A 139,073-nucleotide genomic window follows, 5' to 3' on the forward strand; every position below is an offset into this window, starting at 1 on the left:
ATCAGGCTGGCCTCTAACCCAGAGATACACCTGCCTCTGCCTCCAGAATGTTGGGATTAAGGGTGTGTGTCACCACCCTGCATAGCGGCTCACCTGTAGCTTCCCTCCCCCCCAAGTCAGGGTTTCTTTGTGTAACAGCCTTGGCTGTCCTGGAACTTGCTCTGTAGAGCAAGCTGGTGACCCATCTGCCTCTGCCTTCCGGGTGGTCATCTGCACCCACAGGCCTCACCTGCACCCTCTGCTCTCTCTGATGACAAGCCAGAGCTCTGCTTTTTTTTTTTTTTTTTTTTTTTTTTTGGCTTTTCGAGACAGGGTTTCTCTGTGGTTTTGGAGCCTGTCCTGGAACTAGCTCTTGTAGACCAGGCTGGTCTCGAACTCACAGAGATCCGCCTGCCTCTGCCTCCCAAGTGCTGGGATTAAAGGCGTGCGCCACCACCGCCCGGCCAGAGCTCTGCTTTCTGCATAGAGAGTACGCCTTCTCTCCAGGAAACCCGCCTAGTCTCCCATGACTGCTGTCCCTTCCAACTGGCGCTCTCTTTCATACCTGTCCTTCGTTGCCCCTCTTCCAGAGCCCAGGCCTGTCACCTCGGAGGTGCTTATCAAGATGTGGCCCTTCCAACTGACTCTTGCCTGGGAGGGGACAATGGGATGACTAACTCAGGCCTCCTGAGTGTTGTCTCAATCTGTTTTCTGTTGCCAACAACCCACTGCCACAGACTGGGCGAGGTGAGAAGAGAAGGGGTTTATTTTGGTTTGAAGTTCTGGTTTACTGTCATGGGCCACATCTGGTGGTGGCTTTTCTGCTGGCAATGTCCCAAGATGCAAGGCATCATGTGGTAAGAGACTCTCTCTGGTGTGTGTGTATGTGTGTGTGTGTGTGTGTGTTCTGGTCTCTTCTAAAGCCATCAGGATTCAATCATAGGCTCCATTCTGCTGCACTTTTCTAATCAAATCACTTCCCCAAAGCAGACCTTTATTTTTTAAAATTGCATTTATTTATTGTGCATGTGAGCGTGTGTGTGGTACACATGTGAAGGTCAGAGAACACTTTACACGAGTCAGTTCTTTCCTTCCACTCTGTGGGTCTTGGGGATTGAACTCAGTTGTCAGGCTTACATGGCAAGCAGCTTTACCTACTGGGCTATCTTGCAGGCCCAAGGCCTACCTTGAGACAGCATCCTTGATTAAAATGCCACTCTATTAGTGCCTCACAATATTAGTGCCGGGATTAGACTGCAGAATGATCTTCTGGCACGGACAAACTAGCAAAGTACCAAGTACTTCCTCTGACAGAATGAGGAGAGCAAAGTCCCGTTCATAGTAATGAGAGCTGTAGCTGCAGGTGAGGTCTGTGGGTGCAGGGCTCAGGCTGCAGGTGAGGTCTGTGGGTGCAGGGCTCAGGCTGCAGGTGAGGTCTGTGGGTGCAGGGCTAAGGCTGAAGGTGAGGTCTGTGGGTGCAGGGAAGGCTGCAGGTGAGGTCTGTGGCTGCGGGGCTAAGACTCCAGGTGAGGTCTGTGGGTGCAGGGCTAAGACTCCAGGTGAGGTCTGTGGGTGCAGGGCTCAGGCTGCAGGTGAGGTCTGTGGGTGCAGGGCACAGGGCTGCAGGTGAGGTCTGTAGGTGCAGGGAAAGCTGCAGGTGAGGTCTGTGGGTGCAGGGCTAAGGTTGCAGGTGAGGTCTGTGGGTGCAGGGCTAAGGTTGCAGGTGAGGTCTGTGGGTGCAGGATTAAGACTCCAGGTGTGGTCTGTGTATGCAGAGCTAAGGGCTATATCACAAGGTGCCATGGGCAGCTCAGCTTCCTTAGGAACTGGTAATAGCTGGGGCATGGAGTGATTTGTCTAGGCCCCTAGGTAGGATAAAGTGTCAGGGCAAAACGGAACGCTGTGTGCTCAGCTGTACTGTTCTGTTTCCACTCCTCCCTGAACACAGTGGAGGGGCTTTGGGCTTCAGCAGCTGAAGATGTCTCCCAGAGCCCCTCTGGCAGAGGGGAGGGCCCTGCAAGCCTTGGCTCTGGGTGGTTGGGGAACTTCAGAGAACCCTTTCAGCTAAGTCAGAAATGGGGAAGGAGGCAGGGCCTGCCTGAGGTCTACTACATGTCTGTACCTGCTGTCTTCTTTCTGTTCCCCAATGAATTCAGGGCCTCATCACATCTACCCACTTCCCCAAAAGAGCAGAACCTTGACAAAACTTCAGTGAGCGGGTGGGATGAGTGGGAATGGGAGCAAGGTGGGTCAGGCCCTTTTGGTCATGCCCCTTATCAAAGAACCTAAATCTATGCGTGGAAGGCAGTCTGTTCTCCAGTGCCGCCCCCACTCTTGCATTCTTTCATATTGTGCCCTGTTCCGCTGGGCTCTCTGCTGCCCCTGCCCTTACCTCCCAGCCTCTGCAGATGTGATAGTTTATCTCTGCTGGCTGCTACACCTCCTTAGCAAGGCTGGTCCAGAGAAGCCCCACAGCCAGCTCAGCTCCCATCATGTTAGTGGCAAGGGCTGTCGTTGGAGGAGGCAGCTAAGAGTTCCTTGTTTATTGCCTAATTCACCCCCAGCCATTATGCTTAAGAACCCTGGCTGCCTTGTCCCCAGAACAAACCCTTGAGTGTAGAACTGAACTCTGTTTGCATATGTATTTGCTTAAATAGGGTATTGCTATGTAGCCCAGGCTAGCTTTGAGCTTGATACTCTCCTGCCTCAGTATCCTGAGCTCTGAACAACCACTGTCACATTTCATTTGGGGGGAAATGAGATACAAGGGGGCAGAAGACTTGAGAAACCTATGGCTGAACGAGCGAAGAGACGGGATGTGTATGAGATGTGTTGAAGGGGATCAGGCTGTTGTCTTAGGCACTGAGCCATGGAGACAAGGACGACCCTATTGGCAGACCTATTGGTGCTAATGCCGGACTTGAGAGAACTATTGTAGTTAGTCTCCAGATAACTGCTGATGTTGGACTTCAGCAGCGTTCAATTAGAAATTAAATTGAAGATGGAAGAATGACATTCATAAAAGCAACCAGAGCGGCAAGGTATCTAAGTATTTAAGACCTTGGGGAATTCAACGTAGCATCAAACAAAACAATGTAGTCCTCTCTAAACAATGAATCCTTACTCAAGAAGGACTAGCAAAGATCAGAAGAATCCTGACAGTTAACAAGGAAGGGCCAGTGAGATGGATCAATGAGTAAAAGAACCTGCAGCCAAGAATGATGAACAAGAGTTCAAATCCCGAGACCCACGCAATAAAGTAGAACATCAACTCCCACTAGTCACCTGATCTTCATATCTACCCCATGGCACAGCATGCATGTCTACATGGACACAAAGTAACTAAATGAAAACTGTAAAGGAAGGGAGAAAAATTTAGAAAGCAGAGAGGAGGATTGGGAAATGAAAGACAGAATCCGATCTCCATATCCAGATCTGTGCGTGGTTGACAAGTGTTAAGTGGGGTTTCCACCACCACCCATCGTGTGGCTGAAACCAATGGCAGTGATGTCACTTCTGCCTGAATTCTGGAGCAGCTTAGCTTTACCCCCTGACTTACCTTCTAGAAGGATCTGAAAGGATTCCTTCCTTCCTTCCTTCCTTCCTTCCTTCCTTCCTTCCTTCCTTCCTTCCTTCCTTCCTTCCTTCCTTCCTTCCTTCCTCCCCGTGTTGGAATTAAAGGCATACAGGCATACACCACCATACCCAGCTAAATTTTACTGTTTATTTATGTGTATGAGTGTGTTTTGTCTGCATGTATGTCTGTGTACCAAATTTGTGTCTGGAGGCCAGAAGAGGGTGTCAGATCCTCTAGAACTGGAATGTAACCCATCAGGTGTGGGCTAGAAATTGAGCCAATGCTCTTAATCCCTGAGCCATGTCTCCAGCCCCAAAGGCTGACTTTTTGACCCTAGCTGTGCCCTTGTCCTCAGCTACTGAAAATAAGAACAGGCAGAAAGGTAGGGAGACTTAGATGGATCCCTGCTTAGTCACACCACAGTCCTTTCTCCAGTACCCCTGATTTTTTCCTAACATGGCCCCTGGCTGGCCTGAAACTCACTTTATAGACCACTTCTACCTTCCAAGTCCCAGCTATTTTTTCCTAAACTTTTACCTGACCTATGATGTTGCTCAGCCAAGGGTTATCTTGACAACATCCTAAATCAAACATGTATTTAACAAGCCTAACAAACACTTGAACTTAGCCTAGCCTGCTTTAGGAAACCAATGCTACAGGGGACTGGCTGGGAAGACTCAGCAGGCCCTTACCTTGCAGACCTGGCAACTTGACTTCAATCCCTGCGACCCGCATAAGATGGAGGATTCACAGGTGTTTTCTGACCTCCACACTGCATGCCATGGTGCACACACGCAAACACACATCCTTTCTTTTTTTTTTTTTTGAGACAGGGTTTCACTGTGGTTTGTAGACCAGGCTGGTCTCGAACTCACAGAGATCCGCCTGCCTCTGCCTCCCGAATGCTGGGATTAAAGGCGTGCACCACCACCGCCCGGCTCACACATCCTTTCTTATCGAGCTAGCCATTCTGTACTTCCAGTGCTTGGGAAGCTGGGAGGATCCCCATGAGTCCACCAGTTCAAGGTCATTCTGGGCGGCAAGGTAAGACCCTGTTTCAAAATGAAACAAGATCAGTGAGTCTCTTCACCATGCCTCAGTGCCTCTGCGGGCGTACGGCCTCTTTTGCTCAGGACTCTGCCAGCCGGGTTTATGCTTCCTCCTGTTGACCTGCGGTGGATGTTCCTGCTTACTAGTGCCGCCATGCACCCTCCAGTCTTCAGGCTGGCACCTTGAGGTAGGACTTGTTTTCATCCCCCAGCACCAGCAGGATGGAGAACTAGGGATGGAGATGACTGGTCCAGTCTTACCCAGGAATTGTGTGGTTGTGCTGATCAATCCACAGGGTTGGTTCTTAGCACGCTATCCTAGACTACCTCTAGAAAAAGTGTGGTCTGCTTGCCTGCTGCTCCCCCAGGTACCCTTCTTCGAGTGCAATTCCAGCACTATGGTGAGGGGACATGGCGGAAAGATGGAAAGTAGGCTAGCCTGGGCAACATGGTGAGACCCTGTCTCGAAAACACCAAGCCCCCTTATTACCGTGTGGAATATGGATAGTTTCTTGAAACTTGTCCTCTGACACCCCCATGTACCTCAAAGGGTCTCAGTCTCTCCCTCCCTTTTTTCTCCCCCTTCCTTTTCTCCACTCCTTCCCTCCCCCAGTACTGGGGCTTGAACTCAGCATGCTAGTGAAGTGTTGTTGTCAAGCTACACCTAGCCCCTCCAAAGGGTATCTCTCCCTCCCTTCTTCCTGCTTTTTCCCCTCCCCCTCATCTTCCTTCTCTCTCTCTCTCTTCTTTTCTTTTTGAAGACAAGGTTTCTCTGCATAACAGCCCTGGCTGTCCTGGAACTCTGTAGACTAGGCTGGCCTCAAATTCCCAGAGATTTGCCTGCCTCTGCCTCCCAAGTGCTGAGATTAAAGGTGTGCGTCACCACCACTGCCTGGCTAAGTACTTGTGCAGTTTGTCCTCCTATTCACTAAGCCATTTCCCCAACTCTTCAAAGAGCTTTAGAATTTATATAAATTAGCCGGGTATGGTGGTGCACGCCTTTAATCCCAGTCCCCTAGAGACAAAAGAAGGCAGATCTCTGAGTTCAGAACAGCCTGGTGTACAGAGCAAGTTCCAGTATAGTCAGGGGCTTTATAATAGAGAGACCTTACCTCAAAAGGTCAAGTCAAAAAGGAAAGTAAAAAGATCTATCTATCTATCTATCTATCTATCTATCTATCTATCTATCTATCTATTCTTCTCTCTATATATATATGTATAAAATCTTTATATGTAAATCTATAATCTTTATATATAATCTCCAAGCAATGGAGATTACTTTTTTTCTGGTTCTTCCTGGAGCATGCTGATGCCAAGTAAAGGAGTTTCCATGCTGCCAAGGCAGTAATGATCTTTGACTACGAGCGGAGAGAGTTCAGGACATCCTGGATCTAGATGTTAAGACCAGGAAACATGGGCGGACTGGAGAGCACCATGTTGTGTGGCTGGCTGTCATTCTGGGGAGGTGAGGCCCAGCGGGACCCCACGTGCAGGCTGGAGAAATCATCCAACAGAAGAAATGTGGGACACGAGGGTGAAGGCTGGGGGAGCCCAGAGCACCTATTTTTTTCCTTAGGGACAAATGTCACTATTGATGTTGATTTTATGTGATTATAAGACAAATAAATCCAAACACGGAGGAAGCTAAGTCTTTGTGATCTTGCTCCTTAGCCACGATCATAGTCATGTTTGCTCACTGTTGAGGTTCCTGGACCGGCCATTTTAGATTGCCCTCTGAGATGCCTCCTTTTGTACTCAAAAATAAGGTGCTTCTTCCTCCAGGCATGGTCAGCTCAAGAAAAAGGGGGTCCTCTCTGTACCCTTGGCTGTCATTCTCATTTAAAGAGATGCCTGGGCCAAGCTGTGATGTTCTAATACCCACTGCTGCTTCCAAAGCATGAACCTGCCTGGACGAGAAGGTTCTGGGCTCCCTGTGCAGCCAGTGTCCAAGGTGGCCTTAGGATGAGCCTCTGTGCTCACTCCAGCACTGAACCACATCTGGCTGCTGTGGGAGTACCCATTGGTAGCTCCTGCCCACCTGCATGGCTCTGGGTTACTTTAGGAACATACACGTAAGCCTGGGCTCATGCTCTTCTGTGCCAGTCTGTGCCAGTCTGTGTATCTTGGGCCTGACTCATGTGAGCTGGTTTAGGGGTAAGTCAGAGCTGACTCAGAGTGAAGCCTACTGGAATATTTATTTCCCAATGCCTTGCTAGTTAGAATCCTAACTGAATGGGCTCACAAAACGGCTCGACTTGGAAAAGTCCTTGCTGCCAGACTTGATGGCCTGAGTTTGATCCCTGGGAACCATGTGATAGAAGACAAGAATCAGCCACAAGTTGTCCTGCTTCCGGCCTAGCCCCACATACCCCTAGCTCCACAAAATAGATATGTGTGATTTAAAAAAATGTAGAGAGAATTTCAACTGTGCATCTCTTACCAATGCTTTCTTACTTGTGCTTGGTTTTCTTCCCATCCCCGAGGGACAAAGCGTGTGACGAGCCATTCCTCTCCTGAAGCATGTATTCTTCCCCAAACCCACCAATTGTAAGCAGATGGAGCCCTCTTTTCCCGGCTGCAGTATTTGGTCACGAATACAAGAGAGTCAGTCCCAGTTCTGCCTTCCTTGCTGTGTGGCCTCGGGCAACTGTTTTAGATTCCCTGAGTCTGGTTCCTTATCTGTAAAGCAATGGCAGTCGCTCTTGGTGGAGTTGTGTGTACACGAGATGAAGTGCTGTACATGTCCATGCTGATCCTAGAGAGAGCATGAAGTTCAGTGAAAGAATGGCCGTCCTGCAGCCTCTGCTCAGGATGGCTCTGGGCTAGGACGTCACTGTGGTCCCCCAGGTCCACGTATGTGTTGTGTGTATGTGTATTCACACGGTGCTTGTGGGGGTGTGTGTGCTATGTTTGTGTGCACCGAGGGTGGAGATGTGTAAACAGAGCTGCGTGGGCACGCCTGGGCGCTTGTCTGTACATGGCTGAGTGCACAAGCCTTTTCCCAGCACTATTAGGGGAAAGCTGTAATTACGCTTTATGGCAGCAGCAACGGCAGGGCTCCCCTAGCCATTAAGCCGCTCATCTGGGAGTGGGGGGACCGGGACCACCCGCACCCTCCCGGTCCTTGCATGCTGCATGAGCACGCAGCCATCCCCTTCTCTCACCATATGCCTGTGTTTTACAGTTCTTTGGTGCATGGTGCTCATCGAGTGGCTAATTAGCAGAATGAATTAATTGACATCCATACGTGTAATTAGCAAATGCTTATAAGCAGCTATTCTCCTTGGGATGTCTACATTTCTAAGGGTCAGATGCTGGGGGCTGTTGTGGGGGGTAAATAAGAGATGAGAGCTGCTAGTGTGAGCACCAGGGCCTGCCTGGGGGGCTCTGTGTGCCAGTCTGGGGGGGGGGAGTGACTCCATACACTGGCAATCAGGAGACCTGGGTTCTGGAGTCATTCGTGTGACCCTGGATAGGACATTTCCCCCTTTGGACCAGCCTTTGCTTCGTGTGTGTGTGTGTGTGTATGTGTGTGAGTGTGGTGTGTGTGTGTATATATAATATGTGTGTATGTGAATGTATGCACGTGTGAGTGTGTGTGTATGTTAGGTGTATGCAGGTGCACATATGTGTACAGGAAGGTGGTGGCTGTTGTTGCTCTATTCATTTTGTTTTTCTGTGTGGTACAGGGTCTCTCAGTGGCCTGGTTTTTGCCACGTGGGCTAGGCTAGCAAGCCAGTGAGGCCCCAGGGAATCTCCCCTATCATCTCCTCAGAGCTGGGACTTCAGATGTGTGTGACCACACTGACGTTTTGCTATGGATTCGAAAGCAGGTCCTCATGCTTGTGTATACGCGCGCTACCCACTGGGCTCTTGCTCCAGACCCCTTTGACTCTGACAGGGATGAACGGCACCTGCTGGTCTCTGGGAGAAGTTTCTTGTTCCTGCATCCTTTCTGGCCTAAAGTGGCATATTCTGACAACCAACAGGCTGGTACAAAGAAGAGGTGCTGTACCCCCTCTTTTCCTCAGACACACATCACCACATTTCACACATATGGGGCCTGGCCCATGCTGTGCCCTCTGTTCCACAAGCCCTCATCCACTTTCCCTGCCCCCAGGGCAGTGGGTTCTCAACCTGTGGGTCACAGGCCCTCACAGAGGTTGCCAAAGACCATCAGGAAACACAGACATTTGCATCACAATTCATAACAGTAGCAAAATTACGGTTATGAAGCAGTAGCGAAAACAATTTCATGGTTGGAGTCACCACATGAGGAACTGGGTTAAAGGGTCGCAGCATTAGGAAGGTTGAGAACCACTGCTCTAGAACCTTCTGAAATGGTAACATATCCCAACCCGTGCTGTCCTCTACAGTAGCCCCGACCGACAACCTGTGACTTCTGAGAACTCAGCAGCTGTCTTTTGAATGCTTTGAATTTTCTTTCCGAATCTGAGTAGCCACAGATGGCTCAAGGCTACCACGCTGGGCAGGAAGGCTTTTTATTCCCCTGTTCACCCATTCACCGAAGCACCTACCGGACACTTACTGTGGCCCTGAGGATGCTGTGGAGAGCGGTGTCACTCCCTGCAGGAGCTGAGGAGCCAGCTGAGTGAGTCTGAGCAGGGGAGGCAGAGGTCATGTCTATGGGTAAGGCTGGGAGGGAGGGGCTGCTTGGCCGAGGAAGCCACGGTGAGAGTGGTCAGAGTGATCTAGGTTACCCAGGGCTCCAGGCAGGAAGGAGCATGGCAGGCCAAACCTTCAGAGGCTACCAGGCTTCACAGCGTGGTTGGAGGAAGCCCAAGGGAAGTGGGAAAATGATGGTCTGGGGAGAGCTGGGTGGCACCGGGTGTAAACAGGTAGCCTCTCCCCAAGGGGCAGCCTCTGCCTTCTCTGTGCTGCCCCTGGCTTTCTCTGCCACCCCAAGACCTGTTCTTCTATAGCATTACCACCCTTGAGTCCCATGATATGCCGAGGTCATCTCCTCACCTGGCTAGGTGTCCCTAGGTCTCTCAGCACAGGGCCCCTGGGGCAGCCCTTTTTCTGTTTGGCCTAATGTCCCCATTTCCTGTGAAGCTGGTAGCGGTGCCAGGGAGGTGAGGTGATATCTAGGCCCTTCCTCTTCTGATTTCCCAGGGGCTTCCTGTGCTGCCTTTGGCTGTGTGTGGAGCCTTCCCATCCTCCTCTGCTCCATTCTCCCCCTCTGTCTTATCTTCCATTGTTGAGTTAGGGTCTCATTACGTAGCTCTGGCTTGCTTGGAACTTTCTATGTAGATCAGGCTGGCCTTGAATTTTCAGTGATCTTCCTCCTTTACAAATGTTGGGACTGCAGGTGGGCACTGCCACACCAAGGTACCAGAGTCTATCTGTCCCTGGCCTCAGCTGTTTTTCCATAGCCCAGAGAGGTAGGTGAAGCAAGAAATCACATTTCATCTTTTTACAGTTGGTCAAGCAGGGATCCAGATAGCCCAGGTGGTCTAGAACAGGACCCTTTGCCTTTTGGGGGCTTTAGAGCACAGGGGCTGTGTGGAACTCTGAGATCAGACAGCTCGGGTCGCAGTGACGGCTGTTAATGTCTAAGCTGGGTGGCTTTGGGCGAAATATTTAGTCTCTTTGAACTCCACACCCTTGTCTATGACATGGGGTCTAACTGTCCAGCTTTCAGGGGAATACTTGTGCACGAGAATAGTTTAGTACTATTGGCAGAAGTTATCTTGGAATCTGATAGGCATACAGAGCTCCCTCCCAAAATTCTCACCTAGTTTCAGAAGGTTCACAGAAACCCTGGATCTCTGCAGCCCCCGTGGTTGACCTGAGAACTGTGGGTTCATTCCCCGATGAAGAAATGTAAGGAGAGAGAGAGAAGTGTGGAGGTGAAGTATCCAAGGGGGCTGCAGAGATGGCTCAGCAGTTGAGACCCTGACTGTACAATTATGACGACCAGAGTTGCATCCCAGAACTGTCATCTAACAAGCCAGGCGTCCTGTGCGTTCCTGCAATGCCAATTCTAAGGGTCGGGGTCAGGAGGCTCACTGGGACTTGCTTTGGGATCTAGGGTAAGTATGGGCCACAATCCCTGTTTGCAAGTTTGGTCTACATTCTCCTTGGTCAGGGCCACAAAGTGAAACCCTGCCACTGTGTCTGTCCCAGGTGCTGGGATTAAAGGCATGCGCTACCATGCTGCCTCCTGCTGCCACCACTGCTGCTTCCACTGCCACCGCCACCACCACCTTCTCTTCTCCTCCTGCCCCCTTTATTGTCTGCTTTGATTTCTTTATTTGTGTGTATGTGTCCCCACCCCGAACCTGTACATACGAGGAGTCAGAAGAGGGCATCAGCTACACTTTTCTATCACTCTCCACCTGTCTCCCCCGGAACCTAGGGCGTGTGTGCACTGTGTGTGTGCACATACTGTGCACTCTGTGTGTGTGCACATACTCACGTGCACATGGACAATACTAATGGAACTTGATAAATTAAAAGAGAGGTAGGGCAAGCAAGAGAAAGAGAAGATATGGAGTTGGGAGAGGGATGTCAGAGAGAGCTCTGGGAGGAGTTAGAGGGGGTCATGGGGACGGGGTAGCAGTGGTAGAGATGATCAAAACACATTGTAGTCATGTGTAAAATTTCTAAAGAGTAAGTTAAAACAGCAGCAATACCAGCCAGACACAACTGTGTGGCTTGTAACGCAGGGTTTAGATGGCAGAGGCAGTCCCTGCGGCAGTGCTGGGGAGTTAGAGGCAGGTGATCTCTGAGAATTTGAGGTCAGCCTGGTTTACATTCAACTCCATTGGGGCTACAAAGTGAGACCCTTCCTCAAACAAACCCCAAATCAAGATTCAAACTAAACAGCTCCCACAATAAACCCCAAACTTGCAAATAGATGTTGTGGCCTATACCTACCCAAAGATAGGTATACCCTCTAGATCCCAAAGCTGCCACCAAGCCTCCCGATACCTGCAGAAGCTGTCTTCTCCCTCTTTAGTACAAACTCACAGCTCAGCAGCAGCATCTAAAGGAACAGTCCCAGTGGAAGCAGAAGGCCCTCGGGGGCAGAGGGAGCTGTGCAAACTTAGTGTCTTAAAAGGCTCCAAACCATATTGGAATCTCAGAGTATGCGGAGGATGCTTTCATGAAAGAGCAAACAACCACCAAAAAAAGTGTTTTGTTTTGTTTTTTTTGTTTTTTAAAAAAATGATTGCTGGAGCACAAGCAAAATGAAAAGGAAGTATTCCAGAAATTAAAATAGCAAAATGAAAATAGCAGTGAAAAATAAAAGATATAGGGTCAACATAGGGGTTTGATGACAGTTATCCCAGAGATGGAATAATCCCCAAAGAAATAACAACTTCTTAGATACAGCCTATAGATTAAAAGTGTCTGCAAAATGTCTAGACAAAAAACCAAAACCAACAGCAAACAAATAAACAATAACAAAAAAAAAGCAAAGCAAAAGAAGAGAATTAAACAAACAAACAAACAAACAAACAAACAAACAAACAAACTGGATGTGGTGTAGGTGACTGCCACCAAGCCAGAAGATCTGGGTTTAATTCTAAAACCCACATAGAAGAGAGAGAGTGCTGACTCCTGGAACTTGTCCTCTGGCCTTCATGACCACTGCTTGCATGGACTCCCCCTCAAAAAAAAAAAAAAAAAAAGCAAAAAACAAAAAATGTAATAAAACTTTTTTATTTTATTATTATTATTAATTTTTTTTTTTTGGTTTTTTGAGACAAGCTTTCTCTGTAGCTTTGGAGCCTGTCCTGGAACTAGCTCTTCTAGACCAGACTGGCCTCAAACTCACAGAGATTCACATGTCTCTGCCTCCCAAGTGCTGGTGTTAAAGGTGTGTGCCATCACCGCCTGGCTGTAATAAAACTTTTTAAAGAAACTTCAGAGGCACTTATCATGAGGTCTGACAACCCTCCTTTGATCACTGGGATCCACTTGGTGGAAGAAGGGAGCTGAGCCCTGAAAGGTGTCCTCTGGCTTCCACACACACCCTGTGGTACCTGTTCACATGCAAACACAAACATCAAAAATAAATGATATAATACAGATTTTAGAATCTCTCGGAATAAAAGTGAAACACGCAAAAATTTGGTCCAACCAAGTCCCATGCTGCATCCTAACATCAAAGAGACCTGTGCAACACCCCCAGCCTTAGGTACAGGTGGGGTTTTGTGTGCGTGGCGCTGAGGACCTATGCCAGCCAGGTTAGAGCTGAGCACAGGATAGAGGCTCTGAGGAGGAAAGAAGGGAATGAGTTCAGCCATCTGAGCTGGGCAGGGTCAGAGGAAAGAAAGCCTGGCGATCACAAAGGTGTCATCAGGTTGGTCCAGATGGTTCTAACCTAGTGAGGATAAGCCCAGAAGAGCGGTGTGAGGAAGCCGAAAAGGAGACAGAAACTGCTGGGAAAGCAAGCAGGTCTGTAGGAAGGGAAAGGAAATGATGGGAAACAGAAACAGCATGGAGCTGAAGTCACCAATGTTCCCCATAGCCTGTAATGAGGCCACATTGTTTGATAGAATCAATCTATCAATGTTTTGAAGGCCTAATTTGATTACAGGACTGAACCCCATGTCAATTACTTTGATATCTGACAATTCAATCTGACAATTCAAACCAAGGAAGAGATATAAAGGGGAGAGAGAAGAGTTGGGGGAAAGCAAGGGTCTAGACACCTTTCAGTTTTCAGTGTGTGTGGAGGTCACGCACAGTGGTCTGTAGATGATGGAGTCATGGGAAAGCGTGCATTTGGATTGCCCCTCCCTCTCCTGCTCACACTGAGGTACCCAGACAGGAGGGAGGTGTGGACTAGTTCGTTACTGGCCGTGCAGCAGCAGCCTAATGGCTCAGAGGTTAAGAGCACTGACTGCTCTTCCAGAGGTCCTGAGTTCAATTCCAGCAACCACATGGTGGCTTACAGTCATCTATAATGAGACCTGGCGCCCCCTTCTGGCTTTCAGGCACACGTGGAAAGAGTGCTGTACACAAAATAAATAAATAAATATTTAAAAAAAAATGGAATGCTTAAGTTGATAAAGCAAGGAATTGTATGAACACACTGCAGAGAAGAATGGAGCCGGATCTGGCAGCTCAGACCTGTAGACCTGGCTATTCAGGAGACTGCCTCTGCAGTTGGGGACACAGACAGGGTTTCTCTGTAGCTTTGGAGCCTGTCCTGGAACGAGCTCTTATACACCAGGCTGGTTTCAAACTCACAGAGATCTGCCTACCTCTGCCTCCCAAGTGCTGGGATTAAAGGTGTGTATCACCACCACCTGGCAGGGGCTTCTTCTCAATGGAGGAGATAAAATACTTGTTTTTCTGCCCAGAAGGCTGTGAGTGGATTTTGTTAGCTACCTGGTGACCTTTTTGCTATCAGTGGAGGCAGACCTCACCCCCTTTTACTATAGAGGCAGACCTCACCCAAATTCCCCAGAATGGTTATTCCAGACTCTTCCCTCCCTAGACTGTTACCCATCCTTAGGGGGAGATGTCACAAGTATTTTATGGCCTGCTGATCTCTATGCTGTCATCAGAGACCACACTAGGTTCTAGGCCTTCTAGCTATAGAACCTACTCTCGTGGTCACATGTACTGTGTAAAAGAGTCCCTGTGCAGCCACCCCTGAAGCTTTGTTGTGCACCTGGAATCGGACTGATTGTTGCTTGGAAGCCGTTCCCCAAATGGTACTGTGTTTGAAATCTGCTGACAACGGACCACCTAGCGTTAGACTCTCCGAAGTCTGACCCGGATTGATGAAGTCAGTCTGTACTGGGTTTGCATTCTCATCTCTCTGCGTGGTTCGATTCCCTGTAGGACACTGGCAGACACTCCCTCAGGTTTCAGAGATCAAACCCAGGTTACCAGACTTGGTGACAAGCACCATTATCCTCAGAGTCATCTCACCGTTCCCAAAGACATATTTCATTTTAAAATTGTATGTCTGTGCATATGTCCGTGTGTGGGTATGTGATATGAACACCTGTATCCGCAGAAGCCAGAGACATCAGATACCCCTGGAGCTGAAGTTCCGGAGGCAGTGAGTCTCGGCATGGGTGCAAGTTCTCAAAAGAGCAGTGCATACTCTCTCCACCAAGCTATCTCTCTGGTTCCTTCTTATTTGTGTGTGTCTGTAGGTGGGGATCTGTGAATGCCTCAATGTGTGTGGAGAAGAGAGAACAGGTGGAAACTGGTCCTCTTTCAGGTCCAAGGAACTGAAGTGAGGTCATCTGCTTTGGTGGCAGGTGTCTTTATTCAAAGAAAGATTTTTTTAAAAAATTTATTTGTTTATTATGTATATAGTATTCTATCTGTTTGTATGCCTACAGTCAGGAAGAGGGCACCAGATCTCATTACAGATGGTTGTGAGCCACCATGTGGTTGCTGGGAATTGAACTCAGGACCTCTGGAAGAACAGCCAGTGCTCTTAATCTCTGAGCCATCTCTCCAGCCCCTAAAAGAAGATCTTATTGGCTCGGTAACACACTTCTAATTAAACTATAGATCAGGGGTTCTCAACCTTCCTATTGCCGCAACCCTTTAGTACAGTTCCTCATGTTGTGGTGACCTCCAGTCATAAAATTATTTTTGTGGCTACTTCATAACTATAATTTTGCTACTGTTATGAATAGTAATGTAAATATCTGATATGCAGGATGACTGATATGTGACCCCTGTACAAGGGTCATGTGACCCACAGGTTGAGAGCTGCTGCTATAAATCAAGAAAAGCCCTAGGTGCCAGGCAAGGTCCCTTAGCCTAGCCTACCATTGGCAAGGTTCCAGGATAACCTCCACATGGTGGGACCTGCACCACCCGAAAGATGCCCACTCACACAGGAACACATACCCTACCACTCCGAAACAGCATAGCCAATATGGTCGCTTTCTAAAAAGGACAATGTGAGGGCCGACTATGTGACTTGGTTGGTAGAGTGCTTGCTTGGCATCCACAGAGTCCTACGTTAAATCTGCAGTACCAGAGCAAACAGGTGGGCCTGCAATCCTAGCGCTTGTAGCTGGAGGATTAGGAATTCACAACCGTCCTGGTCTGCAGAGGCCGCTGTCTTAAAACAAACACAATAACAAGATACTCTGAGGGCTGGGATGTAGCTGTGTGACAGAGTACGGGATCAGGCCATGGATTCATGGCCAGCTTCACAGAAAGAAAAGGAGATAAATCTGAATCTCTCTAGGGTTCTACCACTTGCTTCTGGTGTCACACTAAAGTAAGCCATGGTTGATGACAGACTCACGGCAGTCTGCCAGAGTGAGAATTCCCCTTCCCTGCAAGATCTGGCCGTCCCACAGGGCTCCTGGTGTCCCTGGATGTGTCTCCATCTGCACTTGGGTTTTTTTTTTTTTTTTTTTTGGTTTTTCGAGACAGGGTTTCTCTATGGCTTTGGAGCCTGTCCTGGAACTAGCGCTGTAGACCAGGCTGGTCTCGAACTCACAGAGATCCGCCTGCCTCTGCCTCCCGAGTGCTGGGATTAAAGGCGTGAGCCACCATCGCCCGGCTCCATCTGCACTTGGAAAATGGTCTCGTTTGTCATTTGCTGTCGAAGACACCTAGGTGTCTAGGAGCTGAGGCTGGGCCTTAATGCTCCCAGCTGAGGCAGAGCTGGTCTGTGGCTGGCTGATGCCAAAACCCATGGGTGGGTACTTGCATCTCTGACTGTGAAGGTCTCATTCTTAGTGTGCGCTAAGCAAGGTCATACAAGTGACCAAAGGAAGACCTTTGTTGTCACCAAAGGTCTCCCACTGGAGGGCTTCTGGGACCCAGTGTGGGTAGCCTCAGTAGGTGGCTCTTTGTTCATAAACAGCTATCCTTTGTCCCCAGAGTGACTGGGGCAGGCCAAGTTCCCAAGGAACTCTTTGGGTGTATGTCTGGAGAGACAAGCTCCTCCAGGTCCCCCCTCCCTATAGAATGCACTGGACTGCCAAAGTCCCCCACCTCCTCTGTTCCTCTTTCAGGGATCGCCATTTAAGGTATCTGATCCCTTCTGAGTTTGACAGATGAACACTGGTGGGCGTCTTTTACGTGGCCCTCCAGTCCTATTTGTGTGTTCAGTAGCGTGTAGTTCATACTGTATATTGGGTAAGGTAAATACCAAACCCGGGGTGGGGGGGGGTGTTGAAGGATAGGGTTGGGGGCTGCATCCTCAGCTCTAGTCTATCCGGAAGCCACCCCTTTGTGTTAACAGTGGCTCTCACTGAGTGAGGTCAGTGGGTGCTGTTGCCTTTGTCTAGTTCTGAATCATCTATTTTTCTGCACCCTCCCTCCCCGAGTCAATAATCCTCCAAGTATTCTGGGGGTCCTGTGTAGTATCTCATTCCATCACACACTTCAGTACTGGGCACATATTAAAGGTGTGCTTGAATAGCCCCTAATACTAAGACTAGCAAGCTCCGCTTTGAGAAGTAGCAGTCAGTCTTTGCTTCCAGTGGTGACCAGGTGCCCATTTTTCCACCTCTGTCCTGTGACCAGGGCTTGACAACTCCCGGGCTGAAGTGTCTACTGTCAGTTGGTTGGGGTCCTGACCTCCAATATCTTCCACACGGGGCCTGGACTTCTGAAATCAGCTGACCCCGCGGCCCTGGTTGGCCCCACCCTCTCCAAGCTTGGGAGGGAGGGCATAGATTGGCCCAGGAACTTGTCTGGCCGCTCCCGCCTTCTGTCTACAGCCGGCGCTTCCGCCGCTGCCGAACTCCAGCCTCCCTACAGTCGCTGCTTTGGCACCCAGGGAGTCCTGGACTCCGCCCTGCCAACCGTGGGGGGGTCAGGATTGTCCCAGCACGTGGGTAAGACCCCCTTCCCCGCACGTGTCACCCTTCCCCTTCTGGAAGGGCACACGTGTCCCTGGCGTCTCAGCTCGGTGGGTCGACTCCCTGTGCAGCTCTCAGGTTGGTCTCTGCTAGGGACTGTCCTTACTCAGGCGAGCGTTGCTTGGGTGCTGGCCTCCAGGAGATGGGGGAGGGCCTCAGGCTGGCCACCGGGGACCTGAGGGTTCAGGCTCCCCGGACAGTGCGTCTTGTGATGACTTACTCGGCATAGCCTGAGGTGAGAACAATTCCTGAGCAAAAGCCAAATCTGGGAAGTTGGGCTGGGCCCAGCCCCACAGCGGCTGGCCACGTGGGAGGTCCACTCGCACCAGGAGCTGGCAGAGACTAGAATCCGTGTATTAGAACCTATTGGACAGGGTGGTATTCAGGGCTGGCTAAACTTTACTTCTCCTGTAGGGTTCCACCCCCTCCCCACCTCCTTGAGCGCTGCCTCTCCTCTGCCTGGGGGCAGTTTGTGGGCTTCCCCTTGCTCTTCTTTAGAGGCTTTTTCTCCACAAAGCATGGGATTTAGAGCGAGTGCTCTGGGCTCTGAATAGTCACCTCCGTTTCCTCTTCTGCTGGTGTACTCTTTTCTTAGCCCCTCCCTTCCCTGATGCCCCACCCACTCTTTATCTCAAAGCTTCCTTTAATCTGTCCGGCCACACTGCCCGGCCCCAGAGGCTGGGACAGTGAGGGGATGACAGTATTCCTGCATGCCTTCATTTGATCAGAGGTTTATGCAGGCAGGTACTTCCGTTCACTGTGTCCCCTTGTAAGATTCCTCCATTGCTAGATGCTCATTGAACATCCATGTTCAAGGCTCTCACTGTGAAGGGACAGGGTATTCTGATGAATCTGTGCCATTCCACTGCCAGCTTACTTGAGGTTAAAAAAAAAAAAAGGACACCAACTAAATCAACTAAAGAGAAAAAGTCTTGGTAGGGATGCGGTCTTCCTCCCATGCACAATGCCCCAGGCTCGAGTTCCAGCGAGGACCAGGGATACAGGACTGTGAAGTGTGAACAGGTACATGCTTCCATGCAGACTATTGAGGCGGAGTTGAGGAGGCTACCTGGAGATGGTGGCATTTCAGCTGCTGTTGCTGTGCTGACAGACTGTCAAGTCTCTGGGTCTCCTTATCATATCCCCACCGTAACGTGCCATTGATCTGTCTCTCTGGTCCAGCAGAATTGACATCTCTAGGGATTTTGTCAGGCAGGCTTAACTTCTGCTCTACTGAAACAAAAACCTTGTAGTATGGGGGCTAGAAAGATGGCTTAGCAGTTAAGAGAACTGGCTGCTCTTCCAGAGGACCAGGGTTCAATTCCCAGCACCCACATCACAACCATCAGTTCCAGGGGAATCTGACAAACTCTTCTGACTTCTAAGGGCACTAGTGGTGAAGTAGCTCATAAACATACATGCTGGTGAAACACTCATCCATATAGAATTAGAAAGAAAAACAAAAAAACTGGGTGGGACCCAGCACCCTAAACGTTAAGGGGCCCTTTGGGTGTCCCTGATGCAGGCTGAAGTTTGGGCCCTTCTAGGACCTAGTACAGGCATCTGAATATGGGACTGTGGTCTGGGTGTTGGGGAAGGGGCTCAGAGATGAGGGAGATGTCGTCCCTGTCCTTGGGACTCCATGGATGCCCATGGAAACATCTCTATAGTAACAGATGGGGCAGAACCTCTGAGAACTCACAGGAACCAGTTCAGGTAGGATATTGCTCTGTGAGCTGCAGGAGCCTCTGTAGAGAGATTGAGCTCTCTGTTGTGCACGCCTGGGATTTAGTCTCACTCAGGTCCTCCCTGATGTCTGAGTGAAGCCCCTCCCTGTGTGTGCCTGTGGGAGGATCAGCTGCATGGGGCTCTGGACTTATGGTCAGGAGAGCTGAGTCTAGACAACTTCCACCAAGCATGTCTTTTTGAGCATCCTTTTCCATCTCTGGTCTTTACTCTGTCTATGTCTAAGATGGAGCTCTAGATTGAGGCTGGTGAGCCTGAGGTGGTCCTCCGGAGAGATGGGAGACTGGGCTTGGAAGTTGTGAGTTCACTAGCGGTATCTGTTACATTAGGCGTGGACTCAGTAAGATGAGCTCAGTCCAGGTCTCTTGATCTGCTGTCTTCCTTGCAAGGCTTCATTGTGTTGGGCCTGCTCACCAGGCGGAGAGGAGCCACAGTGCTTAAACCCTGTTGCTGGTCCATGAGGCCCTCTGCGACAGGTTCCTGCTTTCCTGTAAGGTGGCGCTCCCCAAAGCCCAGGACTGTGCTGTCCTGTCAGGCCTTTCCCCATATCACTCCTCCCAACCTGCCCAAGCCCATTCAGGCTCTAGGCTGGCGTGAGTACCACCTCCTCTAGAAGCCACCTGGATCTCTCTAGTCCTCAGTGCTGTGTGTGTGTGTGTGTGTGTAGGCCAGAGTAATTTTCTTCAATTGCTTCCTCATCTTTAAAACCATTTTAATTTATTTCATTTATTATTATTGAGTATGTGTGTATGTATGATGTGTGTATGGCAGCGGGGCACATGTGCCACACATCTGTAGAGGTCACAGGGCAACTTTGTGTGGTCAGTTCCACCATTGCGTGGTTCCAGTATTGTTGGGCAGTGTCTTAGTCAGTGTTCTATTGCTGTGAAGAGACTCGTGACTAAGGCAACTCCCATAAAAGGAAGCATCTCACTGGGGGCTTGCTCACAGACTCAGAAGTTTATCATCATGGTGGCGAGCATGGAGGCCTCAAGCAGACATGGTACTGGAGAAGCAGATTTCCACATCCAGATCTATAGGCAGGGCAGCAGGTCAATACTGCAGCTGGCTTGGGCTTATGAAACCTCAAAACCAGCCCCCCCACCCACCCGTGACACATTTCCTCCAATAGCCCACACCTATTCCGACAAGGCCACACCTCCTATTTCTTCTCAAATAGTGCCACTCCTTGATGACCAAGCATTTGGATATATGAGCCTATGGGAGTCATTCCCATTTAAACCACCACGGGCAGCGAGCACCCTTGGCACGCTGAGCCTCCTCATGGTCTCACTTTATTTGTTGAGACAGGATCTCTCAGTGAACCTGGAACTTACCCATTCTGTTAGATAGGCTAGTCAGCAAGCCCTAGGGATCTTGTATGGGATCACAGGTGCCCACAACTGCACCCAGTTTTTTACATGGGTGCCAAGGAGCCAGACTCAGGTCTTCATGCGTGTAATAACAAGCACTTTGCAAAACGAGCCATCTCCCCAGCCTCAACTTCGATTCAGAGGATGTTTGCTTCTAATGTGTCTGCACCCAGGTGTGTATACATGAATGCAGATGCCCTTGGAGCACAGAGACATCATCGCCTCTCCTAGAGCAAGAATTACAGATGGTTGTGAGCCACCTGACATGGGTGTGGGAACCGAACTTGACTCCTCTGGAAAAGCAGCAAGTGCCCTTTACCACTGAGCCATTTCTCCATTCCCTACTGTTTTTTTTTTTGTTTGTTTTTTTTTTTTTTTTTTTTTTTTTTTGACAATGTCTAACACAGTAATATAGATCAAGCTGGCCTGAAACACACCAAGTTGCCTAGGCTGGCCTTGAACTCATGGCTGATCTTCTACCTCAGCTTCCAGAGTATTGAGATTGCAGGCATGAGGTAGCACGTTGGGTGCCCATCTTGCTGTCGTTAGTGTATAACTTCAGTTTCTCATTTGCAGAGGCCGAGTGCTGGTAGCTGACAAGAACGCACAAGGCAGGGCGTGAGAGCCCTGGATTCCTAGAACAGAGGCTTTGAGAGAGGAGGGGACTTGCTCAGAGGCCTGGCCGTGAACTCAGAGCATTTGGCAAAGGACATTTTATCAGCTGCGTGGTGACGGAAGAAGCAGGGGGCAGATGGGACCGTCCCATCTGCTCTGTACTGGCTGTGCGCCTAGGATGTATCCCTTCCCAGCCCCGAGGATTGTCCTTGTGGGGTAGGAGCAGGACCAGCAGGAAGTCTGAATCACAGAAGGGGTCTGGTGTTCTAGGACTCATCTTTGGCCACTCGTTCACCTTTTCCTTTGGCCTCCAAGACTTTTTGTTCTTTCCAGTGTGAGTCTCAAGCCCTCTGGCTCAAATCTCTTGCAGAAGTGACATAGGAAAGGAAAAATCCTGGAGGGCTATCAACTGTTGATGGCCTTGGGCGCTAACTACTGTGTGGCATGCACAGTGGACTTTGGCAGGTGCCTCTATTAGAAGAATCACCGGTTTATAAGGAAGTGGCTGTTAGGGGCTGGTCTATCGTCTCCCAGTTCAGCAGTTGCTGGATACAGGCAGCCTGGGCGCAGGAGCCAGTGGGCAGCACTCCGGAAGGTGAAATCCTGGCAGGTGGGTCTGGTGTCTCTCTAGGAGGCTTTGGCAGCTCTCTGGCATCCTGCCATGCTCCAGCCTGCCCTCTTGCGGATGAATGGAATCCCTGGCCAGGGAGTTGGAGCTCTGGGATGTTGGAGCCATTCTGTTAACTAAGGGCAGTGGGTAGAGGGTTGGAGTTTGGCTGAGTCTAGAAGCATAGTCTGGTGGTGCCAGTAGGTGGGCACCAGATCCCATGTGGCTGTGGCCCAGCTGGCGGGCGCTAGGGAGCCTTCTGTGCTAGGGTTGGGGGTGCACAGAGGGTGGATTGAGGAGAGGCCAGGACATGGGGCGGAGATATTAACAGCTGGCCCCGGAGGGGGCGGGAGCTTGGGAGGAGGAGCTGTGAGAAGCCGGCTGCTTTTGGAGCTGTTGGCCGCCTGTGGCTCAGGTGACCAGAGGCCCTTGAGCAGCTCGCAGAACCCCCAGGGCCTGGCAGGTGGAGCAGCAATGATCCAGAATGTGGGAAACCACTTGCGAAGGGTACGGAATGGTGGGTTAGGGTGGACTGGGAGCCAAATGTGGGGCTTCCCCTATGTGAGGCCCAGAAAGTAGATGCTTCCGTCTTAAGTCAGGATCTGCATCCCCAGCCTCACTGTCTGCTGTTCTGCAGTCCTGTCTGAAAGGAGAACTCACAGAACCCACGGACTTCTTAAGTTATAACTGGTAGAGTCGCCAAAGAGCCGTGGGGACAGCAGGCTCCCCCCGGCTGGCAGTTTGGGGCTGGGTGGAATGGAATCCTCTGTAGCAAGTTCTGGAATTCATCCTGGTGCCGTGTGTGTGTGTGTGTGTGTGTGTGTGTGTGCCCTGTGCACAGTTCTCCTGCCTTCTGAGCTCAGGGCTTGGAGTTTGCTGACCTCCCTACCTCAGGACTCCAAGTATATAGACCTGACAGAATTTAGGGTGTGAGGGTGTATGTGTGAAGACAAGAAGGAGAGCAAGGACACGACCATGTGAGGGACAGGCCATGTGGGACACGTCCTGTGGAGTGACCTTTGGGAATATATTTTCCTGGAACCTCCTGACTGGGACTTTTGGAGTGGAGATAGGTGCTGAGGTCCCAGAAACACCCAAGTGTTCAGCGGCTCACAGGGGGCCTTTGGCCTGGTGCCTGGAGAAGGACCCAGGACAGCCTGGGCAGCCTGGGCAGGACACAGTAACTGCCAACTGAGGACGTTTCAGAAGAGGCCTTTAAAGAAGGGCCCTGGGGTAAAATACATGTCTCACCTGCCTCTTTGCCAGCTGCCATTCAGCTCAGCATCCCCATACCCAGGAGTTGGTATCTCATCAAGTCCCCCTACATCTGCTCTCACAGCAGAGGGCACCTCTGAAGGTAAAGTAACTGTGGCACCTGCTTACCTGCTCAGACTTACCTAGCAGGTCACCGTCTTGGTGGCATGCTTGTCCAGGTCTCCAGGTCCCATCACCCTTCCCTCTGTATTGATAGTAGCATCATACTGACTGGCTTCTTCTGCCTCGGTGAACCGCCTAGACTCTCTCCAGTTGCTGTGCACTCTGTAAAACCCCCCCCCCCCCCAGTGATCTCAGCCTCCCTATGCCTCCCCTCGCCTGCTGTCTCTTTGGTAGCTTCTGTCTCAGCCCTCAGATTCAGCTGGGATGCTTCCTCCTCCAGAAAGTCTTTCTAGATTTTTCACGACGCCATGTACCCTTTGTGAGCCCCGCTCTCACTGGGATGGGAGCTTGGCTTGTATCTCCATCTCCATACCCCAATGAACTTTACAAGCTGTGCTTAGCGTACCTAGGCCTGGCCAGGGGCCAGAGGATACTTAGAGAATGAATGTGGGCATACAGTCCTTCAGCCAGGCCCAGGGTGGAATCTGAGCCGCTGGGGCCTCTTGCTCCTGTCCCCTGAGCCCCGGGTAGGATGTCCTCAGACACTGACTTTGCCAGGCAGCATGCTCAGCGCATGCATATTTCCTTGCTCTTTTCAGTGGGGGGAGGAGGGTTGTTTTACCATCAGAATCTGGGAATGTCTGTGAGAGTGTTTCTGTAGAGGTCTAAGTGAGGAAGAAGATCCACCCCGAATGTGGGTGACACAATCCTATGACTGGGGCCCTGACTGAATAAAAAGAGAAAAAGGAGACAGTATCAGGGTACCAGCATCATCTCTGTGCTCCCCAACTGTGGACACAGTGTGACCAGCTGCCACCATCAGGTCCTTGCCTGCTAGACTGTGTTTCCTCAAACTGTGAGCCAGGACGAGCCCTCACATCCTTAAGCCCCTCTGTTGGGTGTTTGGTTATAGCAGGAAGGAAAGTAACCAATGCTCTCCACCCTACTGCTCCCTTCCCACCCTCAACCCAGTGAGGTAACTCAGGCTCGGTGGGGTCAGCAGCCTGTTTAACGGCACAGAGGCAGGAAGTGGCAGAGCTGGGATTTGAACTCAGTGGTCCTGGTTCAGAACTTTTCTGAACATGAGCTTAGCATTGCTACCCTGAGCCCTGACTCAGCTCGGCTAGCATCTAGCCTCTGGCTATGGATCTGGGTGTTGGGTGTGGAAACTGGGCCACAGGGCCACAGGGACCTCACATTCGTTAAAATGACATTCACCGCCACCTTTGAACTTGTGCCTGGTTGGCAGATCTTGAATTTCTGTGGCCTCTTCTTAATTTCCTTTGCTCCAATGGAAAAAAGAAGGATTTGGGAACACTTTCTTTTTCTTGGTACTGAGCTATTTTTATTTTTATATTTGAGACAGGGTCTCATGTAACCCAGGTTGGTTTCAAATTTGATAAGGAGGTTGCCAAAGATGACCTTGAACTTCTGATCCTCAGTTCTAGCCTGGTCCAGGTCAGCTCCCAAAGGGGCTTAGCAGCTGTTTTGACTCTACAGCTGGTGATGGGCTATTTGACCCCATTCTCTTGAGACTCCCTGCTCACTTGGTACTAATGGCAAGCTGGAGGAGACCAAACCAGCAGTGGGCATCTGTGCTCTGCTCATAGGTCTGGGTGCTACTGCAGACCTCCATAGGACCCATCGATTCCTTTGAACCCCAGGACAGTGGAAGTAGCTTCTCCATATGTCATCCTCTCCAAACTCATTAGGGGTCTAGACCAGAATACGTTGAAGTTTGGGAAACAGCCCTTGGATTGGAATCTTGTCTTTCTCCCTCCTTCTACTTCTTCTTCGTCTTCTTCTTTTTTGTTTTGTTTTGAGATAGTTTCACTATGTGGCTCAGAATGGCCTCCTATTCCTGATCCTCCTGCCTCAGCTTCCTGAGTAATGGGATTACAAGTATGTGCCATTGTGCCAGGCTTGGATTAGAATCTCATTTTCAGGTCTGGGAAGTTGGCTCAGTGAGTAAAAACACTTGATGTGCAAGCAAGAAAATACTAATTCAAATCCCAAGCATTTATGGAAAAACCTTGGCGCAGCTGTAATAGTGGCAGAGCTGGGATTTGAACTCAGTGGTCCTGGTTCAGAGCTTTTCTGGACATGAGGCTTAGCATTCGTACCTTGAGCCCTGACTCAGCTCGGCTAGCATCTAGTCTCTGGCTATGGATCTGGGTGTTGGGTCCCAGCATTGAAGGGTAGAAACAGGTAGATCCCGAGAACTAGCTGAGATTCTAGCCTAGTTTAAATTGTCAGCTTCTAGCTTAGTGAGAGAGCTTGCCTCAAAGTGATGATGTGGAGAGGACAGGACACTTGACATTGCCTCTGACCTCACACATGTGTACAGACATACATACCTACCTATTCACCTATATGCACCACATATACACACACAAAACAATCACACACACACACACGGAGGGAAAAAAAATCTCATGTTCACCTATTATTCATGTTGTGATTTTAGGTCAGGTGTTAGTCCCCGAACCCCTGTGTGCTGGGCGATCCTAGAAGTCCCCCAGCCTTGGGTCTGAGGAGTTGGCATATGCCTCTGATGGTGGTCCTCACCATGTGGCAGGAGAGGGGAGGCCTAGAGACAGAAAATGATAAGGCCCATTATACAGGAGGAGCTCAAAATGATTGAGTGGATGAGTGACCCCAGGGCTTGAAGGGGTTGCGGTGGTCATAGAAGGTTCTCTGGAGGAGAATCGAGGCTCAACAGTTTGTTCAGGAGCTGCATGTGAACCCCAGACTCGGCCACAGGCAGATGCACAGTGTTTTCAGTCTGTCTAGTTGATTTTTTTTTTTGTTGTTGTTGTTGTTTTTTTTTTTTTGGTTTTTTGAGACAGGGTTTCTCTGTAGCTTTTGGTGCCTGTCCCGGAACTAGCTCTTGTAGACCAGGCTGGCCTCGAACTCCCAGAGATCCGCCTGCCTCTGCCTCCCGAGTGCTGGGATTAAAGGCGTGCGCCACCACCGCCCGGCTAGTTGATTTGTTTTTATCCTTCCAGACACAGCTCAGTCATCACTTCCTCTTTGGCTCCCCATCCCATGTAGCCCCAGAGGTAACAATGCCACCTTCCAACATTACACCTAATTTGCTTGCTCCCTACGTGGGTGTCTACTGAGGGTATGGCAGGTGCATGAGTGTGCTGTGACTTGTGACGGTATGGATCCCAGCTGTTGGGCTAGTAGAGGAGAAATAAAGGCAGGCAGGCCATGGTGATGGAAACCTGCCATAAATACTGCGAATGACAGTAACAATGAGTGTCATCTATGGTTTACCTATGTCTGAGCATGCTCGGACTCAGTCCTTATAACTCTGAATGCTCTTGTGCCCTCTATTATAGATGAAATGGAGACAGAGAGGCTAAGTCTCCTTCCCAAGGTCACACAGTTGTCAAGGGACTTTGAACGAAGGACTTTAAACTCAGGCTGTCCAGAGAGCAAGAACTGAGAGGGTGGGGGTGGGGTCCTGAACAGATGACATCTGAGCAGGAGGCCTGGAGGCTGAAGGGGTCTCATCTGGGCAGAGGGAACCTTTCCCTTGCAGGCTTTAAGGCAGGGGAGTGCCAGGCACCTTGAGCTCTGAATGACGCTTCCGTGGTTCAGAGTGGCCTGAGCCTGGGAGGAGCGGTTGCCAGCTGGCTGAAGTTGAAGGGACTACAGCTGGCCTTGGAGTCTGGGCTGGAGTCTGTCTGGAGCTTAGTTGATGTTATCTTTGAGCTTTCTGGGGGTTCTCTGGTCCCCTGCTTTAGTTTTTTTTTTTAATTATTTTATTTTTTGAAACAGGGTCTTACAATGTAGCCTGGGTTGCTCATGAACTCACAGAGATCTGCCTGACTCTGCTTCTCCAGTGAGGGATTGAAGGTATAGACCACCATCCCTGGTGTTTCTTGGTTTAGTACCTGACTTTCTTTAATTGGCCAGCTCCAAATGGTCCCAGCTATCTTCCTATCATCCCCTTGCTCCTCACAAGAGGGAGTTTGGTTAGGACCAACCAGGAACCCATGAGGCACTAAAGGAGGAGCCTGGGCTTGGGAAGTTGCTAGCTTGGGGCCCCTTTGTCCATCTTCAGTTTGACTATAGAGGCATCTGCAGCTCCAGTGAGTGGCCTTGCTGTCGCTCATCCTCGTGCACTGACAGCGTAGGCTGGGGCACCCAGGCTGTCTGAGCTGACCCCACAACACACATGCCAGGGGCTGGGGCTCCTGGACCACCGCCCCTCACCTGTGCCTAGTGTGGTTACTTCTGCCATGTTGTCCCCCTAGAGCCTTGGGAAAGCTGCCCGAGAGTGAAGGGGTCCAGAGACACCAACTCATTTTGCCTGTGTCGACCACACTCATCATCTGTGAGCCACTTCCGTCTCTGCAAGTGTTGTTAGAACTGCTGTTAGGAGCGGAGACTCTGGTGAGCCACAGAACTTGCATGTCACTGGCCGGGTTAAATAATCACTCCTGTTTCTCATCAGTCTGTGGGTTTCTGCCATGGTTCAGTGGCAGGGATTGTGGGTCAGGTGAGATGATAAAATGGTGGTTTCTGCTGAGGCCCTGCTCAATGTCAGGCATATTTAAGTCCCTAAGTGTTTTACATGGCTGTTGGTTTTCAACTGGTTTTACAGCTGAGAAAGTCAAGGCCCTGGTTTTGCATCACTTTGACCTAGTTAGAGGTTTAAACAATCTTGTCTGGGGGCTAGAGAGATGGCTCAGCAGTTAAGAGCACTTGTTGCTCTTCCAGAGGACCCGGGTTCTATGCACAGCACCCATGGTGGCTAAATGCCCTCTGTAACTCCAGCTCCAGGGGATCCAATGCTCTCTTCTGGCTCCACAGGAACCAGGCACAGCTGAGTACCCAGATATACATACAGGCAAAGTACCCGTATACACAAAATAAAGCAAATACATTAAAGATAAAATTCTTGTCTGGCCCCAGGCTCCAGCTGGGCAAGACCCTGAATGCTGTGGCTTCTCACCTTGTCCTAGGCCGACCTGGGAGAGTTGACAGCCTGGCATCTTTGCCTTAGGCCTGCTCTGTTCAGTGGCTCTAGGACAGATGGTACGGCCAGCTAGGTCCCTTGCCAGTCTCCTGGCCACAGGCCTGTGTGTGTCCCTGCCATTCCAGGAGTAGCCTCCCTGCAGGTAGGACATGACATTAGAGTCATGGCAATGACGAAAAGGACCAGTGTAAGTTAGGGACATAGGAATGACCCAGACCAGACCTGTCCTCCATAGGGCAACTGAGGTGGCCATAAACTGATAATGACAGCACAGTATTGCTAGACTGTGGCAGAGGAAGACTGAGGTGGCCCTCATCACTCAAAAGCGGCCCAGGCAGGCTTCCTGGAGTAGGCGACAGTTCACTCTGTTTATAAACGTCTCTGTGGGGGAAAGCAGGGTTCAACAGAGAGAGGCACATGTATGGAGAGCCAGGGAAGAGCCTGTTCCACAAGTGAAGGAGAGTGCGCCCTGTTGACTGGCTTTCTGTTCCCCTTGGCCATACGATATAGCTGTCTTTTCAAGAGCTTCCTCAATAGCCATAACTGCCCTCAGTAGATGATATATCAATGAATGAATGCTACTCGAGGCAGCCCAGCAGGAGTGGGAAAAGCAGGACCTTGGCTCCATATTCATGCCTAAGGCAAATCCTGTGGACAACTGGGCTTCAACTTCCTTTCCAATGGCCGAGGGAAACCTGTCCCTGGCAGGATTTGCTGAGAAGTAATAGCTATGCGTGCAGAACCCCAGTAGGAAGTCTGTAAGGGCTGCCACACTGTAGGGATGGCTGCATGCTGGTACGCTATAGGAATGGCTACGTGCTGGTACGCTGGCTGGCTCTCAGAGCATCTCTCTCTCCCTTTTTTCCTCTCTCCCTCCCTCCCTTCTTCTCTCCCTCCCTGTTGGGGTATTTTAGACACTTTGGCCTTGAACTATGTGACTGAGGCTGTCTTTGAACTCCTGACCATCCTGCCTCCCTTTCCCGAGAGTTGGGTCTTCTCACCTCCTCCTGTGTACATCCACGTTACAGTTTAGAGAGCACTATATGAACCTTGCCTTGGCCCTTCAGAGGTCTGGGAACCAGCGCTACACCAGCGGCCCAGACTGGACCTTTGTCCCACATCTCACTGGGACCTGAGGTCCTGCTTCTCACTCCTTGGCCTTGTCCTATCTGTGACTAGAGAACAGGTTGTGATCCACCCTGGGGTGTGGCCTGGCCTGGGTCAAAGAACTAAAAGAGGTGCCTGTGGAACTCCTTAAGGCAACCCTGGTTTCCCAAAGCTGTGCGGGTCCTCATTTCCTTCAGATCCCTTATGAAGCCGGAAGAGACCAGACCAGCATCTTGTTCTTCCCCGGATTACAGGTGTGTGTGTGTGTGTGTGTGTGATTTTCTTGTGCACATGAATTAATTCTGTGCACATGTATGTACATTTCCCACATATGTTCAGGACTCATTGATAGAGGCCAGAGGATGACATCAAGTGTCTTGCTCTATCCCTCTTCTTATTCCCTTGAGACAGGTCTCTCACTGAACCTGGAGCTAGGCTGGCAGCCAGAAAGCCGCAACAGACTTCCTGTCAAACACACATGTATACACACACCACCACACACATACACACTCGCACACACATACTATAGCATGACCCCACACATACCACACAACACATGACCACACTCATACACCACACAACCACACATACCACACACACCACAACCACACACACCACAACCACACACACCACAATCATACACACCACAATCACACACACCACAATCACACACACACCACTTAACCACACATACACATACCACATACACACACCACAATCACACATACACATCTCTCACACACACCATACACACACACATACACACACACACACACACACACACACACACACACACACCACACTCCCCACCACCATCACTGTGCTTTCAGGCCCACATGGCCATGGCTGACGTTTTATGTGCATACTAGGGTTTTAAACTTATGACTGAGCAGCAAGTGCTCTTATCCACTGGGCCACCCCCCAACCATCTGACTGACTCTCTCCCAGCTCTCTGCCAGCCTCAGCCTCCTGACTATAACTGGGCATGTGGGGTCACGCTGGGCCCTGTCACTGAGCAGGTTCGTATTAGCTGACTTTTCCATGATGGAGGAGATTCATTTTCAGAGAGCGAGTGATGTGTCTGGTGAGACGCCTCTGGTAGGTAAAGGCGTTTGCCCCCAAGCTCTGTGACCCGAGTTCTGTCCCTGAGATCCACATGGTCGGTCGAAGGGAAGAATGGAGAACTAACTCACAGGTTGTTCTCTGACCTTCCTCACACAGGCAGGCACGCTGCACACGCCTCCCCCACCGCTATACGTAAATAACTAAATAAAATGTCGTAAAATTTTTTTCAAACGAGAGCAAGTGGTGAGCCAAAGGTTTAATGACTGTGGGGCCAGGGGAGGGGCTGTCTTTAAAGGGAGCCAGATATGGGGTGGGGGAAAGCCCTGGTTGTTTCCCAGCCCCCCTCAGCCTCTCCCCAGGGCCCTGAGGCCCTCTGAGTCAGCGTGGTCCAGCCCTTCTCTAGCTTTGAAGATAAAAGTCAAGCTTCCGGGGCTTCAGGGCCAGGAAGGTGTGTATCACTTGAGAGTGAATTTGAACCTGTTGCCTTGGCCCTTTGGATGGGGATTGGTGGTCCTGACCTGGCAGCTCTGATGTTTTTTTACCTGAAAAGATCCCCAAACCCAGGAGGGCCCCACTGGTTATACTTGCTCTGGCTTGGAGCCAAAAGGCAACTTTGGAGAGTCTCCGCAGTGCTTCGCACTGGTGATGGGCTCCCTAGGGATCCTCCTGCCACACCTGTGCTGGCTTTCCTTTGCCCTTGACTGGCCAGTCATGGTGTGGAGGGGCTCTCTCTCTGCTGTCCATGCCTCCTTTCCCTCATCTGCTCCATTCAGGTCACTGTTACTGAGTAGAGCCGAAGACAAGGGTTAGTTACCCAAGGGCTCAGCCCAGCATACAGTAAACACATACCAAAGGGTGGATTTCTAAAAAGGACCTTTGAGCTGGTTCCTGAGTACTTCTTAGATGCTAGGTGCCTGTGCTGTGGGCAGCTCTCTGACTCTGGGGGCTCCCTCCATCTGCTGTACCCCTTAGCAGATGAACAAGTTCCAGGATTCACCAGCCTCCATGGAAGCAAAGCCTTTCAGGTCCCAGGTCGCCTGCCAACCGCTGCTCGAGTGGTACCTGTTTCCACTTGACGGCCTCTCAACTTTTTCCTAAGTCACTCCGCCTGGACTCTGCCCCCGCATCTCTGTCCTCTCCTTCCCCATCTGCCTTCACTCCACTCACCATGTCAGGGAGCCTGTCAGGGGCTCCCCCTGCACCACACTGATGGCTCCCTGGGTCTTTTCAAGTGTTTATTCCTGTCTACATCCTCCCCCGCACTCTGGGGACCGTGTCTGCTGTAGTTTACGAGGGCTGCATGCAAACCACACTGAAACTTCGTGGCTTAGTGACGGATTGTGATTTGCGACTTGGAAGCTTGGACAAGGCTGGGCAGAGCTCCGCAGGGCGATTCATCTGCCATGTGGGGCCCGGGTGGAGGTTACTGGGTGGTGTCTAGCTTATGGGTAAGCTCACCGCCGGTATCGCTTCGCTTAGCCGGGAATGTCATTCAGAGCACCCACATGCGACATGTGGATTCTTTGTTGTGATGGTCAGATTTCTCACCTGGCAGCTAGGGCCCCCCCAGTTCCAGGAGGCCTTGGCTTCCCATGACATTGGTTGAAATGTCACTGAAGGTGACGCAGACCCAGGGGATAGGATTAGACTCCACCTCCTCTTAAGTCTTCATACCCTTTATACAGGTCTGGAGTCCCGGGAATCTCAGAAGCTAGTATATGCTGGTGGCTATGTTTTTGCTTGTTTGTTTTTAACAGAGGGGTACAAATCAGAACTTTGATACATTCAGTGCACATTTAACACTATCTGGGAAATTCTTTTAAATTTTATTTTTATTTTGTGCGCTTTGGTGTTTTACCTGTATATATGTCTGTGTGAAGGTGTTGGATCCTGGAGTTGCAGACAGTTGTGAGCTGCCATGTGGGTGCTGGGAATTGAACCCATGTCCTCTGCAAGAGTAGTCTTTTTTTGTTGTTGTTGTTTTGTTGTTTTTTTTGAGACAGCGTTTTTCTGTAGCTTTGGAGCTTGTCCTGGAACTTGCTCTGTAGACCAAGCTGGCCTCGAACTCACAGAGATCCTCCTGTCTCTGTCTCCCGAGTGCTGGGATTAAAGGTGTGTGCCACCACTGCTTTGTACTGAGTCATCTTTCCAGCTCTTCTGGAAAATTCTTTTTTTTTTTTTTTTGTTTTTCGAGACAGGGTTTCTCTGTGGTTTTGGAGCCTGTCCTGGAACTAGCTCTTGTAGACCAGGCTGGTCTCGAACTCACAGAGATCCGCCTGCCTCTGCCTCCCGAGTGCTGGGATTAAAGGCGTGCGCCACCACCGCCCGGCTTTTCTGGAAAATTCTTGATCCCTTTCCTTGCTCATTTCTTTTCTGGGTTCCCCCAACTCAATACCTATGACTTCCTGCTTGCTTCAAGCCCCTTCCCTCCTTATCTCTGACTCTAAGCAAGGACTCTCAGCCAGCAGTACTGGTGCTAGCTGGACCTCTGACATATGCCTTGGGCCAACACTTTGGACAGGACCTACCCTGTGCCATTCCTTCCTGCTAACAGCACTGCTAACAAGCAGACCCTCTTCATTCTGAGGCTCTCCACCCTCCTCTCTCTCTCTCTCTCTCTCTCTCTCTCTCTCTCTCTCTCTCTCACACACACACACACACACACACACAAACACACACACGCACACACACCTGCCCATTGTGGGCAGACCCGAAAGGCAGCTCCCATCACTCTCCACTTACAGACTCAGCACTTTGAGTCAAATCTGCGCTCTGGGGATCTGCCCAGCCTCGGGCCACGTGGACCAGGCTGCCTTCTCGGCTTCTCACCCACTGCCCTCTGACGTCACAACTATCCTTTTGGGGCTTGGCATCCTCCCTTCTTTAGAAACCCCCCTCCATGTCTTTCATAATTGCTTCTTCTCATTCATGCATGCATTTAGCCAGGTCTCAGCAGGAGCCCTCCCCCACCACCGCCTCAGACTGGAAAATTACCTTCTCTTTTCATCACATTCCCCAGTCTTTTCTTTATTTTTCTTTTCTTTGTGAGACAGGGTCTCATGTAGCCTAGGCTGGCCTTAAGCTTTGTAGATGGGACTGAGCTTGAACTTCTGATCCTTTTGCCCCCATCTTCCAAGTATCACAACTGCTTTATGCAGTGCTGGGGATCAAACTTCCTGAATGCTAGGCAAGTACTCTGCCCACTAAACCACACCCCTAGTTCTGTTTTCTTTCCTTCTTTACATGGTCTTGTCCCCTTTTTGCTTGTGAGAGAACAGACCATTCTCTTCAGTGTTCTCTAAAAATGAATGGGAGTCCTCCCCTCCTGCCCAACAGGGTTTCTCTGTGCAGCCCGGGCTGTCCTGGAACTCACACTGTAGACCAGGCTGGCCTCAAACTCAGAGATCCACCTGCCTCTGCCTCCTGAGTGCTGGGATTAAAGGTGTGCGCCACCACCACTTGGCACAAATGGGAGTTTTAACAGGGATAACAGCATCGATCTGTAGAGCTGGTTTCTTTCTAACTGCCCTTCTGGAGTGCTCTTGACCTTACCTCTTAACTGTTACCCTCCAGGCCTGGTTTTTAGTCAGCCCTCAGATGCTCAGCTAGAAGGCTGAGCCCAGACCACGCCTAGCCAGGTACCCTCCCTGCTCTCCCTCCAGCCTGTTGTCTGTCCCATCTAGGGACTAGTCCCACTCCTTCTGGTCCCCGCCCCCTCACAGGGCTGGGCCTCAAGCAAATCCCAGCCTGTGGCTGCCTCCTCCACACTGAGCCATTCCTCCCTCTCCTCCTCTCTCCCACCCTACTGGGCTGGGAAGCCTCAGCTGCCAAGGTGCCAAGCTTTGGTTAACAGCAGGAGTTAACCACAGTTGAGTTTGTGGACAGATGAACTCAGGAGGCTGTTTTCACATCAACAACTATTGAGCTGGAGCCAGCCCTGCACGTAACCAGCTAACCAGCGTAAACAAGAGGACAGTGGTGGAAACACTGAAACACAGGCCCATGAAGCAGGCCTTTTCCCGGCTCCCCAGCTTGGCTTTTTTGTCTGTTTAACTTTTCAGGCAGCTGCTGATGACCAGGCCCATCTTTATTCAAGCCTCCATTTCCACGCTTGGTCAATCGTGGCCCAGGAGGTTTCTCCTAGGGCTTGGCCCGCCTTGTTCCCACCAACCCCCAGCTGCCCTCTAGTAATCCCAGACTTTAATTCCAGGAGTCTGTTTCCCACCTGAGGGTCTGGAGCCTTCCTAGAACTGGGTGGCGTGGTGTTCGGGCAGCCATCAAGTGTGGCATGCCTACGAGGACCACAGACTCTGTCTTGACCCGCCATGATTCTCAGCTGAAGCCCTCGTGTAGACAGGCTTTGTGTCCAATTGGTAGTGAAAATTGGCAAGAAAATTGAATAGGTAAAAAATTGGTAGGAAAAATGAATGTTATGGCCACAGGCCCTAGCTGCCTTGGAAGCATTCTCTGCACAGACCACCTGGCCGTTCTCAGCAGATGTCTTACCTCTGGGACCTGTGGGCCTAGGGTTTTATTTTTGTTTTTTGTTTTTCTTCTTCTTCTTCTTCTTCTTCTTCTTCTTCTTCTTCTTCTTCTTCTTCTTCTTCTTCTTCTTCTTCTTCTTCTTCTTCCTCCTCCTCCTCCTCCTCCTCCTCCTCCTCCTCCTCCTCCTTCTTCTTCTTCTTCTTCGAGACAGGGTTTCTCTGTAGCTTTAGAGACTGTCTTGGAACTAGCTCTTGTAAACCAGGTTGGCCTCGAACTCAAAGAGATCCACCTGCCTCTTCCTCCCAAGTGCTAGGATTAAAGGTGTGTGCCACCACGGTCAGTCTGGGCCTAGTTATTTTAGTAACACAAAGTGCTGCGGTGTATGACGCTTCCTGTGGGTCGGGTCCTGCTCTAAGCACCCTGACTCCTTCCTGTGACACTAGCAATTCTATTTTATAGATGCAAACAGCGAGGGGCAGAGTGGTTTAGTTATGGCTCAGGGTTCTCCGGTGAACGAGAGGCAGGGACACATCCAGACTTCCAAGAGTCTGCGGGGCTTTACCACAGCCCTCTTGCCAATCACCCCTAAACCTGGGTTTGTCTTTCTTCTCTTTCTGCCCTTCTATTTTTCTTTAGCAAGCTTTTCTTGTGGCTCAGGTTCCTCTCACACAGTTTGGGGCCAGGACAGGTTAAGATTATTTTGTAACCCATCGACTCCCCTAAGCTAGGGGCTGGAGAAGCACCTGGGGTGGAGGTGGGTGAGCCCCTGCAAGAGCAGCTTCTGCCACGGGCTGCCTGGCCCTGCTTGGCATCTCCTGTCTGCAGAGAGGCCACTTAGGCCACTCCCTGTGCTGAATGACAGGATGTGTTCAGTCGGTAAATCATGCCCCTGCTTTCACCAGTCTGCAGTGCTTCTTGGGAATGCTTCTGAAACACAGAGAACTAAGTTGGGTTGAGCCAGAGGAGTCTGGGTCGGGGTGGGGGTGGGGAGGACAAAGTGGCAGGAGAGTTTGAGGATGCCTGAGGGTTAGTAGAAGGGACCCCATTTGCTGGGGGAAGGCCTGAGCACGGTCCCTTAGCAGGGTGGAGGCTGTAGGGCCTAAGAGCAGCTGGAGGGGCCCAGCCCGGCTGCCAGCTTCCTGGGGCAGGAAATCTTAGCTGCCCAGAGTCTCACAAACTGTAAGCAGCTCAGGCCCAGGAATGTGTGGTGTGGAGTGGGGATCAGGAGGGGCCTCTTTCCTGTCCCTCCTCTCTCTCTCTCTCTCTCTCTCTCTCTCTCTCTCTCTCTCTCTCTGCAGTTGTGCCCCCAGCCTGTTGCTCTCCTCCACATCTCTTTTCTCTCCTTTCTCCCTCTTCCCAGCCTCCGTTCTTTTCTCTCTCTGATTGCCCCCCTGCCCCCATAACTGTTTTGTCTTTTTCTTCCCCTTCCTTCTTGTTCTCTTTTCCTCTCCAGAAGGAATTGTGATATCCGTGGCTGCTGTGCCCAGCTCCAGGGTAAATGAGGTGGCTTGCAGGATGGCAGGGCCTGGGCCCATTGCCTGGCTTCCCGTTGCCATGGTAACCCAGAGGCAGGGCCGAGCTGTATTCTTGGCTGTGTGGTGGGGAGGGCGAAGGGTTCTGATGGGGGAGAAGCCAGGGCTTTCCTTCACAACCCCCTGAATGGCTCCCCTCAGTGCCAGGGCTCCCCGTGGAGGATTGCTGGATGTGAGTGTGATTTGGGGCTGGGTGTGGTCAGTTTGGTTCTTGGGCCACACAGTGGGGTCAGTTTACATTTAGGTCAGACTGCTTGTGCTCAAAATGTTCTAGTCTCTTTCTAGTCCTTTCAGTGATGGGGTGGGCAGCGGTGGACAGCCTGAGGCAGGAGGCCCACAGGGAGGCGTGGAGGAAAAGGGAGGGAGATGGGAGGCCTGGGCAGCAGAGGGGTTTGCAGGAGGGAGTGAGGCCTTCTGTTTCTGGGGCAAGCTTGCTCATGCCAGACAACCACAGGAGGGCATGTGGTGGGTTACAACACTGGACCCAAGCAGGGTCTGACTAGCTGGTGTCACGTGAACTCCCATTCCCCAGAGCTGCAGATGGACTAAGTCGCTTCCAGCATTTCCCTCCCTGGTGGTGAGCCGCTGGTCAGATGGTATTTCCGAAAGTGTTTTGATCTGGGTTCTGACACCAACACTGTCCCTGCAGGAGGACATGAGGAGGAGTCTCGGGAACCCAGATATAGGTGTGGGTGCTGGCTCGGCCTGCCTGTGGTAGTATCGCCCAGAGACAGAACTGACTCTCCTGTCTGCTAGATGGAAGTTAGTACAGCAAAGCTACACAAGTGTGTTTCAAGTCCCAATCCTATCCTTACCGGCCGTGTGATCTTCTGTATTTATGGGCAAGTCACTTATTCTTCTTTAACCTCTGTTTTTCCATCTGTAAAATGGGAACGGGACCCCCAACTATTAGGGTTGTGTGAAGATTAAAAAAGTAAACACAGCGGGGCATGGCAGATGGAAGTCTATAATACCAGCGCGTAGGAAGCACTGGCTAGTTTGAGACCAGCCTGGCCTGCATAGTAAGTCTGAGATCTGCCTGGGTTGTAGAATGAGACCCCCATCTCGAAAACAAAAATGTCTCCATCTCACCCGCCTCTCACCATGTCACCTACCCCTCTCAGGTTCATAAACTGAGGAATCTGAGTTCAGAGGGTGAAATACTTGCTCACATTCCACAGGCTGTAAGTCCTGGTACATTGTAGGCCCAGTGCCCAGACAATACAGAGAAGTTGGATCAGGGATGCTGTCCAGGGGAAAGCTGAATCCTGGTCACATGGCCCTCGCACCCCTGGATGTGACAACATTTCCCATGCTACTTCTTGCCTAGTTTGTTCTCACCTGAACCCTGACTCTGGGGCAGCAGCCTGCTTAGACCTACTCCCTGGGCAGGCAGCCCCAGCCTGGTGGCAGGCCCTCGCATGGACAGAGGTCAGAGCATCTGTGATTGACAAAGAACTTTGACTGTGTCCCCTCGTTGGCAGCCCAGGTCATCCTTACTAAGTCTTTAGAGCCTCATTTTACAGACAAGGAAACTGTCTCTTGGGGCTGCTGGGTGGCTGGACAGAAGGGAAGAGAGATACCCAGGCCCTCCAGAGAGGCTTGGGCTGGATTAGACTCAAATGCCATCCAGACTCTAGAATCTTCCTTCTCCACATTCCTGTTTCCCAAAGTGAGAGGTGGGCTGCTGGGCTCTGGGATATCTACCCAGCTACCCCTTGCTCTCCAGCCTCTTCCACACAGTGCTCCCCCCCCCCCCCCCCATGGCACTTCACTGTGAACCAGGTGCCTGTGGTTTCAGAGATCTGTGTTAATCCTCACGACACCTTGGATGGAGATGGAGGCAGGCATGCCTGTTCTCCTCAAGGCAGTCCATGCCATTAAAAAAAAAAAAATCTAGGTCTGTGTTTAGATTTTTGCGCCTGATGTGCCGCTGGAAGCATCAGGTGGGCGGACTTCAGCAGAGAGAGCGCTGCTGCTGCAGTTTCTGGTACTTTACTGGTGGAGGATGGTGAGTGGCTACCTTAGTCACATGATCCCAGAGGCTTCCCGCAGTTAACAGGGAGGTCGGGTCGAGTGTGGAGGTGATTGTGAATGGCCTTCAGAAGGGCTACCGACCTATAATCCCAGCACAGGGTCAGGAGGAAAGTAATGAGACCAGCCGGCTGCGAAAAGAGACCGTCTCAACACCTATCTCTCTAGCTCCTGAAAAGGAACAAAAATAATCCAAGAGAGCCTAAAAGCTGCTGGCTTTGCTCATTCATTTAAGACCTAGTACAGAGACCTCCAGTGCCTCTGTTTCCCCACCGATATTTCCTGATAGGTGGAATTAACTTCTAAGCCCACCTCAGCATCAAGATGCTAGAACAAAGGCACAGGTAGACCAGTAGGAGGCGTGGCCTCCAGCCTTGGCTCCTTGAACAGGATGTGGGACCTCCCTGGACTCCAGTTCATTCCGTCATTGAGACCTCTTCGAGCATTTCTCCGTGGGTCAGATGGTGTATATGTGTGTATGTGTGGGATCGCCTTCAGACTGTATCCCTACGTTTGGTTCCCTGACAGCTCCTTGCTGGGCCTGGGCAGGTCTGGGGACTAGCTAATGGCAGGTACCCTATCGCAGATGAGGTTATTTTTATCATTGGGGTAGAGGGAGACAGATGATGATGTGCTGTGTTCTAGAATGGTCTGCATTCCTCCTGCCTGTGGTTGGCATTAATTGGAACTGGGGGCCCACTGAACAGACTCTTGTATTTATGTCACGACAGGACAGACTTGCTTCCTAGGCTTTGTGGGTACCAGGAGTCAAGAGAGGATGCCTGCTCTGTGTGTCTCTTTGCTTTAAATGCTCCCAGAGTTAAATAATAGCGTCACCGTGGAGAGCAGTACTGCGGGGAGGTGTACGTGCCTTGGAGGCCTGGGCAGGCAGTTCTTCCTGCCTTTCATGCCTGGAAGGTCTTGACAGTTTGGCCAAGGGCCATTTGAAAGATGAGGATCCCCAGAGCAAATGACCCCTGTTCCTTGGGCTCCCACTATGTGCCAGGCTGGTGATCTCTGTTCTCTGCTCCTCCATCTGTGTGTGTGACTGTGTGTGTGAGTGTGTGTGTGCATGGGTTCCTGTGTGTCTGTGTGCAGGTGGATGGGGCCAGAGGTCGATGTCGTGTGTCTTCTTCATGTTGTTCTTTACCATATTTGTTGAGACAGGGTCCCTAATTGAACTTGAAACTTGTATGCCTGTGTTTTTTTTTTTTTTGACGACTTATTTTGATTTCTTTGAAAAATTAAAAAAAAAAAAAAGTCTTGGGACCATACTAGGAGCAGGAGGGCTCAGATGTTAGCTGTTTCTGATTAACTTCAAAAATTATGGTAAATTATGCATACGTATGTACACGTGTAGGCTTGTGCATGTGTGCCTGCTCATTGAGGTCAGAAGAGGGCGTCAGAGTCTCTGGGATTGGACGTATAGACATTTGCGAGCCTTCTGAAGTGGGTGCTAGGAACTGAGCTCTGGTGATGTTCTCCTGCAAGAACGTCACACACTCTTCACTATGACCAAAGTCTCCAGACCCCCAGTTCAACCTTCTTTTCTGAGGAAATGGCCTTCCACGGGTATTCAACACTTCTACACTCCTGCCAGGACACTAAGGGGTCCTGTTTCCATATCTTGGCCCCAGCTTGTTTTTTTTTTTTTTTTTGAGACAGTGTCTGGTATTAGTTACTTTTCTGTTACCGTGATTAAAAACACCATGACCCAGGCATCTTATAAAAGTTAACTGAGGGGTTTGCATCCCAATGGGGAGCATAGCAACAGGCGGAGATGCTCAGCAATGGAGAAGCAGCTGAGAGCTTGCATCCTTGTGTGCAAGTAGGAGGCAGAGGAGAGAACACTGACTGGGGATAGTGGGGACTTTTGAAACCTCAAAACCCACCCAGAGACACGCTAGGCTAGGCTATACCTCCTATGTTCTGCCAACAGTGTGTGTGTGTGTGCGTGCGCGTGCATGCACGCACACGCGTGTGGTGGTGGTGTGGGAGAGGTGGAGTGGCATATGATAACATGGGACAAACATTCAAACACGCAAGTTTACGGCGCTGCCATTCTCATTCAAACCACTGCAGTGTCTCTGTATACCCCAGACTAGCCTCTTCACTTCCTGATGGGTCCCGTGGCTGGGCGGTTGTCCTGGCTGCACCCAGCTCCCTGAGAGGCTGGGGCCATGACCTCCTTTTGAGGACAGCACTCTGTGCAGGCAACACCATTACATGGCACAGTGCTGCGAGGTTCAGACAACGAGGTCTTTCCTGGGGCCTGGCTGGTGGTTCTCAGGGTGGGCCAGAGGGTCCTCTTCCCACCTCCTTTTGGGATGCCCTTCCAGCCCTTCTCATGGCCTGTGAGAGACAGGATGGTGGGGGAGGGGAGAGAGGAGCTCTATGCATTCTGTGCCTGGGGTCGAAGTCCTGCCCTGTGGTGCAGTGGTCCATAGATTGCTGGTATTTCAGATTCTCTTAGCATCCCTCCCAGAAGGATGATAATTGGCGTCTATCCCCATCCCACCCTCAGCTGCTCTGTGGCCCCGCTGAGTTCATGGTAGAAAGGACAGCTTCTCCTGGCTTAGTTTCAGAAGTCTGACTCGGTTTTATAGTGTTAGATAGTGCTCGATAAATACTCTCTGTGGGTGGACGTGTGCCAGGAGCGTAATATCGTAATAGGTTTGATCTCCTTCAGTGTCATCCCTGAGATGACCCTTGGAAGCAGGTATTACGATCCTATTTCTTTTCTTTTTTTGAGGTGGGGTCTTTCTATGTAGATTGGACTGTCCTGGAACTCTCTATGTAGACCACACTGACATAGAATTCAGAGATTTGCCTGCCGCTGACCCTCGGTCCATGGACAAGGAAACTGAGGACTGTAAAGAGATGGAACAGCTTGCCCGAGATCCTACAGGTTCATTACGTAACTGCACTTGAACCCAAACTAGGTGGCCCAACACCTGTTTCACGAGTTACTTCAAAGTCTCTCTCGCCTACCTCTCCCTCCAGGGTATTGTCTCTTTTGCCCTAGGGTTGTGGTTCCAAAATTGACCCATAGGCTGTGCTGCCTGCCCTCACTAACCGCTGTAGGCTGCTCGCTCCTCCTGGGTATCCTCATCATACCCCAGACCTGCCTTCATGCTTCAAGGCTCGACTCGAGCTCCGTTTCCTTCTTCCTTCTACAGGTGGTTATGGGCACCTGCTCTGTGCCTGTCCTGGGTTCCTCTCCTTATCCTGATGGGGAGACAGCACTGCTTGGTCCGTGCTGTGATGGAGACAGTAGGAGAAAGGGGAGGGGGGAGAGGAGGGCCAGGGGGTTCTTACAACAGAACAGAGCTGGAGCGAGAAGGTACTCTGAGGATCCCATGTAATTTGGAGCCGTGAGAACAGATGTTGGACTTAGTGACAGGACTCGCAGTGGCTGGATCTCAAGCCTGACAGCAGTGGAGAGCCATCCAATGGTCTCGAGCAAGGGACATGCCTGGTAGGACTACTCTTTAGGAGTGCCACAAGGTCAGGGCAACATCATGGAGACCTGATTAGGCCGCCCTGGGAGGCAAGGCATAGCAAGTGGCTGTGGCTGAGGGTTTTGTTTTAGTGGAGTCTGAGAGGGGCCAGTAGAGTGTGGGGACCTGAGGCCAGGCTGTGGAAACATGTACAGTGAGAAACTGAACCACACATTTAAGGAGCTGGGATCACTGGGACTTGGCTATTTGTACCATGGAGGAAATGGAGGAGAGGCTGTTGTCAGGTTGCCTAGCAGCAGCCTGGATCATGAGGGCTTTTATTGGCTCTCCATCTAGGTGACACTGGGTAGTCTTTCGCTTCGTGTCTCATCTCTCACTGTAGACGGTTTGGACAAGGTAGTTTCTTCTTCTCTGACCCGATAGGTCTGTGATGTGACATTGGCCAGGAGGAAGGGAACCCAAGCCCACGGATGGCATGGTCAGCTGGGGCCTAGGTCAGGACTCAAATCTGGCCAGGTTTGGGGTGGCCTGGAGCCAGTGCCTGGCATAGCTGCAGTCTGGAAAGGTCTGTCTCTGACCTCCACATGCCCGCCCTCCCTGTCAGCTGTCTTGGCCCTGCCTGCCTGGCTCTAACTTCATCCCAGACTTCTGCTCTCCTGGGAGGAGTGGCCGTGCTCTCAAGTCCCCATTGGCTGAAGCTCGCCTGCTGTACACACCCCTGCCTCCTGCTGGCTGCCTTCCCATCTTGGCTGCTGGGATTGAGCCCAGGGAGAGAGTGGAGTCTGAGACACTTATGTGATAGCAGTTGGAGGCCCTGATCTTGTTGCCTGGGCGTCTAGAAGGTTCTAAGAGCTCCTCACCATGAAAATGGGGTAGGAAAATGGAGCCTACCTGCCCACTCCCTGTGGTACCACATCCAACGCTAAGCCACTTGTGTCAACATCCATGCAGACCCCCAGTGCACAGTCAGGCTGGAGAGGCTTTTGGCAGTGGTTTCCATGGTGATGGATCCTGCTGCTTGAGTGTAGCAGCTGTTAGGCAGCCTTTGAGAGCCTGAAAGGTGGGTAACTGTCATGTGTGGATTCCCACCCAGGCCACAAGTTCCTAGGTCTGCTACCCTCTTCTCCCCTTGGGAACTAGTGCTTCTTTGCACCCAGATACTCTTGGAAGAAGCTGCATCTCTAGGAGGCACAGCAGTTGGACAGGCCTGGTTCATCTTTATCATGCTAGGCTAGGAGTCATGGGCTTTGAACAAGTTACCTTGGGAAGTTTTGAGTTTATCAGGTTCGCTCCAGGACCTTGATGAGCGACTGTGGCCCAAGAGCCAGCTCTGTCCTCCTCCCATAGCTGAAGAGGGCTCTCACCTGTTCCTGTCATGTGACTGGCTAAGGTTTTGTGATGCTGTTTCCGAGGCCCGGAGTCTTAGCCTCCTCTTGTCCTAGGAGAACCTGGGGACCATGTATATAGCCCGAAGAAGCTCACTTCACAATCAGAGCCCAGGACTGCGGCTGGGCTATGCCGTCACCTCCTGCTTCAGTTTCCTTGTCTGTGACATGGTGTTATTAGAGCGCCTGCCTCACAAGTCTGTGGTTGGAATAACATTAGATTGCCACACGTGTACCCTGAGAGAGTACGCAGCACCTACGTGCTGTGTCAGCAAGCTGTGACTGTGACTGCCACTGCAGTCACCGCTGACCGTGAGAACGGGAACCCAGTCTTTGCTGCTCCCCCATCAATCCTTCTCACAAGTGCAGGTGAGCCCAGCTCTGCACACTTCTGACTACAGGGACAGATAAACGGAGATGGGACAGCGGGTCTCTTATCAGAAGGGCTACCCGGTATGTCCACCCTTCTGTCTGGTGAGTAGGAAAAGGTACATCAAGCTTGAAGCCCCACTTCTCATATGTGGGGTGCAGAACTTTCTCTGTTGGGTCTTCATCTGGGTCAGGTGACAGTGATACCCAGGACTCCGAAGTCAGTAGATCTGAATGATGAAGACAGTGCTGACTGAGGTATTCCTTCTGAGGCCCTCAAGAAGAGGAGAGCCTGGGAAAGGGGTCTGTGGCCTGTGGGGATGGGGAGCCACGCATGGGGCACTGTGTTGGGAGCGATTCCCAGGCTCCACTGACTCAGGCCTCCTGCATAGGAGGAGGATGGGTTTCCTTTTATCCCTTTTCCTTCCCTTTCCTGACCCCAACCCCAGGTCTCACTTTTTTTTCTTTTGTCTAACAGCTGTTAATTGTTAAAAGCTACTCCTTAGCCCACACATCCATGTTTCATTGTTTGGCAACACAGGTCAATGGTGAACCTCTGTGGAACTCCATCCACAGGATTCCTTACCATTCTGAAATCACTCGGCACTGTGATGCCAGCCTTCCTCATCTCTTCCTAAATATCTCATGGAATTGTAATTCCTGTAGAAATCTGCATACGCCTTCTTTCTTGGTTCAAAGCTGCACCAAACTTACAGGACGCTGCAGTGGCCAGGGCCATTGTGAATGTGCCAACAATATGATCCCGCAGACACTTGCCTGGACTGCCATGCCTCTGAGGTTTCGGCAATGCACTGGCAGTCACGACAGTGAATGTCCACCACACCAACGTCCTTCCCGGTTCTCAGACCATTGTAGAGCCTGGCTGTCACTTTTCACAGTGTGCTCTTCCTCGGGTCCTACTGTTTCCAGCGCAGCCTGGCCGTCTGCTTTGACTTGGAGCATTTGCTCCGTTTGTTTTCCAGTTCACTGCTTGAGACGTTCTCATTGTTATTTCTTTAAACAGCATCTCACTGTGGAGCCCTGGCTGGCGCAGGACTCACTCTCTGTGTAGTTCTGGCCGGCCTTGACCCACGGAGATCTAGGTGTTTCTGCTTCCTGTATCCAGTACTGGAATTGAAGGTGTATACTACCAGACCTAGAAGTTAAACATCTTAAAATATGTAGTTCAGTGGGATTAACTGCATTTATATTGGGCTCCCTTGACCCCTATCTCCAAAACTTTCCACCTTTTTGGACCAGAGACCACTCCCTAGTCACCCCATTAAGCAGTAGCTCTGTCCTTAGCCATACCATTGTACTATGAATATGATCCAAGGGTGTCTTGTGAGTGACTTCTCATGTTTGTCCTTTGGTGAACGCTTTGTCTCAGTATAATGTCCACAACTTGCATGTATTTTTGAAAATATGCCAGAATTTCCTTCCTTTTTAATGCTGGGATAGAGACATGGCACTCCATGTATATACCTGCGACATTTAAAACATTTCTTTATTTATTAGTATTGTCTGTGTAAGGGTGTGTGTGAGTGTTTGTGTGAATGTGAGTGTGTGTATGTGTGAATGTGACTGTGTGTATGTGTGTGCGCATGCACAGAGGCCAAAAGAAGGCATCGAGGATCTTCCTTCACCATTTCCACCTGTGCCTTTGAGGCAGAGTTTCTCTCTGAACCCAGAACCCCAATTTTCTTAGCTAGGCTGGAAGCCAGTGAGCTCTGGTGTTTCTCAGATCTATTGGCTTTGGGGTTCTGTGTAGTCATTGTCAGTCATCAGACAAACTGAAGAGCCAACAGAGCAAGTTCTGGAACCCACACCTGAGAGGTGGGGCTTTGAGCTTGCTGTACCCTTTCCTATTCTCAGGCAGGATGGTCCCTTTCCCTCCCATGAGTGCCACCTCTGGTTCCTTCCTGGATCTGCCCACCTTGGGGCTGGGGTTACAGGAGTTTGTAGGGCGCTCAGTGTTTTAGTGGCTTTTGCTGTGAAGAGACACCATGACCAAGGCAACTTACAGAAGAGTTTATTGGGGGCTTACAGTTTCAGAGGGTGAGCTCATGACCATCATGGCACGGACTATGGCAGTAGATAGGCACTGGAGCAACAGCTGAGATACAGCCGTGATGCAGAGAGCTACCTGGAAATGGTGTGGGCTTTAGAAACCTCAGAGCCTGCTCCAGTGACACCTCCTCCCACAATGCCACACCTCCTGATCCTTCCTAAACAGTTTCATCGACTGGGGACCAAGCATTCAAGTATATGAGCCCATGGCGGGGTGGGGGGGGAGGGAGGATTCTCATTCATACCATCATGTTCTGCTTGCTATGTGACTGCAGGGATCTGAACTCTGGTCCCCAGGACTTTGCTGCCATTGGTCTTACATGCTGAGTCATCTCTCTAGGCGCCTACCACCTCTTTTAGGAGGGGAAATCTTTCAAGAGAGAAACTCAAGAATGAAATATGGTGGCATGCCTATAATTCCAGTCTTTTAGAGACTGAAGAAGAACAAAAACTCAAAGTCAACGTGAGATGCTATTTAAAAAAGAATAGATTGCCAGGCGGTGGTGGCACATACCTTTAATTCCAGCACTCAGGAGGCAGAGACAGTTGGAACTCTATGAGTTCGAGGTCACCTAGTCTACAGAGCTAGTTCCTTGACAGGCTCCAAAGCTACAGAGAAACCCTGTCTTGAAAAACAAAAACAAACAAACAAAAAACAAAAAGAAAAGAAAGAAAGAAATAGATCAGTCTAAAGGAAAACTGTAAAAGTTGCCCACAAGTTGCAACAAGGAAGTAGACACGCCCCCAAGAGGGAGCTGGTACAGGTGGCATTCCCCTGAACTCTTGAGAGCTGAGAGCATGGACTGGAGGATCATGGGTCATGGTGGCCATTCTTGATTGGGCTGGTGGGAGGTGGTCCTCGCTGCTCCTCCTCCTCTACTTGAGGTGTCAGGGTTGGCAGAACAGAGACATGCAGAATGCTGGCCGACCATGCTGTCCTCCCTGTCCCCAGGGCTTTGCCTCTATGTTCTCTGGCCGCACATCCCGGAAGTCAGTCTCACATCCAGAGCACGAAGACGCCATGGCAGAGGGTGAGGAGTACCGGAACCCCACGGAGGTGCAGATGAGCCAGTTGGTGCTGCCCTGCCACACCAACCACCGCGGGGAGCTGAGCATTGGACAGTTGCTCAAATGGATTGACACCACGGCCTGCCTGTCAGGTGAGGCTCTGCTCCAGACTCCATCACGTCCCCACCGCTTGCCCTGTAGAACCTGGGTAGGGGGCCGTAGTCTTTAAAGAGGGTCCCTTTCTCTCTGATGATCACCACACTTGTCTCCCTCTGGCCTTAGTTCCTGCTGGTCCCTTGTCTCAAAGCCTCTGTTCATCTCCTAGCTGTCTGAGCAGCCTGTCCATCTCTTCTAGCCCCCTAGACCTGGGTGTTGGTGCCATGCGGATGCCCCGGTCTGCCACTACTGCAGCCTTAACCAAAGCTATTTCCCAATTGGCTGGTAAAGACCGGGCACCGACTGACTGTGGATGTGCTGATCCTTTCCATGTTGGCTTTGTCACACTTGTGTTCTCCAGCCTCTAGGTCTAACACTGTGACCTGGCTATACCAGCAGGGTTTGAGAGGCCCTAGCCGGCCATGGGGTCGGGAAAAGGACTCCACAAGGGACAAGGGACTGAGGCAGAGAAGAAGTGGGAAAAGGAAGCTGGTGGAGAAGCCTCTGAAAGAGGGGACATGATCAGAGGCCTGTGTGACATGGGGAGGCTGCTAACATTTGTCTTTTATATTCTGAGCCAGCGGAGAGGCACGCTGGCTGTCCCTGTGTCACGGCTTCCATGGATGACATCTACTTTGACCACACCATTAGGTAAGTGGCCCTCTGACTTCACTACCCTCCTGGTCTCCCCACCTCCAGCACAGGGCTTGCATTCCTATCTCCCCACCTACCAGGCTGTGTGGCTCTTGGAGCTGACTCAGTCCACGGAGGGTTTTGGACAGTGGAACCATGGTGTCTTGGGGGTGGAGCATCTTTCTGCAAGTGCCTGAGATAGTGGTGGGTTAGGAGTGGCCCTGTTGCTTCACGCTGTCCGGGGTGGGGCCAGGGAAGTTGTCTCAGGTTTGTGGTTGGGAAGACGCCTCTGGTGGCACATGGGGAGGCCCAAGGCAGAGCCAACAGCTCAGGGCTATGTGACTTTGGGTGGATCTCTCTCTGGGCTTTTCTTTCCTTACCTCTAAGGAAGGACTTGAATTTGCTGGGAAACACCTCTTTTATCTCAGACATTTCTTCATAGGTCCCTTGTCACTGGACTATAGGGAGGCTCCCCTGACAAGGTGCCAGGGCCCAGCCTGTGCTAGAAGAGTGAGCCAGCCTTGGCTCATACCCATCTCAGCTCTTACTCAGGGATGCCTTTTCTTTTTCAGTGGCCGTACAGTTTAGAAAGCTTGTCGTTGGCCTGCATGCTTTGTCACTGTCCTCATCCTGCTGGGACACAAGGAGGCCGCTGAGCCCTCGGCCCAGGACAGGCCTCACGTAGAGCTCTTGCTACTGCAGTGCCCACTCCTAGACATGCCAGTGTATAAGCTAAGGGCTTGTTCAGGGCTGCCTGGCACCCAGTGTGTGACTAATAAGGAGGATGTTTGGCCGGTCCCTGTAGTCAAGTCAGCCACCCGTTCACTACACACTCAGTATTGGTTAATGTGTTGGCTGATTTTATGTCGTCTTGACCCAAGCTGTCATATTCAGAAGGGACTTCAAGTGAGAAAATGCTCCCATCAGATTGACCGATGGGCAAGCCTGTGGGACATTTTCATGATTACTGATTGATGTAGGAGGGCCCATGCTATGTAGTAGCACTTGGGCAGGTGGTCCGGGACTGTCTAAGAGAGCAAAGCAGTAAGTGGTGTTCCTCCGCGGTCTCTGCTCCAGTTTCTGTCCCCAGAGCTCTGCCCTGATGGCTTTAGATGATGAACTGTGATGTGGGAGCGGGAGTGAAATAAACTGTTTCCTCCCAAGCTGCTTTTTGGTCATGGCATTTCATCGCAGCAATTGAAACACTAGTTAAGATCGCTCAGAGCCTTTCCGGATTGGGGACACAATCCACCAGCACACAATCCTTATGCCCAGGACTACCCAGTCTGCCGAGGGACAGATGGAGACATGTTATTTGCATTTGTAGTGGGAAGGTGGGGCCTGAAGTGTGGCTCAGAGCGTGTGTTCAGCATGCAGGAGCCCTGGGTTCGATCCCCATCTCCACCATAACAGAAAAGCAGAAAGTCCTACAGTGACGATGAGCTCTGAAAAGGTGTAGCTTTGCCATACTTTACCCCTTCGTTCTGGGGCACCAACCCGACTTGGATCAGTTTCACCTTGACAGAAAGGCTTCATCCCTGAAGGCGGGGCTGAGTTCTCATGTTCTCCTCCTCCTCCTCCTCCTCCTCCTCCTCCTCCTCCTCCTCCTCCTCCTCCTCCTCCTCCTCCTCCTCCTCCTCCTCCTCCTCTTCTTCTTCTTCTTCTTCTTCTTCTTCTTCTTCTTCTTCTTCTTCTTCTTCTTTGTTTTTCTAGACAAGGTTTCTGTGTAGCTTTGGAGCCTGTCCTGGAACTAGCTCTTGTAGCCTAGGCTGGCCTTGAACTCACAGAGATCCACCTGCCTCTGCCTCCTGAGTACTGTGCCAAACAATACAAGACAAGAAAATGTTTCCAAACATATCTGTATTGATTTTAAACAATTTCTGCATGATTACTGCATCTGAAAAATGGCCGATTATTTCTCCCCACCAGTTTGCAAATCAACTCTGTGTGTGTGTGTGTGTGTGTGTGTGTGTGTGTAAGATGCCAGTGGAGGCCAGAAGCATTCAATTCTTGGAGCTGAGTTTATAGGTGGTTGTGAGCCATGGGACATGGATGTTGGGATTGGGAACTGAACTCAGATCCCCTACAAGGGCAGTATGTGCTCTTAAGCTTCGAGTTATCTCCCCAGCCTTCTCAGACCTCTTCTGGCACCACAGAAAGATAAACCAATTTTAAATCGCCGATCTCTGTGAGGAATCTATTCACAGACTCCTGATGGGTGCCTATAACCCTGACTGGCACCAATTCCTCCACGTACCGTGATGCCTCCTGTAGGTATACAGCCATCATGAAGCTTAGTTCAAAGCTAGGTAAATCAGGGTTTAACAAAGAAAGGCCAGGCCTGGTGACACAGCCTATAACCCCAGCTATGCTGGAGCCTAGAGTGGGAAGATAATGAATTCAAAACCAGCACGAGCTACAGAGTGAGTTCAACGCCATCCTGGGCATCTTGGAATTCAGTTTAGGGGTAGAACCTGGGACCCTAGGGTCAGTCTCCAGCGTTGAGGTAGAGGAGAAGAGGGAGCTTATAATAAAGTTGATCAATTATAACAATATGCTATCATAAACATTAGAAACTTTGAAGTTATTTATCTCTTTTTAAACTTCTAAACTAATTTTATGTGTATGGATGTTTTGCCTGCATGGATGTCTCTGTATCATGTGCATGCAGTGTTCACAGAGGCCAGAAGAGGGCATCAGATTCCCTGGAACTGGAGTTTTAGGTGTTTGTGAGCTGCCATGTAGATGCTGGAATTGAACCTGGGTCCTCTAGAGGAGTAGCCAGCGCAGGGTTTCTCTGTGTATCCCCGGTGGCTGTCCTGAAACTCACTCTGTAGACCAGGCTGGCCTTGAACTCACAGAGATCCACTTGCCTCTGCCTCCCAAGTGCTGGGATCAAAGGTGTGCTCCACCACTGCCTGGCTCTTTTCTAACTTCCGGTCATGAAAACTTCCAAGCACATGGGGATTAGGACATGCCATTGTTGCTAGGATCCGACAGTTGCTGCTTTGCTGCCTTGCTTTAGCTACACATGGACAATTTAATACATGTTACAGAGGACATTTTTCTGCCTGAGTGTCAGTATTGCTGAAAACAGTAACAGAGGTGACATGTCCAGCACTGGGAGAGAGGTCACTCATCAAGCCCCTGAACTGACTAGCCAGGTGCTGGGCTGAGCCACCCTGCTTCTCACTGGGTTGTAGAGGTGTAGGCAGTCCCCATGCAGCCCCAGAGATACACATGCAATGAACTGGACTCAGAGAAGTGACGTGACTTACCCTAGGTCACCAACTGGTGGTGTGACAGAGCAGACCATGGCAAACCTAGTCCTGTGTGGCCGCCACTATGACCCTGTGACTGGAATACCTCGGGGTACCGATACTTCCAGGCTTGGGCGGGGGGCAGTGCACCCTGCATGTTCATGAGCCAAGGTGCAGAGAGGTCAAAGGACTTCTTGAGGTCACAGTGATTGAACTGGGCCAGCATTTCCAGCCTTTCTCCCTCCTCATCCCCATAGCCCATCAGCTGGGAACACTCTGCTGTCTCCAGTTAGGTGCAGGGCAAGCTAGGTGGCTCCCTGGAGACCTATGTGGACTTGTGAAGTATTCCTGGAAGGACAGGTTACAGCTGAGAATAACTGGGCTGGTTCAGTCAACACAGCCCATCTTGAATCCTGGCCTTGTTTGGCATTAGTTGGGAGACCTTGTTAGCTGGGTGACCTCGGACAAATGACTTAACATCTCTGATGTTCAACCCCCTCCAAACCCATCTTCAAGTTGGAGATTCATATGTGGCAATGCACACACAGCACCTTGGAGTGTCCCATTTCCCTGCCCGCTTCTCGCTCCAGCCATCGGCACTTGGCAGCATTTGGTGAATGTGGATGTGTTGACTCAATGGTCACTGTTTATGGAGGTCTTGTCCAGCCTCATGAGCTTGGGGTGTTGGTGAGCAAAACATATGCTCCCTGGGCAGGGATGTGGCTCCTGGTCGAACATGTGGCTGCCCTACACAGGCCCTGGCTTTACGAACCACAGAAATGAGACAGAAGAAGAGAGAACAAAAGCCAGGGGCTTTGGCCCTGTGTGGTTTAAGGGCTGGGGAGGCGGAGGTCACACTCCAGGAGGAATGTTGGAAGGTGAGCTCTGGACACCGTGGGGGTAGGGGAGCTGCCTCAGGGAGGGAACTGTAGGCAAAATGAGGCCATATAGCCCCTGGACACTGCGGGCAGGAGGAATTGAGACATGTGAAACCAGGCACTTCTGGAAGCTCTAATGTCGCCACCAGGAACCTCTGATGTGGAATGAGTGCTCATGTCTGCTGGCTTGGGGACACTGCAGATGTGAATATATTCTGGGAGTCTTCCCTCTTGGTTTTGTCAGTTATCCCCTCCCCCCGCCACATCTCTGAAGTGCTGGGTGTCTGAGGCCCCTGCCCTCTTCCTCGTTCCCTCTGGAAGGCTCACCTCCTGATTTCCTCTCTCCAGTGTCGGCCAAGTGGTGAATATCAAGGCCAAGGTGAACCGGGCCTTCAACTCCAGCATGGAGGTGTGTGTGGCTGGCCCTGCTGGGGGTGGGATGGCATTTCTGTTTCACTCTGTCTTTGAAGATCCAGATCCAAGACCCTTCACATCGTGGGTCCCTGACTAGAGTTCCAAAATGGCTGACTAGGGGAGGAGCACCCTAAGGCCTTCCTTGATAATATCCCGTAGCCAGGAGGGAGCAGGGAGGCCAGGAAGGGAGTGGGCTTGCTCAGGGCTTCCTCTCCTGGCCAGACATGTTCAGTAGCAGGTGGTGAAGGCCGAGGAAGGCAGTACCGTATCTGGTCACGGTGCTGCAGTGGGAGAGACTGGGCCTTCTCCTAATAGCTCACCTCCGTGGCCTCCGTCCCCACATCCGTATGTACAGTGGGCCGTGGCTCCTGCATTCAGGACCCTAAAGGTTTAGTCGGCAGATAGCTTTGTGAGCTACCAAGGACTTCCTTTCTTCTGCTAGGTCCTGCAACTTCACCTAGTGAGCCGTTAATTCCTGAGAGCCCCAGAGGTTGGAGGAATAGGGTCCTGACCGTGCTTCTGGGCAGCACACGGATGCCTAGTTCCTCCCTATGCATCCCACAGATCTGTCCATTCAGTATCAATAGTGGGCAGGGGCACATTTTAACCCCTTTCAGTGACCACTCCCATTCTATAGGTGAGGACACAAACTCAGAGAAGGGAACTGCTTAAGGTTTTCCAGGGAATCAAGGGAAAGTCAGAACCAACTCCATGTTCTTGGTGTTCCACACCTGATGGTGACATAGAAACTCCAGAGACCCAGCCTGGGTGGCTCCTTAGTCTCACCAAGCTGCAGGCCTCGAGTGGTCAGCTTCCTTCCCTCCCCCCACCCCATACCCTTCTCTCGCGCTCTCCAGGTGGGCATCCAGGTGGTCTCTGAGGACCTGTGCTCCGAGAAGCAATGGAGTGTGTGCAAGGCACTGGCTACCTTTGTGGCCCACCGAGAGCTCTCCAAGGTAGACAGCTGTCCCCCACTGCTCTGTTATACCCACCCTTCCCCCAGTGGGACCCTCTGCGATCCTACCAAGGAGCCGCCTCCTCCTTTCCCCATCTCTTCCTGCATATTTCAACAGGAGGAGTCTTCAGAACACTGCGTTCTAAACAGATCCCTCTATATTCTGGGCCTTTGCCCAAGAAGGGATCGTGGAGACGTTAGTGAGAATGGGGACAGGAAGGTGGGCACAGAGGGGAGAGATCTCTGGAGTGCCCCCTGTCCACCAGAAACCCATACCAGCTTCAGGCAGGCCACTGTGCTGTCTCAGGAAACTTGTCCCCCCATCTCTTGGCCAACAGGTGAAGCTGAAGCAGGTCATACCAGTGACAGAGGAGGAGAAAACGGAACACGGGGTGGCAGCTGAGCGCCGGCGCATGCGGCTAGTCTACGCAGACACCATCAAGGACCTCCTGGCCCACTGTGCCATCCAGGATGGTGAGTGTGGGTATACGCATAAGAGGGCTGCTGGGTATACGCAGGAGGGCAGCTGGTGTCCTCAAACCCCCTTTGAGTGGAAGGAGGAAGGGATCCCCTATGGACCTGTGTCCCTGGTGGCCCGAGGCTCCTCTGGCCTCCTGGGCCTCCAGATCCCTTCCAGGGAAAGCAGGTACTGGGGTCACTTAGTCACAGCCCAGCGGCAGTGGAGATGGGTGGGGACTTACTGAAATCCCTGTCACTTACAATCCATTGGGGCCTTTGGAGATGTATGGGATGATAGTGGGAAGGTAGTGTTGGGCGAGGCTTTGAAGACGGAGAGGAATTTTAAAGTGTCTGTGCACAAGTGTGTATGTTTTCTTTTTTCACCCACAAAAATAAAAAAGATGAAAAGCAAGGCTCCCTCCATCCCAGAGCTCAGGTCATCTCTCCCGAGGCAAAGACTGCTACCTGGTTTTGAATATCTTTCTAGGGAGGCTCCCTGTAGATTTAAGTAACATGTGTGTTATTTGGTTTCCTGTTTTTACCCCAGAGGGAACACATAGGACACATTGTTGTGTACCTTTATCTTGATTCATTTTTTTCTATATCTATCTATCTATCTATCTATCTATCTATCTATCTATCTATCTATCTATCTATCCAGGATTTCTCTGTGTATTTCTGGCTGTCCTGGGACTTACTCACTCTGTAGACCAGGCTGACCTTGAACTCACAGAGATCCACTTGCCTCTGCTTCCCTCAGTGCTGGGATTAAAGGCGAGTGCCACTACTGCCTGGCTAAAAATCTCTCTTGATAGTTGTTTTCTGTTGGTATGAGATGATCTGCCTTAGACTAGGTGGGATTTGGGCAGGTGGAGAGGTGAGGAAGGTGTTCTACAAAGGACGAAGACCCTGGGGGGATATGAACAGGAACCTTGGGTTTTTTTTTAATCCATCTCCACAGTCTTAGGTGAGGTTTTCCCTCATGTTGAAGAAGCCAATTTTCAGACAAATAAAAAGTAATTCAGCTGAGCCAAGTGACACACACCAGGTCTTAGCATTCTGGAGACTAAGACAGGAGGATCATTAAGTTCAAGGCCACCCTGGATTACATAGGGAGATCTTGTCTCAAAACAAACCAAACCTGAGCCTTGGCTGGGCATAGCGGTTCACACTGGCAGTTCCAACCCAACAATGATACAACACAGGAGGTTGAGGCAGGAGGATCACAAGTTCAAGATCAGCCTGGCTATACAGCAAGTTTGAGGCCAGCCTGCATGACATGAAACCTCATTTCATCCCCTTACACCTCCCTGCTCTCAAAATACTTGCAAGAACGCCTGGTGTGGTGGCTTATTCCTGTAATTCTAGCACTTGGAAGGCTGAGGCAGGAGCTTGCTGTGAGTTTGTTCCTGAGCCCGTATAATGAATTTCAGGCAAGTCTGGGCTACAGATAAAGACTGTCTCTCAAAAACCACAGGAGAGGATCAGTGAGCTGGCTTAGCATGTAAAGGAACTTGTGCAAGCTTATGACCTGGGTTCAGTCCCCAGAACCTACTTAAAGGTGGAAGGAGAGAACTGACTCCCCAGAATTGTCCTTTGACCTTCAAATGCATCCTGTAGCAAAAAGCAACCCCCACATCATCATCATCACTTCTCATTAATGATAATAATAGTAATAAAAACTAACAAAACAAAAAAAGAGCCAGACAAGGTATCATTTCCTATAATCTCAGCACTTGGGAGGCAGAGGCAGGAGGATCATCACAAGTTTAAGGCCAGCCTGTTCTATATATTGAGTTCCAGCCCAGCCAGACCTACAAGGAGAGACTTTGTCTCAAAACAAACAAAAAGCACAGAGGTCCTGGTTGAGCACTTGACTAGCATGGCCCTGAGTTCAATTCCCAGCACTGAAAACAACAACAAAATCCACAAGCTAGGTAATTGTTTTTTGCCAAAAATGGGGAGAGAGCAGATGGAACTCACTGACTGTGTGCTGAGCTTGCTGAGCTCTAAGTTCCCTGAACCCCGTTGTGCTGGACTTAGGGGATGCTAGAGGAAGCCCAACTCTTCCAGGTGGTTTGTTTCTATGGATCTGTCCATTCCATCACAACCCCCCAACCCACCCACATACCTGCCTCCAAGGATCAGTCTAGGTCCCTCTGCCTGTCATCCAAGCCTCAGACTTGGGCTTAGGTCATTCTCAGCTTCTGCTTCCCTGTCCTGCCTTTCCTGTGACATCTCACCAGGCTGTTCACCCGAGTGAAGGTCATCCCTCTGTTGGGTGCTCTGCAGAGGACTCTCTTAGGATTCTGTAGACATATAACAGCACCTTGCTTTGGTTGGGCATGTTGGCATCATCTCCCTGGACCTCTGAGGCACTGTTTGCACATTGACCCTTTCCTACCCTGGGTACCCTAATGCCTCTCCTGCAAGGAATAGGGGCTGGTCAGGGAGCAGGGAACAGGATCGTCCTGAAAGTGTAGCCACTGACTGAGCTGAGCACATTATAGCCGCAACCATCCCTCACTGACATACAGTCCTGTCTGGCTAGGGCTGACGCTTGCTTCTTACAGGTGGGTGTCTGAGAACCAGTAGTTTGCTTGATGCATCCAAGGTCATCCACCCTGAGGCAGGGGTTGGCTCAGGTGCGCCTGTCTCAAAGCCTAGCCACGCCTCTGCTTCCCCGTGGGGGGCTTATGCCCCTCCTCCCATGTCCTCCTATTCTTTACCCAGGGCCGGTCTAGGCTTTGTGATCACTTGGTATTAAACTAATACTCCAGGGTGGGGCCCGTGTCTTGGGGCTTCCACTGAGAGTTTATGCTTAGGGATCTTCTCACCTCCCTGCCTTCCTCCCTGACCAGACCCTGACAAGGACTTCAGCAATATGGTGCCCGCAGAGAAGACCCGAGTGGAGAGCGTGGAGCTGGTGTTGCCTCCTCATGCCAATCATCAGGGTAATACCTTTGGGGGCCAGATTATGGCCTGGATGGAGAACGTGGCCACCATTGCAGCCAGGTGAGACAGCCTCTATTTATGTCTTCTCTGCTTCTGCCAGAGGTTGTTTCCTTGGCAAGAGAAACCCTTCCTATGTCGGCACTCAAGGCTCCAGAAGCTTGGGTGTTCTATGAGGATAATCCTGGCTTTTTACACCTATTGAGCCAGAGAGCAGCCATGTCTGTGAGCTGGCCATGCCTTCTTCTACCCACCCATTGCCACATTCCTTGTAGCCACTGGGAGTCTCTCCAGCAGACTGACCCTGAAGTCTCTCCCTGATCTGCCGTTGCCTGAACTTTAGCTAGTAACTGTTCCTTCAGGCTCTGTCCCCCTCGACCCCCCTACTTTGCTAGCCCCCCATTTTGCTCCTGGTGTGACTTCCCACTCTTCAGCATACTGCCCAGCCCCACCATAACACTACTGTTGACTGCCCCCCCCCCTTTTTTAAAAGATTTATTTATTTATCAGGTATATAGTGTTCTGCCTGCATATACACCTGCAGGCCAGAAGAGGGCACCAGATCTCATTATGGATGGCTGCGAGCCACCATATGTTGTTGGGAATTGAACTCAGATCCTCTGGAAGAGCAACCAGTGTTCTTAATCCCTGAGCCATCTCTCCAGCCCCCCCAATCCCCCCACCCCTGTCCCTCTTTCTAATGGTGAAAATAAGTTCTACTTCCTCCGATAACCTCTGTGCTGGACTGGTGTTCATGGCACTCCAGTTGTCAGGGCTTAAAAAAATAGTTGTGATAACCGGAGGTCATCGATCGACACTCCTGTGCCTCCATGACTTTGTCTTTGTTGTCCTCTCAGCATCCCCTAAGCCACCTTCCTCCTCTAGGCTAGTTTTCGTAGAGCCCAGCTCAGGCCACCTCTTCTCTGAAGTTAAGTTGGAGATGGTGTCTAAGCAATAGCATCTGAGAAGCCTGACCTGTGAGTGTAAGGCTTGAGGAGCTCAGGGCCTAGATGATCAGGGAGAGCTTCCTGGTGGAGGAGCACCTCACTGGGCCTCCTGTGACAAGAAGCCTTTTTGGGAAGGGTGGGCCTTAAAGTGTCAGGAGACACAGTCACTGAGGCAAAAGTGCCAAGGGAAGGCAGGAAAGGCGTTTGCTTCAGGCAATACTCCTGCTCGCTTCTCTTCTGGCCTCGAATTCAGCTCCTTTCTAGCCATGCACAGTGGCGAGCATGCCAAGCTGGAAACAGCTTTAGTGCGATGCACGGAGCAGAGTCGTCCCTGCGTTGGGCCAGAGGACCATGTCTGTGATCCAGGATGGGTTAGAGGCTAGGGACTGGAGAAGGCTGGTCCAAGCACCCTGATGCAGTACCGACCATTTCTTCTGTCTCCCTGTTCTTCCTCTCAGCCGGCTCTGTCATGCACACCCTACACTCAAGGCCATCGAGATGTTCCATTTCCGAGGCCCATCACAGGTGGGGGACCGTCTGGTGCTCAAGGCCATCGTGAATAATGCCTTCAAGCATAGGTGAGGTGTCACCATGGGTAGGACTGGTTCACCAAGGGCCGAGGGTTCTTCTTGACTCTAGAAACTACCTAAGGCAAGCCCTTCCCCAGCAGACGAGGTCTGAATTGCTGAGTTGTTCACATGGTCCAAGTTTAGCTAGTAGTCCCTCTTCTGGAATGTTCTGTGTCTCCCATTGTTGTCCAATGGCAGTATTGGGGTTCTTCTCTAGGTTTTCCATAGGTGCTCTGTCTCCCACCAGCTGGGGAGCTGCTCTGTGCTTGTGTGCCCCATCTCTCTCCTGCGTGGCCAGAGGATTGAGCTCTGGGGGTGCACAGGTCACAGGGCCTCTTCTTGCTCATGTTTCCCCGATCCTTTCCTACCCTTGTCCTAAAACAGGTATTCTAGCATCTCACCTTGGCGTGAGTTCTGATGTCTGTTCTCACCACAGCTGGCTTTAAGTAAAGGCTATTTTCTGAGAACTTGTGTGCTCATTGAGGATGAGCAATCTGGAGCCGGGCAGCCTGGGTTCAAGTTTGGCTCCACTTCTACCAGGCTGTGTGACTTTGAGCAAGTTATTTAACGTCTCTTTCTCCACATCCCCAGGGTTGGGATTATAAGGTTGGCCTTCAACTCATGTCAATCCTCCAGCCTCAGCATCACCAATGTTGAGATTACTAGCATATGCCAGCATGTTCTGCTTCCTTTGTAATATCCAAGGGCTTACTTTTTAAGAAATTATATTTATTTATTTACTTAGAGTGGGTATTTGTGTATGTGTGTGTGTATGTGTGTGTGATTCCTGAGCATGCCCACGTGGAAGTCAAAGGACAATTTGTGGGAATCAGCTTTCTATTTTTGACTGTGTAGGTCCTGGGATCCAACTCGGGTCATCAGACTTGGCAGCAAATGCCTTTCCTGCTGAGCCCTGTCACCTGCCCTCTGGTGACTTTTGGGTGTCTTTTGCTCTGTTGACTTCCTGGGCTGTCAGCCTGAAGCCCGCTGGGCAGGTCCATTCATCAGTGTGTTGCACACACTAGGTTCTCTGTAAGATTACTGAAGAGGACATGTGTGGTTCTGGTCCATGGAATTTGGGTCCGGTTGCTGGAAGAACTGCAGGAGAGTGTGTACGTATTCTGTGTACACCTGCCTGCCTGCGTGTGTACTTGTGTGTTAGTGTGTGAGTGTGTGATGTAGAAGGGCATGGCATGGGGAAGGTCTGTTGAACTTGACCCTATCGTTCACTCAACCTTAGCATGGAGGTGGGCGTGTGTGTGGAGGCTTATCGCCAGGAGGCCGAGACCCAGCGTCGACACATCAACAGTGCCTTCATGACCTTTGTGGTCCTGGACAAAGATGACCAGCCTCAGAAATTGCCCTGGATTCGTCCCCAGCCTGGAGTAAGTGCCCTATCCCCAAGTTCGTCACTTGTCACCCTGTGACAGTCCTGTCTCTGGCTCTTCACTGACGCACAACCAGATCGGAGCATCCTGGTCTTGACTCAGAGATTCCCCCATGAAGCTGGGCACCTACTCTGCCAGCCAGGACTGGAACACAATGGGGTCTGACCGATGTTGGGGGATCATGGACCTGAACAGCCCACAGGTCGCAGAGACCCCTGGCTTGGGAACCCTAAACTGATAGGGTCTCCCCCTCGCCACATTCTTGAACATGTATTTCTGTGAGTTTCAGTTCTTACCTATGTGATTAGTGTGCTGCAAATTTGTGGCTGTGGGGGACCAATTGGCTACAAATCCTTGGAGCCCTTGAGAAGTTGTGATGTCTAGCATTATGGGGACAGGCAGGGACACATGGATGCCTGGGTTCTGTGTTAGTGAAGACACACACTCTTGGCTTGCTGAGGGCCAGTTGCTGTCTTTGTGTTTTTGAGTGGGATAGAGGAGGTGGGCTCTGAAGCTGGCCTTCTGAGTTCTGACCCCGGCTCGACCCCATACTTCTATGACCTTGGGAACCATTCAACTCACTCACTGGGCCTCAATTTCCTTTTGTGTAAACTGGGAATCGCAGGCTCTAGGCTCAGGAACGTGGAACAGAGAACAGGTGTGGTCTCAAGCAGAGCCCTTGTGAGGGCCTAGTCCCTACCAAGTGTCCAATGAATGTGACTTAGGGTACCACTCTGAGGTCCTTTCATCATCCCATTCTATGTTGGGGAAAACCCAGAGGCCCAGAAGGGGGCCAGGGTGTCCAGGGTCCCTAAAGGCTCCACGGAGCTTGGGGGCCTGACACTTTCCCAGTAAGGACGCTTTGACTCCTGCTGCCCTAGTGAGATCTAGGCTTCTCTATGAACTTCAGGGTCCTCTGGACACAGGGGACAGGGATGGCAAGGATATGGGGTATCTGGTCATCCCACCTGAACCACACACCTTTCCCTGCTTCCTTCCTAGGAGGGCGAACGGCGATACCGAGAGGCCAGCGCCAGGAAGAAGATCCGCTTGGATAGGTGAGTGAGTCTGGGTAACGGGAGGGACATGCTCCACTGGTGACTCCAGGACAGTCGAGATTCTCCAGGGATTCTCCTGGGCCCAGTACTGGGTTGTCCTTCCTCACCCCTTTATTTTCACTTGATTTTATTTAGAGATAGGATCTCATACTGTAGCCTAGGCTGGGCTGGAACTTGCTAAGTGGTTCAGGATGGTCTTGAACTCTTGGGAGTCCTCTGCCTCTGTCTTATAGGCTAACCCTTTGCACCGCATACCCTTCTGCCTTCAGTGATGTCATGTAAAGTGTCTTACTGCTCTTTTTTACACCGGGACACCGAGGACAGAGGGTAAGGCCTCTTGTCCTTAGGGCACACAGTTGAGTGAGATCTGCTATTGGTCCTGGCTTGATCGGGTATTCTTAAATCTTGTTTGGCCTGTCTGATGAAAGGGTCAAATCTCAGCACTTGTGGGGATGAGGTAGATGATCGCCACAAGGCCATCCTGGGCTATATAGGGAGATCTGTCTCAACCAAAACAAATCAACTAGAACAAAACCCAGAAAAGTTTAGAGGACAGACCCAGTGGCTCATGACCTGCAACCTGGCATGTCTGCGTCCTCTGTAAAACTGTAGATTGGGTCTGGAGAGATGGCTCAGCAGTTAGGGCACTGGCTTCTCTTCCAGAAGACCCAGATTCAATTCCCAGCACCCATACTGCAGCACACAGCTGTCTGTAACTCCAGTTCCAGGGGATCTGATTCCCTCATACAGACATGCAGGTGAAACACCAATGTGTATGAAATAAAAATAAATAAATCATTAAAAAGGTTAAAAACAATAACAACAGAGACAAAAGTGTCGATGATGTAGCTGCGCCCAGTGTCTCACACGCTGTATTCTTAAGAAAAATCTACATTTCTGGGACATTTACCATCTGCTAAGCACTATGTTCCTTGTAGAGCCCCTCAGAGGTAAAGATGACATGACTACCCTTCCAGAGGAGAGAATACTGAGGCGTGGGCAAAGGGGAGTCTTGTCCTTTTGTCCTTGCCAGTCCCCTGTGAACTGTCTAGGGTGCTAGCTGAACTTGTGTTCTCAGCTGCAGTTTTCTGGGGGTCACCATACCTAGTTGCGCTGCCAGGTAGAGTCTTCAACCCCACAGGGCTCAGCACCGGCTTGGCATTGCAGAGGGCAATGACATCTGCTAAGAACAGTGAACTCCAAGAGACTCAGGGTGTTCTCTTCCCTCTCAGGAAGTACCTTGTGTCCTGTAAGCAGTCGGAAATGGCCCTGTCTGTCCCCTGGGATCCTAGCAACCAGGTAAAACCCTTTGTTTCCAAGTCTCCAGGGCCCCTTTCCTTTCCTCTGGTTGGAGTGATTTTGGGGGGAAACTCACAGGTCCAGGGCCATGGGAAACCCTTCTCTGCTCCATGAATGCTATTCACGGGTGTGCCCCTGTTTTACAAGAAGGAGTAGAGGCTCTGGTTGTGGCTGCTCAAGGCTGTGTGGAGGGCATGTGGGAGCCTGGACACCTTTCGCAGAGCCCAGTCCTTTCCCCATACCAGCACAGACCTATCCAGGGACCCCTGGGGCAGGAGAAGGAAGCATTTATTGGTCGTCTCTTCCAGGTGTACCTGAGCTATTACAACGTGTCGTCCCTGAAGACGCTTATGGCCAAGGACAACTGGGTGCTGTCCGTGGAGTTCGGTGAGGTAACTGATCTGCTTGCCACCTTGCTTTCCTCATATGTAAAGGTGTTCAGTCTGTATGCGTATCTGCACACCACACGCATGCCCAGGGGAAGTCATAAGAGGGTGTCAGATCTTCTGGGACTGGAGTTACAGACTCTAGTGGGCTTAGAAGCTGCCACATGGGTGCTGGGAGCCAAACTCAGGTCCTCTGGACGAGAAGCCAGTGCTCTTAACCTCTGAGTCATCTCTCCGGCTCTGATTGCTGCTTCTTTTTTTTAATTTTTAAAAATAATTTATTAATTTCATATGCATTGGTATGAAGGTATCAGATCCCCTGGAACTGGAGTTACAGACAGTTGTGAGGTGCCATGCGAGAACTTGGAATTGAACCCAAGTCCTCTGGAAGAACTGCCAGTGCTCTTACCCCACTGAGCCATCTCTCCAGTCCCCGACTACTGCTTTTTTAAAAAAAGTCTCTGTTTTTTTTTTTTTTTTAAAAAGATTTATTTATTATGTATACAATGTTCTGCCTGTATGTGTCCCTGCAGGCCAGAAGTTGGCACCAGATTTTATTACTGGTGGTTGTGAGCCACTATGTGGTGCTGGGAATTGAACTCAGGACCTCTGGAAGAACAATCAGTGCCCTTAACTGCTGAGTCATCTCTCCAGCCCCTGATTACTGCTTCTTAAAGAAGTATTTTCAGCTGTGCCGTGGTGGTGGCGCACACCTTTAATCCTAGCACTTGGGAGGCAGAGGCAGGTGGATCTCTGTGAGTTCGAGTTCTGAGCTCTGTCAGAGGTCCATTCTCACAGGGCTGTGACTAAGTCTCAGAGACAGTCAAGCATTTTAGACAGTGCGTCAGTGGCAGCCCTGACCTCGGGAGCCGTTGTCTCCCAGCAGCCTAGTCTGGGGGCGTGGTGCAGGAATGAGGCCACCCTCTGTGCTGCGCAGGTCCACCTGTACACCCTGGAGGAAGAGTTCCTGTCATTTCATTTGGAGATGGTGGTCCACGTGGATGCTGCCCAAGTCTTTACGCTGCTTTCGGACCTGCGCAGGAGGCCGGAGTGGGACAAGCATTACCAGTGAGGGGACAGCACTAGGCGACAATTTGGGGGGGTTGCCTGCTGATGATGCTAAGCCTCCCCCATGATGCTTTGCTCCGCTGACCTTCTGTAGGGATGGATCTGGCCATGGGATATAGTTATGTGTAGGGTGGCAGTAAAAGCCATGGGCATGTTGAGGCCCTAGGGAAGGGACTGAACCTGGCATTGGATGTGGAGGCCTGAGTTTATCTGTTCTAAATGGCTGTGCGGCCTTAGTCAGGCCATTTCTTTTCTGAGCCTCTGTTTCCCCCCTCTTCTTAAGTTTTATTTATTCGTTTTATGAGGATGGGTATTTTGTCTTTTTTTTTTTGTTTTTTGAGACAAGGTTTCTCTGTGTAACCCTGGCTGTCCTGGAACTCACTCAGTAGACCAGGTTGGTCTTGAACTCAGAGATCCACCTGTCTCTACCCCAAGTGCTGGGATTAAAGGTGTGTGCCACTACTGCCCAGCATATGTGGCTGTTTTGCCTGCATGTTTGTCTGTGCACCACATGTGTGTCTGGTACCCATGGAGTCCAGAAGGAATCATTGGATTCTCTGAGACTGGACTTACAGATGGTTGTAAGGTACTGTGTGGGTGCTGGGACTCGATCCCAGGGCCTCTGGAAAAGCAGTCAGTGCTCTTGACCACTGAGTCATCTCCCCAGCACTTACATTTTTAAAAATGGCATTTGTGTATTTGTGTGTGTGTAGGTCAGTGGACAACTTGTGGATTCCAGGGATTGAACTCAGATCAGCAGACTTGTTGGCAAAACCCCTTCCCACTGAGCCAACTTGTGGGGTTGGGAAAGTTAAAGTTTAAGGTGGTGTTTATTCAGATCCTCAAAGTCATCTTCAGTTCTGCCAATGCCATGGCTCAATCGGAGCCTGCACTGCAAGTGCTTCCCTAGGAGACTGGATGGACTTGGAGACTCAGTGAGCTGCTTATTGCCAGCTGACTTTCCACGAGTGGCCTGCTCCTTGCTCCTGAGTCTGTCCTCAGCAGAGCGCTCGCTCATAGCCATGCACACCTGGGCTTTCCATCTAAGCTCTCTTCGCAGCCCTGTTATGCTGGACTCGGGGAGATGGCTCACAAGCAGAGCATGAGAACTTGTATTTGAATCCCAGGAGCCATGCAAAGCTGGGCGTATGACTCATATTTGCAATCCCAGGGCTCCTTGAGACAGGAGACAGGAGACTGACTCCTTGGAACTTCTAGGGCCAATTAGCCAGGCACACACAGGTGAATAGCAATGACCAATACTTGAGGTTGTTGGTGTCCACAATGCATCATTAAAGGAATACCTATACTCACAAATACTCATATTTATGTGTGCACACACACATGCATGCACACACACAGAGCAAGAGATAGAATGAGTGAGTGAGAGAAAGTGAGAGCAAGAAGGAAAGGGAGAGGGAAAGAGAAGAGAGGGGGTGAGAATGAACTGTGTCGCTTTAAAACGCTGTGCCTGGGGAAGCCGGCCTGCCGGTGGCGTGCTCTAGAAAACTGAGAGGTAACTGGTGGTAGGTGGTGTCTAGGCAGAGGAACTGGAAAAGATGGGCGGGTATGGACCCAATGAAGCATCACTGAGGGTGTGAGTGACCCAAGGTAAAAAAGATCCCCCAGTACACTTCTCTAGCCCCTCACAGCCAGCCTGTCCCCAAGCCAGTGCTGTGTGCCTATGTGTCTGAGTGTGTCTATATATATTTGTGCATGTCTCTGTATATACATACATATATGTCCAGGCAACAAGATGTTTCTGTCAGTTCTAGAGTTTTGGAAGTTGCTTACAATGCAATATTTTTTTTAATTTTTTTAATTTTTTTTTTTTTTGGTTTTTCGAGACAGGGTTTCTCTGTGGCTTTGGAGCCTGTCCTGGAACTAGCTCTGTAGACCAGGCTGGTCTCGAACTCACAGAGCCCACCTGCCTCTGCCTCCCAAGTGCTGGGATTAAAGGCGTGCGCCACCATCGCCCGGCTAACTTAGGTAATATTATATCCTTCTAGGGTCTTTGATAGTTGAAGAGTAGATAGTTATAATTACAGTTTTCCTTAGTTATGATAAAAGATAAAGTAGATATAAATATTGTAACTCTAATTCTTGCTTGATACCTGTTTTGTTATATGTAATTTTACTATGTTAAAGTTAAAACCTTCCTTTTCATTTAGACAGAAAAGGTAAGGTAATGTGGGATTCCCCTCTGTATGCTATGAATATGCTTTATTACCATTGGTTATTAAAGAAACTTCTTTGGGCCTATGGCAGGGCGGAATAAAGTCAGGTGGGAAATCTGAACAGAGATATATAGAGAAAGTAGGCAGAGTCAAGGAGATTCCGTGTAGCTGCGGAAGGAAAAAAATGCCATTCGCCAGTCAGAACCTTGCTGTTAGGTCACAGTCTTGTGGTGATGCACAGATCAATGGAGATGGGTTAATTTAAGATGTAAGAGCTAGCTAGAAATATGCCTAAGCTATTGGCCAAACAGTGTTGCAGTTAATACAGTTTCTGGGTGATTATTCCGGTCTGGGCAGTAGGGAAATGAAAGCGCAGTCTCTGTCAACACACATGCATGTACCTGTACATCTGCTCCGGTGTATAGGACTTTGTGTCTGCTGTGTGCATGTGCGTATGTGCACGGGCACTTGCATATACTCATGCACGCATGCATCCTGGAGGGCCTCTCCCGTTCCTCTGGCTCTGCTGAGCTGTGCAGCGGTGAGGAACTCACCCCAGGACTGCTCAGAAGGCTGTAATCTGCAGGGTCCTGTCAGAGCTGTTCTCCCATTGAGAGCGGCGGGCGGTGGCTCCCAGGTCCTGACTCCAGCCTCCCAACAGGAGTGTGGAGCTGGTGCAGCAGGTAGATGAGGACGATGCCATCTACCACGTCGTCAGCCCTGCCTTGAGCGGCAATACCAAGCCCCAAGACTTTGTGATCCTGGCCTCTAGGCGGAAGCCTTGCGACAACGGGTGAGTGCCTGCCATCTGAGGGGTGCAGTAGGGGTGGGGAGGCCTCACCTCCCTCTTCAGGAGGAGCAGCAACTTGGAGCAGAGCTCTGCTGCCCACTGGTGGTTGAAGTCAGACCCCCACCGGGTGTTTGTAGGCTGCTGGTGGAGTTCACCATGACAGCCAGGGCCTGTACTGCTCCCCAAAGCAAGGCAGTTCCTGGTGCTTGTGACTGAGGCCACCATAGTTAAGGCCACAGACATGGCTATCCCTTGGCCTCTGCCCCCTGGGAGCTTGTGACTGGCACCTGCAGCATGAGTGCAGCCAGGATAGATGGCATCTCTTTTCTGGAGACAAGGACCCAAAGAATGAAAAACCTCAAGGCACACAGATCCATGGTGACGCGTGAGGCCTGAACCTGGTGCTGCTAACACAGATGCCCCATCTCTACAGCTGGCCCTGAGCAAGACACCAGGCTCTGAGGGAAAAAAATCCGTGCCTGGGAACAGGACGGGGTCCCCACCTTTTCCTGTGGATGATCTCTGACTCCTCACTCTGACTCCCCTCCAGGGACCCTTATGTCATCGCACTGAGGTCGGTCACACTGCCCACCCACTGTGAGACACCGGAGTATCAACGTGGGGAGACCCTCTGCTCAGGCTTCTGTCTGTGGCGGGAGGGGGACCAGTTGACTAAGGTGAGGCCGGGTGTCATTTCTACCCTTTCACCTATGGGTGAATTGAACTCTTTGCTGTTGGGCTGGGACCCTTCCAGACCCGGGCCCCTGCAACCTCCCAGTTTTACCAACCTGGAGAAGTCAGAGCATCAGAGACTGAAGAGACTTCATTGAGATTTAATCAGTGTAGTCAGTGAGTGGCCGCGCCTGGGGCTTAGAAAAAGCTCTGGACATGGTCTACAGAAAGCCCTGATCTGATTGAAAATTCTGTCTCATTATTTATTTACTGTGTCCCCCTTCTTGTCTGGGAGGGATTTATGTGGCTCTGAGGGCCTATAAAACTCAGCAGGGTAGTCAGTGTTGATTGAAAAGGTAGGGAGGAGGTGGGGGTGGGAATGCTGCATCCCGCCCCCGGCTTGCAGCCCCTTGCAGCCCTAGATCCACTCTGTGCCTTGCCCAGTGGCCGATCGGCCAGCATTGCGAAGGACTATACAAAGCTGGTCCAAGGCTTATGCCTACCCTCTTTCTGTGATGTCAAGTGGACTCAGTGATGATAGGCTTTGGAGACTCAATTCCTGTTCCTCGGGGCCGCCTGGCCAATAGGGAGGTGCACAATGATCTTATTGTATGCTGTGATAGGATAGCCAGGGTACCCCAAGTGCCTGGGGGAACCTTTCAAAGGAGGCCATGCCTGCCAGTTGGGTTTTCTAACTGAGCTCCAAGGCCCAGGGTTGTACCTGTTGCCTTCCCAGAACGCAGGCGAAACTGACTCCCCCCCTGCCTGCTGCCCAGAAGTCCCTGAGTCTCCCCATTATACTTCCCTGACTTGGCTTTTCACCCTTCAGGTTTCTTACTACAACCAGGCCACCCCCGGATTTCTCAACTACGTGACCACCAATGTGGCCGGCCTGTCCACGGCATTCTACAATACCTTCAAGGCTTGTGAGAGTTTCCTGTTGGACAACCGGAATGACCTGGCCCCCAGTCTCCAGACCCTCTAGGCACTACCCCACCCTGCCCCAGGTCTTACACAGTGCGTGGAACAAAGCAGAGGCGTTTATTCACCCTGACTCCCCAGGGAAGCCTTCCACATTAGATGGTCCAGTCTTACTGGGTGGTCAGTTCCTGCTCACATCTGCCAGCAAGTCTTCTCGGTACTCCTGGGGTATCCTGTAATAGACTCGGGTCCTGTCCATGGCCCTGGCCACCCACAACCCAGCCCAAACATCTGCATAGTTGTTCCCAGCCATGCTGTGGTGCACAGTGACCGTGGCTCGAGGGGAGGCTGCCAGCAGCCTGGCCACAGCTTTGGCCGAACTCCGGCCCAGTGGCCCAGCCTGCAGCTGGAAGGACACAGGTTGCCAGAGTCCCTGACATAGCTCCAGCATATCTGTGACCATCTGCTCCTGATAGCCGCTGCCCAGAACCTCTTCAGGCCAGCCTGGTGCCACGGTCACATGAGGGAAAACTTCAGCCACGGCTGTAAGCAGTTCTCTGCCGGCCATATGACCAGGGACCACAAAATTACCATGTGAGATTGTAGCCCCCACCCACACGGGCCAGGGCAGACGGCCAAGGGTGGAGAGGCGTGCCAGTGTGGCCAGGGAGGGCCGGAGAGCTGCGGGTTCCACAATGTTCACATGGATGCCCCAGGACCCGGGGTGAGCAGCCAGCTGCAACAGACAGGACTCTAATGTCAGAGCAGGACCACCTTGGGTACGCAGGATGGGCACAGGGGTCCCAGCTTCAGGTTCCTGGAGGCCCACATCCAGCAGGATCATGCCTTCTCTGTCTGGAAGAGGCAACGGTATTTGGAGTACCTGTCATTATGGGATGTCATTTCGTCTTATTAAAGGGGAAGTGGAGGTCATAGGAGCAGACAAGGAAGAACTGGTGCCAGCCATTCTTGAATCTGACGTTCCAGACTCCAAATGCTGACTCTCAGGCAGACATGACAAATGGCTGGCTCAGTTCTTGGCCTTCCTAGTGACTCAGACCTGGGTCACCACCCCCTCTTCTGTTCACAGCGAGGCTGGGGAGGCAAGGCTGCTGGCGTAAGGTCAGGAGTTCCTGCTCTTGACATTGTTCCTCCCACTCTTTATCCAGTGCAGGGCTTATCATGTTGCCATGGTAACAGAGAACCAAGTTACCCACCCAAGCAAACGACCGACCTATGGGTTAGCCAGGAGCTTTGGGACTGCAGGCAGACTCACCAGGGGCAGTAATGGCCGCTGCCCTCCTGCTGCCATTCACTTCTAGATCCAGCCACTCTACCTCCAGGCCATCACTCCTGGGCTGCTGGAGAAGAGGGATCAGGCTGCCACCTGTGTAGTAGGTTCGCATCCGGGTGCTGTTCACTGTGGGACCCAAAATTGCCAAGGTGAAAGGACCACTACCCATGGTTACGCCCTGGCTCTCCTATGTCCAAATCCTTGTAGCCATCAGTTCCCTCTTGGATAGATGTGAAGTCATTGTTTCAAGGTTTGGCGACCAGCAAGCAGAGGCAAGCAGAGTTTGCTGGGCCAGAAACCAAATGGAGCTAGAGCTGGAGGACCCCAAAGCTGGTTTCCTCCCCTTTCCAGACATGGTTCCCTCAATAGGAGTGGGACCTGATGTGACCCCTTGGGATGGTTTAAATGTGAGCGCTCCTAGACTCAGGGTCAGAAGTATAGGGGTTTGCCTGGTGGCATCTGGCTCATGAATGAGTGGACACAGAAGAGGGCTATGGAAACACGAGGGGGGTTGAATTGGCTAGGGTCTGATCAAGCTGCTTATCTATAAAGTCCTTGTAGTTTCGACTTCAGTTTCCCTCTCTACCAACCAATCTGCTTTGTGGATAGGTGAAGCTTGGATAGCATACTGTCTCAGGGGCAGAAGACAGATTCTCAGAATGGTTCCTGTCTCCTGTTCCACCCAGAATTTTCCCCATCTAGACCCCCCCACCTTTGCTCCCATACCCAACCAAGACTGCCCTGAGCAGAACCCAGCCTCCACCTCCCTTTCTAGGCCCCCTTCTTACAGGCCAGCTGCTTGAACTGTGACAGGACGGGCTCAAAGAGGTCATAGTAGATTTGGTGGGTGGCACTGTTGTCCCGGATGAAGAGAAGATCGTCCACCGACACGGGGTCCGAGGCACCCTGCCACAGTGTCAGGCTGTACCTGGGACCAGAGAGCGGACTCAGTGCCCCCCTGGGCTCAGAAAGACCCTGAGCTCAGAACAGAATGCCAGTTGAGCCCAGGAGTGGAGCATCTGCCCTCCAGCTTCCCACTAGTCTCTCCTCTTGGGTACCATCCCTTCCAAGGGATGACGGAAAGCAGGAGTTCAGGGAATGGGAGGATGTGCCCACTCGGGATGTCTATTTCTGAGTTACCCAACAATGGAAGCAGTGAACGGCTTGTCACCAGAGGAGTATAAGCCAGAGGCAGGGCATTCATTATAGGAGGTGGCTTAGGCCACCAGGGCCAGGACAAGATGATCTTCAGAACCCTTCCTACTGTGTTCATCTTAGATCAGAGCCCAGGATAGAGCAGAGGGAGCTTTACCTCTCAGATTGGGCCAGGAGCCAGCTGAAGTGGGGCCAAGCAGCCCGTGCCATGAAAGCCCGAACAGGGAAGGTGATCCTCTGAGGCAGCGCCCCCACCAGCTCCTGCATCTTCTCCACCATGGCTTTGGTATAGGTGCTGTTTGGCAACTGAGGCACATACAGAGTAGTAAAGCCAGGAGAGATGGTGACCTCGGGATACTTCTCCTGGACCAGCGCCAGGAACCTGCAGAGAACAGAGAGATCCAGCTTTGCAGACCACTCTGGTCCATTCTTGTAGGTTCTTGTCGCAGGGACTTGGGGCAGCCAGGCCTGTTGAGTCTGTGCATGGAGGCTGGCAACACAGCTCTAAAGAACAGCAGGGGTTTGCACATCCTGCTGATGTGGCCACCCTGTGCAGCCCAGGAGGTCTGGGCTCAGGGCCCTACTCTGCCTCTGGCGGTTACTTCAGCCTTTGATTCTCAAAGAGACAGTGATCGTCTGCCAGGGCAGGGCCTTTTAAACATCCCCATATGGATGGAGGGGGCTGAGTGAGATTTGTGAAGTGTGCAGATCTGTAAGTTGCCAGCTGACTTCGAGTTTTCAGAATTTCAGATTCCTAATTATTTTTTTTATATGCACCGAGCATGATGGCACATGCCTGTAATCTTGGCACTTGGGAGGTGGTGGTAGTAGGATCAGGACTTCCTTCATCCCCAGGTACATAGAGAGTGCAGGGCTAGCCTGGACTATATGAAATAGTCTCAAAGCAATACATCAAAAGGAATGATTTGAATCTTATTCTGATGCAGAGTTTATTAGGAAAGTAATGTCACCTATGGCCCAGCCTCCAAAGTACCCTGAGGAGAGAACCCTTGTTTGTCTCAGGCCCTAGACTATATTTTAAAAAATTATTTTCCTCAAGTATATCTCAATGTAAGAATCACAGAAATATTGGGTGGGTGGCTGGGCAGATAGAGGGAGAGATGCCTGCAGACCACAGAGCTTGGGGAGGGAAAGACCTGCAGGAACCCTTGCTCTGCCATTTTGTAGACTTAGGCCATTTAACCTACCGAAGATAGTGTGTGTACTTACGAAATGAAGATGACTAGTTGCTACCTCATTCTCCTAAGAGTTCGGCTGTATTCTGCAAGTAAATGCTTGAAACAGTGCCTGGGGCACAAGAAACATGCAACAGCGTGCTTCTGTCATTGTGAATTTTCACATCTGAAAAGTGGGGAGAAAGATACTCCGAGCCAGTCACGGGCTGGATTTTCTAGAGGGCTGGGGAGGGAGCCATCTCTTTATAACTTCTAGCAGGCATGTCCTGTGCATGTCACTGGGGAGGCAGAAAAGACATGGCCTCTGCTCCCCAAGAGTCCACAGTGAAGCAGGGGTGACCAGCGTGTAAGCCAACAGAAGCAGTCCAATGGAATCAAGGCTGAGGGCCTGGGAAGTTCTTCAGGAGCCTGAGGTGCCAGGGACACTTCTGAAGGTGGCGGAGACTGGGCAAAGACTCACTAGAGAAAGGAGGAAGGCTAAGCATGTTGGTGCACGCCAGATATAGTAGCGGTGGAGATGGGAGGAAGATCAAGGCCAGCTTGAACTGTGTGCAGAGTCCAAGGCTGTTCAGGGCTACGTGAGAACATGTCTCATTCTCTCCCTGCCACAAAAAAGGTAAGGAAAACAAAACGAAATGCAAGAAACAAACAAACAAAAGAACCAGGCCCAGTGGCCTGCAACTGTAATCCTGGTACCAGTAGACAAAGGCAACAGGAGTCCCACAAGTATGAGGTAGCCTGGCCCATATAATGGGTTCCAGGCCAGCAAGGACTACATAGAGAGATTGTGTCTTAAAAACCCACAAAGGAGCAGGCATCCCAGGCAAGAGGGAACAGAGCATGGACATGCTCGGAGGTGGCTGGTGAGATGGTGCTTGCCGCCAAGACTGATGACCCGAGTTCAAACCCCAGCAGCTATATGGTGAAGAGAAAACCAATGCTTGAAGGTCGGCCTCTGACTTTCACATTGCACCATGGCCTATAGGCGCGCGTACACACACACACACCAAAGGAAAAGGCTCAGAGCTGTGGTCTCACAGCGGGACTGACACATGCAACAATGGTCCCCCTGGCTCCCCTTTCATGCTCCGTGCTGACAGAAGGGGGGGACCCAGCTGGGCAGAGGGTGAGCACTCACTGTGTAGCATTGATCTCAATCGAGATGGGCACATTGGGGCCCCTCAGGATGTCAGCATTGATCCACACCGGTCTCCGAATCTTGCCAGCCTCGGTCATCTGCCGGAGGAGGTCCAGGGAGGGGCCCACAGCCTTGAGGCTCTTGAAGTCCAGTTTGATGCCTGCAGGAAAGGGGTGGGGGCTGGGGAACTGGAAGTTGACTTGCTGGGTAGGAAGAGCTGGTAAGGGTGAGGCAGGTCTTGGGAGAGAGTGGGAAGGTGGGGAGCAGATAGTGGCAGGGTGCAGGGACAACTTTTAGGTAAGGAAAGTCAACACTTGAGAAGAAGGGGTCCCTTCTTCATCCCAGGTAGGCAGAAGCAAAAGCCTGGGTGGTTCAGGGAGATTCAGGCATGAAAAAGGGCTTCAGTTTCGGGACAGGGCAGATCTGAGACCTGAACCCCAACAGCCTGTGAGGAGTCCACTAGGAAGAGACATCCAAGTAGAGAGGTTAGCTAGATAGAAAAAGGACCCAGTGTGAATGAGTGTCCATCTTAACTGTGGAGACAGAGATGAGACCCCCAAATTAGAGAAGCTGAAAGCCAAGCCAGGACAAGGGCAGCCATGGAGGATGAAAGCAGAGAAGTCACAGGTGTGTGTGGCAGTTAGATGAGGCTGTCTGAAGAAGGTAGTCCGTGGGAGAAATGGTGTGGATGTGACTGGAGTTAGAGTTGGCAGGTGCCGCTGCCGAGTGGATGAGGGGGATGAGGGGATGAGGGAGATGAGGGGTATGAAGGGGATGAGGGAGATGAGGAAGATGAGGGGGATGAGGGGGATGAAGGGGATGAGGGAGATGAGGAAGATGAGGGGGATGAGGGAGATGAAGGGGATGAGGGAGATGAGGAAGATGAGGGGGATGAGGGGGATGAGGAAGATGAGGGGGATGAGGGGGATGGGAGGATGAGGGGGATGAGGGAGATGAGGGGGATGGGGGATGAGGGATGAAAGGGATAGAAAGATGAGGGGGATGAAGGGGATGAAAGGGATAGAGAGATGAGGGGGATGAGGGATGAAAGGGATAGAGAGATGAGGGGGATGAGGGGAATAGGGGGATGAGGGAGATGGAGGGATAAGGGAGATGAGGGAATTGAGGGGGATGAGGGAGATGAGGGATAAGGGAGATGTGGGGGATGAGGAGGATGAGGGGAAGAGAGATGAGGGGGATGAGGGAATGAGGAGAATGATGGGAATGAGAGGGATGAGGAAGATGAGGGAGATGGGGTGAAGGGGATGAGAGGGATGAGGGTGATAAGGAGGATGAGGAGGATGAAGGGCATGAGGAGATGAGGGGTGAGGGAGATGAGGGGGATGAGGGGGGTGAGGGAGAAGCTGATGTTAGGGTGAGACCTAGATCTGGACTGGAAAGAGGAGTTGGGCTTTGAACACACTGTACCCAGCTCTGTGCACTCAGGGACACCGTGACCCTGTTTGACCCTTTACATTTTACTGTCCACGTTCACATCCCTGTCTCCCCTGTGGATTCTGGAGAGAACTTGTGGGTTGCAGCTCCTCTAGTCTACCTCACTTAGCTCCCCCTGAGCCTGAGTGATGGAAGTCTGGGGAGTGAGCAGCTCAGGGTGGGCCCTGGATTCACCTCACCCAAGAGGGATCCCTACTTAAGGGCAGGGGTCTGGGGAGCCAGTAGGGCTGGGAGAGGGATGCCTTACCCTTCTGAGACGAGGAGAGTACAGCTTCCAGCCACTCCTGCAGGGTGTTGTCACTGTAGATGGCTGGAGGGTGGGCCATAATAGGCACCCCGGTCTCATTGACTGTGGTGAACCCTTCTACATTGACATCTGCCTCCAAGACCATGACACTGCCTATTTAATAGGGAGAATGCAATTAATACTTCAAAAATACTTATCTATCTATCAATCTATCTATCTACCTACCAACCATCTGTCTATCTACCTGTCATCTATATATCTATCAATCTACCAACCGTTTGTCTATCTACCTATAATCTATGTATCTGTCAATCTATATTATCTATCTATCAATCATCTATCTATCTATCTATCTATCTATCTATCTATCTATCTATCTATCTATCTATCATCTATCTATCTACCTACCTATCTCCTGTGTGTTTGCTCACGCATATGGCTTATGTGTAGTGATCAGATGGCAATCTGCAGAAGTCAGATCTCCATCAACCACGTGGGTGCCGAGGATCACACTCTGGTCATCAGGCGTGGTAGCAAATGCCTTTACCTGCTGAGCCTTACAAAGGCCTCTCAATCAGTACTGTTTTTTCCCAAGTGAATTTTCTGGCTGGTCTGGAATTCTTGTTATGTAGACCAAACTGGCCTCAAATTCACAGAGATCTGCCTGACTCTGCCTCCTGAGTGCTGGGATTAAAGGTGAAGACCACCACACCTGACCTGCTCTGGTTTATTGATTATTTTTTTATCCCTCTGAATAGAATTTGAGCCAGGCGCACACAGGACCATCTGGAACCTCCAACGTCAACGTACTGTCCGGAACAGTGGTTCTGGCTCCTGCTCCCCGCCAAGACTACCCTTCTAGCTGTGCTCTCACTAGCAGCTAGGTGTTTTCTTTATCTGTTAGCTTTATGCAGTTAATTTGGGTGAGCCCTTGAATATTTAGTCTAAGCGGAGCTCAGACCTCTGACACCAGCTATAATGTGTACAAATATCAACACAAACACGCAACTGTCGAATTGTAGGTTTTGATCTCAAGTTTGGGATGGGGCCGAGACTCTCATCTCTCAGGTGCTCCCCAGTTAGACTACTCTTCCATTCTGGAGTGTTGACTGAAACCATCTCTTCCTAAGGGACACAGCCCTCCTGAGTCTTCCCTCCATGACAGTGGAGCTGGTCCACCCATGAAGCATTTTAGAGATGACTGGGGGATGATGAAAATGAGCAAACCAATGACAGAAAGGGAAAGACTATGCTGGTGTGGAGTTGTAGGGGTATAAATCCTGTAATCCCAGCATTAGGGATAATGAGAGAGGTATCACTGTGAGTTTGAGGCCAATCTGGGGTACATGGTAAATCCAAGGTCGGCCTGGGCCAAGTACTGAGATCTTATCTAAAAAGCAAACACACACAGCAAATTCAAGACCAACCAGCTAGGCCCAGGGAAGTGAGAGACCTCATCTACTACCTCCGAATATTTAGAAAATGCATTTTTTTTATTTTATGTGTTCAAGTGACTGTCTACATGTATGTGCATGTACCAGATGTGGGCCTGGTACCAGTGAAGGACACAAGAGAGCATCAGAGTCCCTGGAACTGGAGTTATAAGTAGTTGTGAGCTGCCATGTGGGTGCTGGGAACTGAACCCAGGCCCTCTGCAAAAGCAGCAAGTGCTTTTAAGCACCGAGCCTTCTCTCCAGTCCTCATGCTTGAGAATTTTTATTAGTTTTCTTTAAAGTCCAGGAGCTGGATTTTTAGGAGGGAGAATAAAGTCAGATATAAGCTGTTGCTGGCACTGTTTTTGTGAGGACAGAGTCTTACTCTAGTGCCCGAGGTAGCCTGGAACATAATGTATAGCCCAGGCTGGCTCAGACTCATGCACAGTCCCCCTGCCTCTAGCTCCCAAGTTCTGGGGTTCTCGATGTGTGTCAGAATGCCCAGCATTTTACTTCTGCTTTTGAGATAGTTTTGTTTTGTGGTCCCACTAGCCTGGAACTTGAATCTCCTGCCTCAGCATCCCAGGGCCAATGGGAGTTTTGCATCAGTCCATCCTATCCTTGTATTGTATCTTGTACTTCGAAGTTGGGAATGTCATCCTCATAGGCAAGAAGGGGCATGTTCCCTAGCCTCAACACCATCAGTGACCTCAGAACCCATTGCGAGCTCTGATGGCCTATGGATATTATGAAATAAATTTTAGTTTTGTGACTCAAACCCAAAGTTTTTTTTTTTAAGGTATGAGTAGTAGTTTGAATGTAATTGATCCCATAAACTCATAGCGGGTGGTACTATTAGGAGGTGTGGCTTTGTTAGAATAGGTATGGCCTTGTTGGAGGAAGTGTGTTACTGTGGGGTGGGCTTTGAGGTCTCCTATGCTCAAGCTACACCCAGTAACAGAGTTCCCTTCCTGTTGCCTATGGATCAAGATGTAGGACTCTCAGCTCCTTCTCCAGCCATGTCTGTCTGCACGCCACCATGTCCTGCCATGAAGATAATGGACTAAACCTATGAAACTGTAAGCCGCCTCCAACTAACTGTTTTTTAATAAGAGTTTCTGTGGTTATGGTGTCTCTTCGCAGCAATTAAAAACTCTAACTAAGACAGTCTGTGTTTTGCCTGCATGTGTGTGTCTGATGCCCCCAGATGCCAGAGGGCATTGGATCCTCTGGAACCGGAGTAACATACAATTATGAACCACCTTGTGTTCTTAACTTCTGAAACATCTCTCCAGCATCAACCAAGTTTTTTTCTTGACTTTTGCCTACTTGGACATACAGTGGGCATAGCCCGTTGGGTTTTGGGACTAGAGAATCTAGGCCCAAGTGGAGTGTCTGGTGGACATTAGTGTGGCAGAAACTAGGCGTGGTGGCCCACATCAGAAATCCCAGCGCTTGGAACCTGGAGGCAGGAGGGTTAAGAGTTAGGGCTAGCCCAAGTTACACAGAGAGAGTCCATATTACAAGGGGGAGCTGGGGTGTAACTGACTGGTAGAGTGTCTGTGTGGTGTGCATGAGGCCTCGGGATTAACCTCCAATCCTGCCAAAAATAAAGCCATTCCAAGCCAGGCCTGCTTCCTGCCTGCCATCCTAGCAGGGACCCTGCTGCTATTGCTCCATAAAGGGGATGAAGACAGCTGGAAATGGTGCTCTCAACCCGTCTGGCCTCCCTGAGGTGGTCACTTGCATGTCTGTCTTCCTGGAAAGTCCTCTCCCTTAATACTGAAAATGGTGGATGCCCTAGAAGCTGGGCCAGGGGGGTTGACTTGCTTGGGGGTGAGGGACCAAGGAAGTGAGCAGGACTTTGGATCCTTTGGAAGGTGCTCCCTAAAAGGCAGGGAACACGCGGTTGCCAGGCCCTCCACTCACCCACCACTGAGTCAGGAGAGCGTGGTGGCTGAGTGTGCAGACCCTGAAAGCACACACTTGCAAGCTGTGTGACACAGGCCAGATTACCTGACCTCTCTGTGCTCATTTGCTCATCTGTTGAGAAGTAAATAGTAACATCTCCCAGGTTAGGCATTCACAAAGTGTTAATTATTATTTACAATCACCTTGGGTAACCCAGGGCCATCTGGTGTGCTTCTGCTGTCTCAACACAATTACTAATAATGACCTTGTTTGCAATCAAGCATGCCCCAGTTTGGATGACCAGTGACTCACTACCAGCCCGCATTTACCCAGGAGGGGAGGCCACTTGCCTGGAATCACTGCCTGCATTCCCCCACCCCACCTCTAGGGTCTCCTGTAGCCCAGGCTAGTCTGAAACTTACTATATGGCCCTGAGGTTTGTTTTTTTTTTTTTTTTTTTTTTTGGTTTTTCGAGACACGGTTTCTCTGTGGCTTTGGAGCCTGTCCTGGAACTAGCTCTGTAGACCAGGCTGGTCTCGAACTCACAGAGATCCGCCTGCCTCTGCCTCCCGAGTGCTGGGATTAAAGGCATGCGCCACCATTGCCCGGTGGCCCTGAGGTTTTAATCTTCCTCCCCTGACCTCCCCAGCACTGGGCTTACAGGCGTGGTCAGAACTGTGACTAGTAAACACCAACGTAAAATCTGAACTTTCTGGGCTGTCTCCACTGCACTCTGCCCTCTGCCCTCTAGCTGGACATTCAGTTCATGCCATCCTAACTCAGCCAGTTCCCTCAGAGGCCTGCTCCAGGGGCCTAACAGCAAGGAAACGGGCCTCTCTCTGCCAAGGGTGAGTTTTTGTGTTCCCTGCTGCCAGTCCCCTCCCACCCCCTCATTGTGCCAGGCTTGCCCAGTGGCAGGCCCTTTTGGCATCCCGTCAGGCCTTATCTCCCCTTTCTCTCTGACTTGGTTCCCTTGTCAGAGCAGAGGACTTTCTGTTCTGTTCAGGTGTGTGTGTGTGTGTGTGTGGTGTGTGTGTACTGCAGTGCAGGCCTCACCCCCTCTAGTGAGAAATTCTCAGCACTCAGATAGAAAGGAAAAACTCCTAATTAGTGCACAGCTATAGCCTCCAGCTGTTGCTCAAATAGGCCCAGGCCAGGTCAGAAGTCTCTCGTAGCTTGTATGGCGATAGGTACTGTCATCGTCCTGTCTATGTGGCCACTGACCATCCCAGGGTGGTCTTTTCATCCCCACCCCAGAGGGGATTTTTCCCAGCGCTAAGCAGATTTCCCACAAGCTAAAGTTTTCAGGCTCCTAGTTAAGACGGTTTTATCGTTAGCAACAGGACTGACAGTCTGTGCTCTTTTGCAGAGAGTGAGGAAGGAGCTAGCAGATACACAGAAGTAGAAGCCCGTAGTGTTAGCACTGTTGTCTCAGCTCTGAGACGGCTTCTCTTTCCTGTGTCACCTGGTGTCTTCTGAGCAAGCTTGAGAAGCATGGCTGATGTCAAAGCTTGCCATCTCCTTTTCCCCTTCACTCCGAGTCACCAGACTCAGCTGTCAGAGGGCACAGCAGAAGCAGTGGTGGGCTGGGTCTCTCCTGAACTGGCCTCTCCCCATGGACCAGTTAGGCCTCCCATCAACCAGTTCTTCCCAGACTACATATCAGGCTGACTGTACAGTGACCTGCTGGAGCAAAAGTCAGCGCCTGATGACCGGGCCTCCTCTGCTTTCAACCAGTGTGTGACCCTGGATGAGACTCCGGGATGCTCAGCTGAAATCAGGAGAGATCCCTCTTTTTCTCCACCTCCCATTTTTTTTTTCTGACAAGGTCTCGCTATGTAACCCATGCCAACTTGGAGCTAGTGATCCTCCTACCTCAGCCTCTTGAGTTCTGGGGCTACAGGTCAGTGGGATATGACTATGGGTCAGTGTGGTTCTAAGCAGTAGTGTGGCCCGGGGGGCTCTCAGGCCACATCCACAGTGCTGAATGGGGACCTGTGTCTTCTGAAGCAAACTCAAGCCAGGCACCTCCCACCCCCACCCCCGTCTTCCATGGCTTGGAGGTCATGAGCGTCTCGACAGCTCCCAAAGAGAATGTTTCCCCACTGTCCCAGTCTGGGAACAGAGACCACAGACTTCAGGGCTGATGTACATTGGCCTCACTCCTCTCCGACAGCAGAACCTCGATTTCTCTAAGCTTCATAGAATTTCTTCTATGAGTGGTGCTCACGAGCAGATGGCATGGGTTCCAGGGGACCTCCATGCAATGTGGGTGTGTGTGCCTGTCATTGACAAGACATCATGATTGTTTTGCATGCAGACTCTAAGGTACTGCTCAGGTGTCCACAGCATGTTTCAGGAGCACTGTCAAGTTCATGTCAAAGGCCTTCTTAGCAGGGACTGTCAGCTCTTTACAGGTGGAAGGGTTGTTGGAGTGGGTACGGTATAGTGATGAGCCTGGAGTTAGCACCTGGTCTAAATCTAGGGCTCAGAGCTCACTGGTTGCTCCACCCGAGTGGCCTTAGTCCTCAGCCCTGTTCCCTGAGGGAGACTGTGGCAGGCAATGAAATAGCCATTATGGAGCTGCAGTGACCATGGTGTCAGCTGCCTCCTGATCCCCCTGACCCCAAGCAGAATGGCTAGACTTACTGTTCAGGGCATCCTCCATCTCTTTCTTGCTGTTGGCTGCGTGGTACCAGGTGATTAGCAGGCCATCCCGGTGACTGATATGGCCCGTGCTTAGCATGTAGTCCAGCATGTCAGCGTCTGAACGGCAAACTGCATCTTGATCACAGCCTGGAACCAATGGTAAGGGGTTGTTATCATCATCTCTTGCTCAGCCCAACGTGCTTAGGTATAATTCTGCCTCTATGAATCTAGCATTCTATCCAGTAGACAGACAGCAGGACCCACAGCCCCTGATTCAGTAAAACACAATGAGACTAGCCTGGTGCTGTGTGTCTCTAATCCTAGCAGCTGGGAGGCCATAGCAGGAGCGTGGCACCAGTATGAGCCCAGCCAGGACTAAATAGTGGTTCTGGGTCAGCTGGACTACAGAGTAAAAATCTCTTTAAAATAAATTAGTAGGGGCTGGGGATGTGGCTCTGTTGGTGTGGTGCTTGTTTGCCTACAGTGTGAGGCTCTGGACTTAACACCTAGCCAGCACATAAACCAGCTGTAGAGCCATATACCTGGCATCCCATCATTAGGGTGGTAGAAGCAGGAGAATCAGAAGTTCAAGGTATGGCCGGGCGGTGATGGCACATGCCTTTAATCCCAGTACTCGGGAGGCAGAGGCAGGCAGATCTCTGTGAGTTTGAGACCATCCTGGTTTACAAGCAAGAGCTAGTTCCAGGACAGACTCCAAAGCAACACAGAGAGACCCTGTCTCAAAAAACAAAAACAAAAAAACAAAAAACCCCAAAAGCAAAACAAAAAAACAAAAACAAACAAACAAAAAGTTGTCTTTTGATACATAGTGAGATTGGGACCAGTCTGGGATACAGGAGTCTTGTCTTAAAAATCAAACAAGGGCTGTCAAGATGGCTCCAAACCTCATGACTTGAGTTTAATTCCTGAACCTCACATGGTAGAAGGAGGAAACTGACTCTCACAAACTGTTCTCCTTTGACACACACACACACACACACACACACACACACACACAAAATAAATGAATGTAAAAACAAAACCCAGCCAGAAGACGGAACTGTATAGATTCCTGGGGCTGCAGAGACCATCCTGTTGGCTTTGCATCATTAGGAAAGGGAGTAGCATTTAGGAGGTAACCTGGAGGGATGGGTGTACACTTGACAGAAGAGGAGGATATAGATAATTCTGTACTGAAAGAATAGTGTAGGCTTAGCAATAAGAAAGAATGTTTGTACAAAGACATGGGCACTGCCTGATCCTCACGGAGGAAGGAAAGTTTCATCTCCAGTGGAGGAGTTGAGTCTGTGCATGGAAAGGAATCAAGAGAATTGTTTAGAAAGGCCATGCTGGCCTGGCAGTGGTGGCGCAGGCCTTTAATCCCAGCACTCAGGAGGCAGAGGCAGAGTTTGAGGTCTGCCTGGTCTACAAGAGCTAGTTCCAGGACAGGCTCTAAAGCTGCAGAGAAACTCTGTCTTGAAAAACAAAACAAAACAAAACAAAACAAAACAAAAACAAAGGAAGGAAGGGAGGGAGGGAGGGAGGGAGGGAAGAGAGAGAGAGAGAGAGAGAGAGAGAGAGAGAGAGAGAAAGGTGCAAAGAGCAGTGGCTGGTAAGAGCCCATGGAGACAGAGTCCCTGCAGGAGTCCAGACAAGATCCCTGAGCTTCTGAGGGCGGTGCTAGTGGGGGATAAGAGGGGAAGGTGGGAAGCAAAGCCTCAGAATCAGGATAGGCGTGGGTTTGAGGGGGGCTGTGTCTGGGTGCCTAGAGAGCCCTTTATCAAGGAGAGACTGCAAGGACCAGCAGGTGTGTAGGAGGAGTGTGAAGGCTGCTCCATGTCTCCAAGAGGGAACATCCCTCCAAAAGCACAGGAGGAGGTCTTGGAGATTTGGTGATCAGGAAAAGTCAATGGCACCTTCTGCTAGGGATGAAGGTTGGTAGGGCTGACGTATCAAAGAGCTGAAGAGAGCTGGATGTATGGGCAGAGCTTTGTGGGGTCAGTGATGAGAAATAGCAGGGTTGGTTGGGGAATATGGGAAGGAAGAGTTCCTACCTGTTTGGGTGCTCCGATGCAAGGTGAGGCCCAGGACCATTGAAATGGTCAACACCAGGGTCACACTGACACTGCCTGCAAGGATCCACTTCGTCTGGCTGTTCGAGCACCACTTCTTGCAGGACATTTTGACCCTCACTGGAGAGAATTCCCTTCCAGACTCCACAGGCACAGTCCCTGAGGCTCTGGTGCGAGGCAGGAGCCTGCAGGTACCTAGTCCTCCTCAGCTCTGGCCACTCCTGCAGCCTGGGCGGAGAGAGCTCAGAAACCCTGCCCTCCTTCAAACTCTCCTCTTCTTCCCCTCACCCACGCTGTATCTTCATCTTCGCAGGCTAAGCGGAAAGTCCTGCCACCCCCCAAATGACCTTTGAGCACAGCAGGAAGCAGTGGAGGACGGGAGGGTGTCCCCACCACTGACATAGGAGTAGGGATCTATTCCAGCTGTGTGGGTTTCCTGGTGGCCTAAAGCAGGCCTTGATCTACCCCTGTGTGGAAGGAGGCAGCAGAAGTGGGCCACCTCTTTACTCTTTTCAATCTAGATCTTTCTGTCCTGACCCAGGGACACGAGCAGATTAGATCTGCCCCGAGGACATGGATTTCCTTCTATCTGAGATGGTGGCTGATAGACGGGGCTGGGATGGTAGCTGATAGCCCTGGCCTGTGAACCTGGGTGAGAACAGGCCACCTCTGGGGCAGCAGATCCACGGGCAGGGTTGAGCCACCTGCTCAGGCAGACAGGCAGGGTTCTAGGGGCAAGAGGATGAATTAGGGACTTCCTCTATTTCACAGGCCAGGGAACTCAGAGGGGTCAGAGTCAGCTGTGAGAAGCACGCAGAGGGCTTGCAGTTTAGAGGTTAGGGACAACAGGCAACAGGTTAAATGAGGCTAAATGAGGGGCTCTCTCTTAAGCATTCCTTGACAGTAATGAATAAAATATAGTTTTTGCTTTTCCAAGAAGTTTATTTCTTTTATTTTCCTTCCTTCCTTCCTTCCTTCCTTCCTTCCTTCCTTCCTTCCTTCCTTCCTTCCTTCCTTCCTTCCTTTCTTTTGGTTTTTTGAGACAGGGTTTCTCTGTAGCTTTGGAGCCTGTCCTGGGAACTAGCTCTGTAGACCAGGCTGGCCTTGTGTCTGCCTCCTGAGTGCTGGGATTAAAGGTGTGCGCTACCACCGCCTGGCCAAGAAGTTTATTTCTTGCCACAAGACCACCGCCAAATGGTTCCTGTGTCCCCGTGTCACAGACGACTTTGTCCCAAGTCACATTTGTGCCCCATGTAAGCAGGGCCACCTTGCCCATCCAAAAAAAACTTTGTAATGTTTTTAAAAGTTCAGTTTTGGGGTTTTCCACTGAGATTTGTTCAGCCCTGGTATTAAATATAGCCCTAAAACAATGCCCTTCCCTTGTCACTGGGGTTGGTCTCTTCATGTTCACCCCAAGGTGGCTCACTGGGTAAAGGTGCCAAGCCTATTGACCTGAGTTCAGTCCTCAGGACCTGTATGGTAGAAGGAGAAAACCAACTTCTACAAGTTGTCCTCTGACTTATACATACTCCCACTCACCACAAAATAAATGCAATTTAAAAATGAAAGTATTTAAATTCTGTTTTGTGTATATGTACTGTGTTTGCCAGTACACATGCATTTGTATGGGTAAGCATGTGTGCAGATCAGAGGTCAACGTAAGGTGTCATTTACTTTATTATCTTAAATATTATTTTCTATATAAGGGTATGTGAATGCATGTTCAGGTACCCCAGGAGGCCAGAAGGCACCCGGGTTCCCCTGGGGTTCCATAGGATGGTTGTGAGCCACCCTATGTGGCTGCTGGGAATTGAACTTGGTTCCTTGCAAGAATAGAACACTCTCCACACTCTCTTAACCACTGAACCATCTCTCCAGCCCCACTTTAGCATCTGAGAGCCTCTCCTTTGCCTGGGCCTCACTAATCAGGTCAGGCTGCCTGGCCAACCAGCCCTAAAGTTTCTCCTTTCTCTACTTTGCCTGTGCTAGGGTCACAAGCATGCTCCCTCACGCCTGACTTAAAACTTAGTTCTTCAGGAGGACCTTTAATGTGCAGAAGTGTTGATTAAGTAGTGGAGACAGGAGTTCAAGGCCTTCCTCAGCTACATAGCAAGTTTGAGGTTATCCTGGAAATCATGAGACTGTTTCAGAAATTAAAACAAGTTCTGGGACTCTCAATGCTAGAGCATTTGCGCTCTCTCTCTCTCTCTCTCTCTCTCTCTCTCTCTCTCTCTCTCTCTCTCTCTCTCTCTCTCTCTCTCTCTCTCTCTGTCCCCCTAGGGGAACAAAAGGGAGCTGGCAGAAATGAGGGCTCTGCAATGTTCTCTTTCTCTTTTGCATGTATGTGTATATGCGGTGTGTGATAGCCAGAGGTTGACATCTATCATCTTTGCTGTCCCTTCATGTTGTATACTGAGGCAGGGTCTCTCACTTGAAACTACCGTTTGTTAATTTGGCTACTCTAGTTGATTACCCTGCTCTGGGATCCTTTGTCTTTGCTTGCTGAGCCCCGGCATTGCAGGCCAACCATTGTGCCCCCCCAGCTCTTATGTGGGTGCTAAGGATTAGAGCTAGGGAAAAGAGAAAACCACTATGGCAAATATGAGTGAGCCTGACCTGGGAACATGGGTTCAAGTTTCCCTAAATGAAAAAGGCTGCGTGGGTTTTTATAATGCTAGAAGAAGCATTGGTGTATTTATAGAATGCAGTGGGGCTGCAGCAGGGTAGAGAACAGATATAGAGGCTATCTGGTGTATTTCTAGAGTGCGGTGGGGCTGCAGCAGGGTAGAGAACAGATATAGAGGCTGTCTGGTGGTGTTCTTAGTGCTAGAGCTGGCAGGGAGCTAGCCGTGTCAAAGTGACACTTTCTGAGATGTTCATGGAAAAGTCAAGAAGATATTGGGTCATGTATTGGTAGGTGGTTGATAGTAAGTGGCTATTAAGAGTGGTTATGAACTAGACAAGGTGTCACACACCTTTAACCCAAACACTTGGAGGCAGAGCCGGAAGAATGGCCAAGTCAATGTCTCTCTCTTCTCCCCACCCCTCCCTTCTTCTTTGGTGCGAGTTTCTGAGACAGGGTTCTGGAACTCACTCTGAAGACAAGGCTGGCCTTGAACTCAGAGAGACCTATTTGGCTCTGCATCCTGAGTGCTGGGATTAAAGGCATGTTCCACCATACCCAGAAGTAGTAGATATTTATTAACGCCAACTGCAAAACAAAGGAAATGTTTTACTTTATTGATTTAAAGGGGAGGAATCTCTGACTATATGGTGAATGTCTGCGAAGCTGCTATGTGCTAGATTAGATTCGATGCATAGCCATAAACCATGTAACTTTGGGTCTAGTGGCAGGACGCCAATTCTGCTGTCTTGCCTACCTGGGGTCTCCTGTGTTTGATAGTCACAGCAGAGAACCATCTGCTGTACTAGGGACAGGAGGGAAGCTGTAGCTGATCTCACAGTGACAACATCTGTAGCCTCACAGGAAGGACCCCCTCCCTTTTTGTGGTTCTTGGATTGGACCTGGGGTCTCACACATGTTAGACAAGCTCTCTGGTATAGAACTTAGCCCTGAGCTGGATTTTTTTTTTTTTTTGCCTCGTTTTGAGACAGGATCTCACTCTAAGTTGCCAAGGTGGTCTTGAATTTTCTGTAGCCCATTCAACTTGTCGACCTCCTATCTTGGCCTCCCCGAGTAGCTGAGATGACAATCATGTGCCACCAGGCCCACTTTTCTCCTTTGAGACAGGAATGCTCTTTATAGCTCATGCTGCCTTTGAACTCCTAACCTTCCTAGCTCTACCTCTCGAGGGTCAAGTGTGTGCCGTGGCTAAAGAAGGACTTTATTATTTTGCGCGCGTGTGTGTTATACCTGCATCTGTGTCTGTGTACTACGTTCATGATTGGTGCCTAAGGAGGCCAGAAATGGTCACCAGTTCCCCTGGAATTGGAACTGCAAATGGTTGGGAATCAAACCAGTCTTCTGAAAAAGTTGCCAGTGCAGGGAGCCATTCTCCAGTCCCAGGAAGGACTTTTCTTTTTCTCCTTCCTTCCTTCCTTCCTTTCTTTTTTTTCTTTTTTCTTTTTCTTTTTTATTTTCGAGACAGGGTTTCTCTGTATCTTCAGAGCCTGTCCTAGAACTAGCTATTATAGACCAGGGATAGCCTTGAACTCACAGAGATCCACCTGCCTCTGCCTCCTGAGTGCTGGGATTAAAGGCATGTGCCACCACTGCCTGGCTCTTTTATTGTTTTTTTTAAGACAGAGTTCTTCTGTAGTTTTGGAGCCTGTCCTGGAACTAGCTCTTGTAGACCAGGCTGGCCTTGAACTCACAGAGATCTGCCTGCCTCTGTGTCATCCCCATCACCGGGATTAAAGGTGTGTGCCACCACTGCCTGTCAAGGGCTTTAGGCAAAAGAAGACCTGACATGTTTTTAGGCTGTAGGGAGGGAGGGAGGGGAGGAATTCTGTTTGACACTGGCTCCTGAAGCAACAGAAGGCAGTGAGGTAACGGGGACCGGGTGTGGGTAGGAGCAGGAAGGACAGAGGGCAGGAAGAGCAGGTGAATGGGAGAATTCAAGAATGCCAGTCATAGCCGGGTGGCAGAGGCAGGAGGATCTCTGTGAGTTCAAGGCCAACCTGGTCTACAGAGGGAGTTCCAGGACATCCAGGGCTGTTTCAGAGAAACCCTGTCTCCAAAACTGAAAAAAAAAAAAAAAGAATGCCAATCATGAGTGTGTGAGATGGCTCCTTGGTAAAGGCCCTTGCCCCAAGCCTGATCGCCTGAGTCTGATCCCTGGGACCCACGTGGTGGGAGGAGAAAATAGGCTTCAGAAAGACTGATTTGCACATGCTGGAGTCATGTGCACACACATGCACACGCAGAATGAATAAGTATCAAACTCCCCCCCTACAAACATGCCTATCGCTCACTGACAGGGCTGAGCGTGCTGAGGACACAGTCTGATGGGGCCCGCTCTGTGACAGTGTGTCTCCTAGCAAACAATGGCGGAGAATATCAAGATTTAATGACCTGAGTCCAAACAAGAATACAGGAATATAGCCTCGTGTATAGTTTCACTTTCATTTTGTTTTGTCTTTTTAAGATTTATTTATTATATCTACAGTGTTCTGTCTGCATGTATGCCTGAAGGCCAGAAGAGGACACCAGATCTCATTACAGATGGCTGTGAGCCACCATGTGGTTGCTGGGAATTGAACTCAGGACCTCTGGAAGAACAGCCAGTGCTCTTAACCTCTGAGCCATCTCTCCAGTCTCCTCGTTCTCATTTTGTAAGTGGTACCTTCAAAATGTTTCTATCTCATCCCTGTAATCCTAATTATTTTAAGTTATTGCTCATCATTAAAATGTTCTTGGGAGCCGGGCGGTGGTGGCCCATGCCTTTAATCCCAGCACTTGGAAGAGGCAGGCAGATCTCTGTGCGTTCAAAGTCAGCCTGGTCTACAGAGTGAGTTCCAGGCCAGCCAGGATGACACAGAGAAACCCTGTCTTGAAAAAACAAACCAAACAATTATGTGCTTGGGAGAGACAGCCATGGGACCTTAATTCTTCACCACAGAGCCAGGTCACACACAGTGGCATCTCTGAGCTCCGCCCTCCGCCCCACCCTGCTCTATACTCTTAGTCACTGGCTGAAGCAGGGTGGAGCGGGGAAAAGAGCAAGGACTTGGGTTCATGTGTGCCTTGGCCTTTGACCTTTCTCTTCACTATTGCCTCTCTCCAAAACACTTGTCACTCCAAGATAAACAGAAGTACAAGGCCACAGGACTTGTTCCAGATGGGTTTGAAGGCTCCCTGAGACTCAGCCTTTGCTTGAGTCAGGTCCTGTCTAAGTGGTCTTGGGGGTCTGAAGACACCCCTTTTCTAAAGATTCCTCTGCTTCTCTGCATTGTGTGGGCAGGACCAGGAGCCTTATTGGCTGGGGGAGTGGGTGGGTGGGGCTTCCGGAACATGGTGACCTCACAAAGACTGTTAGCCTAACCTGGGTTCGGGGGAGCCCAGGTAAGCTGAAGGGTGACTTTGGGGAAGTACCAAGGGTGGGGTCAGCCTCCACAGCCTCCACAAGGCAGTTACTACCTTGACCCCACCCCTCACTAGGTAAAAGTCTCCAGGTCTGGCTATATTCCCACAGTTGTTACTGCATACCCTTGGATTAAAGTTGACTTTTCTGTTGCCATGTGGATGTCCCAGGTGGAGGTAACACGTTAGCAGCCCAAGGCTCAGAGAGTTTCGCTGTCTTGAGAGTGGAGGGTGGGAGAACAGGGCAAGGAGGGGGTAGTGAGTGACAAGGTCCAGAGGGGATTTCACAGCCCGGGAGGGGCCGGTGCAGAGGACCCCGGCTAGAGCACTGCTTGTTCTCACCCAAGGAAGGATGGTGTGCGGATGGACATTTGGGGAAGGCCCAGTGCAGCCCAAGAGTGGCAGAGGGAATTGGGATGGAATTCAGGAAGGTGTTTTTTCCGCTGCGGAAATCCAGAAATCTCTGTGTGGGTTGAGAAGTCACCTCAAGCCATGTGCCAGGGACTTTACAAAAATCATTTCGATCCCTGAACAATCTCAATGTGTTAGTAAATGAGGGCTGTGTATCTCTCTCGAAGAGCTGTCGTTCATTCATTCATTTGAATGCTTTCTGACTTTCTGCTCTGTGCCAGGCCCTGTGCGTGGTCCGGAGAAACAGGAATAATAAGATAATCAGACACCCAGTTCATGTTCTAGTATGGAGACGGATAAGAAAACAATGATCCTCTGACAGAGGGACCGATCACAGGAAGAGAACCCTCGACAGCATTTGGGATTTCAGGAAGATTTCCTGGGGGAGATGACGTCAGCGCTGGTCTGAAATGTGGCTATTAGTCACGAGTCAGATGAAGGGCATCTGGAGGAGGGTCACAGGGAGGGGAAAGACTTTGAAAGAGTCTGTAGCAAGAGAGAGCTCCAGCACATCTGAGGCACCAGAGAAGTTGAGGATGGTTGAAAAGTGGGTTCAAGGCCAGGGCAGGGGACGGTGTGGCTGGAAAGGTAGAAGAACTACCTGTGGTCTGAAGACCCTGCTAAGAGAAACCCAGAGACCAGTGTGCATTCAAATTGCTGCTCATCTGCATGTAATACTTGGTTGCTATCAGAACTTTTTTTAAATGATGGCTGAGCATGGTGGTGTCACCTTCAATCCCAGCCCCGAGTTGCTTAGGCAGGAGGTTTATCAGTCCAAGGCCAGTCTAGTCCACATAGTGGCTTTAAAGGCAGCCAGGGCTGTTTAGCGAAACCCTATTTCAAAAACAAAAGACAAAAAACAAAAAAACAACCAAAAAACAAACCAACAAAAAAAAGCAAGCAAACAAAAAGTAAAAAACAACCAAACCAACCAACCAAACTTAAAACAACAACAACGAAACAATCCTCTTATGGTTGTTTTTAGTGTTTTGGCATGGACTTTTTTAGGCTTACCCCAGGTTTGCTCACTTTTTCTGAATCTATAGGTTTGTATCTTTTATTAATTTGGGATGTTTTCAGCCATTATTACTTTTAATGTTTTTCAGCATCCTTTCTACTTCTGAGGCTGTGAGTGTAGAAAGCTAGATACTTTGTTACTGTCCCCAAGAGTCTGCTGTTTTCCCCTCTTGCTCACACTAAGTGCATTTTTATCTTATTTTGTAGATTTATTATGTATTGTTTATTGAGACAACGTCTCACTATGTAGTCTTAGCTGTCTCAGAACTCACTCTGTAGACCAGGCTGGCCCCAAACTCACAGAGATCCGCCTGCCTCTGCCTCCCGAATGCTGGGATTAAAGGCGTGCACCACCACACCGGCTCTTAATTTTATTTCTTTTTTTCTTCTTGAGGCTTGCAACCCAGACAGCGCTGGAACTTGTTATGTTTCAGAGGGAGACACCTGGCCCCTTTGTTTTCCAGTTTCCTAGGGTTGGAATACAGGCCTGGGTGACCACGCCTAGACAGATTAAGCAGATTTTAGTAATTTGACCTTGAGTTCAGGCCTCTGCCTTCTGTCTCTACTACTGAGTCCGTCAGACAAACTTTTCAAGATTCAGTTATTGGGGAGAAGAGGAAATGGAAGTCATTGCTTAGAGAATGTGTTTTGATGACATTGGAAGAACACATAGGAAATGCATAATGTATTTTATTTATTTATTTTTGTTTGAGATAGGGTCAAACTCTCTATCATAGGCTAGCCTGGAACTCATTACTTAGCCCAGGCTGGACTCAAACTCCCAGTAATTTTCCAACCTCAACCTGGAAAGTATAGGTATGAGTCCCCATGCCTGACTTTGTTGATGTTTACAAGAAGATCTTACTTAGTAGCTCAGGATAGCCTCAAACTTGTGATCCGTTCTCAGCCTCCTGAGCATTGGAACCTCAGTGCTTTCCCGCTACACCTAGCACTAAGAGACCAGATCTTATATTAAGTTGTGTTTGTTTTTCAGACAAGGTCTCCTTATATAGCCTAGCCAATCTTGGGGCTCACTGGGTATTCCAGGCTGGCTTTGAACTCCTGGTGATCATCCTGCCTGAGTTTACTAGTTCTGGGGTTACAGGTGTGCCCTAACATAACTGAGCTATTTGTTAAATGTTCTTACACACAGTAGCACACTCATGTCTAGATCACAGACACAGGGACTTTCCAGCGGGGATATGTTTAATACTCTGACTGTGATGATGATAGCCTATAGATATACATTTGTCCAAACTCATCAGAACATGTACATTAAACAGACACTGTAATTGTTTTTGTAAAGCGAGCTCTTGTGTAACCCAGGCTGGCTTTGAAGTCTGATCTTCCTGCCTCTCCACCCAAGTGTTGGGATTACAGATGTGTGACAGTTCCCTCTCCTCTTTTTGTTAAAAATTAATTTAAAAGGTATTGTATGCAAATGAGTGTTTTGCCTGAATTATGTTTGCACAATATGTGCATGCAGTGCCTGCAGAGACCAGAAGAGGGCAGTAGATCAACCTTAACTGAGTTACAGATGACTGTGAGCCACCACGTGGGCACTGAGAATCAATCCTGGGTTCTTTGGAAGAGCAGCCCCTTAGTCTCTTAACTGCTGAGTTGTCTCTAGTCCCTGCCTCCTATTTTTTTGTTTTTTTTTTTGAGACAAAGTCTTTCTATGTAGCCTGTGGCTAGCCTGGAACTTGTATAGATTAGGCTGGCCTGAAACTCCAAGCTCCCCAGGCTCTGTGTCCCGAATGCCAGGATTAAAGGCATGTGCCATCACTCCCTGCTCCCTCCTTTCCCCTTAATGAGCAATGCCCACACGGCATAGGGCAAGCCACAAGTTGTTTCACACTTTTAGGACCCTCTGAAAACTTGACCACCTGCAGCAGGATGGAGGAGGAGGGCAGAGAGCAGAATGCGTCAGGGAAAGTCTGTCTGTCCTGTCAATCTGTCCTGTGGCAAAGGGAGGGAAAGGCAAGCTTGAGTCTGTCTGCTAGATTCAGGTCCTACTCACTGCCTTCAGGTTATACTAGCCTGTATTATTCCAGGTCAAAAATGCCTCCCTTTGATAACTGTGGCGTGTGTGTGTCTGTGTGTGTGTGTGTGTATGTGCGTGCGTGTGTGTGTGTGTGTGAAGTGAGTGCATGTGCAAGTACCTGTGTATATGACATAGAAACATATCAAGAGGAAATTCAGGCCCCTCATCAAGTAAAAAGAAGAAAAATGATGGGCACAAAATTGAGACCAGGACCTTGAATTTGTCAAGGACCTTGAAATCAGGAGCCCCAACCTTTTCAGCCCCTTAGCTACAGGTAAAATAGTTTTTGGGGGTGATAGTGAGGCAGCTCTTCCAGCTTTACAGTCACCAGGTGTTAGGATTGTGCATGCCTTCCCCTGGGCACCAAGGTCCCGACTGCCCTGTGCCCCAGTCTCTAACAAAGAGGAACAGAAGGGTGGCCTAGGAAAGCCTTCTGCAGGCCTCACTCTCCCTACCAGACACCGTAAGGGCAATGTCTCCATAGGACAGGGCGCTATTGACGAGCACAGCGCCAGGGTGAAAGTCTCTTGTCCAGGCTCATTCACTCACACTAGTGAGAGGAGCTGATCTGTGAACTTGGGGCTCCATGACTTGAAGTGCACAGCCCTTCCAAAGCCAAGCCACACAGATGCAGCTTGGTGGAATGAACAAATGATTTAGGGAGCCAGCACACGAGTGCATAAGAAGTCAATGGAAAGGGTTGGAGAGATGGCTCAGCTGTTAAGAGCACTGGCTGCTCTTCCAAAGGTCCTGAGATCAATTACCAGCAGCTACATGGTGGCTCACAACCATCTGTAATGAGATCTGGTGCCCTCTTCTGGCCTGCAGGAGCACATGCAGGCACACAATAAATAAACCTTAAAAAAAAAAAGTGAATGGGAGAGAAAGTGACCTAGTGAAAGAATCAATGAGCCAAACAATAAGAAGGTAAACTGAGAACCCTTCCTGTGCTCAGGTGCTATATATACCAGATGTCAGAAATCAGCAGTGAGCAAGACAGGGGCAGCTCCTGGGGGAAGCCAGATGTGTGTGGCAGCAAGGTGCTCTGAGAACTTAGAGTTGGCCTTCACCTGTTTAGGGGACCTACAAGGGTGCAGCTTTAAGTGGTGGCTGGGGTAGGGAAATGGAAGAGAGACGCCAGCCTGTGGAAGGCCCAGACCTGCAAAGACAGAGTGGGAAGGAGGGGGGATACAGGGGCTTAAGGAGGGCCGCTCGGGGTGATGCATTAGAGGCCTCTAGGTCTTGCTAACAACTGGCGACTGTTCGAAGGACAACAGGAAGCCAACGTGTAGCCAGAGGTGGGTGACACAGAGATGGCTTGGTCTCTCTGGATCTCACCTGATGTCTTTGCATGTCTTCCCAGGGGCCCACTCCTGCTTTAAGAACACCATGCTGGCAGGTGAGTTGTTCTTATAGATCCTATAGGGGGAGGGTGGCTTGGGGATAGGGCTAACAGGTGGAGGATTGGGGAATTCACCCGCAGTTAGATTGCTGGGCAAACAGTTCCATCTTAGGAACTGCTGTGCCCTCTCTTGCCAGGCTGTAGGTTATAGGGTGCTCTGCCAAGGAGCCTTTGAGATGCTGGGCTGGAACCACTCACAGAGTAGTTCCAATAACATAGGATCCTTGTTGGTGAAATGAGGTCACGTGGGCCTGGCTGAGTATGGGGTAACTCATAACAAAGTCCCTTATTATTCCTTTCAACCTTTAAGTGAGAGGGAGAGAGAGAGAGAGAGAGAGAGAGAGAGAGAGAGAGAGAGAGAGAGAGGGATCATTTGCCTGTTTATAGACTGGTTTATGTGCCTGGTACTGTCTGGGAGTTGGAGATGCTCCAGGATCCAGGATACTCACAGTTTTGCCCCTCCTCCATCTCCTTTCCTCCCTTCTGTCCTGTTCTTTCTTTCTTTCCTTCATTTTTGGAGACAGGCTGGCCTTGGATTATCCTCCTGCCTCAGCCTCCTAAGTGCTGGGGTTACAGGTGTGAGCCACCATGTCTGGCTAGAACAACTGTAGTTCTTAACACCTAGAGCTTGTCTCTAACAGGGCTCAGTCAGTCATTAGAATGAAGAGGAATGAGTATCTTAGTGGGAGAGCTGAGATTGGCAAGGTATAGCGGGAGGTACCAAGCCAAAGGCCGTACATTGTTCGGAACACTAGGAGAGGGGGCACAGGATGTGGTCAGGGAGGTCAAGATCCATGACGTGGGATGGAGAGAGTGAGAAGGGAGTGGAGGAGTGGTGGTGCTGGGAAAGAAAGCCGATAACAGCAAGAGACCCTCCATCCATGGCAGCGGGCGCAGGACAGGGTTCTAGTGGGCTGCATTCATCTTCTCTCTCAGGGGTGCCGCAGGAAGCCCCACAGCAGTTGGAGAGAAGGGACAGTGGCATTGAGAGGCTTCCTGACTGGACATGGCCCTGAGTCGGGGGGCTAGCCTCATTCTCCACGAAGACCTAGAGAAGACGCCAAGTCCCAGCTCCTATGAGGTACCAGGAATAATGTCTAGCACCATGCCTAGGCCCACCCCAGACCTGGTCCTTGATCCTCTCCCGGCACATGGCTTGGCTCTCACTCCAGTCCTTCACCCAGCACGGAGTCCTGACCCAGAGGGAGTCGCTGGCCTTGTGTCTAATGACGCCTCCAACCCCAATGCCAGTGGTGCCACGGCTCCAACCTCCGTCCAGATCAACAGTGGCTCCGTGGACACGGCAGAGCAGAGTTTGAATCACATCTCCAGGCCCGACTCAGCAGGGACTCTCGGTCCAGGCTCACAATCAGCTGGAAGCCACAGCGCTACCCAGGCTACTATTTTAAGTACAGAGAATCCTTCTAGGCCATGCTCTGAGGATGTCCCCAGGTCCCTCTCAAACAAGGTTTTCGATTTGGGTCAGAGTAACTCTAATCCATCCAGGCCTGAGCCAAACTTATTTGTAAGAGCTCTTTCCAGAGATGCCCTGGTCCGGAGCCAGAGCATCTCCAGGCAAGGCTCTCAGGTGCCTCTTCTTCTAGCCTCCAACACTTCTTTGGACCCTATGCTCTCTGGGAACACCTCCAAGGTGAACTTGGGTATAGCCCCAAAGCAGAAAGAGTCCATCACCTTGACTTCACGTACTATTTTTGCATCTGTTTCCAAAGAAGCCTTGAGTGCACCCTGGATCTCAGACTCCCAGGGCTCCATCAATGTGACTTCCAGCAGCCGACCCAGGTCTGGTTTAAATGTGACTGTCACTCAGGCCTCACGTGTCAGCCTGATCCCTGGTTCCAGCGGAGGTCTCAGCCTGCACTCGAGCGCCCGAGCACCCACCTCCACTCTCTCTCCATCTTCCTGCATGACACTAATCCTGGGCTCCGAGTCCCTGAGCATGGATTCCAGCTTCCTGGTGAGCGATACCTCCACCTTGACCATGAGCAGCCAGCGGGATTATTCTGAGGACAACAGCATCCGCACCATGCCCCTGGAGGAGAATCTGGGGAAGTGGGACAGCCTGCAGGGTGTCACGGCTTTCCGCAGCCCTCCTGAGGGTGAGTAGGGAAGAGGAGGCAGCATAGAAGGATTATATATTCAGAGCCCTAAAACAGGGTAGGCAGAGGAGAGGAATGAGAAGGAAGCAGATGGCACTCACGGCGCAGTGGTAACCATGCTCTGACCGGCACTTTGGCCAACTGTATGACTTGAGTGTCAATTTTTTAAATTATAATATGATAATCCCCCCCCCCCTTTTTGACAAGGTCTCACTATGTGTAGCTCTGTCTAGCCTGGAATTCACTATGTAGATCAGGCTGGCCTCTAACTTACAGAGATCCATTCACCTCTGTATCTCCAGTGCTGGGATCGAAAGTGTCCCACCAGGCAATGATCCTTCCATTCAATTCAAATCCTGAGTCCATCCACTATTCACATGCTCCATTCAGAATGTCTTCCTCTTTTCTGTAAATGCCAGTCCTGACTCCTGTGGCTGATTTGGCCAGAGGAGCAGGGAAAGTCTAGGCGTAGCGGGATCGCCTCTGTAGCGATTTGAAGAACCCACTCAGGCCCTGACCTCTGGAGCCAATGCCTCCATCCTGATAAGCAGGAAGTCTGTGGCTGTATGTTCTCTCGGTTGGTATTTCTTTCGTATCTTGGTAGACAGGGTCTCGTGTAGCCTAGGATGGTCTCAAACTTGCTACATACCGGAGGACGAACCTGAGTCAGATCCCCTACCTTCACATTTCAAGTGCAGAGATTGCAGGCGTGTGTCACCACATCGGGATCAATCAATATTTCTTTTTTGTTCCTGCACCACTGTCTTATTGTGATTACGCGTGTGCGCATGTGTGTACAGAGGTCAACCTCAGGTTTCACTCCTTAGGAGTCCTCCATCTGTGTTTTGAGACCAGCAGGGTCTCTCATTGACCTGAAGCTCACTGTGTGGGCTAGAGGCTGTTTAGCTAAGGGTGTTGAAGGGATTCACCTGTCTCTGGTTTCCCGGCACTGAGATTACAAACACAGGTTACCAATATCTGCTTTTTCCATGGTCCTGAGGATTAAACCCAGGTCATCATAGTCCCCGAACCCCAAGATTGTGATTTGAAAAGTTAGCATGACATCTAGGCATGGTAGCACAGGCTGTGATCCTGGCACTCAAGGGATGAAGAGAGGGTAAGAACATGTGGCCAGCCTGGGTTATATAGCAAGTTCAGGACCAGCCTGTGTTACAAGACTCTCTCAACAAAGTAAAAAGCAAGCAAGTGAGCAAGCAAGCAAGCAAGCAAGCAAGCAAGCAAGCAAGCAAGCAAGCAAGCAAGCAAACCCATGGCTTTGTAATTATGTGTGGATATCTGCCAGGGTGAGAAGCCACTCATAAAACCCCACTCAAATTCACTAGCCATTAGTAAACCTTTTCCTTGGTACACTTTTATTAGCTATTGTAATTTTGAGTCAGGGTCTTGCTTTGTAGTTCATGCTGGCCTCAGACTTGCAATTCTCCTGTCTCTATCTTCCAGGAGTGAGATCACAGGAGCAGGCCATACCTGGGCCTTGAAGACTTTATTTTAAACTAATTAATACATTTTTGATCCTAAGGCTCAAACCCAGGGCTTTGGGTGTGTTAGGCAAGTGTCCTGATCACTGAGCTACATCCCACGTCTGTACATTTTGTATAACTGGAGTTATATAATTTATATAATTTGTGGCCCTTTGTGATCGGCTTATTTCACACAGCAAAACCTTTTCAAGTTTCACTCGTACTGCAGCGTGGGCCAACACTTCATTCTTGTGTTGAAAGTATCCTCTTCTGTGGATATCTACATTTTGTTTATACCTATTTGTTATCAAATATTTTAATCTCAATGGAATCACAGAACCAAGGAAACCAAGGTCCTTGATTGACCAGTAGAGCAAGGTTAAATCTTGCCATGTAGCTCAGACTAGACTCCAATCTCAGCCTTGCTGCCTCCGTTCCCTAAATGCTGCTATGCCCATAGGAAGATGTGTCTTTGGTGGCTGGATGCAGGAGAAGCAGGGAGGAAGGCTCGTAGACCAGCTTCTTGACTTGTTGACAGTGGAGAAGTCATAGATACAGAGTCAAAGAAATGGCAGGAGAGATGGGCTGATGAAGAGAGATACTCAGTCCTTTCCCAGAGCCAGTAGAAAATGGCTGGGAGTTTCTTTTTGCTCTTTTTACTATCTTCCTGGCTGTTCTCATGGCAGCTGTTAGCTGTCATGGTAATGGTGGCGGCGGCGTGTGCTTGTGACGTTAAGATTTAGCATGTAGATGGATTGTAACAAAGTTAGACGTTGTCTGGCAGTTTTATTTCAACTGGGTTTAGCTGGTCTACCTGGAGAGACTGCTGGCAAGATAAGCAAGATCAGGGGAGGATAGACGCTCAACTGCGTCACCTGGGCAAGGTGACAACTGACAGACATTTGAGTTTTCTCTGTATTTTGATTCTCCTCCTCCTCCTCCTCCTCCTCCTCCTCCTTCTTCTTTTTCTTCTTCTCCTCCTCCCTCTCTCTCTGTCTCTGTCTCTCTCTCTCTTCAACTTCCTCTCTTTCTTTAACAGACAGGGTCTCTTGTACCCCAAGCTGGCTGGCCTTGAGTTCCCTTGAACTTCTAATCCCTCTGACTCCCACCTCTGGAGTTTGGGGATTACATACATGGCCCAGCATGCCTGGTTTTATATGATGGGGATCATACTCAGGGCTTTGTACACGCTAGGGAAACATTCTACCAGCTGAAACATTCGCAGCCCGCTGTTGGCTCTTTTAATTTTTAAAGTCACGTTAGTTGATTGATTGATTGCCACCGTGTGTGTGTGGAGGTTAGAGGATAACTCACAGACATCAGTTCTCTCTGTCACATGGGTCCCAGGATCTAACCCAGACCATCAGACTTGAAGGTAAACACCTTTACCAGTTGAATCATCTCACCGGCTCTCTTCTGCTTATTTAAGTAATGCCGCTATTGCCAGAGTGAGGGAGGGCAAAAGCCTGCCTCCAGGGAGTCCCAGTGAAGTGTCGCAACATCTCCCTAGAAAGTCCTAGTGGAACAACTGTGAAGGCCAGAGGGAGCTTTCTTCTCAAGGATTCCTGTGGGGGAGAATGGAGGTCTCACCGGCAGGCACTTGTCTAGGGTGCTCTCACAGTTTCAGGGTTACACAGGTACAGGTAACAAAGGTTAGGGTTGGAGAGTTGGGGTTTCCACGGTGGTAACCCAGGTCTGCTCGTACTGGCCACAGGCAGAGTTGATAGTTACTTCCTCCATTTTTTGAAGAATGTCCATGCAGAGAACTTCGTCTGCACCGAGAAACCACCCTGTTGTGTGGCGTGGTCTGGGTCATTTATCTTAATGTCTTCACCAGGCCTGGAGTTACTGGGACAAACCGTAGGGAAGAGAAACCAAAGAGAGCCCGGAAGAGGAAAAACAGAAACAATATGGGGCTACCTGTGTTAGTGACTGGGCTTTCCTGGTAGCGGAGTCCCTGGTCATGTGGCGAGTGGGAGGCGTGTCTGGCTTTTGTCTTCCTTCCTCCACAGCCAACTTCTAGGATGTGCAATGACATCTGGTGCCAAGGGTCTTTTTATATACTGACCGGCCATTTCTGTGCCTTCTCTGAGAAATTTCTATTCCAAATCCTTTGCCCGTTTTTGTTTTCTCCTCCCTCCCTCTGTTCCTCCCCCCACTTTTTTTTTTTTTTTTAATCTGAGACACGGTCTCACTCTGTAGCCCAGGCTAACCTGAAATTCACTAGGTAGCGTTGATTGATATTAAATTTGCAGCGATCCTCCTGTTTCAGGTCTCCAAAATGCTGGGATTAGCAGCGTGAGTTATCATGCCTGATTTTAATTTTTTTAATAATAAAGTCATTGAACACTTGCATAGTGCGCGCAAGACCTGGGATTCTACTTAGAGAGGAGAGAGAGAAGGAGGGAGAGACAGACAGACAGAGAGAAGAGAGGAGAGATAGAGGAGAGAGGGAGAGACAGAGACAGAAAGAGAAGAGAGAGATAAGGAAAGAGGGAGAAAGAGAAAGGATTTAAACAAACGTATACAAGGTTTTGCTCTGTAGCCCAGGCTGACCTGGAACTCATGATCCTTCTTTGGTCTATTGAACTCTGGGACTCCAAGTGTGTGCCTGACTCTCTCTTATTAGGTACACCTAGAACAGTGTGGTCATAGAGTAGGCACATATCACATGTGTGTCTGTTGTGTGTATGTGTTTGTGTGTGTGTCTTGGGAATGATTTGAACTCAGATCCCCATGTTTGTATGACAGGCACGTTACCAACTGAACCATCTCACCAGCTCTTTACATGGCTTTTGTTTGTTAGTTTTTATGATACATATGTGTATGTGGTATATGTGCACGCATGTGCCTGTTTACATGTGTGGGGGTACACATGCATTTTGATGGCTGAGGCTGACATTAGGGATCTTTCTTGACTGCTCCTTATCCATTGAAGCAAGGTTTCTAATTGAACACAGAGGTTGCCTATATGGCCAGTCTAGCGTGTGTGTGTGTGTGTGCTAGGAACCTGAACTCAGCAAGTGCTTTATCCACAAACCCACCTCCAGCCCCTTAGTGTTTTTTTTTTAAAGCTTACAGAATAGTTGAAGCACATAATTAAAATCTTTCTTTCCCCTGAGTCACTTGTTAGTAAGCCCCTAAATTTTCAGCACATTTCTTACCAAAAAAGCACAAAATATAATCACCGTAAACAAGGCATTAATGTTTCTACGTCTCTCCCCCAGATTCTCGTACACTACTCAAGTGTGGTCAGCTCTCCCAGCACTGTCCTCTTAGCCCAGGCTCCAGTTTAGAGTCTTCTCATTCTGTCTGTCTTGTTTGGCCTCCTTCTGTTCTTGGTACCCTTTGCCTTTCATTTCCTTGTGTGAGGTTGGGGGCTGGCCAGATTCGGGTCCCGCGGCATTGGCAGGAGTAGCTGGGCAGTCATACCGGTTTTCTCACTGTGCCCCCTCTGGCGGCTCGTGGTTTTGATTTTTTTTTTTTTTTTATTGAGCTATACATTTTTTCCTACTCCCCTTCCTTCCTCCCCTTTCCCTTTCTAACCTCTTCCCTGCCCCCACGCTCCCAGTTCTCTGGAGCTGAGGACTGTAGTCTGGTTATCCTTTATTTTGCTTTATTTCTTCTATCCACTTATGAGTGAGTACTTACCATATTTGTCTTTCTGAGTCTGAGTTACCTCACTCAGGATGGTTTTCACTCAGGATGGTTTTCTAGTTCCATCTATTTGCCTGCAAATTTCATGATGTCATTGTTTTTTGTTTTGTTTTGAAGTGGAATAATAAATACGCCATTGTGTAAATGTACCACATTTTCTTTATCCATTCTTCAGTTGAGGGGCATGTAGGTTGTATCCACGGTCTAGCTATTACAAATAATGCTGTTATGAACATTGTTGAGCAAGTGTTCTTGTGGTATGATTGAGTATCCCTTGAGTATATTCCCAAGTGATATTGCTGGGTCTTGAGATAGATTGATTCCCAATTTTCTGAGAAACTGCCATACTGATTTACAGAATGGCTGTACAAGTTTGTACTCCCACCAGCAGTGGAGGAGTGTTCTCCTGATTCTACATCCTCTCCAACATAAGCTGTCTTCAGAATTTCTGATCTTAGTCATTCTGACAGGTGTAAGATGGTTTCTCAGAGTCACTTTGATTTGCATTTCCCTGATGATTAAGGATGTTGAACAATTCCTTAAATGTCTTTTGGCCATCTGAGTTTCTTCTGTTGTGAATTCTCTATTTAGCTCTCCACCCCATTTTTAATTTTTTTTTTTTTTTTTAGAGACGGGGTTCTCTGTAGCTTTGGAGCCTGTCCTGGAACTAGCTCTTGTAGACCAGGCTGGCCTCTAATTCACAGAGTTCCACCTGCCTCTGCCTCTCGAGTGCTGGGATTAAAGAAAGGCGTGTGCCACCACTGCCTGACTTTGGACTTGAGTTTTGTGCATGTTGACATCCAGTTATGCCAGCACCATTTGTTAAAGATATTTTCCCTTTTTCCATTGTCCCCTTTTGCCTTCTTTGTCAGAAATCGGGTGTTCATATGTGCATGGATTAATGTCAGGGTCTTCAGTTCGATTGCATTGATCTACGTGTCTGTTTTCGTGTCAATACCAAGCTATTTTTATTACTATAGCTCTATAGTAGAGCTTGAGGTCAGGGTTGGTGATGCCTCCGGAAGTTCCTTTATTGTACAGGATTGTTTTAGCTATTCTGGGCTTTTTGTTTTTCCATATGAAATTGAGTAATGTTCTTTGGTTTTGATTCTTGGTGGGTTGCCCCCATCATCTGGCAGGAGGGCTGTGCTGAGGTTCTACACTGGGAAGCCTTGTTTTTCCCTAGTAATATCTTGTAATAGGGAGGGCATTCAACACACATAATTATCCCGCTCATCTAAATTTTCAACTTATGGGCACATTTATTTGTGTCATTTTCTAGTTTATTTAAGGGCTATAAACCGCTTGCTATCATAGTTATGTTGATAAGATTTCCTTAGTTTGCGCAGCAGAACTTCCTCCAGGTAAGCATGTATGACCTTCCATTCTCCTTGGAGCTCTCCTTGTTTTCTGGGGCCAGAGTCCCAGGATCAACCTAGACTTCCCTGGGACCTGCCTTTCCTCCCAGGAGCCTCTCTGTTTTCAGTGGAGAATAGTAGTTAGTAGCCAATGTCTTGGACCATTTGTGTTCTCTTCCCCTTGGCTCAGCCCTCTTGCATCCTCTGGCAGCTAGACCAAGTTCCTCCTGAATCCCAGCTCACCCAGACCCTGGTGGCTTTGACCTCAGATGGATAGAGATCTGTTCTTCAGTGTCCCCTTAAACAGAAGGCATTTATTGGCCCTTATCAGCTAAGTACCCATCCCTGGACCTGTCAATTAGGGGAACGGGACACTCTAATTGGCCAAGCTTGGATTGCAGAAAGGAGAATGGGTGGGGGTTTTACCTAATTGCTGGGAATAGGGACCTACAGGAAAGAAAGGGGCTCTTTCACCCAAAGTAAAGCAAGGGATCTGGGCTGAGAAAATAGCAGTCAGCCACTGTAACAAGGGTCTCTCGAAGGGATAAGCCCTGAAGGACATGAACAGCCTGTTCTGGGAGATACGCGTGCTTTCTCTTATCCTGGAGGCCAGGCGAGGCCTTTGAGAGGTGTGGCAGGCAGGGTGAGGCCCGAAAATGGGATCCCTAGAGTACAGTGGCTGGAGTAGAGAAAACCACCTGACCAGAAGCTTGCCTGGAACTGGACAGAGGCCAGTAGAGACAGAGCCAGAGATGGAGGAGAGCAGGGGAGATAAAGCTGGAGAGGTAGACAGGGAGACGGACCAGGCAGGGCCACAACACACGATCAATGACAAGGAGTTTCACTGAAGGCTTCTAGGGAGAGTCCACGGCAAGAGCTGATTTACATTTTTCCAAGCTTTGTCGTTCTGGTGAGAGAGTGAGGACTGGAGAGACCCACTAGGGAGGGGAGATGGGAAGATGGCTTCCTGGGGACACCATGCTCTACTTTTCCCTCTTTCACCGAATCTGTGACGTGCAGGAACCTCTGAAGATGGGAAGGTCAACGTGCCAGAGGACAGAGACGATGGCAACAAAACAGCTCTGGTACGCTCAACTGTCGGCCCCTTCCATTTGTCCCCTCCCTTCTCCTTCCGCCCTCCCATCCTGCCCTCCTTGCCCATCCTCTTTTTGGGTAGAGTCTTGCTGTTTAACCTTAGCTGGTCTGGAACTTGATATGTAGAACAGGTTGGCATCGAACTTGTCGCAATCCTCCTGTCTCTGCCTTCTGAGTGGTGGGACACCAGGTACGTCACACACCCAGTCCTGGCTTGGCCCCGCCCACCCCTCTGTTCTATCTTTGCTCCCTCCCGGGAGCTCTGCCCTACCTGATGCGCTGAGTGGTCACCAGCCCCTCTTGTTGCTCATCCGCCTCCATTTCAATTTCCTTTGCCACTGTGACCAAAAGACCCAACAGAAGCAGTTCAAGGGGGGAAAGGTTTATTTGGCTCACGGATTCAGAGGGTGTCAATCATCACAGGGGGAGGCAGGGCGGAGCAGTCGGTTTATGGTGGTGGGAGTGTGTGGCAGATACCTGCACATCCAGAAGATCAGGAAGCAACGGTGGTGAGGCAGGAAGCAGACCATACTCCTAACACTGTTCCCTAGTGATTGACTTCTTCCATTCAGGCCGTGCAGCCTAAAAGGATCCACAGTCTCTCCTCACAGCGTCAGCAGCTGCAGACGGAGCATGTGGGAAACATTTCAGATTCAGACCCCAGCAGTCTCTCCCACTAGAGTCTTCCATAGAAGGCCAGGAATCTTTGTTTGTCTTACAGCCGAGCCTTCAGGAGGCCGAGTAATGCTTGGCAAGTAGGTTCTAAATAAAAGTCTTTAACAGCTGAATGACTTGTGGGAGGGGCTCTGAAAGGGACAGAAAGGCTAAAAATAGTCTGGACTGTGCCGCAGAAAAGGCCAAGCCTGTAGGGGCAGAAAATTGTGTTATACACGTGTGGATGTGGTGGGATGGTCTGCAGTCAGGAGCAGCCTCCTCCTCTAGAGAGTGGGCCTGTGGAGTTGAAGTGAGGCCCTTTCAGACCCAAGCTCAGTACCAGTACAGGGAAGGCAATCTCTGCCCTCATTCAGCAAGCTTGACAGGGCTTTACAATGTGCTGAATGCTAATTCCAACTCCAAGCACAGAATAGTGACCTGATATTTTAGGCTGGGTAAATAAACCCTTCCCCTTATGTCGGAGGCCAACCACGACAAAAATACCCTCTTCCAGAGTGGAGGCATGGGAATTTAGAAATATAGTAAAGAATACAAAGAGCGAACGAAAATAATAAAATGCAGAACCATATAGGATGGTATAGGGAGGGAATTTCAGTGAGTACTGAAAATTCACCAGTGTTTAATTTCCAACTGGTTAATATATCCCTGGCCCTAAAACACAGAAGTAAAACAAAAGACTGCATTAACATACAAATTGAAAGTCATGGGCTATATTCATCGCTGGTGTCCTAGACTCATGACTTAGACCAAACACTCTGTAGGCAAATTCCACCACTCCCTAGGTGGAATCCCAAGTTATTTCCACAAAGGGAACTGGAACGTAGTTGAATCCTTAGACTTTTGTTTTAGGTAGGAACCAGCTTCCCTATTTCAGGATAACAGGTCTGACAACTAGGCATACCTGTTGACAATAGTCTTGAGAGAGCAGAACTCTGATTCACAACTAGGTGGGACCTTTGCTTGAGTTTGAAGCACAATAACCTTGAATGAACTAAAAACCAGTTCCAAACTCTCTGACCTTTGGCCTCTTTGGGCCTCCACACCCTTACTCTTGTTACTCAGAATTAAGCCTGACTGTCCACTCATGAGCAGCTGTCCCTGGCTATTTATTCTATATTTATATGTAGGTATATATTCTATATTTATTCTATACTGGCACCCTTCCCCCCTTTTCAAATTGCAATTAATAACCCAAAGCACTTCAGTTCAGTCTGCTGCTGGGGAGGAAGGATTCCCAGGGTGAGCTTCTCCTTGCTGCTGTTTGACTGAATTCAGCTGGGTGGTTCATCTGTTCTACATTGTACAGACAGATCTCTTAGGGGGTTGGAACTTGATTGTCCCTTATTCACGAGGCTCCCTGTCTGCATGGGCTCATTCCTCTTTAGTCTAGCCTGACTTTCCTTCAGCATGATGTCTGGGTGGCAGAAAGGAGAAGCGTGTGCAGGGTTAAACCCTGACACACGTTCCTTTCACAGTAGTCTGAGCCAGAGCTGGAGAAGGTTCTGTCCATTGATGGGACAAGTGGGAAAGAACTTGTTATAATGGATTAAGTAAAAATGCTGCAGATCCCCCAAGTGGCTGCAGAGGCAGAAATGCTGCAGGTCCCCAAGTGGCAGGCAGTGGGCACTGGGTCCCGAGAGCAGCCAGTCCCATGCGGGCGTGGCACAATTCCCCAAGTGGCAGCAAGTCCCATGAGGAGAGACAAACAGATGACGCCATGAGACTATGCCACAGGTCTCCGAAGGCAGCTGGTTCTAGGCAGGGAGCCACTTGGCGGGCGAGAGACAGAGACATGCATAGGTAAGGTTGGATATTTATTTAGTGGGTTATGGAAGGGAAGGGGAGAGGGAGTAAGGAGAGAAGGGGGAAGAGCAGAGAGAAACAGAGAGAGAGAATGAGAGATGGGGGAAGGGGAAAAGTGGGGAGAATGGAGCAAGGCAGAAGCTGTCTCTCTGGGGGAGAGATGGAAAAGAGAGGGACTCGGGCTGGAAGCTGAAGATCAGCTGCCTCAGTGGATGAGGGAGGGAGTGGGCATGACTTGTCTCTTAAAGGGACAGAGCAGACCACTACACTTGAGGCCATTATTAACATTCCATAGTCTGCATCAGATCAAGGTGGCTTTTTTTTCTTCACTGTGTAATGTTAAGCTATTTATTTCATGTGACCCTGTTCTTCCTCCTTAAGATGATAGGAATCAATGGGTTGACACAGGCGAATGGGCTCCGTCTCTCACGTAGCAGAATGCGGAAGCAGAAACTGGACTGGAGCTTACCAAAAGGCTTAGGAAGAAGTGTTACTGGTGGTAGAATATCAGGTTGAGGTGTGTGGACCCTTAAGGTCTGTCCTCCTTTAGTTGATTAGAGAGGGAGGGTGCCTTATAGTCCCTCAAATGCGACTTCAGGAGCCATTCTTCCCATCCTACCTTCAAGGTTTTTCACTAATCATCATCATCTTCTTCTTCTTCTTCTTCTTCTTCTTCTTCTTCTTCTTCTTCTTCTTCTTCTTCTTCTTCTTCTTCTTGTTTTTTTTTTGGGGGGGTGTTGAGACAGGGTTTTTCTGTAGCTTTGGAGCCTGTCCTGTAACTAACTCCTGTAGACCAGGCCGGCCTCGAACTCACAGAGATCTGCCTGCCTCTGCCTCCCGGATGCTGGGATTAAAGGTGTGCGCCACCGCCCGGCTCTAATCTTCATATATACCCAGACACCCCCTGCAGAAACATGTTCTTTCTCTTGGACTGTGATAGCTTTAATTGTCAGCTTGATGTAACCAAGAATCACCTGGGAAGAGAGTTCCAGAGAAAGTGTCTAGACCATGTGTATATGTCTGCAAGGGATTATCTTTTTTTTTGATTTGTACTTTTTATTGATATTTATTGAGCTCTACATTTTTCTCTGCTCACCTCCCTGCCTCTCCCCTCTCCCCTTCAACCCTCCCCCAAGGTCCCCATGCTCCCAATTCACTCAGGAGACCTTGTCTTTTTCTACTTTCTACTTCTCAAGGGATTATCTTGATTACATCAGTTGGGTACCCACCCACTGTGGGTAGCATCATTCCCTAGGCAGGGATCCTGGACTGTCCCAAGAAGGGGAGAGAGGAGCTGAGCAATTGACTGCATGAATTCTTTGCTCTCTGCTCCTTGCCTATGGGTGTCATGTGACCACTACTCTAAAGCTTCTGTTCTGTGACTTCCCCACCACGATGAATAGTACCCTGAACTGCGAGCCAGAATAAATCTTTTCCCCTTAGGTCGCTTTTGTCAGGGTGTTTATATTTATTTACTTTTTTGTCCTGGAACTCATTCTGGAGACCAGGGTGACCTGAACTCACAGAGATCCACCTGCCTCTGCCCCCCCCCCCCCGGATGCTGGGATTAAAGGTGTGCGCCACTAGGCCAGGTTTTGTTGGAGTATTTTATCACAGCAATCAGAAACCAAACCTAGACATGGACCGGTGCCAGGGTTGGGTGGCTGGGGAGAGCTGCAGGTGCTGGGTGACCAGAGGGTACTGTCCATGCTGCTCAGATGGAGGGCAGGACTCAGGGAAACCCTGCGATTCTGCTTCCATGACCCTGAAGGTAGAGAACACCATTGCTTTCCAGAAGGATCAGGACCTGATGGAAACGAAAGGAGAAAAGGAGACAACGGTGAAGATGATGATGGTATGGGAGCCACAGGCCCAGTGCTGCGGGGGTGGGACTTCCGGAGAGAGCTGGGAGGGGAATCGGAGCAGGAGGCAGGCCTCTTGGGCTTGAGGCTCAGTTCTACCTCTCACTGCCCCCCTGCTAAGAGGGAGCATGAGCAAGTCATTTCCCTTTTCTGAGCCTCACTCTTCCCATCTCAGAAATGGATGTGATCATGCCTAGCTTTGCTTGTGGGAAGACACAACCCAGGGATTAGCCCATTGTGAAGTCTATGCAGCTGAGAGCAGTTGCTGTCAACCCTTTTTCTGCCTCCCTAGAGATCCCTCTTGGTGGGTAACTTCAGAGAGCTCCCTAAAGCAGCTTCCTCTTAACCATACATCACTCACCACGGGGGCTTTCACAGTTATATTTGACTTTGTGGTCCTTAAGAGAGAAAGGGGCTAAGGGGCTTAGCCCAGAGAGCGGTGTTTGCCTCACAAGAAAGAGTTCCTGAGTTTGAAGCCCAGAACACACATAAAAATTAGGCATGGTATTTAGACACACCTTTATAATCCCAGCGCTGAGGAGACAGAGAATGGGCGCTCTGGTCAATCAGACCAGCCTAACTGACCTGCTTTGGAACCCAAGGAGAGCCCTTGCCTCAAAAACCAAGATGCGTGGCTCCTGAAGAATGATACCCTCTGGTCTCTGTATATGTGTGCATGTGAGCACACACACACATACACACACAAACACACAAAACTCACATACCCATCTGCCCATACACGATGCATAAAAAAGAAACTTTCTCCCTTTGATTAGCTGACATTAATTGAACACCTACCTTGTGTAGTTGTTAGATGACAAGTGAAAAATAGGGGGGTGTTTGAGGAATTCGACTGGACAGCTCTCAGTGGCCATGCCTGGTGCTTGTAACATGGGTCAGTTCCATGGTTTAGCTGTCAGTCACAGAAAGGGTACCATGGGGACGACCCTTACTGAGCTCTCCACGTGGGACATGCAGATCAGGGTGTTGAGGGTTGAGTGGTCTTGAGAGCTTGAGATTGTTCTAGGCAGTAGCTGGCTCTCCTACCTGTCTGCTGGGAGAGTGTACCCAGGTCCAGAGCCTGCATGACCTGCTGTCTGAGCCTGGTAGTCAGCCACAGCTGTCCTCACCGGCTCTGTGCTCTCCACCCAGAGACAGATTCAGGAAGAGCCTGTGGATTCCCTTGTGAGCCCTGTCCGCCGGCAAGCCATGGAGATCCTGGCACAGCTGAGGTACCCACCGCTTGTGTGTCTCTCTCTCCTAAGCTCTGCTCCTTCTCCCACTCTTCTGTCCACTCGGAGCCATTCCCTCTCTCCCTGCCCGGTCTCCACAGAACAGGTCACCTCCATGCCCTTGCTTGCACCTCAACTTGTCCCAGGTGGCCGAGCTGAATCAGTTGCCCTCTTCCCCACTGTGTCCTTGACCCCTCCCTCACTCCACCCCTTGCATTTTCTCTCTCTCTCAGTCACACCAAGCCTGCCCTGAGTGTGCGGGACAGGGTGGAACTGGTGAACACCTGTGTGCGGAGCGTGTTCTCCCTGCCCTCGGTACGGGCCATGCAGGAGAAAGACGAGGCCAAGGCAGAGGTCATCCAGGTGAGCCCGCTCCTCCTGGTGGGTCTTTAGGTTGGGGACAGAAGGGACAACTCGCAGAGATGAGTAGGGGCTTTCTATAATTAGTCCGCCACGAGCCCCCCTGTGCCCCCCAATCCTTGACTGTTGGAATCACTGGAGTGATTCCCCTCTCCTGAACAGGCACTCGATAACTGTCTAGCAAATGAGGGAACTATTGCAGTAGTGACTCCCTAGGAAGGCGTGTCCACTTGTAAGCCCTGTCCTGTATCAGGGATGTAGACAGAGGCTACAGAGTCATAGGAAGGGGCCAGGATTAGAGGGTAGGACCGAGGACTGGGCCGTCAGGAAGAAGACTGGGGAAAACTGGGCAGAGATCTGAAGGAATAGAACCTCAAAGAGGGTTTGGCAAGCATCCTGAAAGCCTCAGCAGAGTTCTTCCTGGAGGTACCAGCGGGGTGAGGCTCACCTGTAGGATGCTGTAGGATGCAAGGAGAGCTAGGGTCAGGCGGGAGGTTGGGTGAGAGGAAGTCCAGCTGTTCCATCCCCTTTCCATTCCTGGCCACATCACTATGGCCATCTTGTAGCAGTGGGGATGGGGTTGGGGGCTGGGAGGGGAGAATGCTATCAAAGAATCAGTCAAGTGCAAAAATCTCAGGGGTGGTCAGCGCTACACGCATAACCTACGGGGTACCAAAAGGAGTGTGGATGAGGGACATGGCCTAGGGAGGGTGGGGGATGTTGTGATTCCCTGAAAGAGGGTGGCATAAAGAACCTGTCCAGACCCGTGCCAACTGCCAGGACGACAAGAGGCCGTGTGACTGGAGCCAGAAGGGTGAGACAGGAACTCTGAGAGCTTAGGATGGTAGGAGTCAAGCCACACAGAAAGATAAACTCTGGGTTCTCAAGTTGGTGACTCAAGGTCACCACCAGAATCCTTGCTGCGGAAAGAACAGGCTCTCTTGTAGTTACGAGTATTGCCGGCAGAGGGCAGTCGTGTCTAATAAGCAGCAGCAGTAGAAGCAAGCGGGCTGTAGGGCTTGCTTAGTGGTTGCGGTGTGATCCTAAGGGCCACTGGCTCCAGAGTGTGTGAAATTAGGAAGTTGGGACAAGGACAACCCAGGGAATAGATTTATGGAAGCCAGCAGAAGGAGAGCAGGTAAGAAAGACAGGGTCTTCCCGTAGCAGTCTGAGCCCCACCACTCAGCTTTGCTTGTCCTCACGGAGCAACTGTGGGACTGTAGTATGGGAAAATGAGGAGGAACCTGGGCAAGGCAGAGATGGCTTCTTTAAGGGTCGCCTGGGATCTAGGGGGGTCTGGAAGTAACAGGAAGCAGAACACTTTGGAGAAGATAAAACCAGATGGGCCTGGCAGCTCTCCGGCCCTAAGTCTTTGTTCCTTGCTGCAAGACCTTGGATAGGTGTTCCCGGATCTGTAAAATGAGAAAAACAATTTAAAGACCAAGTGATGGAAGATGCTCAAATAACCTGGTACTTGTCTGGCTCTGCCAGGCAGGGAATGCCAGGCTTCTTCTCATACCCCCATCCCTGGGATGTCCGGGGATACTAATTCCCAATTTGTTGCTAAATAAATTCTGATTCCACAGAGAGGAAGTAATTTGCCTACTACTGTATATTAGGTGAGGTACAGAGATGGGGTCAGATACAGATTTTGTGTGTCCAAGTGCGCCCTCCTCCAGGACCAACCCAGGGGGTGTCCGGGGCTGGCAGCTTTGCTGGGAGCCCCCAGCAGCCCTGTCCTCTTTCTGTCTACAGACGCTTTACCACCAGACCTTAGATTCCTTGCAGAAACTGCTCAATGCCCTCTTTATCGAAGACCCTACCCCCGCGGGACTGAAGAGCATCTTGGAGGTGGGCAGCATGGTGGCTGGGGAGGGAGCGGGGAGGCAGAGGGAAACAGGAAAACTTGATAGAAGTGGGAGGTGGATCCCAAAGGAGTGACTTCAGGACACTGGCTCAAATTCATGCTCTGCTTCCTTGTTGTATTTTATACCGTTTTATTGAGTTTTTGGTGATACTGGGGATTGGACCTAAGCCCTCACACCTCCTAGGCAAGCTCTACCTACTGAGATACAGCCCCCTTTTTTTCTTTTCTTTTTGGTTTTTTGAGACAGGGTTTCCCTGTGTAACAGTCGTAGCTGTCCTGGAACTAGCTCTTGTAGACCAGGCTGGCTTTGCACTCACAGGGATTCACCTGCCTCTGCCTCCTGAGCTCTGGGATTAAAGGCGTGCGCCACCACCCGGCACCATAGCCCTTTTTAAAACTTTTTATTTGTAGATGTTGTTTTAGTGAGCTGCCCAGTATGGCCTCCTGAGTAGCAGGGCTCACAGGCCTGGACCTCACCCTTGTGCTCCCTACAGCTACCCCTTGCAGCTCCTGTCCTTGCCTCACCCCCAAAACTCCATCCTGACCCCTGTTGCTGTCCCTTCCATGTCTCTTCCTTGACCCCTCTCCCTTCCTCTGGTCTGAGTCCTATTCTCAGCTCAAACCCCATCTGTCATTGAGCCACCAGAGGAGGAGGACTATGGCTAATTGCCTTCTTCTGGAAGATTCTTGCAAGCTATTGGCTTACCTGTTGGACAGCAGGGGCTGGCAGTCAATGGTAGCAGAGTCTCTCCCTTGTCCCCATAGCCCCTAGGGCCCTGGATGAACTCTGGGAAGGCCCATGAGCGAGCACGGGCTGTGAACAGCAACATCTCTGTGTTGAACCACACACTCATGACCCTGCCTTTCTCCGTGAGTGTTCCTGGAGGGGTGGACACGCTGGGGACTCTTCTCCGCTGATCCGCTGCTGTCAGGGCAGCTTGCCCTGCACTATATAGCTACAGACTCCCTCCCTGTGGTTATGACACTAACAGATGTCCTCAGGGTTCCCAGCACTGGGTCTGCTGCTGGGGAGGCTCCTTCTTCGTATCGGGGATCCTGATGAAGAGATCGGCCGGGAGGCTCTGGACGGCATTACCATCCTCTACACTATTCTGGATCTCCAGAAACGTATGTCCCAAGCAGCTGCATAACTAGAGAGGGGAGCTTGGTGGTGCAGTTGGGCAGCTGGAGGCAGGTCAGGTAGGGATTGGGAGCTGATGTGAAACCCTTATCTCTATTGAACTGGGACAGAGATACAAACTAGCCTTTATTTTGCGTGTTTGTTTTAGAGACAGGGTCTTAATTATATAGCTAGCCTCTCAAGTACTGGGGCTATATGCATGTACTGCCCTGTCTAGATAGCAAATTCATCTTGATGGAAGCTGCCCTTCGTTAACTGAGCTTTTCTGTATTGTTCCAACCTTAATTACTCCTCCCCATGGTACCATGGGTACCTAGGCATGATGGATGCTTCTTCTTTTATCTGTCGTTCCTACTAGGCTGTAATACCACGAGGGAAGGGCAAGGTCCTCTGTTGGTCCTGAGTGTAGTCCTGGCCTGGCATATGACCATATTCGTAGACTATGCATTTGGAACTAATGAAGGCCAGGTCCTCCATTAGAATCTGGAGCCTGTTAGTGAGAGACCGTCCTGAGATTACGCTTCAGGGAGCCTGTGAGATGACATGAGCCTACCTCTCCCTGGACTGCCCAGTGCCAGCTGCCTCCAACCTCCGGCCTCTCTTTCTCCCTTCTTCCTGACTCTATCTCAACCAGGAAACTTTGGCTGGTCACTTAGACTCCCTGACTATGGAGGCAGATTGGTCTGCATAGCAGACCTGGCTGTGACACTCGACTTTCCCAGCTGGGTGACCTCAGGCCAGCACTTGCCTTGCCTAGATTTCCTCATCTGTACAGGGTTACAGTAAAGTGTAATTCACAGCTTTTTAAAAAAATATTAAATGCTATTCTTTTTTTTAAAAAATATTTATTTATTTATTATGTATACAATATTCTGTGTGTATGCCTGCAGGCCAGAAGAGGGCACCAGACCTCATTAGAGATGGTTGTGAGCCACCATGTGGTTGCTGGGAATTGAACTCAGGACCTTTGGAAGAGCAGGCAATGCTCTTAACCACTGAGCCATCTCTCCAGCCCCCTTAAATGCTATTCTTCATAAGAGCACATGGAAAGACCAGCTCAGGGCTCCATGTCATAGGCCCTTATCACACAGAGCTTTCTTCTTTCCCCTACCCCCACCCCCCCAATTCTGGGATCTTTCTGGGGTCTCTGCTCTTTCTTAGTTCCAGCATTTGGGGCAATGTTTCCCGAGAGATTCCTCCACTGACTGGGGTTCATGACCCTTAAATGGTAGTCTACAATACTGATTGGCCCTAGGATCGGGAGAGTATAGACCAAAGCGAGGCTGCCAGAGATGGTTGGAAACAGAAGACGCCCAGTTTAATTTGATTGCAGATGAACAATGAGTCACTTTTCAGGTATCTGAGTATGATCTGTCCTGCTGAAACCCAGGTTGAGCTGAGAGCCCTGTATTCTTTGGGAGAGCCCCAGGCCACAATCACTCTGGAGGAGGGAGACATGAGTTTGGATTGGCAATCCGTGGAAAGTGCAAGGCTAGCCTGGAGCTGGCTCTGCCTGGCCACAGAACCCCAGACCCTTACACTGCCTCAGTGACCCTTTCTTGTGCCCAGGCTTTGTGCAGACTGAATGGCTCCAGGAAGGACCCAGGCCTGGCTCCGATGAGGGCATAGTCCCTAAATGTGTTTCTTTTCCCAGAAGACCAGGAGGCTCTCTGTGCCAGGCACTGCCCGAGCTCTGGGGGCACAGCCTGGAGAAGAGATTCATTAAGCACCTCTCTCTTTGACTTACCTTCTCGTTGCCAGGAGACAGATAATAGGCAAAACAAACAAGTAAAGCACAAAGTAAGTTAGATACAAAGGAAACAAAAGCAGCAGAGGCTGGAGAGACCGGCGTTCGCTAACGGTGTCGCCAGGGCTGGGCCTGGCGGCATATAGTGACAGTACCAGTATTGGATGGGAAGGTCGAGGCCATCCTGGACAAGAGACCTCACCTCTGGAAACACACACAATGGACCAGATACGGTGGTGCACAGCACGTGGGGGAGGGAGGCAGGGGCATTGGCCTTCAAGCCCTCCTCTGCAGCAGAGAGAGCTGGAGGCCAGCCTGGGTTATGAGAGCCCCCGTGTCTCAAGAAAACCAAGCCTAAGTAACAATAAGCTGACAAAATAAAAACACCACCCGAACACAGGAACAGCTCAAATCCAAAAGACGATTGCAAAGCTGTGGGTAAGTGCTTGTCTAGCATGCGTCAGGCCCCGGATTCCTTCCAAGAACTGGAAACGGGGTGAGGCAGATGTGGAGGCTGCATCCTTTAATCCCAGCACTCTGGAGGCAGAGGCAGGTCTGTGAGTTAGAGGCCAGCCTGGTCTACATAGTGAATGCCAGACTAGCAAGGGCTACATGATGAGGCCCTATCTTAAAAACCAAACCAAACCAAACCAAACAAACAAAAAACAATTTTTTTAAAAAAAAGGGAAAGAAAAGCCACTGGCTACTAGAATAGCAATAACAAAATGAAATAGATAATGCCTTGGGCTGAAGCAGCAGGGGCTCTTGCACACTGCTCGGGGAGACAGGGCTGGGAAATGGTCTCAGGAGGGTGAGCCCGAGCCTACTGAGTCGGGGATTTCTCCCCTGGCGCATCCCTGGCAGACGCGTCAATATGTTCACCAGGAGACTTGCTGTGTGCCCTCAGCAGCACAGGGCAGGAGGGCTGGAAGCAGCCTAGAGGTGCATGCCAAGTAAGACAGGCATGCACGCTGCAGCCCTCCTAGCGTGGGAAACGACCACACTGCGAATGAATGAGAATAAGTACTGGCGGCTGCAGGGTAGAACCATCCACAAGGGATAATGTTTTGCGAGTCCCTTGATGAGAAGTTCAAAAGCAAAGCCCTCTACCTGGGCCTCAGAAACCAGAACAGTTGTTGCTCTGGGTGCTGAGAGGGGTCAGAGGAGGGGCTCCTGGGGGGAGGGGGGCTGGTTGTGTTGTTTCTTGGCTTGGGTACCAGCTGCCTGCGCCTGTTCACTATGTGAAGACCGACTGTGAGGATGATGATGTGGGCTTGACAGACAGTTCAAAGCAATGGTGGCGTCAGGGTTCCTCAGAAGGTGTCTTCTCCTGTAGGAACCAAGGACAAGGAAGACACCAACAAGAAAGAGCTGTATGAGAACAACAAGCACTTCCTAGGGCCCTACAACCCTGTCAGCCCATGCCAGAACATTCTGCGTGTCATTGCGGTGACTACCAGTGGTCTGGGCTCCCAGGCCGGGATGGGAGGGACAAGGGGTTGCCACTAGAAAGCATCGTAGGAAGGAAGCATTCTCAGGCGGCACAGCCTTCCCGGGTGCCCTCCTCTGTCCTCTCTGTCCTATTTATGAGCTATAATGTAAATATCTGATATACAGGGTATCTGATGTGTGATCCCGTATATCAGATATTTACATTCTATTTCATAACAGTAGAAAAATTATAGTTATGAAGTAGCAGTGAAACAATTCTATGGGGGTCGCCATAATGTAAGAAATTGTGGGCAAGGGTGGAAGCATCAGGGAGGTTGAGAACTGTTATTCCAGCCCATGACTTCCTTCTCCTGGGCACTTGCCAGCCAATTCTGGGGGCAGGGGCCATATCGCCCCTGTCCATTGTCCTCCCCTTTCTCTTCCTTCTCTCTCTCTCTCTCTCTCTCTCTCTCTCTCTCTCTCTCTCTCTCCCTCCCTCCCTCCCCCCTCCCTCCCCCCCTCTTTTCCTTCTTTTAAAGATGGAGCCTTGTTACCCTCCTCGGGCTACTCCCAAACCCCTGGGCTCATGTAGTCCTTCTACCTCAGCCTCCTAAGCAGCTTGGGCTACAGGAGCACCTTAGTGCCCAGCTGTCCCTCTGACCTCGTATCGGGTCTAACATGCATGCACTAGAGAATGTGTATGGTACCCGGCACCAACCTTTCTCTTCGAGTTGGGTGGAGTCTATGCTTCTCTGTGTGTCTCAGGGGATCTGCCTTACACAGCAGTGCCAAGACCTCTCTACCCATATTTCAGGAATTTGGAGACTTCCTGGGGCCCCAGCAGGTAAAGGACCTGCTGTTAGCAGCCTTGGAAGGCCTGAAGGACATCTCAGAGGCTCAGGGGAAGGACTCCGGGGAGATGATGCAGCTGGCCTCGGAGGTCACACTCAGTTCTGTGCTGGAGTGGTATCGTCACAGGGCGCTGGAGGTGGTAAGGCCTCTTGGAGGCAGAGGCCCGGATATTAGACTGGGGGAGTCCTCCGGGATCCCACACTTCTACTGGGATAGCCTGCCTGCCTGTGGGCGGGGTTGGAGCTGAGCACTGGGCTAGGGAGGAGGAGGAGGCACCAGCCCTGAGTGGGGACGTCAGTTAGGGGTCTGTCTCACTCCAGGGGGAGTAGCAGGCCCCTGAACATCTCTCCCCACTTCTGTCCTGTCCTGTGCTTCCTCTCCCTGTCTCTTTGGCCCCCCTTCTGTTACTCTACCCTACGTCCTTCTGCCGTCTACCCATGCTTCTTGTCCCCTCTCTGCTTCTCCTATGAGTCTGCCTTCCCCTGCTCATGGCGGCCTCCAGATTCCAGAAATCATGCAGGGCATCTATATGCAACTGAGCCACATCCAGGAGCCACGGGCGCGTGAGGTGGCCCTGCTGCCCATCTCCTTCCTGGCCAGCTCCTTCATGACCGAGGTCGTGGTAGCCCTGTTCATGTGCCCCCTCCCACTGGACAGGTACCAAGCATGGAGGCTTCCATCTTCTAGATCTCAAAGGCTTGAGGCAGTCTTGTCCCAGGCTGAGATGCTCTTGTCTAGAGAAGCCCCGCCCTTCCCTGCTCCTACAGTCTGTGGTAATGACAGCCACCCAGGCTCTTCCCGAGCATTGCTGGATCTATACTGAAAATCCAGTCTCTAATTCCCAACTTAGTGCTGGTCTCCAGAAGTTGAAATGAGGCTCCGGAGATATTTCTTGGCCTCTATACCCATTGAGGCATTGCTAGCGTGGGGATCTATACTCAGATCCGACTGACTCCAAGGCCTGGAGCTCTTTCTTTAATGGTAGCTGCTGGTCTCGGGTAGCTCATGTGCCCTCTCTGGTCTTCAGCTTTCCCTTAGGAAAGACTGCTCCACAGTGTCAGTGAGCAGAAGGTGGCTCCCCGCTCGCTGCCTCCATGGAGGTCCTTGTCTGGGCTGGAGAGGAGCCTAGCCAGATGGTGACAAAGGACAAGTCTTGCCTCCTTTAACCTGTTGGACAAGCCCATCTATTGCTCCTTTAAATGAATGAATCGGGAAAGGGACTACATAGAATGGTTGATTCTGAGGAAATGTGGAAGAATATGCAGAACTATGCAAGAGGGGGTGTGCCCAAAGGAGCAGGTCAGTCACAGAGTCAAGGTCAGGGGACCCTGAGGGCCCGCTATTTATAGCTCATTATAGCTGTACTGCCCACCAGGGGGAGCTCTTCTCTCTCTCTCTCTCTCTCTCTCTCTCTCTCTCTCTCTCTCTCTCTCTCTCTCTCTCTCTCTCTCTCTCCTCCCCTTGTCTCCCTTTCCTTTTCCCCCTCTCTCTGTCTCTGTCTCTTTTCTCTCCCTCTCCCTTCCTCCCCTCTGTCTTTTTCTTTCTCACACACAGAGATGGGAACACAGATGAATGGGGAGACAGTGACAAGGAGAAGAGGAAGGGGGGGGTGTTGTTCATTATATATCCTAGACTGTCCTCAAACTCATGGCAATCCTCCTGCCTCCTACTTTCAGGTACTGGAATTATATTAGGGTGTTTTTCTTTTCTTTATGCAGTGCTGGGACTCGAACCCAAGGCCATGCTATGCAAGTGCCCTATCACTGAACTGCAGCCGCAGGGGGGTTCTTTTGTGATCCACTCAGTCACTAGGTTACCAGGGCTGCCCTTGACTTGATGGCCCCTTTTGTGATCCCGAGAGTGAAGGCTTCTCACTATTTATTCCCTATATGCTTCCCAGGTAAACATTGGCTGTGAGGGTAGGAGGCCCAGGGGACTCAGAGGGACCAGAGTCTCTTACAGGATCCTTGTTCTCTGCATCTCTTCAGAGATTAGTCCAGCCACAAGGAAGCCCCATGCTGTTCCATTGGTTCTTATAGTTAATGATAGTTCCCCCTGATCCAGATGTTATATATACCAAGCAGCTATAAACATGACCATTTTTACCCTAAACAATGTTGCCTAGCAACATAGTTGAAATACTATCTTTATTGGGTTTCCAGGAGAACAGAGCTGGGGAATGAGCGGAAGGTTCAGATGCTACGGCATTCAGGCAAAAGGGTTTCAGTAACCCTTTGGCTCACTGCCAAATGCCCAGAGTCTGCCCTGGTGCTGCTGCTCCTCCTGCTGGTGTAGCTTCGGGCAAAGGGCCTGGAGTTTGCTTCCTGGGAGTCTGGAATAAGGGCAAGATCCAGGCCCCAAAGGGCTCTGTGACCTCCACTGCTGCTCTTAGGAGACAGCTTCGGAGTCATCAGGTGTGGTCACATCTTACCTCTGCAGCCTGTTAGCAGCAGCATTCTGCCTCTGTAAAATGGGAATAATGTCCTTGATTATTGGGCGAGAAGTCAGTGACTTAGAGTGCTTCCAGGCGTCTGCGTCTGTATCCTCAGAGATTTGCTTGGTGCCTGGTACACGAAGCCCACTCTAATGAATGTTTGCCCAGTGACACACTACACGAGGATAAAGCACTGGGGCTGAAACCTGTGAATGAGGTTCTCAATCACTGCTAGCTTCCTGCCTCATGGAGAATGCTTTCAGGACCACTCCTTGTGGGTGTACTCCTGGATACCATTTCATTGGCCCTGCACCCCAGCCCTGAAGCCATTGGCATCAGGTGGCCCCCGCCTTATGTACCACTAACTATCCTCCCTCCTACTTAGCAATGGGGCAGAGATGTGGAGGCAGCTGATACTTCGAAAGCCCAGCTGTGACATCCGAGACCTGCTGGATCTGCTCCTGACTAGCCTGAAGGAGAAACCCATCACCAAGAAGGGCCGGGCCTCCATTGTGCCCCTGGCGGTGAGGACCAAGCACCTGCTTTCCTTCCCTTTTACCCCACTCAGTTTGTTGGTCCCGTCTGCCAGAGACCACAGGCACTGTGCTTTCCTAGACTGAATTAGTGAACCAGTCCCAGCCTCTCAGAGCAATAAGCTAGGCTACAGCCAGCGGTGCTGGAAGGATGGACTGGGTCAAGCCACTGGCCTCCCCTCTACCCCTAGGCAGCCAGTGGTCTGTGTGAGCTCCTGTCCGTCAACAGCTGTGTGAGCCGTGTGAGGCGCATCTACCCTCAGCTGCTCCTGGCTCTGCTCATTCAGGTCCATTATCACATTGGCCTCAGCCTGCCCAGCCGCGTGGCTCCTCGGAAGGATGCCAAGGATGACATGCAGCCTCCTGTCTTCTTACCTGTATGGTAGGCCCCACTGTCTGTCTACCCTGCTATCCTTGCAGTGGGGGGTCCCTCAGACATCTTATTCATAGACATTAACTTGAGCACCAGAAGTGGAACATACATTTGTTTTTAGAAGTAGGACCTCACATAGTCCAGGTTGGCCCAGCGCTTGTTACGTAGATGAGGATGATCTTGAACTTCTGATCCTCGTGTCTCCATCTCCCTTGTCACTGGGATTGTAGGCATGCTCCACCCTGACCCGTTTATCTGGTTCTATAGATCAAACCTTGAGCTCAGTTGACGCTGACCAAGCATTCCCTATCCACCGAGCTGCCTCTCCAGACACTAGAGATGCGATGTTACTGGACTCACACCCCTGTTCCGCAGCTGGTTCTGACCCCCTTCTCCGCATCCCACAGCTCTGATCAATGCGTGGTGGTGTGAAGGGATGAGTGGTCTGGGGATCTTTACCCGCTGCCATCCCCAGTGGACTTGCTCATATTAGATGTGTACCACAGACCCACCAATGTTCTCATTGATTGGAACATAATCTATGTATACCAGGGGGAGGGAGCAGATCATTAAAATCAACTCTCTTTTTCCTCTTTGTACCCCAGATACCTTTCCAGAAGAGAAGCAAGTTTTTTTCCTTCATGCCCTTTCAGGGGTAGTTAGTGTAGATGAGCACATGGGTTTATATTTTATTTTTATGGGCTAGCCTGTGACACAGGTATACATTTGCTCTTAGGTATCTGGTCTTGGAGACCTTCATACATACAGCTGCCTCATTATTTTTGACAGCGGGGCATCCTTATGTACAGAGGTTCAGTCCCGTAATGGGCAGCCCTGCAGCCCCCTCCTGATTCGGGCACTTCCTTACCCTTTGCAATGGCAGAGACACTGCTGTGAGCTGGCTTGCGTAGAGACACGCATGTAATTGTATGTGTAGGATGGGCTCCTGAAGGGAGGGTGGAGCATCGATGGACTTCTGCATGGGGATACTAAAATGGCATAAGAATGCATGATGGAGAAAGTTAATGACCATTGAGGGTTGAAAATTGAAATGAAGGGCCAGTGAGATAGTTCAGCAGATAAAGGTGCTTGCTGTCAAGCCTGAGTTTCATCTTTATGACCCACAAGATGGGGGAGAGAATCGATTCTCTAACCTCTGAAGGCACATATGCACACACACATACACACAGAGATTAGCTAAAATGTAGCAATTCCTCCACTGCCCCATCTGCCAGGGTGCACAGAGGAAACCGTCACGAGTGATTGTGGTCTATGCCAGTGCCTACATCCCCACATCTATTCTCGGCTAATGTATTGCAGAACATTTTAATCTTTGCAAATCTGAGCTGCAAAAAAAAAAAATGATTTCTTTCTTTCTTATTCTTTTCTTTAGATAAGGTCCTTAAAAGGAATCATGATTCTCCGGCCTCATATCCTGAGTGCTGGGAAGGCAGGTTCCCGCCACCACACCTGGTGCATGTGCGTGTGCTGGGGGTTTAGTTTTCATGGCTCTCATTTGAATGAAGCTGAGATTTAAATGGCATTTGTATTCCCGTTTATGTGAGCAAGTTGCCCTTGCCCTTCGTCCATCCCCATAGGGCTATTGGGGATTTTTCTTAGCAATTTTTAAAACTATTTTATTTTCATTTTCCCTATTAATATAGGAGAACCCATTTTACTAAAGGAATTAACTGTCATTTATATTATATTTGTCCACTTAACCTGTGCTTATTTTACGTCTTTTGTCATTCAGAAAGTTAACTGTTTCCGTGGTGTGCTGGTCCATTCCCCTTCTCATCCTTGTGTGTTCACTTACAGAAGCATATTCAGGAGGGCAAAGGACAAGTTGCGTGTGGCTGGAGGCCTTTGATACAGAGCTGTCCATCATGTTTGCTCTGGTTTTTTCCCCGTTTGTTTGTTTGTTTTGATAGTTAACCTTTTGGCCACCCACCCCCATGAGATGAATGGCTGATTTCTGCCTAATGGTTGTGAGAACTGATAGCCTCCCACGCCGCTAGAGAGACACCCACCGTCCATGTGCCCTCTTACATCTCTTTCTGTGCTTTCCGGGACTGTTAGGTTCCTGAGCAACAGCGGGAGATGAAGGGGTGCTGCAGCCACAGTAGAAGGAACACAGACGGAGGCATCCCTGTCTGGAAGTGATGAAGGGAACAGCCTCCACAAGAGGAGGATTCAACTCCGCTAAGACCACAGGACCCCTAGAAGGAAGCCAGAGTACCCACCCTGCCCATAGCCACAGCGACAGCACACCTACCCACAGACATGAACAGCTCATCTTATCCATATCCCCGCCAACAGGAGCACAGCCCTGCCAACACCTTAAATTCGGGTTCCGGCTTCTAGAGCCGGCAGTCCTTTCTGTTGCTTTACGGATACCTGTGGTAGCTAGCCACGGCAGCCACGCTGTTGTGTGGCCTTTGTGTGACTCCTTGGTGCTCCAGACTCAGTGACAGATGAAAAAGTCACCCTACAGAAGTAGTCACATCTCCTGCATGGCGAGGGGCATAGGCTATGAATGTGACAGCTCTGTTGGTATCAGGTGACATGTCTCATGTGAGTTTGAAGGGAAAGAGGGACTCCTGGATTCAAGCACACGGACACAGGCGTGGCCTGAGGGTTTTGGCAGCCCTGGGTGTTTCAGTTGTTCTGTGTGGTGCCGTGGCTGTCCAGTCACCATTCAGGGACTGAGGAGGCAGAGGCAGGTGAACCTCTGTGAGTTCGAGGCCAGCATGCTCTACAAGAGCTAGTTCCAGGACAGATAAGATGATTGCACAGGGAAACCCTGACTCGAAAAACAAAAACAACAGCAACAAAAAAAAAAAAATCATTTTACAATCAGTTTCTGAACTGGCCACTGTTTGTCTCCAAAAACAGAAAAAGAAAAAAGAAAAGTAGCTCTGGTGCTTGCTTGGATTGCTATCATGAGCTGCTGCTGCTAACCACATTCTCAACATTTTAGCTAAAGTGACATTTAGATCGACCTTAACACTTTTCTGAGGTCTAATTTTAGTCACAGTGGCATCTTTCAGGTCCTTTACTATTCTCTTAGAAGGGACAGGTCTTTTTTCTCCGAGATTAGAGGCTCTCCGGCAGGACAGGGTGGATCTAAGCAGCATCTGGGCCCAGTGAGTATAAGGTCCACCTGCCTGACCTGGAGCTGACCCAGAGAACCTGAGTCAAATGAAAGACAGCAGTTGAAACGTTGCAAGAAATAGTACCAATGTAAGAACTGCACTAGCGATCTGGAGCAAACTCACTTCCATCCACTACACCTGGGAGGAGCATGAAAACACATTCCAAGAACAATTCCGTGTTTTGAAGAAACTGAGGTCATTAGACTTTGGTTTTCTCACAAGTCCTCAGAGTTCTCCTCACCCGACTTCATTCTTGGACTGTGCTCCCCACAATGGTGGTTCCCCTAAGACTGTAGAAGAGCCCACGTAAGCTAGAGTAAGACACACCACGATGCTGAAAGAACCCTGGAGCGGGGAGACTCTCACTCAAGTCTCGGGATAACACGACCCCCCAGGAATTCACGAGAGATGGTCCCTGCTGCAATCACCTGAGGTTTATTGACAGGACAGGAACCAGTGCACTGGGGCGGAAACTCATTTCCCATGCAGGGGTAGAGTTCCACCCCGAGTAGCTGGGAGAAGGGGTAATTAAGGGAAGAAACCACAACCCAGTAATCCAAAGGGGGTAGGGAGGGCATCATTGGAAAATTCCAAAAATACCAGTGATCACTGAAAAATTCTGAAAATACCAGTGATAATCACAAGGGGGTAACTCCCTGTTTCTCAAGATTGTAATCTAACTTTATGGTCAGCTAGTTCCTGGAACAGAGTCACTGAAACAGCTGACCTAGACTTTTGGTTCTTCTTTCCCTGCTAGATTTTTTTTGGCTCTACTCTTTCTGCTAGAGGGGTCTGAATTTATCCGGGTCTTTCAATGCTCACACCTGCCACCAGCTCTTGAGGCCTTTCTCAGAATGCATCCCAGCAGTATAAGGCTGTAACTTAACTTTCGTAACGAGACAATAGGCTGGGCTAGACATCCAGTTGGTTAAAAGGTGGCAGCGGCCTCCAGAATCCCTGAGCTCACTTGGACCTTCTGAGTTCTGCTCAGTTTCCTGGGTGTGACAACTCCCCAGGACCAAAAGGGACTCGGGCACTGGCAGAAGACTGAGTGTCCAGGAGAGCAGACAGGACTGTCCCCTAGGCTGCCAAGACATTCATGGCTCAATGGGGAGGATAGAGGGGAACAGGCAAGACACAGGAAAGGAAGTTTGGGCAGCCGGCTCCTCCAGGAAGCAAGGCCCCTGAGAAAGGGTGGGTGGAGGGGGACTTTGTGTCTGCTGTCTCTCAGGTTCTGAAAGTGAAGGATGTGTTACTTATAAAGAGCCACCGTCTGTGGATCCAGTGCACCCTGCTAACTGTGTGGTAGAGAGGGTGCTGGGGGTAGAGAGGAGCCTTGGCAAGAGGGGTCAAGTAGAAGGCACACAGTGCACAGGAGATTTTACCCCCTTGTCTCGGCAGCTGGATGGTGAAGGTGGTGAAAACCCTGCTTCTGAAAATGGGCTGTTCATATGAGTCGACGTTTCTGGAGGAGCAGGGTGGCTGGGAGTTCATGGCCCAGGCAGAGAATCACTACCGGGGAGTGTCCCTGCTGGCAAGGTGAGGTGCGGACCTCAGTGGGATAGGGCGGGATAGGGTGGGCCCTCTGGATCCTCAAACAGACCCAAGCTTGCATCTCTGAGCAACAGTTTTTGTCCCCCCCCCCCCCCGGTCTCTTCTCTGCAGCTTGGGGAATACTGTCCTAGCAGGGGGATAACAGCAGTGTGAAAGATGACGTCCATTCTTGGGAGGCAAACTTGGTCCCTGAAATGATGTAGTTAGCTCCCCCCCCTTTTTTTTGGCTTGGTAAGATGGCTCAATGGGTAAAGGTGCTTGCTGCCAAGGCTGCCGATCTGAGTTCAATTCCCTAGACTCATATGATGGAAGGCAAACCTAACTCCCACTAATTGTCCTCTGACCTCCACATGAGCACCGTGGCATGCACACCCTCTCACATATACATGCACATAAAATAAATAAAAACCAGTTTACTTAGAAGTTCTCTTCTTCAGCTAGGCATGATAGCACCTGTCTTTAATCCCAGCACTCTGGACACAGAGCAGGTGGATCTCTGTGAGTTTGTGGCTAGCCTGGTCTACAGAGTGAGGTCCAGCACAGCCAGAGCTGTTACACAGAGAAATCCTGTTTTGAAAAACCAGAGGCGGGGAAGGGAGGGAGAGAAAGAGAGGGAAGGAGAGAGAAGCACAGGCTACCATTATGGAGGCTGGTGGCAGGCCACGGTTTACGCATACACACCTTGCACAAGAACACAGATGGGTTATTTATCCAAGGCCACACAACTGAGAAGTGGTAATGTGTCCTTCACCAAAGCTCCTTCCCACCCTGGCCCAGATGAGTGCTCCCTCTCCAAACACACACCGCTCCCTGGCTACAGAGGGGCATCTTGACTTCTGTGCTGGTGCCATGATTCCTGCTACAAGAGCCTCTCCATGGGCTCAGCACACAGTCACCTGATGGAGCACTAACTGTTCTCCAAGCACCACGCAAAAAGGGGCTACATGGACGGCGATTCCATTTAGGTTCTTACCAGCACCAAAGAAACAGTGCTATGATAAGTTCAGGGTTAAACACGAGGAAACTGAGGCCCAGAGATTAAGTGCCTGTCCCAAATCACACAGCACATGCTGGAGTCAGGATTTGAACCCAGACTCTCTCCCTTCTATTCTGTATAAGACAGTTATTCTCTTAGACTCAGTGACCCACGGACATCTTGGCTGGCAGCACTCTGCCCTGAGTTCTCAGTGGGTGTGAGCTAGGGTCCTGAGAGTGTGTCTTCAGGCAGTTTCCCTGTGGTGCTGATGCTGGCTGTGTGGGTAGGGGTACTTTGATCACCTGCTGGCTCTGTGGGATGGGTGAAGGAGGGGGAGCAGGAACTCGTGGTCGGGACCGCAGGTCTGCCACACTCCAGCTCTGAGAGCTGAGCCAGGTCCACTCAGAGCCTTGTGTGACTGGGAACCTGAGGGTCTGCCCTCCCTAGGGCCATGGTGCACTACTCCTGCCAGGAGCTGTGTCGCATCCTCTACCTGCTCATCCCGCTCTTGGAAAGAGGTGACGAGAAGCACAAGGTCACGGCCACCGCCTTCTTTGTGGAGGTACCTCCTGGGGCCCTGGGAACCTGGGGACAGTCATTGGGGCCTTCTGGGGAACGACACTTTCCAGTTTCTAAAGCCTTCCCAGAACCTGCATGTCTCGTCAATAGGAAGGCCTCACAGGTCTCTCTCCTGCGTCTCCCCCTATGCACCCCTATACCCCACTCTTCCAGACTTTCCAAAACCCCAGGCACCTGTTAATCTTTGCTTGGCACCACCATGTGTCAGGAACCAGAGACACAAATGTGACCTTGACGTCACCCTGGCCTTGGTAAGTTCTCAGTGTGGCAGGGAAGACAGAGAGCATCCCGGTTATAGTGTAGGGTGCCATATTGGGACTTGCATGAAGCTGGGGGCGGTCATGAGAGAGCTGGAGATTGGAGAGAGGGCCTCAGGGAGAGCTTCCTGAAGGAGGTGACATAATTAGAGCAAGCGTGGCAGGAAGTGCCAGGTAGGTTCAGGAGACAAGTCGGGAGTTGGGAAGGCCAGCCGCAGAAGGGCAATGCATTCGGAGCTGACTGACGTTTACTGAGCGCTTACTGTCCTCCCTGCCTGCTCTCAATTTATGCTAATTGGTTCATTTCATTTTCCCTCAAATCCCATAACTTAGATACTAGTTTATGGCCACCTCAGAGAAGGCAGTTGAGGTCCAGTCTCTTTCCCAAGGCCCAAATGGCAGCTAGATCCAGGATTCAAATCTTCACCTTTGACTCTAACTCCTCCATGCCTCTCTCTTCCTTAGTTTACTGTAAAACCTCCACACCACACAAGGTCATTTGAAGTGCTCAGTGGTGCGTGCGAGTTCCTTCCTACGGCTGTGTGATTGTAACTATGTAACTCCAGGACCTTTCCACCTGCCCCATCAGATGCACATGCCCCACTCCCATTACACACAAGCCCTCTGGTCCTCCCCAGCACATGGACCTCCTGTCTCCTGTTTGCAGCATCTCCTCTAAGCCAGGGAGCTTTTGTGCTCACTGATTTTATGGCATCTCCAAGCTTATCCAGGCTGTAATCATCCGGTGTTCCCTCAAAGAAGCTGAGAACATCCCACTTTGTGCTTACACCCCATTTGGTTCAACTTCTGTCTGTCAGTGACATTAGAGGACCTGCTGTGGTCCCTGCTCACTTGTCTGACGGTTATCATTCAGAGGACTCCAGGGTTTCACCAGAGTCTGTAGGGTGGAGATGGGATGGCAAGCAAGTGCTTTGGACAGACTGCTCTTGGGGTCAGGGTGTCTGGGTTCCAGCCCCAGCTCGGCCCAGTTCTTCTGGACTCTGTGACCTGGTGAGATACTATTCTTGTAGTCATGTGTCACACACTACCAACCTCATCCTTGTGTCATTCCAACGTCTATATAATTCCACAGAAAAGATTGTGTTGTTCAGAGACAGGCGAGGTCAGGGGTCACTCTGCTAGGAGAGTCCAGGGGTCCCGACCAGGTCTTCCTGACTCACTCCTCTATCCTACCAGCTCTTTGGGTCTGCTCATGGCTCCAGCAGGTTCTCAGGGGACAGAATGGAGGCCAGAGCTCGTCAGACCTGGAGTCCTTCGTAGCATCTTTGTTTCCAGGGCAAGGGATCCCAGGCGAGGATTTCCCTCCTCCCTGGGAGACAAGCCAGCATCTCAGTGGATCCAGTACTTCCATGTTCCCTGAACTCAGATGTCACTACTAGACACCTAGAGTCCCCTCTCCATGATTATCTGTATGTTTCCCCACTGGCAGTTTTTCTCAGACTCCTCAGTGAGTCTATGGTTTCTTGTGGCTGTAATCCCAGCTCTTGGAAGGCTGACACAGGAGGATGACTATGAGTTCACGGCTAGCTTTGGGGTGCCTAGTGAGTGCCAGTCCAGCACAGGCTACAGAGTGAGACCTTGTCTAAAAAACTAACTTAATTAGTTAACTGAAGTATCCATGCTCCATAGGAGATGTGGCTCAGCGGTAGGGGACTCGCCTGGCACATGTGAGGCCCTGGGACTGGTTTCCAACATTGCAAGTAAAAGAGACAGGAGCTGTTATCCTGTGTCTCAAGCTTGGCCCACAGCCTGGTACACAGCAGGCCTGAGTGGCTTGCATGGACAGACAGAAGGCAGCAGTGGTGTGGTCCTTCCTCCCTTCTGTCTCCTCTGGTTAACTGGTGATCCTCCCCCCTGCACCAGCTCCTCCTCCCAGTTCTCCTCATCTCGTAGACATGGCTCTCCACCATGGCAGCCAAGATGATAGAGTGTTGTTTGTGAGGATGGGCCGGTGAGACCCACTGCCTGTTGGCCGCTGAAGGGAGGGAGGGTGTGAAGCCGGACAGGGAGATGAGGATGGGTTTCCCTGATGGTACCAACCCTGCAATGGAAGAGGAGCCGTCCTCAGGGGGGAGGACTTGATCCTTGTAGTAAACACACATTCTACCCCAATTCTTTTTTTTGATGTATTTATTTAATATGTGTACAGTGTTCTGCTTGCACACTAGAAGAGGGCACCAGATCTCATTACAGATGGCTGTGAGCCACCATGTGGTTGCTGGGAATTGAACTCAGGACCTTTGGAAGAGCAGCCTGTGCTCTTAACCCTCTGAGCCATCTCTCCAGCCCATACCCCAATTCTTAGATTGAGTAATGCCCCCCAAAAGAGTTGACTGAGTTTTTGTCCAATAGGAAAATCACAGAGGTTCAGGGGGACGGACAGGCAGATGGAGCGCTGAGGTTCCTAGTTGCTGCCTCAGGAAGATGCCCAGAGTTCCTGGGACTCAGGAAAGCGTGTTCAACCTGGGGCTGAGTTTTGGAAGGAGCTATGCCAGATGTGGGTGTGAGCATGCAAATGGCTATCGTAGTGGCAGGGCATCCTGCCAGCCCAGAGGGGACAAACGGGCCTGGTCATTTGAGGGATGGTGGAACACGGCTGGCTATGTAGGAGTGTGGGCTGCAGGGTGAATACAGAGCGAAGGAGGCGGGCAGGAGGCAGGCGGTGTGGAGGCACAGGGAGAGACAATTTCAGCATTCCCTTCAGTTTCTGGTGAACATTAGGTGAAAAGCACCAGCTCCTGTCAATTTTCCAAGTCTGTGGCTCCAGGAGGCAGATCCTGGGAGTCCCAGGGAGACCGTGGGCCATGTACCCCTGGGCTCAGCAGTCAGTGCTGTTTGCTCTCTCAGCTGTTCCGCATGGAGCAGGTGCGTCGCATCCCCGAGGAGTACTCCCTAGGGCGGATGGTGGAAGGCCTGAGCCACCGCAACCCCATCATGAAGGTGCTGTCCATCCGGGGCCTGGTCATCCTGGCCCGTAGATCTGAGAAGGTGAGTAGAGGGTTGAGAGAAGCCCAGCCCTACCAGGCCTTGGACTGGAGGGAGGGCTCAGCTGTCATAGTCTGGAATTAGAGCTTATGTTTGCCTGCCTTCGGTGGTCCCATCTGTAAAATGGATCTGCCAACACAATCTCTATGTGTTATATTCTTTTTCAACATATCCTGATCCAGGTTTCGTACACTGTTCCTACAGGCAGAAAGGAATGGCACTAATTATCCCTATGTTGTGGATCAGAAAACAGAAGTCTGGAAGGGTGATACAAGCTTAGCATTGTAAAAAGTGCCCGTTTTCTCTCCTAGGGACTGTCTGACACAGCTTGGCAGAAGGGGTGGGACACAGACTCAGCTAACTTGTGACATAGGGTATCCTATGTGACCTGGGGCCAGAGGAGGGAAAAAGCCGGATGGATTCAGTCACCCAGCAGGGGGGAAATTAAGGAGACCAAAGAACCCTTTGGAGAACAGCCAGGGAGGGAGCTCAGAATAGGTGACAAGGTTCAGGCAGGGCTGCCCAGGTCTTCTGTGAGCGGGAGAGGCTGGATCTCCTTCCTGCTGGCCCAGGCAGTACCCCCTCCTCCGTGTTCCTGTCCCTCAGATGGCCAAGGTCCAGACCCTGCTGCCCACCATGGTTAAATGCCTGAAGAACATGGATGGCGTGCTGGTGGTGGAGGCCGTCTGTGACCTCAAGAGCATCTTCAAGGGGAAGGGCAAGAAGCTAATGGACAGCTCAGTCTATGTGGAGATGCTGCAGCTCTTGCAACCTCACTTCACTGACGTAAGGGCTCGGGGGGGGGAGCGTAGGAAGAGGAGGGTCAGTCACTTCCTGGGGTTGCAGAATCTCCCATCTACCCCACCACACTGGGTTCTGGGCAGAGCTGCCCCAGATTAGAGGAAGGGGCACCTCGACCCAGTGGCTTTTCCAGAAGGGAGTTCTTTTGTGATCAGTTTTCCCGGAGAAGGTGGACTTACTGCCACTGGTTGGCCTATGTTGCCCCCCACCACGTGGCCTGGGCTCTTCTCTGCCTCTGTGCCAAGAAGGTCCTATAAACGAGGGACAGGAAGGCCGGGGAGCCTCCTCCTGGGAGAGAGGTCCTTCTGAACCTCCGGTTTGTCCCAGGCAAGAGAAGAGGTGCAGGTCTCCTGCATCAGTGTATACGGAAAAGTGGTTCAGAAGCTCCGGATACCCCGCACCCAAGCCTTGGAGGAGCAGCTGACCAGCACGCTGCTGCCCTTGCTCCTCATCATGCAGGAGGGCAATGCCAAAGTGGTCCAGGTGAGAGCAGGCACAGGTGTCCGGTCCCGAAGGGGCACCTCCTTTACAGAGCCAAGCCAGGACTGGGGCCAGTCCGTGGAAAGCAGTCAATTATGTCCAGCCAGGTGTGATTTCTAGAGGCATCTTGGACAGAATTCCCCCTCAAATAGCTAACTTCTTTTCTTCCTGTAAGTTTTATTTATTTGCAATGCTGAGGGTTAAGCCTTACTTAGGCTTCACGCACGCCAGGCCGGCTCTCTACCACTGAGCTATAGTCTCGATGCTTCCATTTGCACCTTTCAAACAGGACTTGGTTTTCCAAAATCCAACTAATAAATATTGTGTGTGTAATGTCTGAGCATGGGCGCACATGCCACAGTGTGCACACGGAGGTCAAAGAACAACTTTGCGGAGTTGGTTCTCTCCTACCTTTCTGGGGATTGAATTTGGGCTGCAGGGCTTGAGTGGTGAGTCCCTCTATCCACTGAGCTGTCTCAGCAGTCCCCAGGCCAGTTTTTAGTTGGTTTTTTTTTTTTTTTTTTTTTTTTGGATTTTTCGAGACAGGGTTTCTCCATAGCTTTTGGTTCCTGTCCTGGAACTAGCTCTTGTAAACCAGGCTGGCCTCGAACTCCCAGAGATCTGCCTGCCTCTGCCTCCCGAGTGCTGGGATTAAAGGCGTGCGCCACCACTGCCCAGGCCAGTTTTTAGATGCCTTTCCCCCTGGAGGTCTGCTGTCCTGGAATTCCACACTGCTGGTATTTTTTTCCTATTGTCTGCAGAAATGTGTGAAGACCCTGTTCCGCTGTTCTTGCTTCATGAAGTGGGAGTTGCCAAAAAGGGCTTACAGCCAGAAGCCCTGGGAAAACCATCTACAGACGGTGGCAAAAATTTGCAAGTATCTTGTGAGTGCTTCCTGTAAGCTTACTGACTCTTTACAAGGGTGTTGGAGGCCAGGAGTCATCCCTTCCCCCTTCCTGTTTCATGTTCTGACTTGTGGTTCACATCACTGCCTCTAAGCCATTGGTTCTTGAGCATCCATATCTGTCTCTGACTTCTGCCCTTCTAGAGTCCCCCTCCTCTGAATCACTGGATACCTCTAGTGGATATCTATCTATCTATCTATCTATCTATCTATCTATCTATCTATCTATCTATCTATCTATCTATCTATCTGTCATCTATCTATCTATCATCTATCTATCTATCTATCATCTATCTATCTATCATCTATCTATCTATCTATCTATCTATCATCTATCTATCTATCATCTATCTATCTATCTATCTATCTATCTATCTATCTATCTATCTACCTACCTGCACTCTCTCTGTATTCCCCTCCCATGTGTGTGTGGGGTGGGGCTAGGGACTGAACCTGTGATCTCATGCATGCTAGGCAAGTGATCTACCACTGAGCTACAGCACCAGCCTATCTATATTTTATCCATATTGTACCTTCCACCTTTTCTTTTCCTTTTTTAAACGTTTTGAGACATGGTCTTTTTTTTTTTTTTTTAAAGATTTATTTATTTATTTATGTTACAACATTCTGCCCGCACGCCAGAGGAGGGCGCCAGATCTCAGCACAGATGGTTGTGAGCCACCATGTGGTCGCTGGGAATTGAACTCAGGACCTCTGGAAGAGCAGCCAGTGCTCTTAACCTCTGAGCCATCTCTCCAGCCCCTTGAGACATGGTCTTATGCACCTCAACGTGGTCTGGAACTCAGTATGTAGCCCAGGCTGGCCTTGAATTCACAGTGACTCTATGTCTCACCCTCCTGAGTGATGGGGTTGAAGGTGTGTGCCACCATGCCTGGATTTTAGGCTCCCTTTTCTGCAATAGAATTTCCCAGGCAGTGTTTCTAGTGACGGTCCACAGGGTGGAGATGCTGGGGTCAAGGGGTTCTGGGGTGTTGCAAATGCTGAATGCTCACCACGACTCTGAAGATTGACAGTGGCTTCAGAGGGCTTGGAGGTGCTCTGTGCCGAGGAATGACAGTTTTGGTCAATGACTCACGCTTTCTTGACCTTTCTCAGTGATCTCTGTGAATAGCTAAGTAGGGAGTAAGCCACAGCATGCTGTGAAGGTGTCACTGTGGGTCACGGAGCCTCTGGAGACATCTAGTCCCACTCTCCCTTCCCTGTTGTCATGGGACACACAGGCAGGAGTCCGTGTAAAAAAAAACAACAAACACAGAAAGTATCTGGGTGTGGTGGTACATGTTTTTACTCTCAGCACTGGGGAGGCAGAGGCAGGAGGATCCCTAGGACTCAGTGGAAAAGCAGCTTAGCTTACTTGGTAAGCTCCAGGCCGATGAGATACTTTGTCTCCACAAAAACAAAACAAACAAACAAAACACTCTAAGTGGACAGCAGCGCCCAGACAACAGCAGCAGCAGAGGTTGTCCTTGACTCTCCTCATCCATGGGCCGTCATGCCTGGCCTTTTGGCTCCCTTTCCTGCAACAGAATTTCCCAGGCAGTATTTCCAGTGACAGGAGTATCCTTGTGCATGCCTGTACACACACACACACACCACACATACATTCACCCTCACAAACAACCACACACACACACACACACACACTAAAGCATTGTGTTACGCTGGGTATAACCCTAACACTTGAGAGCTGAGGCAGGAGGGCGGCTATGAGTTTGAGCCCATCTTGTGCTATAGAGTGAGACTCTGTCTAAACAACAACAACCCCCAAAAGACCTACATACATTGCGCTCAGCACCGTTCTGTAGACCTTTGGAGTTTGTGGCTGTCAGTTTGTACCTCTGTGGTCGATCCCTCTGCTTTGCTTTTCTGTCCATTAATAGCTTTGCTCACAAGAAAGTTAAATTCTTAAGCTAATGGAGCTAGAGAGACGACTCAGAGGTTCTGAGTTCAATTCCCAGCTACCACATGGTGGCTCACAACCATCTGTAATGAGATCTTGTAGCACAACTAATAAAAACCCAGAGACAGAAATTGGAGTTCAACTGAAGGTCAGAAAAGCAAAACAGCCAGCCACTGGCTCTTACCTCTACCTCAGTCCGAAATGGCGATCCTGCCTCCAGGAATCCTCAGAATGAAACTCTGTATGAAACCTGTCTCCTCCTGTTTTATATTCCTTTCTAGTGCTGGGATTAAAGGCATGCACCACCACTGCCCGATTTCTGTGGCAAGCTAGTGCGGCTACTGGGATTAAAGGTGTGTGTTACCACTGCCTGGTCTGTAAGGTTGATCAGGGTGGCTGTCTTATTCTCTGATCTTCAAGCAAGCTTTATTTATTAAAATACAAATGAAATATCACTGTAAGATCTGGTGTCCCCTTCTGGCTTGCAGGCATACATGCAGGCAGAACATTATATACATACTAAGTAAATACATCTTCTTAAAAAAAGTTCTTGGGCTGAGTATGGCTCAGTTAGTAGAGTACCTGCCTAACATGCCTGAGACCCTAGACTAGAGCTTTAGCACACCCCATAACCCCAGCTTGGTGGTGTGTGTGTGGTGGTGTGTGGTGGTGCATGCAGGAAGCCAGGGCAGGCTACATGAAACCCTGTCTCAAAAAGTAAATGAGTACAAGAAGCTAAAGCTACGCTCTAGTAGCTTGACGAAGAGACCAGTGACTTACTGCTGATCAATGAACTAATCAGCTGTAGCTCATTCATTCACTCATCTAGCACAGTGCTTCTCAACCTCCCTAAGGCTGTGACGCTTTAATACGGTTCCTCATGGGGTGGCGACCCCCACAACTATCAAGTTACTTTTGTTGCTACTTCATAATTGTAATTTTGCTACTGTTATGAATCATAATGTAAATATCTGTGTTTTCCAATGGCCTTAGGTGAAAGGGGTTGGGACCCACAGGTTGGGAACTGCTCTTTCAGCTGTTTCTGGTCACTAGCTCCAATACAGGTCCCGTCTAGGGTGCTGAGGACTCTGAACGGAATGAAAAGTTCCCTCATCTTGGAAGAGTTTCGTATGCAATGGGGGAAAGGGTGTACAACTAAAAGCTACAGTTCTGGGTACCATGACTGAGGATGTGCGGGATGCTGCAGAAGCATTAAGAATGGTGGACAGCCAGGTGGTGGTGGCTCATGCCTTTAATCCCAGCACCTGGGAGGCAGAGGCAGTTGGATCTCTATGAGCTTGAGGCCAGCCTGGTCTACAGAGAGAGTTCCAGGACAGCCAAGGCTATACAGAGAAATCCTGTCTTGAAAACCAAACCAAACCAAACAAACAAACAAAAATGGTAGATGAGCATCCTCTGAGGGTCATGAAAGGTTTCAGTGGGAGGTAGCATCTGAATTGAGGCTTGAAGGATGCGAAGCAATTTATCAGGTAGAAGGGAGGATACCGTAATTAGGGGCAATCCCCATACAGGGCTTAGAGGTGGCTCTGGCTGGTCCTGTCCTTGCTGCATAGCCCCGCAAGTATGGCATGGAGGCAGCGACGGGAAGCTGTCAGACTCAGTAAGATTGTGAAGGCTTTGCCTGCCAGACCTGGGAGTTCAGACCTTGGCCTCAGCCTGAGGAAGCTGTCAACAGACAAGTAAGCACTTGAGTCTTCTCTCTCAGTAGACTCTTACCTGAGCAACCGCTCCCAGTTCTCTGCACCTGAGCCACCCTGATGGCCTCTGTAAGGCGATCTTGCACAGAGCATGGCTTTGTCACTACCAGTCATGAGTGAAGGCTTGCACTTCCCAGCGCAGGAGAATGCCTTGTTTGTGCCTGGCTTCGATGACTGCTCAGTCCTCCAGCTAATTCCCCATTGCTCTGTAGCCCCAGTCTTTCATCCTGGCCAGCCCAGTTTCCCTTTGCGTGCCGTGCCCCATGTCATCTCTTGTGGGATTTGCAATGTGGAACCTTTCCTCCGTTATACCCGGGAGATGGACTGATAGGAGACCTGGGCTGGCACGCCATTAGAAGTGGTGATTTCAGTCAGATAAAAGAAGACAAAGTCTGGTCCCTGGGGGCCTCTCGGCAAAGAGCTGGGCAGGAGGGATGTTTAGGAGCCGGGGCCAGGGTAGTGCTGATGGGGAGAATAGCTGCCCCTCGCTGTGAGGTAGTGGACCAGCACTTGAGGGGTTTCTCTTCTCTCCAGGTGAACTCTCACCGAGACAGCGTCTTCACCTTCCTCAGCCAGAGCCTGGAGTTTGCCAAGAATTCACGGGCCTCCCTCCGGAAGTCCTCTGTCATCTTCATAGGTAACCTTTTCTGGTATAATAAGTCCCCCTGCCAAGCCTCTGCCTGAGTTCCGGTCTGAGTTTCCCAGAATCCCAATCTCTGGGGGAAAGATCGACTACAGATTCTCTTTGCTCAGGGTTCTTCATAAGACCCTTCTAACGGCAGCATCTGGGGCTGCCTCTCCCACCACACCACACTACATTCACTGTATTAGATCCCCGTTCTCCTCTGCCCAGATAATCATAGTCCCTATACCAGGGTCAGGAGACCTTACTGCAGAGAGGCCTGGAGGTGATGATCTATATAAAATGACATTTATTTTAGTGTATGTTTTAAATTCATTTGCTCTTTCTCATACCCCATCCACCCATATATCTACCATTTATCCATCCCTACATCCATCCATCCCTACATCCATCCATCCCTACATCCATCCATCCATCTATCCCTATATCCATCCATCCATCCCTACATCCATCCATCCCTATATCCATCCATCCTATATTCATCCATCCATCCCTACATCCATTCATCCATCCATCCATCCATCCCTACATCCATTCACGAATCCATCCACTTATCCACCATTCATCCATTCATCCTCCAATCCATCTACCTATCTACCCACCCACCATATATGTAATATATTCCATTTTCCTATCCTTTTATTAACCCATGCACACTCATCTGCCCATCATCTACCCATCCATCCTTCTAGCTATTCACTCACCAATCCACCCACCTACCCATCTACCCATCCATCTACTCACCTGCCCACCCATCCACTAGCCAATCCATCTATCCACTTGTGCATCCCCTCACCCATCCATGCGCCTCCCATCCTGTCAGTGGTTTATTTAGAGAATGACTCCCTGCTCTTTGTCAGGCGTGATGATGAGGTTAGAGAAACAGAGAGCTGCTGGGGTGAGGGGGAGTGAGATGGGGGCTGGGGTAAGACACAGGGGCGGGATGAGGGGACTGCCAACATAAGCAATGCTGGGACACAGGAGCAAGGCCTAGGACATTTGGCATACATCTGAACTAAGGGGATACACAGAGGCAGCTCCTTACATGCTGACTTCTCTTCATTCTTGCTCCAACGTACCCTACCACTCCACCTCCCAAATGGATATCAGATTAAGAAATTTATAGTCTGGTGGGAGATAAAGATTCATACATAAATCAGGGCCTGGAGATGTAGCTTAGTGGTAGAACACATGCTTGGCATGTATAAGACCCCGTGTTCACACAAACACATAAATATATGATTTGTAAATCACAAGTAAAGTAAAACCAGTGTATACAAACCTAGTGTATACAGAACCAATGTATATGGGCTCAGTGTATACAGGCCCATGGTATATATACCCAGTGTATACAGACCCGGTGTATACAGGCCCAGGGTATACATATCCGGTGTATACAGAGGTGTATACAGGCCCAGGATATACATACTCAGTGTAGACAGACCCGGTGTATACAGACCCAGTGTATGCAGACCCGGTGTATACAGGCCCAGGGTATATAGACCTGGTGTTTACAGACCCAGTGTCTACAGATCCAGTGTATATAGACAGGAAGCTCACTGAGACTCTGAGACTCTAGGTAGGCACCAGGCTCAACCTGGGTCGGGGTCAGGAAGGACTTCATGGAGAGTCACTTTCTGAAGTTAACATACAGGACAATCAGGAACTTCCAAGGAAAACACATAAATGTGGGACCAGGACCAGGCATCATGGGAGCCAGGTACATGGCACAAGGACACCTCAGAGGTCCCTTGCAGCTGTGGCTGACAGGTGTATGAGGCTATGGGGTCAGATTCCCTGGGGAAATTGGGCAGGGAGGCAGTACTTTTTCATGTCACAGACAAGGAAGCTAAGGCCCAGCCTAGGAGAGCACTGTCAATTGGCCACATCCTGGATCCTGTGCCATCCTGGTTCAATCCTGCCCACGGGACCAATACTTTCCTGGGACTCCTGTTGGGAATCTGCCCTCACGTCATAATGAAGCTCTCCTTTCATGCCCTCTAAGGGGCTGGAAGAGGGCAGACAGATTCTGAGATCATCTGATCCAGGAATGGGAGGAGCAGGTATCAAGGTAGACGCCTACACCTTTTGGATTATCCAGGGTCCCTGGTCCCCTGCATGAAGAACATTATGACTGAAGAGTGGCTGAATGAAGTGAAAGCCAGTAAGTCACACCCAGGATTGGTGAGATTGCCGAGGGAATGGGGACATGAGCAGAACCACAGTGTGTAACAGGGAAAGAGAATGGTGTGGGTCAGGGCAAGAGTCTTCAGTTCATTCTGCTGTGCTAAAGCGTTATATGTAGTGAGTGCAATGTTAGCTACTGTGGGGCTACCCAGAGGCAGAAAGCACAGCATCCTGGGGAGCTTGTGACTTCATTAGGCAAACAAGGCTCAGAAGCAATACCCAAAACCATTTGGTGCAGGGTGGATAGTTTAAATGCTTAAGGAGGCACAGGTTCAGCTTGCACCCGAGAGCACCGATAAGGAGCCTGGAAGTAGGCTGGAGAACTCTTGGGAGGGTTCCTAATGGAGGCAGACTTCTCATACAAGCTTTGAAAGATGTGACAAACTGAATGACTGGGAAGATGCCTCCTCGAGGGGTGTCTAAGCCAAGGCTAGGAGGTGGGAAGGAGGGGTGAATTGTGAGCTCTGCCGAGAGAGGAACCTTATCTAAGCAAGTGGCCTTTCTCTTCCTCCAACCCAGCTCTGGAGCTCTTGAGACATGACCCAGAAGCGTCAGTATGTATCTACGCAGCCCAGGCCCAGGACCACATCATGGCTAGCTGCTGGCGGAATTCTTGGCCACTGCCACATGGGGATTCATGGGTGTGTGACCCATCCAGTTCGCACCGCTGGGGCTCCAGCTGTGAGAACCTACCCACGTCCCACCAGCGGCGCTCCTGGATCATGCAGGCACTGGGCTCCTGGAAGATGTCGATGTCTTTGAAGCAGTGACATGCCAAAGCCCCCAGACAGGTCACTGTAAATACCGCATGGTCAAGCTCTCCATCCGGATGGCTTCTTCATGAGAGATACCCTGGGCTCCTGTGTAGCCCTCACCATGATGAGTTTGTGAAAAGAGCATGACCTTCATTTGTTGATTCAGTTGACACTTACAGATGTGTGCAGGCTGTTTGTTCACTTAGCATAACGGATGGGATACCAAGGCACAGAGGTGAAGTGGCTTGACTAAGGCCACCCAGGAGGTCTCCTGGACACCTCAGTTTCCCTTTCCCCAGTGACAAGAGCAGAAGGCGTGATGGTTTAGGTGGTCCTTGTAGAAAAGGAAAGAGAAAAGACTCTCCCACCTATGGCATCATGCATATTTGGGAACCCTGGTCTCTGAGTCTCACCCTTGGGTCTTTGCCCAATAATTGCCCACCCCTAACACAAAAATACCTGAAGTCATTTTTGCTGTTGCCACCTGAAGGTGTCAATGCTACTGACTTCTGGTAGGTAGGAAGGGAGCAGATGTCAGGGCACACTGTTAAATACCTTACAGTGTTCATGACGGCCCCACATGGAAGTGCTCCAAAGTTCTAGGACTGAGCTCAGCAGGGAGGCATGAAGACCGTGGCATCAAGAGGTTGTGTGTGCCAGCTGAGGTCCCAGAGAAGAGATTTTTCAAGGAGGTTTGGAAAAAATAGCCACATTTGGGCATCTATGGGTAGACAGCAGGGTACATGGGAACAAAGACCATCTTCAAAGTCACAGTAAGACGGAATCTAGAAAAAGAGGAGAGGGGCAAGGACCAGGCCTAAGGCCATGGAAGCTGACCAAAGGAGATAGACTTCATCCAGAGGGCAGTGGGGAAGCACGGTGGGGTGCTAAGAAGGGAGATAGATGAGCAGATGCCAACTTTAGAAAAATCTCCTCGTGGGATGTAGGAGCCCTGGGCACTGCTGGTGTGGCAATAGATTGATGCAGTTATTCTGAACAAGA

The 139,073-nt window shown here is 50.4% G+C and overlaps 3 protein-coding genes across 5 annotated transcripts; 2 read left to right on the top strand and 1 right to left on the bottom strand.

Moving 5' to 3' along the window:
- The first annotated feature begins 17,359 nt into the window (after positions 1–17,359).
- Acot11 (acyl-CoA thioesterase 11) lies at positions 17,360–71,631 on the top strand. Of its 3 annotated transcripts, none has more exons than XM_057784622.1 (16): positions 17,360–17,417; positions 46,613–46,820; positions 47,406–47,475; positions 51,944–52,004; positions 52,867–52,965; positions 53,303–53,438; positions 56,285–56,438; positions 57,781–57,900; positions 59,132–59,276; positions 60,282–60,337; positions 61,570–61,636; positions 61,945–62,028; positions 62,960–63,090; positions 65,929–66,060; positions 66,608–66,734; positions 67,559–71,631. In XM_057784622.1, exons 2-16 carry the CDS (start codon positions 46,625–46,627, stop codon positions 67,712–67,714), a joined length of 1,734 nt encoding a protein of 577 aa, XP_057640605.1. In that variant the 5' UTR covers positions 17,360–17,417; positions 46,613–46,624; the 3' UTR covers positions 67,715–71,631. The 3 variants fall into 3 exon arrangements, with proteins under 3 accessions (XP_057640605.1, XP_057640604.1, XP_057640606.1); XM_057784621.1 differs by lacking the exon at positions 17,360–17,417 and adding an exon at positions 22,160–22,289; XM_057784623.1 differs by lacking the exon at positions 17,360–17,417 and adding an exon at positions 27,470–27,566.
- Fam151a (family with sequence similarity 151 member A) lies at positions 67,775–82,309 on the bottom strand. Its single transcript, XM_057785446.1, is given in 8 exon segments — positions 67,775–68,505; positions 68,927–69,070; positions 69,733–69,872; positions 70,257–70,481; positions 72,434–72,593; positions 74,136–74,288; positions 80,129–80,275; positions 82,183–82,309. Coding segments are annotated over 8 exon segments (1,827 nt in total).
- Positions 82,310–94,123: 11,814 nt separating this feature from the next.
- On the top strand, positions 94,124–138,086 carry Mroh7 (maestro heat like repeat family member 7). The gene is made up of 22 exons (XM_057785213.1): positions 94,124–95,234; positions 102,751–102,815; positions 107,075–107,158; positions 108,318–108,397; positions 108,631–108,760; positions 110,513–110,608; positions 111,390–111,494; positions 111,617–111,752; positions 114,849–114,961; positions 115,758–115,934; positions 116,298–116,452; positions 118,615–118,753; positions 118,954–119,144; positions 123,692–123,829; positions 125,268–125,382; positions 128,525–128,665; positions 129,269–129,448; positions 129,791–129,946; positions 130,705–130,827; positions 135,021–135,123; positions 137,231–137,293; positions 137,836–138,086. The coding sequence occupies exons 1-22, from the start codon at positions 94,124–94,126 to the stop codon at positions 138,084–138,086; spliced, it is 3,852 nt and encodes a 1,283-aa protein (XP_057641196.1).
- The last annotated feature ends 987 nt before the right edge of the window (positions 138,087–139,073 follow it).

The sequence above is a fragment of the Chionomys nivalis genome, chromosome 11 (genome assembly GCF_950005125.1).
Source record: "Chionomys nivalis chromosome 11, mChiNiv1.1, whole genome shotgun sequence".
Taxonomy (NCBI): domain Eukaryota; kingdom Metazoa; phylum Chordata; class Mammalia; order Rodentia; family Cricetidae; genus Chionomys; species Chionomys nivalis.

What these genes read in the sequence shown, in the direction of transcription:
- Acot11 (XM_057784621.1), top strand. Translation starts at nt 22,257, where the DNA reads ATGATCCAGAATGTGGGAAACCACTTGCGAAGG. An exon ending in GTGGCCACCATTGCAGCCAG is followed by an intron (nt 56,439 to 57,780) that starts GTGAGACAGCCT and finishes TCTTCCTCTCAG; the next exon opens with CCGGCTCTGTCATGCACACC. An exon ending in GAGTGGGACAAGCATTACCA is followed by an intron (nt 63,091 to 65,928) that starts GTGAGGGGACAG and finishes GCCTCCCAACAG; the next exon opens with GAGTGTGGAGCTGGTGCAGC.
- Mroh7 (XM_057785213.1), top strand. Translation starts at nt 94,124, where the DNA reads ATGGCCCTGAGTCGGGGGGCTAGCCTCATTCTCCACGAAGACCTAGAG. An exon ending in CCAAGGCAGAGGTCATCCAG is followed by an intron (nt 108,761 to 110,512) that starts GTGAGCCCGCTC and finishes TTCTGTCTACAG; the next exon opens with ACGCTTTACCACCAGACCTT. An exon ending in GTCCTCTGTCATCTTCATAG is followed by an intron (nt 135,124 to 137,230) that starts GTAACCTTTTCT and finishes TGGATTATCCAG; the next exon opens with GGTCCCTGGTCCCCTGCATG.